Below are 144,179 nucleotides of genomic sequence, written 5' to 3'. Positions count from 1 at the left end.
AATATTTCTTAGTTTATATTTCTTAAACATCTGATCTAAAGGTATGAGAATAGGTAGCATTAGTTATATTGTAGGTTGAATTAGTCAAATGGTACCCACTTTCATTTAGATGGGTCAGTTTGGTATCCGTTTTTAAAAAATTATCAATTGAATCCTAACTTTTGAAAATATGTCTCAATTAGGTCCTTTTCACAAAAAGTTATTAACACCATTAATGTTATTGATATTTAAAATGACTTACAAAATTAAGTATTGATATTCGTATCAAAATTTAGTGGTAAAAGTCATGAATTAAGTTAACGACGGTAGTAAATTTTGTCCGAAAGGGACCTGACTAAGACACTTTTTCAAAAGTTGGGACTAGATTGACACATTTTTAAAAGTCGGTACCAAATTGACACATATGAACGAAAGTGAGTACCATCCGATTAATTAAACCTATATTGTAACATGTGATATATTTGTGGATACTAGTTATTCGTTAATAATTATTAATAAATTTTATTTGAGTATTTCTTTTAAATTTAAGTGATTAAAGTTATCGGTGGAAGAATATTAATCATAAAATAATGATTTAAAATTTGATTTCATATATTTTTATTTCTTTTATTTAAACTTATAAAATTGAAGTTATTATATAAATGATTAATTTTTTAAAACATATATCTTAGTAAACAATTCATTTAATTTAATTTTTTAGAAAGATCAAATTTATTTATATTAATACTTTATTAAATAAATTGATTTGAATTATATTTAAATAATTTTATTTTTTTATCTAAATTTATTTGTTTTCAAATAATTTTATTTAAATTTTTTGAAAACTAAATTATAAAAATATCCACACAAAAATAAACAGATATTTTTCTCACAAAAATCCTATTAATAAGAGAACAGATTTTTTTTAAGTGGACGGGTAACCTTGACTCACTGTCATCTCTAAATTCACCTCAGGAACAAAAAATCTGAACATTTTTGCAGTTTTTGAAAACTTAAAATCAAAATATTACTTAAGCCTAACAATTTTCTAAGATTTAAATAAAAGTGTTATTTATAGAGTTCTCTTTTTACTATGAACTATCAGCGAATAGTTGTGTCATGTTTTTCTTCTAAAGTAAATGCTAACCAATCAGAGAATCCCCTTTATTATAAATATATTATTCATCTTGGTATGAATTTGATATATAATTATATTACACATAACATTCATTTTTATTTTTCAAATATTATAGTAAATTATTAATAAAAATATTTTTAAAAACTGTAAATATATATCATAAATAATTAAAGTGTACATATATATAAGAAGCACAAAAAGAGTATTTGTATTTTTACACTCATCTTTTTATAATAAAGCAAAGTTTCACTTGTACTCTATAATTAATGTTATATATTGTAAAACTACAAATTCTCATACACAGAATCCAATAAAACAGCAACCATTCAGAAAAGTAATCCTCCAAAGCAATCTATTATTATTGTTATTCACAAACAAACACCTACGTTGTCTTTCTCTGAATTACATAATTTTTAAATAGCATTTGTCCTTTGACAATCCAAGTTGATATTGAGAAGCAGAGAAAGTGATGATATAGATATATACACTGTTGTTGTGCTGACGAGAGAGAAGTGGAAATCTCCGTTGGTTTCGTCAGAGAAGAGTGTCATTGGTGGAGAGAGGATTCTTGAGCAATAATTTCATTCTTGGTGGATGAGTAAGCACCATAATACAAAAAGAATAAGAATATGCGTTGAACTAACAACAGGACCAGCGAAATTCAGTGTATAGACCATATATTATATATCATCATCAAACGTGTATGTATATAATCACATATATAATTAATGCATGCATATAGAGAGTGCCCTCATGAATTTGTCAGGTTAAACTTCTTGCTCTCAAAGTTTGAGGGCATCAGAAGCTGAAACAAAGTTGGTGTTGAGTTCTGACTTTTTCTTCTGCTGCTTAAATTAAATGTTCTGTCATAATGCATGAATGACGGATGATGAACCTCCACTTTGATATTTCAAATCATAGTTGTCTTTCAGAATTTTGTGTTCAATGATCACAATGAGATTTAAATTTATCAAAACTTCATTTTAATTCTTCTTTCATTGATCAATGTTGATTCTCTTTATACTTTTATTTTAAACAATGATTTGACCAATTATCGAAAAATATAATTTAATTTTTCCTTTAGTGTTATAATTTTATTGATGAAAGGAATATTATTCGGTAAATGTTCACGTTCAATGGTCCTACATAATTTATAATGTCACTTCGTTAACATATGCTAGAGAGAACACATTTTTATAAATAAAGTGTCAAATTTAACGTATGTCCAGCATTGCCCCAACGTTACTTAACGTTGGTTCCTCCCAGACCCGACATCAATCCAGCGTAACGTCGGTCTCCTCCATGTTTGGTGTCACTCGATGTCTGTTATTCTACTTATCTGACGTCACTTAACATCGGATAAATGAAGAACCGACGTTCCGCGCCTTAAATTTCAGATCTGCAACGCACAAACGCCACTGTTCCTCTTGCCCGCGAGCTCTCCTCCGCATTCCGCTGGCCAGCACGACCTTCGTAGGTGAGTTTTCCACCATGAAACTTGTTGGGTTTTGATTTGTGCACTAATTTAAGCATTTTGAACTGATTGAATTTCGTTTTGGTCTCCATTTCCCATAAATGCAAGGTTTTCTTCCCCTTTGCACTATGAAGCTTTGTCTACAAGAGGTTAGTTTTTCATTTTTCTCTAGTTCATGTATGAGTTTATTTTGTATTTTTTGGCTCATTTTTTTTATTAGAAAAATTATGATTTTTGATAAATTTTGAATAAAATTTAGATTTGTTATTAGATGGGTTACGTGTTAAAATAATTTTAATGTATTTTGTTAATTTTTTAGGTTTTTTTTTTATTTGAAATTTTATGATAGTTGATAAATTTGGAATAAAATTTGTAGTTATTATTAGATTTTTTGCATGTTAAAATAATTGTAATTTTTTATTACTTTTTAATATTGTTATTGTATTGTTATTTTATATGTGAAGATTTATTATAATTTTAGTTCACAATATTGAGCGAACCTTAGTTTTTGTTTGAGGTCTAGTACAAATGATTAATTTTTTAATCGTTTGTATTAAATCTTGAATTGTCCGATCAGACAGTTTAAAAAAATATTTTTCATAATTGACTATAACGTGTATATTGAGGTTTATGCATAAATTTGATAAAATTTTGACTGAGGCAATTTGTGTTGTTCTCTAAATGCATACTTGATTGTGATCATGACTTATCTCTTTCATTTTGTATACTTCAGAGACCAATCCGAGATGTTGTCAAAATTTTGTCAAATTTGTGATGTTTGACTTCTTCGTATACGTGTTAGAAAATTATGAAAAATATTTTTTCGAATGGGTAGGGCCTTACCTTGTGAATATTAAAAGTTTGAGATTGATGGAATTTTTTACGAAAATAGTATGGATCAAAGCTGAATGAATGAGCGTCACATCAGTGAAGAGTATGAAAAAGGAGTTTTTAACTTTTTACAATATGCTCAAGAACACGCAATCTATGTTAATGGGACATATTTTTGTCCTTGTGTTCGTTGTCTTAATCAAATACTTCACGACTTGGGCAGAATACGTGATAATCTATTCATCTTCAGTATAATGAGGAGTTATACACTTTGAACTTGGCATGGAGATGTATTAGACAAGTCTATGACGTCATGAGGAACATATTATGTAGACCAATGGATGGATGATCATTTAGAAGACTTGGTATGTGATGTTGGGGAAGAAAATTTTGGAAAGCTCATTTATTTGGTTCTCTTAAGTCTGATTCAGAGGAAGAGTTGTGCCTAGGATGCGCTAACTTTACACGACTGTCGACAACTTTAAAATTGTTCAGTTTAAAAGCATGGTCAAAAAATTGTGTATACAAAACATCAAAAAATTCCTTCCTCAAAATCATCTTTATTGTAGACTGAAAAAAGCATTTAATGGAAGTCCTGAGGATGAAGTTGTGACGAAACCCCGCAATGGTGAAGAAGTATACAATCAGGTGAAAAACATTGATATTGTGTTCGAAAAACATCAAAAGAAGAAGACCACAGAGAAAAACATTTGGAAGAAACGATCAATCTTCTTTAATTTTTCATAGTGGTGTAAACTTGAGGTACGACATTATATAGACGTGATGAACGTTGAAAATTTTTTGTGATAGTGTCGTCGGGACTTTACTAAACGTAAAAGGAAAGACAAAGGATGGAATAAAAGCACGACAAGATTTAGTCGACATGGGCATTCGTTCTGAGTTACATCCACAATCAATTGGAAGATGCACCTACTTGCCTCTCGCCTGTCACACTCTTTCTAGAAAAGAGAAGCAAAATTTTTGTTAGTGTTTAAGAAGTGTGAAGGTTCCTCATGATTACTCTTCAAATATTAGTAGTCTTGTTTCTATGCAAGACTTAAAGTTAATTGGTTTAAAGTCTCATGATCGGAACAATGGAGTTAGGCCCTCAAACAACATTATAATTTTATTTTTAAAACTTTGTAGAACAATTTCTTGATGAAACTTTTAGTTTTTTGGTAATTGTAAAAGTTTAGACAACTTTACAATTATTAGTTAAAATTACCACATTCTTGGAATATAATGTGGACTTTTCTGTTTTTCAAGTGTGAGAATTTGTAAATATATCAACACTTTTAAATAAATTGTTGAATTGACGTCTGTCCTTGCACTGACAGACATCAAAAGACGTTAGCTATAGCACAATCGACGTCAATTTCACTTATATTCCGATATTAAGTAACGTCAGTTTTTCTTGCAGACGTTAATTTTAACGTCACCCAATATGACGTTGGTATTTTTGCAAACGTCAAAAGCCTAAAATAACAAACGTTATAAGGACTTTTTTGTGTTAGTGCTTCCATTCTCTTAAGTGTCTATTAAGGACAAAGTCGTGATGGACAAGTTCCAAAGGAGACAATACCTTGGACGTATGGTGATTAACAACGATTCTATAATCAAACTTCACATCAGAACATTCACGCCCATCGTGGGGCCGATAACGGAACCATCAGTCCCTTAACTCTCTTCTATTGGGGATGATATGTCATTCCCCTTAGACCTCGACTGAGGACATATGTTCCTTCCACCATCTAAGGTGACTTTTAAGGACAAAATCGTTACAAAGCACACACTCCAAAGCAGGCAATACATCAGATGTATGGTGATTGACAGCGATTCTATCATTGTTGATGCTTAAGAATGACCAATAACCACATCTATGTCTAGCATGTGATATATCATGAATGAGGAAGTTAGTTACTCCTAAACATACTGAACACTAGATTGGTGATAGAATTGAATGTCTCCAGCTTTCAAAATGCCCTTATATTGTCAAGTGTATAGACATATCTAGTTTCTTTATCTCCAAGTGTGTGTTTTGACCTTTGTGAGGCCCTTAATTTATAGATTTTCCGAAATGCACAGCTCGTTGGGCAAATTGACTTGTTGGGCAAGTGGTCTTTCATTGGGCGAATGACATGAAATTGATTGAGCTTGCAGCTTTCTACTGGAATTTCCTGTTGGATTTATCTTTTTAATCTTTTGGAACTCCATATTCACAAATTATCTTTATACTCTGCTGACTTGTAGTAGATAATTGATACTATTGATAATCTTCAATTAATCAATATTCCACTCATTTTGTTGATAATCTTTCTATTCTTTGAGATTTTCACTTATCTGTAGAATATAACCAAAACATTTATCGTTTCCACCTTTATTGAATAAAACTTGAAATATCAAATAAAATCCAAAAATAAACTAAAAATAAACATAAAAATAAATAAAATAAAGATAATGCCAATTATCATGCACCCAATGTAATTCTATCATCGAACTTGGGATCATAATATTGACATCCATCGTAGGGCTGATAACGGAACCATCGGTCCCTTAAGCGCTTCATTGGGGATCATCCACTCATTCTCCTTAAACCTCGACTGGAGGTGTCTCAACCCTTATAAAAAATTGTTGTTCTTAATAAGGATAAGCCCAACAAAAACCATAAAACTTTTACTAACTATAACTAAACCCCATACATGAGCTAACATATCAAATCCATGTTTTTACATGCTTTGTCCAACCCAATTAAAAGGTAGGTAGTATATTTCCTTTAGGTAAAAATCCATCCATGTAGCATTTCATTTGATGACCTTAATGCATTGTTGTCCATTTTGGTGCTCCCCAATTCAGTGTACAACCTGTAAGACCCGAGAAAAATTAAATAGTTAATTAAATAATTATTTAATGAATGCGGGTAAAGAGGAGCGTTTAAAGTATTTAATGCAGATAGCTATGACGTGGAAAGTACTAGCTCAATTGATTGAGAGTACTTTATTGTGTGTGAGGACTTGGGTTCGAGTCTTATGTGTGCCATTTGTGTGATTCAATTATGAATTTTTAAGTTATATGTTTTAAAGAGTGATGTGATCGCATAACCTTAAAATCTAAGGAATTATCACAATGGTGATTTGGTTGAATTGGCTCTGCAATTTCTTTGTGATGGTAGGGTTGTGAGTTCAAACCTTGTTGAGAACTAAATAATTTCTTTTTGCCAATTTTTCCTTTGGCATGAATGTGAAAGGGTTAGAAACCTAGCAGCCAATAGAGGGGTAACCTAAGGGCTGCAAAACAGTTGGATGATTAAACATTGATTAGCTTTAATATATTTTTTTATTAAAATTCGTTTAAGGCACTAAAGGGGTAATTAGGAGAGAGTAATTGTGAGAGAGGAAAAGAGATTAGAGGAAAGAGGCTGAGAGTTGAGTGTGAAGGTTTGGACGAAGGTTTCTGAGGCAATTGGCATGGTGTAGAGCAAGGGGTTGGAGTGCAAGCCATTGTGAGAGTGCAAGCAAAGGACAAGGGTGGTTTTTGGGTTAAAGTCACGTTCAATCCGAGTTTGGAGCGAGGATCAGAGGTAAGGGGAGTTGTTTTAATGCTTTTTGATTCATGAATATTGTACTGTGTTGAAATGGACTAGATTATATGAGTTTTCGTGATGCATTGTGCTGTCGTTCGCGAATTCTGGGAATCTGCCCAGAAATCGCCTGGCGGACATGTATGTGCCGCCAGGCGGTGCATCAGAGTTAACCCAATTCTGGGTGTTGGTGTTTGAGTTGCCTGGCGGCGAGTTCGACCCGCCAGGCGGTGTAGGCTGTATGATGCTGTTTTTGACGTCTTTTCATGGATTTTGTGGCGTGTTGTTGTTTCCTTTCGAATGATATGTTTAATGGATTGTAGTAAGTTATGCTTGGAATTATGTGTTTGTGATTATATATGGTGGGTTGAACATGGAGAATCCCTAATAGAATGGGTAATTTCATTGTTTGATGGGTGCGTAAGTGTTAGGGATTGGAAAATCTGGGAACGCGTTAGGGCGAAACCATATTGTAGAAGATGACTAAATCTGCGAGTGTGGGAAAGGGTTCACGAGTGCAAAAAATTGGGTCTGTACCCATAATCTGATGCGCCGCCCGGCGGTTTCTTATTGGCCGCCAGGCGGTAGCGACGTCACAGGGATGTTAGGAGAAATTGGCGAGGTTGTCTGAGGAAAGAACTTGGCTGTGAATGGGTTGTGAATGAAATGGACATGAAAAATAATTAAAATAGGAAGTTGGAATGTTTGATCTATAATAATTGGTTGTGGTAAGAATATATGGATTGATTAATTACAAGAGATGCGATGATTGTGACTCAATGATATCAAGGGTAGGAGAGGCTTTGAGGTGAGGCTGAAGCAGTTTAAGAGAGGATTAAATTATACTTCTTTCACTAGAGTGAGTTCACTGGGAAAGATGGATTGGGGTTGAGAGGTACAAGTATATGAGTAAGCTGAACTACCATGAGTAAACTGAGAGTTGTAGTGTGATAAAGTGGTAGTAACAGTTTGGTGTTAAGAAATCTCAGAATGGGAGTACTGGATGGAGTGATAAGAGTGTTAAATTAAAACAGACCCTTTGAGGATGTGATATTATGGTTGCTAATGCCAAGTCATGACTAGAGTGAGTTAGGATGTGGATCATGGTAATGGACCAAGAGTGGGGTGCCACTAATTCTTCAGTTCGAAGTTGAACAATAAGAGAACAAGATTAACTTGGTGTTGTTTAGTTGTGTAAGTTCATGTGTGCTGACCTATGTAAGAATATCAGACAATGTGTTGTCACTGGTGTAGCGCCTGGCGACACATGGGTGTGCGCCAGGCGATAAAAACCACTGCAGAGGTCCCTGTATCGCGTGGCACCTGGCGCCAAGGGTGTGCTCCGCCAGGCGGTGTTTGGAATACAGTGGCGCTGGAAGAGCGCTGGCGCCTGGCGGTGGGCAGGTACCGCCAGGTGGTCTAGACCTGTATCGCCTAGCGATGCTGGGTGTTGTGTAACATCCCTAAGAAATATTACGAGTATTTAAATAAAAAAAATTCCAAATTAAAATAAAGTCCACATTTAATAAAACTATTTCCCAAAAACACGGGAAATTTAAAACTTTAATATAACTGCCATACTCCAGGAGTCCATAATAATAAAACTGAATTAAAATTCAATGGCTCCCTAAATGATTACATAAGTATCTCAAAACTAAAATAATAAATATATGTACAAAAATCCCAAGCTAGCCCACGCTCCGAGTCTAAGTGTCTCCTGGCTCACCTGTCAAATCATCTGCTCTTGGATAACAAGATATCCGATCATCGCCACACACACATAGATAGGGTAAGCCATGCATAATAAAGTATAATCAAATATATGAAATAAACATGTTTCCCAACCCAAAACAACATAATTAAATATCTCATATCAAATTACCCAACCATGACCTCATAGTCCTTCATGAGTCATATGCATGTACTAGGTCTTGGGACTTCCCTGTGCTCCCACGAAACTAACTCATTCGTGGTCCAACCCTATGAGCCTATCCCGCTCATAGTCTTGCCCTACAGACTCCTCGCCTGTAGTATAAACATCCAAGTCTCATAACTTGGACCCTGGCACGCATGCAATCACCATACTATGGACTCCTCGCCCGATAGTAGCCGACAGGAACATCACAGTTCCTTGCCCATCGTGCGCCCCGACACATGCAATCACCATACTAAGGACTCCTCGCCCATTAGTAGTCGACGGGAACTCAACCAGTTTCATGCCCATTATGTGTCCAACCACCGAGCACATCCCAGACCCCTAATGGACTTAGTCCTCCAAGCCCACACACCACAACACATGCATGTACTTCATATACTTAAGAAAAGTAGTCATTCCACACACACAAGATCATTCAAACATGAGAAATCCACATAATCTCGCCCAAGCCAGAGCCTCTCGCCCAAGCTAAGCCCCTTGCTACGCTTAGGCTAGTTCACCTCGCTTGGGCGAGCTTAAAACAGCCACAAAATCACGTCATCTCGCTTAGGCGAGATCCCCTCGCCTAGGCGAGACCATCTCTCGCCCAAACACCGATTTCAGACTCGCCTGGGCTGAACTATAACCAAAGCACCACAAATGGCCACGGCATCTCGCTTAGGCGAGTCCATCTCACCTGAGCGAGACCCTAGTTCGCTCAAAACCCACAAAACCTCGCCTGGACGAGAAATCGCGCTCAACATGAGCACACTTCATTGCTATCTCGCTTAGGCGAGCCACTCTCGCCTAAGCGAGAGTATCACTCGCTCAACAATAACACAGCTCACTTGGACGAGCTACAAGACCTTTAAATTAGAAGAGTAGCTCTGCAATTCTCGCTTAGGCGAGATGGACTCGCTCTGGCGAGACTTGCAGGGTTTTGCCTTTGTACATGCACACAATCATTCGAAACATACCCAAACCAATCCCAAATCGCAACCAAACATGTTCAATCAATTTGTATCATCAGCCAAGCCCTATATATGCAGTGCAACACATTTGAATCCTTTGAACCCACATATTGACCATAACCCAAAAATAACAACACCAAAACCCTCCCCTAACCTGGATTAAAGATTGAGATGAGGAAATCCTTGATTCGCACTCTCCCTCTTGGTCCAGCCCTTGCACACTCATAACTCTTATCACACTCTCCAATTTGTGCTTCTCACTATAGCAGTCCACCACCAATTTGTGCTTCTCATTATAGCAGTCCACCACAATGCCCAAACCCTTGTTAGGTTTTCTTTACCCCTTCACATTCATGCCTCAACTAATAATTAGCAAAAATAAAGCTTATGCTTTACCCACCAAGGTTTGAACCCATGACCTTCCACTCATAAGGCCAAAGCACAACCACTATGCCAAATCACATTTGGTGATACCCTCCCATCAAAACAGTTTACCTCATCAATCCCATACTCATACATATAATTAAAAGGCAATAATAAAATAACAACCCATAATTGGAATACATAGGACTCGAACCCAAGTCCTCTCACACAATTAAAGTACTCTCAACCACATGAGCTAGCACTTTTCCACGTCACATTAAACAACAATAAATATCATAAAGACGCCTTCTACCTGCATTTATTAATTAATTAATTATTTAATTAATTCATTTTTCCCGGGTCTTACATGTTGCACCAGGCAGTTGCACTGCAGGTTATGACTTGTGTGTGTTGCTTTTAATTGATAATGATGCTATGCTTGGATCGGGTGATGTTGTGCCATGAGCGGGTAGGTTCATGGATGGTGATTAACATGTGATGATATGAGCGGGAAGGTTCATATCCAGTTACTCTCACGTGGGGATACGAGCGAGGTAGGTTCGTATGTTCCGTGCTCACGTTTGAGAGATGCCACGTGCGGGGAGGTACGACGCTGGTGGATCACATGTGTTGGACTACGGGCGGACAGGTTCGTAGAGTAGGACTACGAGCGGGGAGGTTCGTAGAGCAGGACTACGAGCAAGGAGGTTCGTAGAGGCAGGACCACGAGCGGGCAGGTTCGTGTAAGCATCATATTCCCGAGTCCAAGACTAACCAGTTGTGTGAATTGAAGGCTATAAAGCCTTGGGGTTAAGGTCTTGGCCAAGAACTATGTAGAATGAATAAGATGGGTGTGGGATTTATCTTGTGTATTGTATATATGTTGTTTTATTTTTCTCAACTCACCCTTTCTGTTTGTGTATGGCGATGATCGTGTGATTCGTTACATGGGAGCAGATGTTGATACAGATGGTGCTGAGGATATCCAGGCGACGGAGTGAGGGCTAGCTTTGGGATTAGAGCTAGGGTTTTACTCATATGTATTTTATTATGCTTTTATTTATGAACACGAATTTTAAGAACTTGTAACACTTTATTGCTTAAGTTATAAGTTTTAGCGTGTGTTTTCCATAAATTTAAATTTTCCTGCGTTGGGATTATTATTAAGGCGACTTTTGTTATAATTTATTTCTTTGATTATTTATTTTAAGTAATATTCCTTAGGGATGTTACACAACCTTTCATAGGAATACAACCTATAGTTGTGCATCCCAAGTGTGTGTGTGTCCATTTAGCCATTAAGAGGCAGATGACAATGTGTGTGTCCATTTAGCCATTAAGAGGCTGATGACAACGTAATGTAGATATATGATTAGATTAAAAATCATGTTGCATATAAGATGATGTTAAATGTATGTATGAGAAAAAGATCATGACACTGAGTTGTTGATTTTTGCTATGATAAGTATTTTAAGCATGTTATAGGTTGGACACACCAATCAAAATATGTGAAGTTTGCTTCATGTTAAATGCATGCATGAGAAAAAGATCATAACACTGAGTTGTTGACTTTCGTTATAATAAGAATTTTAAGCATGTTATAGGTTGGACACACCAATCAAAATATGTGAAGTTTGCTTCAGTCTATTAACTGGTTATCCATCCTCAAGTTTCCAACTGAGCTAGAGTGAAGATCTTAATAGCTCCCTTTCGTTTCCAAAGGTAATTCTATTTCTTTGGTCCCAAATACCCCCACAAAATTGCCACCCACAAACTTCTCCAAATTGTATTTTTTTGTTTAATTATAAATGGTAAAATGGAAATAAGTTTATTGTGTTTCGTTGTGGATCATTGTGGTCTGACCTACCCATTTATTGTAAAGGTTCCACATACTCCATGCTATATTATGCGTAAAAAATAGGTGGCTAAAGTTTTCCAGTGCTAGGTCACACGTTACACAAAGTTTATTGTCTAACCTTATCCCTCTTTTACTTAAATTGTTCATAGTTGGTACTATTTAGCAGTACATTCCAAGCAAAGTGTTGGGTAGAGGGTAATTCTTTAACCTCTCCTGACTTTTTGATTTACTACTTACACAATTAGTACATTTGTTAAAGAGTTAACACTTAACATAAATAGACAGAGTTTCGTGATGATGTTTGAGAAATAAATCAAATTATTATCGATATGTAGTGTGTGTAAACAACTAAAAGTTCTGCGATTCAATATCACCACCAAAATATTACATACATGTATTCTCAATCAAATGAAGTAAAACATAATTCCTAGAAAGAAATATCTCAACCAAACTTCACTAGTGCAGATTTGGGATTTTACCTCGCTTTATAGGCCTCGGTTATGGCGGAACCGAAGCCTATAAGGAGGCGGTGGCAATTTTGAAATTAAAGGGAACTTATAGGCCTCGGTTCAGTCAAAAACCGGTGCCAAATGCCGCTTTAGGCCTCGGGTCTTAAGAAACCGGTGCCAAAGACCGCTTATAGGCCTCGGTTAAGGAGGCCCGAAGCCAAAAGGTTGCCAGAAATTGACCTATAGGCTTCGGTTAGGGAGAAGCCGGTGCCAAAGAGGGGTGATAGGCCTCGGGTGTTAGGAAACCGAGGCCAAAGAGGGGTTATATGCCTCGGTTCTGCGTGGAACCGAGGCCATATCGTTTGATTAGGGCTCAAAAACAGAACCCCTTCTTCCTCGCGCGCGCAGCTGCCATTTCTCCTCTGCAAATTCCGGCGACCACGCGAGCCTCCTGCCACCACGCGAGCCTCCTGCCACCACCACGCGAGCCTCCACGCGAGCCTCCACCAGCCACCGCAGTCTCGTCGCGCCTCCAGCCACCACCACGCGAGCCTCCACCAGCCACCGCAGTCTCGTCGCGCCTCCAGCCACCACCACGCGAGACCACCACGCGAGCTCTTGCGCCGTCTCGTCTGGCGTCCGTCCACCACCACGCGAGACCACTGCCGCTGTCTCGTCCCTCTCTCTGTCTCTCTGCAAGTGTTCCGACGTCCCTCTACCACCACGCGAACACTTTCGTTCTTTTGTCGCAATTGTCGCGCCGCGGTTTTCTTTAAGGTAAATTTCGAACGCGTTTTTGTTTGATTTTCTGTTTTTGTGTATGTTAATTTTAAATTTTAGTTATTGTGAGTGTTAATTTGCATTGAGATAGAAATTGTTTGGAGTGTTTTGATTAATTTTGTGAAAGGATTGAGTCTCAATTTAAGAGCATTGTGTCTTCAGACGTAGAGCATTAAGTCTGAATTTAATTTAAGAGAATTGTAAAAACACTATAATTAAATAGGTAATATATGATGTTAAGGAAATTGTTGTTTTTGCTTTTATTTGTTACTTATGACTTTCTCTTGTGTTTTTTGTTATCTCTTGTAGCTTTCGAACGCGTTGAATTGCATCATCTTCCAGTGTCATCTGCTCTTTTTACGCGCTCCCAGGTTCCTAATTCTAATATTTTCCTATTATGCCAATCTGTTGTTTGCTTTATATATTTTATTAATTATTTGTTAAAACATGTTGTTTGTTTTTTCTTATATGTGAGTTAGCCTTAGTTTCCCGTTTGAGATTCAATACGTAAATTATGTATTGTCCCCGAGTTTTCATTTTGAAAAAATTACATTTTTTTAAAATTAGATATAAGGGGATACAATACTAATAATTTAAATGTATTGAATCTTGAATTGTCCGATTGGACAGTTTAAGAAGATTAATCACTTTCTAGTAATTTATTAGTGCATATATATTTAAAATACATATCTTAAAATTCATGAATATTTGTCAATTGTGTTTTGTATTGATCTTCGGGTGCATATTTGATTGTGGTTTATAATCACTTTCATTTCGTGTATCCTGAAGGCCAATGCGAAATGCTGGCAAAATTTCATGAAATTTAAGATATGTATTTTAAAAGTAATATGTACCAATAAAATAAGGAAAGTGAATCTTCTTAAATGGGATAGGGTCACACCTTGATTACGACGTGAGCATTGATTCAAAGATTACTGAAATTGTTCACGCAATTTCAGTATGGATCGAGATTGGATTAATTTACCACGTATTAGCGCTGAGTATGAGAATGGAGTAGAAGAATTTATAAAATTTGCGCAACGTTATGAGGGGAGAAGTGATGATGAAGTTCAGATGTCCGTGTGTCAACTGTTTGAATGGAAGAAAATTGAATGCAACTCAAGTTAGGGAACATCTTATTTGTGATGGTTTCCTTAAAAGTTATACAATATGGACATGGCACGGCGAATTAATACACATTCCAACTATTTCTCGATCTGAATATCTTGCCAATTCCTCCATGAAAGAGCGACGAGAAGAGCGACGGGAAGAGCGATGTGAAGAGCGATGTGAAGAGCGAGTAGAAGAAGACAATATAGAGGACATGATACGGGATGTTGGCGCAGAAGCTTTTGCACAAGCGCATGTGTATGAGACGATGTTTGTTGATGCGGAAACTCCGTTGTATGTTGGTTCAACTAAGTTCACGCGATTATCAGCGGTTTTAAGACTTATGAATTTGAAAGCGACCAATGGTTGGACAGATAAAAGCTTCACAGAATTGCTCGTGCTCTTGAATGAAATTCTTCCCGAAGGAAATACTCTACCCACTCGAAACTATGATGCCAAGAAAATTCTTTGTCCGATGGGTATGGAGTATAAAAGGATACACGCATGTCCTAATGATTGCATATTATACAGAAAAGAATTTGAAGATTTGAAAAAATGTCCAAAGTGTGGGTCATCACGGTACAAGCAGAAAAGAAACAGTGAAGATAATGGTCAAATAGAGAAGGAAGGATCTGCTTTGAAAGTAGTCTGGTACCTTCCAATCGTGCCTAGACTTAAGCGTTTGTTTGCAAATCCTAAAGACGCTAAAAACCTTAGATGGCATGCAACTGAGAGAAGATGTGACGGACTCCTTCGTCATCCAGCTGATTCAATGCAATGGAAAAATATTGATCAGGAATTTCCCAAGTTCGGTGAAGAATGTAGAAATATTCGTTTTGGCTTAGCTACCGATGGAATGAATCCATTTGGTAATTTAAGTACAAATCACAGTTGTTGGCCTGTTATATTATTCATTTACAACTTATCTCCTGGACTCTGCATGAAGAGAAAATACATGATGTTGTCTATGATGATATCTGGTCCAAAGCAGCCTGGAAATGACATAGATGTATATCTCAATCCTCTAGTTGAAGACTTGAAGGTGTTGTGGGTTGATGGTGTTGAAGTATTTGATGTTGTTGCTTCTGAAACTTTCATGATGCATGCAATGTTATTTTGCACCATTAATGACTTTCCAGCTTATGGTAATTTGTCAGGGTACAGTGTCAAGGGTCATAAAGCATGTCCTATATGTGAAGAAAACACTGCATCTCATCAATTGAAAAATGAAAGGAAGACCGTGTATCTGCGCCATCGAAGGTTTTTACAAGCTAATCATCCTTATCGAAGGTTAAAGAAAGCATTCAATGGACATCAAGAGAATGACAAAGCACCAACTCCATTAACTGGCATTGAAATTCATGAAAAAGTTAATAAAGTACATCATGTATTTGGTAAAACGTCCAAGAAGTCATCTGCATCGAGCCCTTGGAAGAAAAAATCAATATTCTTTGACCTTCCATATTGGTCGAAGTTAGAAGTTAGGCATTGCATAGATGTCATGCATGTAGAGAAGAATGTGTGTGATAGCTTGATTGGTACACTACTCAACATTCAGGGAAAGACAAAAGATGGAGTAAATGCTCGTTTGGATTTGGTTGAAATGAAGATCCGAGAAGACTTGGCACCAAGGGAGGTTGGTAGGCGCACTTATTTGCCCCCTGCATGTTACACTATGTCTAGACAAGAGAAGATAAGTTTTTGCTTATGTTTAAAGAGTGTCAAGGTACCTCAAGGATACTCTTCAAATATTCAGAGTTTAGTGTCCATGCAAGACTTGAAGCTTGTTGGCCTCAAGTCTCACGATTGCCACATCTTAATGCAACAATTGTTACCTGTAGCTATTCGTGGAATTTTACCCAAAAATGTTAGACAAACTATAACGCGTTTGTGTGCATTCTTCTCTTCAATTTGTAGCAAAGTCATTGATCATTTAAAGTTAGATGAACTTCAAGCCGAAATTGTTATCATCTTGTGTCAGCTAGAGATGTTTTTCCCTCCATCATTTTTTGACATCATGGTACATTTACTTGTTCATGTGGTGAGAGAAATCAAGTTTTGTGGACCAGTATACTTAAGATGGATGTATCCCATTGAACGTTACATGAAGATTTTGAAAGGGTATGTGAAAAATCAATATCGTCCAGAAGCTTCAATGATCGAAAGATATATTGCTGAAGAAAGTGTCGAGTTCTGTTCAGATTACATGGCAAAAGCAAAACCGATAGGAGTTCCTCACAGATCATGGTTGAACAGGTGTTCTATAAGTAACAGCATACGAGGTGTGAGTGTGGTTACCAAAAATCGCGAAGAGTTGATGCAAGCACACCTATACATTTTGAACAACACAAATGAGGTAATGCCTTACTTATCTGCACACAAAGTCATTGTGAAAGAGAACAATCCAAGACAATCAGAGAAATGGCATTTAATGGAACATAATAGAACATTCATGCCTTGGTTTAAATCTGAGGTTTTGAAAGATGCGCAATGCTCTGAGACTTTGATGTGGTTAGCAAATGGGTTGAAATTTGATGTCATCTGTTGTACAGGTTATGAAATCAATAATTGCACATTCTATACAAAGTGTCTTGATGATAAAAGCACAGTACAAAATAGTGGAGTCAGTCTTGAAGCCGAGTCGCTACAATTTTCTACATCTAAAGATCAAAATCCCGTAGTAGGATCAATGACATACTATGGTGTAATACAAGAGATATGGGAGGTTGATTATACCATGTTTACTATTCCACTGTTCAAATGTAAGTGGATTGACAATAAGAGTGGTGTCAAAATAGATGAATCAGGAATGACTCTAGTGGATTTTCGAAAGGTGGGTTATCGAGACGAGCCATTTATCATGGCACAACAAGCATCTCAGGTTTTCTATGTTAAAGATCCTGCGTCTGAACATTGGTTTGTCGCTCTTCATGGAAAAAAACAAATTGATCCTAATGAAGAGAATATGAGTGATCTTAATATTGCTGTCACCCATCCATTTAGAAGAACGACAAATATTGATGAAATCCATCTAGTTGATGATGTACATGCAATTCGAGAAGATCACGATGAAGGAATATACATATGACCAATCAATAACTTTATGTATGAATTTCATATTCTTGTTAACATTTAGGTGTTTTGTTAAATAATGTTTTATATATTAATTTGTCAGTTGCTTATTAATGTTTTTTTATGTTTTCATTTCACAGATACATGGCTGAACATACTTCATCAGAGGATGAAGCACCTACTAAGAGACCCACTAGAGGAGCCACTAGGTTGAGAGAGCTCTTAATTAGAAGAGCTAAAGGTCAGAAAACACATGTTGATATTAACGTCGACACTGGTGAACCTAGTGGTCGTTATGGGGACGTCTTCAAAAGCTATTTAGGAATGTTGGCACGAGAGAGAATATCAATCCTTACGCCATCTTTTGATCATGTCACTGAAGTTGATCGGGAAATGATATGGCAAGATTTATTGGTAACTAATATTAATGTTATTAAAGTTATACTTTGACTTTGTTGATAATATGATAAATATTGTTGATGACATTTTCTATATTGCAGCTAACATTTGATATTCCAAATGTGCCGACCTTAAGACAAAAATGTTTGTCATCGGTGGCTGAGAAATTTCGTGGTTTTAAGACCAAGTTGACGTCAAGGTATGTCTTTGGACATAAAAAGAATGAAAATCCATTGTTGAAATACACTTGGATTGATGAAGACACATGGCGTCAGTTTCTTGAGCTTCGCACATCTGAGGGATGGCAGGTATGTTTATTTGAAATCATGAATAGCACAATTGATAATTATGCAAAATTTTAACTAATTCATAAAATGGGTTTTATATGTTACAGGTCAAGAGGAAAAAGGCTCAAAGCATAAGTGCTCAAAATACAAACCCGCACATATTATCTCGTGGTGGGTATAGAAAACTTGAAGAGAAGATAATGACAGAAAAGAAAAAATCTAGGCCCCCACCTTCTGAGGGTGAAGATACTGAGCCTCCTTCACCACCATCACGTCATCAGAAGTGGAAGTTAGCCCGTTTACGCTCATCAGGCAACTACACTTCTGACTCTGCACGAGAAATCTCTGAGAAAATTGTAAGATACAATTCTTATCTAAATTGCTCGTTCATGTTTTATATTGTATTTTGATTTATAAATGTTTTTGTTACCTTGTAGGATTCGTTGGTTGAGCAGACCTCCCAAGGAGGATTCATTCCAGAAGGTCGTCATGACATACTTGCTGCTGCGATTGGACGACCTGAGCACCCTGGACGTGTGCGTGGTGCTAGATCAGGAGTCGGCATACGCCAATTTTTTGGTTCCTCCTCTCGTCAGTCTTCATGCAGTCATGGTGCTGATTATGAACAAAGACTAAAGGAAATGATCACGGCGCAAGTGAGAGAAGAACTAATGCGCCAATTTGAGCATTATGGCATTCGTTCGCCAGTGGATCATCCGCCAGAACTAGACCCATTTGTGCCTCCCACGGGTAAATTTGTTTTTTATAAGTTATGAATTGAATAAATGATATTTAATAAAGTAATTGAATAACATTAATAAATCGTTGGCTCTAACAGGTAGAAGCGGAAAGGGGAGTTGTTCAGCTCCACCCGGGGATGACATGGATGACACTCATCCATGTCAGCTATATATTTGGGATGGTACAAAGAAGACACTAGTGGCTCGTGGAAAAGTATTTGAGGCAGCCACAGTTCTTCATGGCATGGAGTTATCAGAGGATGAGGTTAAGGTCACGGTAGAGGAGGTTCTCATGCCGTATGCTTTAGTTCCTGTGCCAACAGATGAGGTGTATACTGTGGCACAGGCATTCCAGTGTTTCCTCGCCTGGCCTAGAGATTTGGTTGATACTGACCCCTCGGTACAGACTCTTAAACCCACAAATATACTACATTTTTAAGTTTACATGTTTATTATATTCAAACTTAAATTATATTCCATTTTAACTGAAATTGCATCAATATAGGAAAAACCTCAATCAAAGAAGATTCTTCTCTCTTTGGATGATCCTCTTGGTGCATTGCTCCAACTTGCAGAAATCATAGTTGATAAGCCGATGCAGGTTCCTTGGGATGCTAACATTTTTGGGAGAGATCTTGACATCCCACTTTACTTGCATTCCCAAGATGTCTTGGAGCTTGCACGAGGACAAGAAGAACTCAATATTACCATTATTCAATTATGGATGATGTAAGTCTTTTAGTCATTATATATAGTTATTTGATATATTTATGTATTTACTTATATCAAATCAATTTTTGGTTTAGGTATCTGTCTGGTGTCACTGAAACTATGGGGCTGAATGATGTATATGGGTTTATAGACCCCCAACTCACCCATGAAGGCAACAAGTTTGATGACATTCAAGCATATGTGACCAAATGCTTTCAACGTGGAAAAGAAATTTATTTTGTCCCTTATTTTGCTGGGTAAGTCATTTTTGTTAACTTATGAATATAATAAGTCATTTTAATGCATAACAATGAATTTATTTTCTTATCAGGCGTCATTGGCAGTTACTTGTGGTTTCCCTAAGGGAGAACCTTGTTGTGTGGTTTTGCTCTTTGCATCGCCCTCCCCCCAACCATCTTAGACAAGTGATAGATTGGTAAGAACCTCAATATCAATCTTATGAATATGACATGTTATATAAAAATATCCTAACTTATTCCCTATATCATAGTTCAATTGCTGCACATAACATGTTGTTAGGGAGATCAACGGCTAAGGCAAAAGGTCTTGTATGGTGTTCTCTCCAGGTTTGATATTTCTATCCATATCTTCATGATTGTTTGCTTGATTTTCTTCATTAATTAATTGTAACGTTGTTAATATAATGTAGTGTAATAGACAAACCGGCTCATATGAGTGCGGTTACTATATAATGCAATGGATGACAACCACTGTGCGTGCTCGTATTACAACAAATTGGGAATTGGTAATATATATTTGAATTAAAATGAATACTTTGCAATATTTCCTTTTTATATACTAACTTAACTTAATCTATTATTTTGTAGACATTCAAGAGTCCTGCAGCAATTCCCGCAAAGTCCATCAAGTTTGGTAGGATAGCATGTGCCAAATATATAATTGAAATGTACAATACTATTGATTAGAACATGTATCTTGATTGTAAATGATTTGTAATTGTCTTTTAAATGAATTTGAATTGTGGATGTGTTTTAAAATATTTTGTTCTGGTCTATTCTGGTCTGTGCTGAACAAAATTTGCAGGTTTAAATGTGGGAATAACACCAAAACAGAAACTGCATTTAAAAAAAAAACAGAGTATTAGGCCTCGGTTCATACCACAAACGAAGCAAAAAGTGTGCTTTTGGCCTCGGGTGCAACCAAAACCGAGGCCAAAAGGGTATCGAATTTAAAAAATAAAAAATAAAAAAACACCATATGGCCTCGGGTGCAACAAAAACCGAGGCCAAAAAGAGCCCATATGGCCTCGGGTGCAGCCAAAACCGAGGCCAAAAGGGTATCGAATTTTAAAAAAAAAAAAAACACCATATGGCCTCGGGTGCAACAAAAACCGAGGCCAAAAAGAGCCCATATGGCCTCGGGTGCAGCCAAAACCGAGGCAAAAGGCAGGGTCTATGGCCTCGGGTGCTTGGAAAACCGAGGCAGAAGCGCCCTCTATGGCTTCGGTTCTTAACCGAGACCAAAAGCTATGACCTTTTGGCCTCGCCCCAATATGCTTCGGTTCCCGAACCGGTGCAGAATATTAAAAACAACCGCTGCCAAAGGCCCTTCCTGCACTGGTGCTTATTGTAGAGATCCTACCACACAAATAAACATTATCACGAAAAAATAATTCGCAGGTGCTAGATAGTAAAAGGTAGTCCTAAAGAATACACAAAAAATTATGTGGTTCAATTGAAGTGAACTTCAATTTATGTTTACAAAAGAATTCACTATATACAGATATTACAACTTCACATAGTTTCTCTCTCAACAAACTCTCTCTTAGATATAACTCTCGGACATTAATTTCTACTAAAGCTACAATGTTTTATTTTTAGAGCAAAGACCGTTATAACTCAACACGTAAAACACATTTAAACAGACGACGAAGAAATTAATGTAAACAATACTTTTTATTAAATAACATATAATAGACTCTAGACAATTTCATCATCTAGGATTTAGAAGGTGCTAAGAGACTCGATGGTCTTCTAAATTCATCTCTGCATATTAACATTAGATGATCTAGCACTAATGAGATAGTCTAAGAGTCTTTGATCTTGACTGAATCATTATTCACAATTCCCAATATGGTTTGTACTTCATGATTGTAGACCTCTTCCTCTTTCATTGCATTGTATATTCATATTCCTACTCTTATAATTTCAGTTTGTCATTTTGCACACCGAAAGCTTACTACACTATGACCTCATATTTTTCTGTTGGTTTCTCTACCACACAATAAATAACATAACTATGAAAATCCAATTTGTCGAAACCCCATTTCTAAAATGATATCATGGTTGACTATATTATATGCATGCATGTTTTTTGTTGATATGTTAATCATAGCATAGCTTCTGCAATTGTTAATGATATGATGCTAGAAGCCTAAAACACTGCAAATAATAATTCACCCAAACACCCTAAGCAAATGCATGCAACATGAGTACTGTGTCCTAATTAGTAGGTTTCTCTGAGATTGTTTTCTTGTCTTGCTTCTGCATTATGAGTCATTAAGTGGAGCCATGATCATTCTCTTAATCATAAGGAACTGATTTAGCTTTTTGGTGACTTGATCCACGTTATAGCATGCACATATATATACAGTGTTGGATTCCAATAAGTATTACACCAAATATTTTATATAGCAGTTTTTATATTGCATTCATCAATAACACATTAAAGTCCAACTCAAATTGGTAAAGTTTTGTGCAAAAATAATCTAAAACGCGTTTTGTTTGGTTTAGAGTTTACAAAGTTCTAAACTATGATTAGGTGAAAGCTTCTCTCTCTGTCTCTCTCTCTCTCGTAGTTTCTTTGTTGAAAACCAAATGTTACTGGTATAATTAGTACACATGCACTTGTCAATTGTTGTCCTTATTTTCTTGCATAGACAGGGATGTGTCACTGTTTGACCATTGAATTTTCAACCAGTCTCACTCATTCCAGAAATTGTGCGATTAATCAATGAATAGAGTATCAAATCCTAATTGAGAAGCCTTCACTGAGTTCATTCAGATAATGGATCGGTAACCCGTGCTACAAAGTTGTGTTCAAATTTGCAATTTCTCTGATTTGGAATAGTGTGTGTGACAATTTTTAGATAGTGGAAGTGGCTTTTGTGTCGGACATGTGTTATCTCATATCTATCAGATTAGCAGAATATTCCAAGATGGATTAAACCATGAAACAAAAACATTTAAAGTGAATAACTTTATATTAAAAACATAAGTTCTTTAACTAGTAAAATGGTCTAGTATAGTATGTCAACACATATTTGAAAAATATCCTAAAATGTATTAAGTTAGTTAGGTTTTAAGCTCAAGTTTGAATCTGATAAACCTTCTGTTGAAAATTGAAATAGTAGGTACTACCATTTTGTAAAAATCTTGCCAAGTAAATGATCTTAAACAAAGTAATACCCTTAAAATTTAGTTCTTATTTGAGTTGAAAAGAAAAATTAAATACATGTGGTCATTTCTAATATAAAGAAGAAAAAATGAATTAGTATATATATGTTTAATTTGAGTTTTAATTAATAGGTAAAGAAGGGAAATGAAAAAAAAAGTGAATTATTTTAGCAATACAAGCATTGAAAATAATAATCTTCAATAGTTTCGAATTATTAAATTAAAAAAGAAAGTATAATAAATATTTTGTTTTATGAATATTAAAATGAGTGTTGAAGGCAAAACGGTCACTATCTGGGCTCTGACTCTCAAAGAGAAAGAAAAGTGTGGGCAGCCTTGAAGTGGGACCCAAATGTCGTCGCACGCCTGCACGCCGCGTGGGGCCTACTCGCTCAAACTTGTTTTCAATTTCTCATTATTTTATTTACATTCTATTTTCAAAAGAAAACACTTGTCTCTAGAAAACTTTTTTTTCCATCAAGAGATAAAAAGAAAACATTTCTTTCTACGTTTCATCAATTGGATGTGCTGTTAGATTTCAAAAAAGACAATTTGACAAAGTGAACAATTTCAATTGTTGACAAAGGGAACAATGTCAATTGTTGACAAATTTGCTTTAGAAGATAAAGTGAACAATTTCAATTGTTGACAAGAAAATTAATAGTTAATATGACATAATAAATCATGAATTTATTGAATATATAAATTAATTTTATCGATGATTAATTCAACTTACTTAATGTTTATTCACTTTATAGGAATCAAGATCGTAAAGACAAAATATAACAAATGATATGTGAAAAATGTAATTAACGAAAGTAGAACAATTTTTTTTTGAGAGTCATTGTATTAACAAACTATTGGCGTAATTTTTAAAATGATCAATTAATTCAAAACATATTAAATATAATTTTAAAATAAATAATCTTACCGTAAATAAAAAATTATACTTTATGTGGCAATATAATAAGCACATTTTAATTAATTTGTATGGATTGGGCTATTTGAGAGACTATGTTTGGTTACTCTTTTCAATCCTTGTTTTTCTTATGATATAGGGAAAGTTCTTAATAGAAAAGTTAGCTTTATTCTAAATTCCAATTTACATTTTAAGTGATAAGTTGATTTTGAGTAATGTTAAGATTATTAAATGTATATAATTGTTAATTGAATTTATAATTTTGTAAGGTTGTTGAGTGAGAGTTTTTGTCTATGATTTGATGAATTATGACTCAATTTTTGGTTTTAGAATGAGTTTGATATTTGTTGTTGTTTATAGAAGGAGTATATGTGGTGTGCATTGAGATATGAAATATCTGAAATGAAATATGTAAAATTTACTGATAATTTAAATTATATAAATGAATATGTATCATCATATAATAAAGAAATTGATAGAAATTCACATTATTCAAAGGCAAGGAATTATTTATACTCCTCGATGCAAGCAAGGATTAACCAAACATATACTAATTACTGCATATATTTGATTAATTGATGGTAGACATAAGTAAAAATATATGAATGAAATACTTTATTGAATTAATTGGGTACTATGTTAAAAATAATATTTTTTTCATAAAAAAAGCTAAATTTATACCCAAGTTAAAAATAAAATTTTAAAAAGTTAAATAAATAAATCAAAATAAATCTATTTTCTCGATCCATTCAATTTTATCTTCTTTTTTTCTAAAAACTGTGTTTCCATTATTTGTTTGACCGTTTTCGTCACTCCTCCTCTCGATCTTTTCATTTTTTGAATGAAATATATTAGGTATTATTATAAACTTTTACATCTGAATAATATTGACATTCCAATATTCATGCTAATTTTTTCTATTTTTTATCATTGTCACTGACTCACTTATATCTCGTGCTTCAACTCTTGCACTGCCTGTACACTTATAGTCCTAGGCATATACAAAGTCTATCTAGAGCTCACTATCGTGAAACACACACACACACACGTAAGTAGTCAATAAAACAAATTTATATAGATTTCTCTAAAGATGTTAAAATAAATTCTAATCTGTGAAGTAACTACTCGACTCATTATGGGTTCGGGCTGGATTATATTAAAAAAAATTAACATTTTTAAAAATAAGATGAACTGAACCCAGCTCACTTATGTCACAGGTTAAATGGTTCAAGTTGGGTTGAAGGTGAGTTGACCTACTTAATACACTAACCTTTTTTACAATTAATTTTTTTTTGTTATAATTATTTGCTACTTTTAATTATATAGGTTAAAATTTTCATATTTTTAAATGTTAGAATATTATTAAATAATATTTGAATAGTTTGAATATTTAATTAATTTGTTTGTCAAGTTATATACGTTGATACTTTAATCTTTAACTATTATCTTTATAATAATATTTCGAGAATTAGATGAACTTTTTAATTCTAATATTATAAAAAATAAAAATAAATTAAGTCAATTCACTTTCATTATAATGCAATAAATATATAAAGTAGATTGCAAAAAAAAAATAGTAAGCGAGTTAATTCACTAATCCACCCACCTGTGATTAATTGGACAGGATTGCAAAATTTCTGGCTCACCCCTTTTGGCTTAACTCGTAGTGAATCAACATATTAATTTACTTTGACATCCCTAAATTTCTCAATTCACTCTTTATTCATGGATTACAATATGTGAGTTTTCTTGTTAAAACCCCCCAACCATAAATTTGAAGAAAAAAAAGTTATTATAGTTTATCAATCATTTGTTAACATCAAAATCTATTAAAAAATAAAATAATATAAAACATGGAATATTTCATCTAATCCACGATAAAAATTATACTTTACGAAATATAGATAAATTATACCTATTTCTACACTTTTTTAAGTTTTTTTAATTTTAATTTGAAAATAAATTACTCCATTCCAAAAACAAAAAAACATAACCCATAGAAATGAAATTTAAGTCACAGGTGCAATCTTTCAAAAATAAAAAAGCAGATTCATAAAAGAATATAATGAGTTTACTAACATGCTAAGTATAATATAAGAGTTCATTGAATTAGATAATATTTCATCATGAAAGCGAACAAGTGTGGGGTTAGTTCAATCAAAAGTCATTGTTCAAACCTCAACTCTCCGAAGATTCTCATTACTAATTTTGTTTTTCAATTTTAATTAATTTGCAAATTCTCTCGTCTAAATCAAATCATCTCTAAGTTGTTTTTCATTTGTTTTGTTTTAATCATGGTTAAATATGTTTTAGTCCATTAGCTTTGAAGTACGTAAAATAAATTTAACAAAATTTGGTTTAAAAAACTAAATTCACGCATTTCTAATGTTGGGAGATTAAATTGATTCAAATTTTTGAAAAAGTATTCTCTACTTTGGAATGTGTTTTGTCACGATTTTGTCTTTAAAAGATGTCTCTAAAGATGGAAGGAGAGGATATTTAAACCGTCTTACACCTCGACTTTTAATTTAAGTGATGTGCGTCTATTGATTGCAGTAAAAACACTTATACTTACCTCAAGGTAGTTAAAATCGAGATTATGATTAAGATACTGAGGAATTCATATAATTATAAATAATAACATCAATAGTAGATCTCACCTTTTATAATATATATATATATATATATATATATATATGTGTGTGTGTGTGTGTGTGAAAATAATTATTCGATTTTAGTACGAGTAGAAATTAATCAAATTTTGGAAATTAATCGAATTTTGGCTCTATACCAAATTATGGTGACAAAATTAAAAAAATTATAATTGTATTAAATTTTAATTGGAAATTATTGTGTTACAACTGGCTGGTTGTGTGGCTGACAACACATAAAATAATATAAAATTTTAATTATTCACAAAAAAAGTATGAACAGCTAATGCAACCGAAAAAAAAAATGATGATTTGAACGATTTTACGATTTTGTTCGACAATTATACCGATCATACTGTATTACGATTATGCGTGAGATCTGACTCATAAATACTATATAAAATCGTAAGATCTTATGATTTTATAATTTAAATCTCGATTTTAACCCTCTTTCCATCTATAAATCTTATTTTTATTTTATTTTTATTATTACGTGAGTAATTCAAGTTTATATTTGAAAATCAATAAAAATTAAAATTAAGTAAAATGGTAACGTAAAGGAAAAACCTACAAACTATTATTAATGTTTTCTTCATATGAATTGACTCGTAACTTGTGTAAAATATCTCAAGTTACTATGTGTACTGGAATAAGAATCCAACATATAATAATGTTTGTTATTTTAAATTTTATTATTATTAACAGTTTCACCACACAACTGCACCCAGTAGACATGAAGCAATAACGAAAGACGAAAGCAGAACCCTTGAACTCTCAACTCCTTTTTCTTTTATGTAATCATATTGTCATTAATCTAATAAATATTATTAGGTCAACAACACGTATATATATGTACTTAATGCAAAATACACTGTTACGCCAGTTAAATCTCGAAAAAGGAGAAGTTAGACTTAAAAAGCATCTTTATGATGTAATTAGGGCGTGCTTAAACATCTTTGCATTACCCAAAACCTGTTTAAACCATATAATGAAGCTGACTTGTTTTCATGATTACCCCAGTGTTCAATTAGGTCATCATCATGTAACAAACTTTACATAGGTCAACGTATTTTTTATTTTAAAACATCAAAAATTAGGTTTATAAAAAACAAAAAAGTTGACTAGTTTAAAGATTAAAGCAACAATACACCACCCAACAAGCTATTTATTGCGATACTTATAAATTTCTTAGTGCTGATTTACTAGTAAATATTACATTGACTTATTTTTAGTTTTTGTACCACTTTTGACCTAGTCATTAAGTCAATGTTTTTTTATTTTAAATTGAAGACTTTTGTTTTTTGCAGTCTACGACACGCAAATTTGTTTTATTAATGTTTTTAAAACATTAAAAACCATATAAAATAGTAAAAGGTTATCTCATTGAATTCTTAGATTTTATAGTTATAAGAGATTTAAAAATGTAATTAAATATGTTTTTTAACACCTGAATTTTCATTAAAAAATATTTATTTTTATCTTAAACTTTAATATATTTTAGTCTTTAAAAATTTAATAAATAGATATAATCTTTTTAATTTAGTTATGTTAAATTTTCTGACATATAAAACATATTTATAATTGACATTAAAACAAAAATACAATAAACATTATAAATAACTTAAATACTAATATAAAACATGTATAATATATCAAAGAAAAATTTAACATAATTTAATTAAAAAATTATATATATATATTTTTTAAATTTGACACTAAAATATATCAAAATTTAAACATAAATAAATTTTAATTTTAACTCAAATTTAAAATATTTAACGGCGGAAAAAAGGTATGATTACTGTTACTGAAATTCACAAGAAGATGCCATCAATGAAGGAAAAAACAAAGGAAGAAAAGTAAACTGGCATTGCAGGAAATAATCATTGGCAAGAGCGTCTTCACCTTTTTCTTTTGTTTGGCATTCTAATTTAAAGGAAAAAACAAAAGCTCATATGGTTATATATTTATACTTTTTCGTCATAGAATATAAATAGGTAATATATGAATAAAAAAGAAAGTAATTTTAATAGTAAAGTAATATTTTATACTTTTAAATGACTAGTTTAGTCATTAACCTTTTTCACAAATCTGTGGTGGCAATATAGATAAATCTGGAGAAGTGGTTTGACAAAAAGTTAACAACACAGTGATGCTTAAAGTACAATTAATAGAATCCTTGGGAAAAAAAAAGAAAAAAAAAGAAAAAAAAGGAAATAAAAAAAATGTAACCTAACTCAACAAAAATAGTTAAAAGCAAAACTTCTATAGAATCCTAGAAGAGGCAACCTGGGATGAGTCAGGCCAGTCCAATAATACATGCTTTTTTCAATTATTTTGAAAAACAAAGTACTAGTTATATTTTCAACTTCTATTATGAAAAAGTATACGTGATTTATGATATTTTTATCTTCTTTTTTTTTTTTGTTAAAAGGGGAAAAAAAGGTTATGCATACCTATGTAAAAATGATTTGTTTTTACAATAATTATCTTTAAAATTATATTTACGTTTCTTATCGATTGATGATATAAAAATTTTTAATTATTAAGCCTCGAAACTATTTTCTTTTTAGTTTGACTGCAAAATAGCATACTCTTGTTTGAGTAGAAAATATTCACAGAAATACTAATAATGACCCTTTTTTTATTAAATTGACAAACAAAACAGCACATCTGTAATATAATAAAAAAAATATGGAAATTATGTGGCAATTAAACCAAAATTTCGTGAAATTAGACCACGGAGAAAAAAAAAATTCAAATCTATTTCTATTAATGAGACTAACTAGTCTATTTTGTAGGATTTGTATTCCAAAAAAAGCTTTGTTTTGTATATAGAAATGTGAACGAATTAACTGTTTGTTGATTTGAAATTGTTTTTAAAATTTACTTCTCGAGTCTTCAATTATTTCTTTTTATCCTTTTGATACTGTGTAAGCTTTTGCTTTTGTATGATTGATTGAGTTTATTTAATTATTATTTACTCTTTTAATATGTCTACTATTTTTACATTAATTATTTATTTTTAACTTTTTAAACATTTTTCAACATTAATTTTATATTTAATTTTAATCAAATAAAAGTACCAACATTTTTCATCACAATTTTTTTGTATAATAAATATTGTTCCGCTTTGTTTAATCAAATCCTACAGTTAGTTTCCCAAAAATTGTTTATGAATGCCAAGTTTTTAAATTCGAAACACAAAATTATAAAAGAGACAAGTTCCCCACTTTTTCTTTTTCTACGTTCCAATATTTATGTTAGAGATCATGAATATAATATCCCTAAATTTTATTTATATACATCATAAAAAGATTATTAAATAATAATTAACTAATTACTAACTATTTGTTGATTCTAAATTTCTAATTCTTAATTAATGACTAATTTAGAATTAATAACAATAATGTAAATGTAATTAAAGTTATTGATCAATTTATATTTTAATTCAAAAATCAATTATAACTTTTAATTAATAATAAAGACTATTTTAGATACCAACAATTTTTAATTTATAAAATAATTTACAACTCAATGAATATAATGATTAATTATTTTTTATGTTTAATTTAGTTGTTATTTAATGATATTTTTTGTAAAAATAATATTTAAATGTTTTCAATAAAATTCACTTTTACTCACAAATTGTAGTTTAGACGGTCAACAACATAAAAAAATAAAAAGAAAAATAAAAATAACTTATAAAATAATGATAATAATAATAATTTTAATTAAGTTTTAAGTAATTCATACATTTTAATGTCTATAATTGAGTCTTTATTAAAAAAATTATCTATATACTCAATTTCTTTTATACTTTTCATTTCATTTTTGTTATTTAATTTATTCGTTAATTGGTTATTTGTCTCACCATTTTAGTTACTTGTATACACATTAAAAAGTGTAAGGTTTTTAAATTAATATAAAATGATATTGTCAAAAAGTAACACATGACTTGTAATGGAGAAGAAGCTATCATCATTGTAAGTAAAAACTCAATTAATCTTTTAATATACAATAAATTGAAAAAGAAAAATAGAGATTCTTAGAAATACTATAATTTAAGAAGAATTTAATTCTTAATTAATGATAATATATAATAAGTAAAAAGCCAAATTGGTTTTCAAAAAAAAAAAAAAATGAAGATGTAATTAAATTCCAGTGTCTTATCAATGACCCGTTTGAATTATGAAAGTGTCAACCATAATCCGGTTAGTCAGTTACTCTTCTCATTCATTCATTCATTCATTTATGCACTTTCTCTCTTCGGCTGCCATTAATATAAATACTGAGAAGTAGCGAACCGTTTTCCATTCATTTTTCTCAAACTCAACCCTCACAACAAAACACAACACCCTTTGAAGAATCTGATGCACTCCTTATAGCACCATACTTTAACACAAAATTTCTAGTTTATAGATACACAGTGGAGGCTCAACCAAACAACATTTCTTGGATTCTTCAACCATGGCAGATGATCAATTTCAGGCAAGTGGAAACTGGTGGGACACAGCAAGAAACGTGAGGTATGAAAGCGGAGCGTCACAGTCATCTTCCTCTGCCATCACCAACATAAACAACTTTGCTTGGCAAGCTTCAGATATGGCGGACATGAAGCCAAGGTCTTCCATGGATTCTTCTTCTGTGGTTTTTCATGACTCACAGAATAAGCTTCAACCCCCAGATTCTACAACTTCCACTGACCCCAACTTGCATATGATGGGTCTGGGCCTGTCATCCCAAGCCATGGATTGGAATCAAGCATCTTTGTTGTAAGTGCATGCAATCTGTGTAAAGTGGAACCCAACCAAACCAACCCACTAAAAAAGAACACATTTTCGTCGCTTTTGTTATATATTTATAACTTTGGAAACTAATATCTTTAAAAATCAGATTTTTAACTGAGTCAAATAACATGGTGTGTGATCTATGTAGCAGGTATCAGAAAAGGCTTTTATTCTTGTTATTTTCAGCATGATATAGAGAATAGAGTAAATGGTTTATCAATCTTCAAGGGATATTTATGTTGTGACTTTGTTGTTGTTGTTGTTGTTGTGTTTGTTCGATGGTGATAGACGAGGGGAGAAGGGTACAGAGAATAGTTTCAGATCGATGTTGCAAGAGAACTTGAGCTCATCAAGAACAAATTTTCAGCAAGAGACTGGGGTGGAGTTGTCTCAGCAAGTTCAGTGGAGGTCAGAGAAGATGTTCTCTGCAGAATCTTCAAGCAATGAGTTCAAGCAAGTGAATAGGGGTTTCTCGTTGGATCAAAGCAAGTTTAGTCCACAATATAGTTCTGGGGACAGCACAGTGACAAGCCAAGGGTTACCCTCTTCTAACTTTCAGATGGATTCCTCAGCCTTATATGGGACCCCTTCAATATTGCAAGGACTATTGGGACCTGATCACAATAACCAACAACAACCTTCTTCCTTTGAGAACCGCTCCATGAGTTTCCCATACCCAACAACATATGGATTAAACTCTAATAATGAGTTAATCCCTTCCTGGTCCAAAGTTCCTCAATTTTTGAGAGGTTCACCTCCAAAACAACCACCCAATAACCAGCTCCATTTCACTAACAACGCACCCTTTTGGAACGCTTCTGAGGCTGCAAACTTCAAAGATGTTCGCTCCAGCTTCTTCCCTTCATTGCAACCCCCCTTCTCTACGCCAAATTTTGAAGTACAGTCAAAGGTATATACTATTGCTATTACTACTACTACAAAACATGAGCACATAGTTTAGAAATATGATGTGTATTAGATATGGTATTAGGGTTTAATTGAAGTACTGCATTGGATGTTGTGTAAAGTAAAGTTTAGATTTAATTGATAGAGGCATGGTTTTAATTTGCAGAATATATCTGAAGTTAGGGAGTCTGGTAATGTGGGAAAGAAAAGTGGGAATGAGCCAGCACCCAAAAGGACCCGTAACGAAACACCATCTCCTATGCCAGCTTTTAAGGTACAATAAGTGCAACTAACCTTTTAACAAGAAGGGAAAAAGCTTTAAACTTTTTATCTTTATCTTTATTTCTTTCCTTTGAATCCATAAACATGGATGTGAACCTGTAATTCTACTTTCTTGCCTCTTAGGTGAGAAAAGAGAAGATGGGGGACAGAATCACTGCACTCCAACAATTGGTGTCGCCTTTCGGAAAGGTGGGCTTCCAATAAAATTTATTAAGTTATGATCATTTCATTTGTGAATTTATATGTGATATATAATAAGTGCGGATAAGGAAAATAAATAAATGATCATAGCAGTTTTGATAATGCTGCTGCTTTATTATTATAGATTATAGATAAAAGATTAAAACTCTGTTGTATATTGTGTCAGACTGATACAGCCTCAGTGCTCTCTGAAGCCATTGAATACATCAAATTCCTCCACGAACAGGTCACTGTAAGTCCCATAACCCATTAAGATATTCCTATTAAAAAACTAGAAATAGTGGCAAGATTTTCATCTTCTAGCTACGTTTTTTCGTTTTTCTTTTTCTGCAGGCCTTAAGTACACCGTATATGAAAAGTGGAGCTCCAATACAGATTCAACAGGTACCATACGTACGTTCATAAAGATACTGCAATTAAGTCTCTTATTTCTTTCTATGAATCTCTAAATGAATATAGTGATAGCTAGTTCTAAATTTCACTTTAGTTAGAATCCTGATATTTTTAACGTCGTTGTTATAGTTTTTCTTCACTCCATTAAGCATTAAAAAGTTTCTCAGTTTGCATGAACTTTGTTTAACAGAAGGTAAACTATTTGTATAACTATTATACTAAATATATAGTGTAAGTATATCAAATTTCTATACAAACAAAGTTATTTAGTTAAACTGTTAATCGAATAATTATAAACATACATATACTTTATCTTTCTTTTCATTATGCATTTGATCTTTACATCTTTCTCCTCTTTTCTTATCTCATATCTATTATGTTTTTCTTCTTTTTTGTTCTTACATGTCTTATATCCATTGTAATGTTGAATCATTGTTATATCATGTGTTTTTGCACAATGCACTCATTGTACAAGACTTTTTTTTGTCTCTCTTCTCTTCAAAAAGAGGGTAAAAAGAAGAAAAAAATGTGAAATAAGCATTACTCTAATAGGAAGGAAAAGGAAAGAGATAGGAAAGGGCGAGTAAGATGGAGATAAGAAAAAAAAAGATGCAGATTTGATTCTGAGGCACTGATGCTGATAACCTTTTTCCAAATTTGGCAAATTATAATGCAATTTTTTGGCTTTTGATGCAGAATTCTGGTAAATGTAAGGAAACTGAGGGACCAAAGCAGGATCTAAGAAGCCGAGGGCTATGCTTGGTGCCTGTTTCGAGCACATTCCCAGTAACTCATGAAACCACAGTGGATTTTTGGACACCAACATTCGGAGGAGCTTCGAGATAGCAATAATAATAAGGGTAAAATGTGTTTTAACTCTGAAATTTTTTGGTGAAAAGTTGTTTTAGTGGATGTTTTTTAAAGAATGATGATTGTGGTCTTTGTGGTTTTATAATTGATGAATTTCATCTTGTTTGTGAAACCTGAGGGATGAAATTCAGCAATTATAAAAGTTAGAAGGACCAAGAGTTTGGAATGAAATTAAAGAAGTTAAAACACATTTTGCCCTAATAATTATAATAATATAGATGGATGGAGAATTGGGACACGGAAGCAATATCCTGCAAGTAGGTAGCTAGGACATGCATGTACCTTGTCACACACCTGGCCAAGTTGGGAATGATATGATGAAAGAAAAGAGAAACAAGAAAGAGGACACGGAAGGCCACATAAATATGTAAAGGTAGTTAGTTCTGGTGGAGAGTGGAAAAGATGTATAAAAAAGAGACGAGGGAAAATGTGTTTGAAAGAGAAAGAAAGGGAAATGACCCTTCAAAAGATAGCCATTGTTGGACCAACTACATTCAGAATTATGCAGTGTTTGGGAAAATATTGGGACCATTGGGAGCAGAATAAGTTGTTGTAATAATTGCAGAATTGTGCTTAGAATAGTGGGATTAATTAAGCATGACAAAAAAAATGCTGAATATACAGAACAAAGTTCTTACTTCCAAGACTAAACAAGAGGGAGAGAAAAATTGTTGTTGTTATAGCAGAGAGATGATGATAAAGGAGCTTTATTATTTGTTGTTGCTATATTGTGAATAGAGCTGGCACTACCTACCTTTAACTCAAGAGAAAAAGGAATTTAATTGAGAGAATCATTGGAGTATAGAACACAAGAGTGAGTGAAGGGATGCGTCATTTGATTGGAAACCTCACTTTTTATTTGTTTATGTCTTTGGAATAAGTAAGTGGAAGTCAGAAGCTGGCCCACACCCCCCCCTTTTAGGGTTTTTTAATTTTTTTCAAATCAAATGTTTTTATTTTTCACAAAGATTAATTAGATATTTATGTGTTGAAGATGCTTTTTCACATGCTTTTGTGCTTTATACCGAATGGCCACATACATGGCCTTCCATTGGAAGTATGTGTACAAAGAAGACCAAATTCATAAATATTTATATCCTCTTCGGACTTCTGGATTAGGACTCATAGCTCCTCTCATTTGTGCCTGTCATTATCTACTTCTTCTTTCTACCAAAAATCAACACCACCCCCCAAAATTTCAAAATCAATATTTATGTGTACCTTAGGTTTAAAGAGAAAGGACATTTTCTACTTAGAATCACCCCTAAAGCTTCGCTCGTTAGGGCCTGTTCGTTCTATTTTATAATCAATTCTTTTCATTACCTACACTTCCTAATATAAAACCTATATCTAAAATGAATTTAAACACACATATTCCACACTCTAATTAATCTTAATTATTCAAATCAATCATCTCTAACTTTCAACCAAAACAGGAGCTTAGTTTAGCTGATCTGTCATAATATTGTTTGTCCACTGCACTTTTTTACTCATAAATTTAATCTACAGATAACCAAGTGTTATTCTTCCTTTTCTTGTATTATATTTAGGAAAACAATGACAAAATAGCAGAAAAAGAGAATATGATACCATTGTCTTGAGATTTAAAATCTGCATGATTGGTATATCTTTAAACCCAGCAACTTTTTTTAGGGTTCTGCAGCTATTGGCCACAGATATTTCAAATGGTACCCTTCTGATTAGAACTACTTAACTAAATAATCTTACTTTCTACCTTCTCATAGAACATGCAAAGAAGGAGCATCATAGCATTTTAATCTTTGTCATAGTAAACTAATTAAGTTGATTAATATTAGCCTATGCAACTCCACACAACATTTTTTATAAGCCTTAATTACTTTCAACAAAATCTGTCTCCATTATGCGATTCATTTGCTTCTTCTTTGGCTGTATAGTATTCCAATGAAGGAATAACAGAAATAATTTTTTAGCAGTATATTATTTTGCACCTTTTTTTGCTTTAACGGAAAAGAAAATTCGTTTAATTGTTTATAATAGTATATGTCGCATAATTCTGTAACATGATTGATAATCAACGAAAGTCATTGATACCAAAGTTTGTGTATAGATAGATACAAAGGGAAGGAATATAATCATCAAATTATTTTAGCGTATGTATGTATATATCAACAACTGTCTAAGGATTCCACAATTTTATGAAAATGATTACGTTGGTTTTGAAAATTGTAGAAGCAAAGAAGAGAATGTGCTTAATTATGTGTAACATATTGCATGATTAGAGTGCATAATATGACATGAGTTGTGTAAGATTCCATTCCAAGTTTATTTTCTGCGCGTCATGTGTAAATGTCAGGTTTGTTCATCATGCTTGAAAACGACCGTGTCATCGGAATCCAAAAAAAATGAAGTTGCTGCTGAAATTCATGAGTGTGGCTAGGTTAGCTAGTTGAGAAAAGATATGAGGGCAGACACTTTTTGTCATGAAATGATGGAACAAGATGCTGCAAAGCCAGAATTAGAAACCCCTTGATGCATACTAATGATATAGCAAGGGAAAAAGAAAATTAGAGCAAACTGGACCAAAACTGAAACACCAAAATTATCTCACGTCACACTGGATTTCATTCACAACAAAGAGAAAGGACCACATCAATGTTCTTCTTTCGTTAGAATATTTTTTTTTCCTGTGTAGCATGATACTAACACGACATTTAACACGATATGGATATGGACTTTTTGATACGTATAATTCTCAAAATGTAGGATACGTATTAGATTATCATGAATTATTTAAATTAACAATCTAAGATTCATGTACTCAAAATCATATATAGTCTAAATATTCGTGATTATATAAGTTTTGTTCTTTATTTTATCAAAAAATTATATCATAAATTTGAGTTTTTAAAAAATCCTTGCATCTGTCTTTGTTAACATAATGTTGAAACGATGACAAAATTATGTTAGAAACAAAAGAATATCTTTTGAATTGAACACTTTATCTATACATGTCCATAAAAGACGGATCCCAGCTTCATAGATTCTTTCAATACATTACTCATAATTATTTTTTTTTCTGTATTAATCACCTATTTTATATATTTATTTCAATCTAATGCATAACTACTATTTTTATTTTGTGGTAAAGGAACTAAGAAATCAATGAAAATGGAACTGAGAATTAGTGGGGGATGGGATAAGATGCCAATTTAAACGTCGTAATCTCATCAAATCGCTTTCAACAAAGAATTTAAGATGGCTAATTTATCTTTAGTGTAACCCAAACCGACAAGATATTTATTATAATGTACTATACTCTGGCATAAAGATATATCAAACGAACAAAAAGAACTTTTTTAACGCGAATTTGAGAAAAATATATATCGAGGTGTAATTGTTTGCTTTGAATTGGTAACTTTGGTATTACCCATACACACTGCTACTTTTCTGATCTCTTGGCATGAACAAATTGTTTGTTGTGGCCATAGATTCATATTAATTTTTTCACGGATACTTAATCATTTACAAGAGAATAATAAAGCCGATTTTGAACTCAAACTTGTTGCAATATTTATGTGCTTAATGGGGTAATACAAAAGATGGGAACAAATATTGTTTAGCCTAACACGAAAGAACAAGACTGAAAGACAGACAAACTTTCATCATTCAACAAATTCCAACATCCACTGCAACATGCAACATGCAACACGCATACAAAGCATTTCCTTTACGATAATGTAAAGAAACAAAAAATTACTTGCAAGCACAGAAAAATAAAGCTCAATATATTCCAAGACTAAAAAATGGGTGATGATTTTCAAGCAATACTTTGGTATGGTTTAACAATAGTGGTAGTATGTCTATATATGAAGGCATTATTAAGCAGCTTGCTTGAGCTTCTTTGTGATGGCTGCAATGTACTTCCCTTGATGAAATGCTTGCTCCAACTCAAGCTCAGTTGGCTGTCGTGATCCGTCACCGGCGTAAGTTCCGGCACCATATGGACTTCCACCTTTCACTTTCTCCATCTCAAACATGCCAGCACCGAACGTGTAACCGATTGGAACGAATATCATTCCATGATGAACCAGCTGAGTGATAGCAGTGAGCCTGTCATGGATTCAACAAACTTCAACATGTTAGTATTTGATTCATCTTGATAATGGAGTAAGAAACCAAGGATAAGAGGGTGCATACGCTGTGGTCTCTTGGCCACCACCTTGAGAACCGGTGCTGTAGAAGATTCCAGCAGGTTTTCCTGCAAGCTGTTGAGTTCTCCATAAACCTCCAGTAGCATCTAGAAAGGCTTTAAACTGAGCAGCCATCATTCCAAACCTTGTTGGGAAGCCGAACACGAAGCCGTCAGCTTCAGAGAGATCATTTGGTGTAATGATTGGTACATCGCTCTTGGGTGGTGCACTCATCTTACCAAGCACCTCCTTGGGCAGTGTCTCAGGTACCTGTTCATAGTTTCACCAAGACAGAAGTTCTATTAAAACATCTTTTTTTTTCATCTTCACTGACAGAAAAAAAAAATCATCAAGAATGAATTTTGGAGCAGAGTTTTGTTCCAAGACACTGCAGCCTACACAAAAGTTAATCACACAATAACTATTTGCAAACTGAAGGAATCAGAGATCATCCTGCTATCTTGAAACAACATTGGAGACATAGAACTAGAAGAGACGATTGATAAAGATAAATTATCTGAAAGTACATGGAAATCGGAGTATATGGTGACAGTGGAAGAATTTAGCCAACAGAAAGTTTGAAGCTACCCACGATCCTGTTTAGACAAACTTATTCATATGCACTAGTAGGAAAAACTGATTTTAACTTCTATAGCTTTTACTTATAAGATAAACATATTTTTATACAAATGTTTGAGAAGAAGTTTATTCAAAAACAAGTTCTTATTTTCTTCATGTAGCAGTTCAAAGGCAAGCACAATAACGTTGAATTGAAAACCAATAATATCAAAATAACAGAGCAATAGATAGCTGATAAATAAGTTTTTTTTTTTTTTTTTTTTTTAATTTCTTCATGCACTGATTTGTTCCACAGAAGAACGAGCCTTAACTCTGGAACTGATGTTGCTCACCATTTGTAATTTCATGCTATGAAGGTGAAACTAACAATGCGATAGGTCATTTACTTTTACTGCATTTATTTACACTAAAGAGGAATGAGCCTCAGCTCTGGAGCTGATTGTTGCTCCCGATCTGTAATTTCAAGTCATGACACAATGGAATGCACAGGAAATGTAAATTATGGAACATAAAGACATGCCTGCCATAATTTTGCTTCAACACCTTCCACAGAAGAAGCCCCTTTCTTTATTTCTTCTGCTAGTTTCTCGACATGTCCATACATGGAATAATACCTATCAAAGCAAGACAACTATATTGTAATTAAAGCTACCAGAAACATGTTCAGTAATTCAATTCATTAATGAAATAGAATTCTTGTGGACAATAAAAAAGAAAGGAACTGCGAATCAACATAACATGTGGCAGGGAGCATGAGCAAAGGGTTATAATGACCAATATAATATAACATTTACATAAAAACAAGACTGCATAAGATTAAAGAAAATATTGCTATATTTCCAATCATTTTAGATGGATCTTATGCAAGAATAAATAGTGCAGTCGTCAACATCCAAACACCCAATTCCTCAATTACTAGTACAAATTCCAAACGTAATCTAAGAATTCCAATTTTCACCAACAATCAAACACTTGAATGTTGGTTCTCTAGAAAATACAGCCAACTTGTGTTTGTTTATTAACATGGAAACATAAACCTCATATCCTTAGTGACCCAGTAGTCAAGCTTGATTCAGTTTAGAAACTGTCGCAATGAAAGTTACTTATTATAATGGCTTGCATTGTTGCACATGCAACAGGAACTTGTGACATGATTTGCACTCATGCCTGTGGAAATTGAATTCAAAAACGTAACTAGGAAGGTCACTCAGAAATTATCAAACGTAGAAAAGACAAGAGGACCTTCAATGAAAACATCATGATGAACCAACTCATGGGTAAAAAGTCCAACCATGAGAACCAGAACATCATGACAACACTTCTTTAGAAGTTAGAACAGGGTCCAAATGATTGTGTAGCAGAGAGAAAATTATGATCCTACTCAACATTTAAAACATTAGAGAATCGCAATGCACTATAGACAGGCTATTAAACACTAACCAGTACATATTCTTGCAAATATTGGAATCGCTTGATCTGAAAATCAATTGCTTCTTAGTTTCCTTTTGTAATTTCCATTTCCTTCATTTTAAATTAAGTGCCAATTTCACCAGTTGGCATAAACAAATATTTAGAAGTTCAAAACCTTGGAATATCAATATACTGTTTTATACTATCAATCCTTTCCCCACCTTTGATAGCAACTATTACCAAAAAGATAACTGAATACAAATAATCTCAGAGAAAAACTTACAGAGAGCAATAGAAAAGCCAATTTATTATGTGATTTTTTCATCTCATAGATATATTTATTTTTCTAATGAACATAGCAGCTAGATGGATGACAAAACAAACAGAGCCAAAAGCACACCTTTTGTATATTTCTGTAGATGTAGATGTTGGGTATTTGAACAGGCATTTGCATGTATTGCTTTAGTATTGTGACACCAATTAACTATTGGTTTATTCTTAAGAATTTCAATGAGAGATCTCAAAGGCCATACTGATCAATTATTCACTTTGATTCATTCTCTCAATTTTACAAGTTGCCTACACATGAAAATAACAGATTTCATACTGCCTTCAAATTAGAAAATTTGAGATGTTCAGTGTTCACACATATTGCCAAACTGTATGAACCAAATCTTGTCTGATGTGATTTTAATTGAGTATCACAAGAGAAAGATTAAATCATCATCAACAAAAGCTCTCTATTGCTTGCACGATAAATTAAAAATAATATACAAAAAATGAAAATTTTTCCCTAACAGAAATTGGTATGAGTGCTTCTACTGATTGCCATTCTTCATCATACTAAAGAACAGAAATATTTACAATACTTCAGCCCAACCATACTTCCAAGAGCGAAGAAATGTTGATTTTAATGCAAATCATCAATTCTTCAATACTAGTCTAACTCAAAACAACATAATTTTATGTTCTTATCTTTAAGGGTGATCAGCACAGTAAACCCAAAAGAAATGAACAACGTCGCTGCGTTGCAAAATTACATAATGGGGGAGTCTATAAACATCTTACTTCCATTACTCAACATTTTTTTATCAGTAAAATTCAAATACATAATCAGATAAATGAAACCAAGGAAAAATGTTTTTTCTGCACAGTATGATTCTGATTACCACCAAACCAAATGCAGAACAATTCATAGAACAAAATCATCAAGAAAACAAACTCACAAAAGGGATTCTGTGACACCAACACCATTCTGCCAACAACCCCAAAACTAAGCGATCAAACCAATTCCCATCACATGGCGCATAGACCACGCTAAAAAGAACAATGCATCAGATCGAAGAAAGCGGCGACACCCCCAGATCTTCAATGGGCATTCAAAAGGCCCAAAATTCAAGAAACCGTTGGAGAGGTGGAGAAAACCCAGAAAACGAAATCTCATCTTGATCATCATAAATGCCGAAACAAGGGACCAAAAAAAGAAAGAAGGTAAAAAGGAAAAACAACACTAACGACAACGACAGTACGAACTCAGAAATTAACGAAGAAGATAAAGAAAGCTTAAGATAAAATAAAAAAACCGTTATGTTAAAAGAAAAGGGTGTAAAGAAGCATACACAATATAAACTTTGACAGCCATTGAAGTCCAGCAAGGTCTCCGAGTGTCTTTCTCTGTGGGTAGTTTTGTTACCTAAACAAGAGCACTAAAGTTGACGATAGAAAATGGGAAGGAAGCACTATATATAAATATTATATATATATATATTTATGATAATATGATGTGTACTTGCACATTGGATTGATTAGTCTGGCAGCATAATAATACGTTTTAATTAGTGGGTAATTTTGTTGATTTGCTTTATGGCTTTGCCTTTTCGAACGTTTGGTAGGTGAAACGACACCGTTGTCTACAACATGATTAATGATGATAGGGTGGTGTCACGCACATCATCATCATGGTTTTCGTGAACTAATGCAGTTCCTCTAGAAGCTGTCAATTTTTTCAACTTTTATTACGTCATTTGTCATAAAGAAAACAAAATAACCTTTATGTAGTAATTTATTTTATCTTTTTATCCCACTTCTCACTCTACTTTTTTATTTTTATTTTCTAAATTACAATACTATATATCAGTGACAGTGAATCATATAAGATTATTACGATAAAGAAAAAAAGTTTTTTTGATTCAAAATTACACACTCTAATTAAGTTTCTTATCTGTGTCTAAATAAATATACATAACGAATTGATAAGAAGTAAGCGTTGTAAAAAATAAAGAACTCGTTTTTGTTAGGTTTGAAAAGGAATTTAAGAGAGCAAATAGATTTTCTTAGAAATAATGATTGGAAAGGTGTGTTAAGCATAGGGTTAATGATGTGATTTTTGAATGGCATTTGAATTAAGAAAAAGAATGAGTGAAGTGGGGTAATTGAGAAAGGTGGGGTTGGTGAGATGAAAGGCGTTGAATTGGTTTGGTTGGTCTAATGACATAAGACATGGTCATGGGTTGAGTTGTGATTGGGTCCACCAAGACCATCATTTCAATTCTGATCAAAACAAATTTAAGTGTTCATAGAATTTGCAGCAATTGCTGAATGAGGTTTATGGACTTTGACTTTCCTTTGATTTTGTGTTTCGATTCGACAAAAGGAATTAGATCACACACCGCACACTTTGCTCACCTAAAATCATTAGTAAATATTCTGGGAACCTATCTCATTTTTAGTGTATAGATTCATTCTCATAAAATTTTGTATTTGAGTTCGATTATAATTTCACTCCGAGTCTCGTTATATTGTTAAATCTTACTTTAAATTCTCTATAAAAACACATCATAATGAATTTGAACCTATTTCAAGTTTATTCATTCTACTTATCCAATTAAGACTAGACAAGAATTCTTGATGATCTGGTTTCCATATTAACTCTTGTGGTTTCAAAATGGAAATAACATGAATCTTTATACTTCAAAAAGAAGAAACTATATATATATATATATACATTTTTTTTATGGAATGATGGTTGATCACATTCTTAACCTAACCAGTAATTCTAATCTCACGTCCACTTTACACAATAATTTCTGAGATAATTAAGGAAAGAGATCAAAAGAGAAAGAGAGATACACGGAAAAACAGTGTCATGATTTTTTTTTTTTTTTTTATAAATAACATTATTTATTTAGATAAGATCTCTGCTGATATTCAAATCTTCTTTGATCGTATTTCTCATTTGATGAAAGCTTCATACATACATTCACACCTTCACATGTGAAACGAAATAATTGTAATTAAAAATTATGACCATAATAATTATATATTAATATACTAAGTTAACATTTTCAATTTTGACATCATCGATGTCTATGCTCAAATGTCACCATGAAGCTTCCTTTGACACATAACCATTGTCCCTCTTTTTTCTTGGAGTGTTGCAGTTTAGACTTTTATTTTTGGTTAAACTTTTCCTACGCAACAGTGTTACCATTGCACCCCATGGATTAGTAACTTTGATGTGGACTTGTAACAGTTTAGCCTAGGCGTTCAGATATGTAATTGTACTACATCTATTTATTATTATTTTTTTTAATATCGAGAGTTTAATAAGAACTTAATTGAAATGCGTATTTATGAAATTTTAAAAATTATGTTGTAATATTGAATATTAGAAATTATATAATATAATTAAAGTATAAACTATCATGAGTATTTAAATTTTTTAAAAATTATAAATATATAAGAAATATAAGATATAAGACATACATAAAAAAATATGTTACAAAAGAATAAATTTGTTATTTTATTTTATTCATACATTATATTATATTATATTATATTATATTATATTATATTATATTATATTATATTATATTATATTATATTATATTATATTATATATATATAATATAAAGTCAAAAGATTTTACGTGATTTTTATATAAAAATAAAATTATTAAATTATTGATTCAATTTTTTTTCTAAATGTAAATTTAGATGAGATGCGAAATTAAATAAGTATTGAATAATGTTTAATATATGTATAGATTATTGCTTGTACTTATAGGAAGTTGTTATTTTATTATGGTTTCATGATGTTGGGTTGTCTGCTAGAGATCTCCCATGTACATTTGTTTTTTTATAAAAAAAAGTTAAAACACCACAAGTTCTCTATTATAATTAATTAATTATTTTTTGTTGATAAAAATTTTAAATGAGATTGAGGTTTGTATGTTCTTAAAACACATTACGTTGTTTAATTAAAATCTCATAAAATGAAATAATTAAAATTGTGATAAAAGAAAAATTAGTATGTTAGTGAAATTGATGAATTACATTAGGTGGCATAGTTAGATTACGTCCCTTTTATTTATTTATTTTATTAAGGGAAGAAGAAGAAGGAAACAAGATTTAAACCCCTCAAATCAACAAATTTGGTAATTATATTTCAACTCCTTGTATATTCTGTAACATACTTTTCTACCTTTCATCTCTAATATTCATTTTCTTTTTGATGCATATACAAAGTGGTAAGCTTAATAAAGAAGCAACCCTAGTTTGAAGTTTGAAGTTTGAAGTTTGAAGATGATTGGCTGAGACTCTTGCGTTTGATGTTATGGCATGTGATCCCTGAGGAATCACGAAGCAAGATAGCACCATAATAATAACCCTAATAATAATGCCACCATGGTCGGTTTCTGACTGTGAATGAAAAAGTTACCATGCTTCTTTTTCATCACTTGAACATATTTTTTATATAATGCAAAAAGTGTTACTCATCATCATGGGTGAAGTACATTTTCAGGTTCATTGATGGAGAATATATCAGTGTAACTCGGCGTTAGGTGAGTTCACAGAGTTTTTAACTCGCACTGGGGTAACAATATGATGACCATGGACCAGTTTTTGAGACTTTGCACCAAATCTGGAAGACAAAATAAAGTTCAAAGGTAAATCTTTCATAATTTTATTCACCATTGCATCCAAAGAAGCCACCTTCAACCCTCTTAAGGTGTGGATTACGTAAGTACACAAAAGTGTAGAACTCTATTATTTTTCATTTATTTAGACTTATATATCTATATGTTCTTATTTCCTAGTAAATTACACAAAATTATAAAATATATTTTTTCATTTTATTTATTTTCATCAAAATAAAATAAAACTGTAAATAAAAATATTGCTTTGGTTGTAATGTAATGGACCAATTACCTGAGATTTTGGGGTACTTTTGATTGGACCCATGAAAGATGGATAACACCTAATTGTGCATGATATAAACAGCATCCTAGTGGAGACTTTTTGCCCCCTAACTCTTCTCTACAACACACTGTGGTCCAATCTTTGATTCTCTCCCTCTTTTTCTTTATTTCTTCTTGACAGCTATAACCTCTATTTTCTGGGGTGCAGGTCAATTTTGGGCTATGTTTTAGTGTGGACGTGGCGTTTAAATTTGCGTTTCTAACACAACAAATTCAAAGGAATTAACTGTAAAGTGCATGAAGAGTTGAGCAAGTATTGGCGTCCTTGCTAAGCATTAATGTTGAAAGCTGACAAGTGCCCACTGTTCACCTTTTAATTTGTCTTTTCATAATGAAGCCTCTTGCGTTTCTACATCATTTTGTTGATCGAGGGAGAAAAAATGCTAAAAGTTTTTGTCTATTCACTCTTTCTGATTTCACCTTTGGAGAAATTAGGATACATGATGAAGTTGTAGACCCTGCTCAAGAAATTGGAAGTTCTTTGCATATTAATAAGATAAGAGTGTTGACGATAACAACTCTAGTTTATCATAGCATTTGATTATTAAGGTTTGGTTTTATAACAAGCTTATTTATAAATTTCTTGAAGATAAACTCTAATACATGAATATGTCAGGTAAATTAAATGTAAGTAGTTACATTTGGTATAATTAAGTGTCTTAGCACATTGTAAAGATTAGAAGTGTTTCTAGTAATGAATGTCACATGTAATAGTGTTCATTAATTATGGTTTAGATAGTGGTTGTATTTAATGGATGTAGTTGAAAGATCTTGTCAAGAAGTCTATAGATAGTCCTTTTACTATTCTATGTAAAATACAACAAATTATAATATAGAAAATTTTTATTGAGAGAGACTTGTTTGTCAACAAAATCTGATATTATGTTAGGAAGTGAGTTTTAAGCTTAAATTAATTTTACAAAAAATTGTCTTGTAAAATAAAATTTGCATCCACTTCTATATTGTGAATTAGTCTAATCACTAATTGATGTGAGAGTTTCAATAAATCTCAAATTAGTCTAACAAACATAAAATATCGATACCACCTCCGACCAAAAATCTTAAAATAATAAATTTACTAGTCTTTTTTCTTATATGATCGTCAATCTTAAACTCCCTTGAATTTGCAATCACTTTTGAATTGCAAGTAGAGTGTTGATATCTTCAAAGAGCTTTGTTTTACTCATTAATACCAATTCTATCTCAATTCTATCTCATGTCTCTCTTCAAAAGGTCCACAAGTCTTTTTTTTTTTTCACCAACCTACTTGCATTCCTTTTTCCTTCTCTGTCAAACACACATGGAAAAAAATTATTTACAAAGGATTTGAGGTTGCAAATGATTTTCCAACTAAATACACTTGTTATAACTTCTCGTGTCATTGTTTCTTTTGATCTTTTTTCCGACTTAGTTTCAGTCAGACACAGAACCAAAACAACAAAACCTTTGATGTGATTGCTGAGAAATTCTCTATAATGCTGAAAATAGCCACGCCCTCACGCTAAGCAGTTTCGTTTGAGAGCATATCAAGAAGCTAATAATGAGAATATTTATAGGATAGCTTCCTTTTGAAACATGTTTGGAAACACAACACTTGTTTCAGGTTAATTAACATATTTTCCTCAGTTTCATGGGAAGAAAAAGTAGAAGGGCTATGTTCTAAACACTAATCAATCCATCAAAATATTTACCTTTCTAGTAAAAGATGAGTGAACTTGATTTCAGACTTTTTATAGCTTAGTTTTGAAGCAGCATAGTTTCTGTTATCTCAACGTAGCAAAAATTTTTGTTCTTTTTACAAATATTGTCAACAAATTGTTGCTATATCTTCTCAAACAAGACCAGTAGTTACAGAGAACTCCTGGTATCATTTTCTCGGATGCCAAAGTCTGACCAACTTTAAGGTATGAAAAGTTGTAAACCATGATTTGATTTCTTGGTTACTTTTGTGACCCTTTTATTGTTTTCTTGTGATATCATATTTTCAGCTCTTTTAGTATTCTCTTTCAATATTAGTAATGTTTAGTCACAACTTTACTCAGAAGGAAGAAGGGAGAGAAAGAGTGAGTGAACATAGTCCTTGACCTAGAGTTAATTTCTAGTGATACAAAATGTTATGTATCTATACAAGGTAGATGATGAATGTGACTAGCAAATATTATATCAACGAGCTTCTAATAAGGTAATGGTTATTTCGTTTGTTGAACTTTGTTGCTGCTTACTTGTAGAGGAGTCTCCTTCACCTGAATATTTTCCAAAGAATCCTGGTTGCTTTGGCTCAGGCAATTCAACCTCACTCACTAACATTAAGAGCACACTAGACATTCCAGGCCTATCATCTGGATTCTGTTGAACACACAAGAGACTAACATGAAGGCAATGCAATATCTGTGATTGAAAATTGGAGTTTTCTAGGCTTTTATCAACCAGTTCTAGTGGTCTTCCTTTTTTCCAGAGTTCCCATGCCTGAAAGCCATTAAAATTGCTTGTCATAAAGGATACAAGCATGTTTGATGCATGAGTTTGCAATTTGTGTCTAATTACTTACATGGCCTATGAGATTTTGGCTGTGGTTCTGATTATAATACCCTCTGCTTCTCTTCCCAGATATAATCTCCATCAATAAAACTCCAAAGCTGAAAACATCAGATTTCACTGAAAATAGCCCATCAGTTGCATATTCTGGTGCCATGTAGCCACTGCAGAACATATTTTACATGAAAACTGTTAATTCATTACTTGAATTGAAACTCTTTAACATTTTCTAAAATAGATGTCAAGAAATCAGCTTGACTGGAAGAACATTTATTCACTTACTAAGTACCAACAATTCTTCTGGTGTTTCCTTCTTTCTGATCTCCACCAAATATTCTAGCCATGCCAAAATCTGAAATTTTGGGGTTCAACTCATTATCAAGTAAAACATTACTTGCTTTGAGATCTCTATGAATAATCCTTAGCCTAGAATCATGATGAAGGTAGAGAAGGCCCTTAGTAATCCCACATATAATGTTGAAACGCTTTGACCAGTCTAGTAACTCACTCTTTTCCTGATCTGCCAGATTTTTCCATCAGAAAACAAAATCAAATTGATATATGCTGTTAAAAAGTATTCTAGTGTGTAAAGAGTTTAGGGGATACTCTATCGTGAGATTAATCTTAACTACTTAAATATACAATTCCTTCCTTGGATCCATACCAAAGATAAATGAGTTCAGGCTACCATTTATCATGTACTCATACACCAACATTTTTTCCTCTCCTTCAAGGCAACATCCAAGAAGCTTTACAAGATTTCGGTGTTGAAGTTTTGCAATCAATTTTACTTCGTTCTTGAATTCAGTCAATCCTTGTCCTGAACTTTCTGAAAGCCTCTTCACAGCAATTTCCAGACCATCTGCTAGTGTTCCCTGAAAAGTTAAATTTTCAAATGATCATAAGATAGAAAATTTCATTTTATTTCCCAATTCTTATGGTCATGATAATCTATAAGCAAATTACCCTGTATACAGATCCAAAACCACCTTCTCCGATTTTGTTCTTGAGTGTAAATTTGTTAGTGGCTTTGGCTATAGTTGACAAGTCAAAAACTGGTAGGTCCATATCACCCACTTCCATTGCACTGTTTTGATATGATTTGATACTGAAGTCCGATCTCTCTGACAAAGTATAAGTGGATGAATTTAGATTGTGATAATGATAACTGACAAGCATTGCAGGAAATGTCTTTCAACTTTTTGAAAGAAACAAAAATTCATATTTTCATGCAATGAAAAGAAATCCTATATCTTGCTTTGAGTTATTGACCAAGGAAGGAGAACCAAATTGGCAATAGTGGAACCTGTACACTGTTTACTTCTACGGCTTTTGATGTGGATCACTGCATGGCTGGGAAATAATATATGCATACATCTAACACAATACTACAACATTACTAAGAAATTCAGATACTGTTTTTCCCCTCATGAGAAGAGAAACAGAAATGTGAATTTTACCTTTCACATTGGGGCGTGATTTCTTTCTATAACACAAGCCAAGTATTATTAGAATACCAGAAACTGTTGCCACGGCAAAAGAAACTGTCACTGCAGCCAGGACTCTTCCCTTCTTGTGGCCCTTACTGGTGTGTTCTAATTGAATTTGATCACAAATTTACAGAAGCTGGCATAAGTATTCCCAGATGAAAATCTGGCCTAGCTAAGAAATTTAATTGAAGGACTAAAAGGTGACAAAGTTTAGTTCCTACCTAATTCTGAAGCATCCACTCGAACATATACTTCCTGGCCTCCATCTGAAAACTGTCTCATATCAATGAGATCACCAAACCACATGGCACAACCACTTCCTTGTCCACTGATATCTGAATTTGCATAAGCCATACATGAACAGTTATCCAAGCACATGGCTCTGCATTCCTCTAGCCCAATTGTCTGATCTAGCCAACTATGTGTAGTGTCAGGCGTTTTCATCTCAGGAAGTTTGATAAATCCATCCTTGTGCTTGTTCTCACAGCTTAATTCCTTATTGCGGACACATCCATGAGACCAATCCATTGAGTTCCATGCTTGAGGGGACCTAGGCTTGAACCCTTTCAAACATTGGCACACAGGTGAATCTGATATAACACAATTTGCATTAGCTCCACAAAGGGAATAACTGTCACATAAGTCCAGTGGCACTGAAGTGTAGACCTCCCATATTTGCTTTGATTCAACCCACACATACCGTCTACGAACATAGCTTGTTGCATTCAGCACCAACCTTGAAATCACAGAGGTGTTCTTAAGGCTATATGTGTAGTAAACTTCAGCTTCGTTGAAAACAAACCTGAAGTCATAAATGGGGTTGGCCTTAACATGTGGTGAACCACTTGAATGCAAGCCATTCCATGGTCCACTTCGGTAGAACTTTTGGTTACCCTTCATCATGTATGCTTCAGGATAGTTGTTGAGCACCATACCGAAAGAGAAGTCACTGGGAGATGGATCATCAGGGCTCTTCCATGCTGTTATCTTCCTATTGATACCAGTTCTCAAGTCCCAACCAAACTTCATTTCTGGTAAGAAGGTATCAGTAGGGTAGTCAAAGCTCTGCCACAAGTAGGCCTCAACGTTTGCATCTTTCTCATCTCTCATCACAAGATTGCCAGAATCTAAGAGAAGGGCTACTGGGCTTTCTGCTTTTCTCGAAGAGTTTGTAGTCCAAACAACTTTGCCCTTCTGTGTGAGGACAAGGTTCCCACTGCTGGTGTTCATTCTCAAGATCCCAGATGAATCATTGATTGGATTGAGGCTGTTTGCAACCCAAACCACAGTTTGAATAGGGATTTTCCTGTACCAAATCCCCAGGTAACGTTTCTGGGAATTCCCTGGGGTGAAGAATCCAAGTTCAAAGGTTCCATCTTTCGAAACCAAGGTGGTGTTATCAACATCGTCCCTTAGGGACAGGTCTTGAGAAATGGAATCAAGTGCCAAGGAAATTTCACAAAGACAGAGAAGTATATGATAACACAGAAAAATGATCCTCATTAAAGACATAAGCTTGTAACTTGTCAAGAACTATGCATTTCAGCTACATAAATATACAGTGATTGATAAACCAAAGGAATAAACAACCTGGATTGTAAATTGCTTAGGCTTTTGCAACGATGTTATTGGCACCCTATAAAAAACTGAATTGAGTGAAATGTGAACACAGGAATGACCATGATGCATCACTGTATCTGGATGGAAAATGTTACTTCTTTATGTGATTTTCATTCAGTAATAAATAAATGCGACTGAGAGGTTGGTTGTGGAATAAGAATATATTATGTTACTTTCATAGTAAAAAATCACGAAGTGGTGGTTTGTTAGGGGTGGTTGTGAAAATTTATAGAAGTAGACTTGAACAAACTGGTGCAGTTTCTTTGAAACAACGTTGAACACTAACAGACACATTATTGGAGAGCAGAAGAGTAAGAAATTCTGAATGAAACACTGCTTTAAGCAAAAGTCTAGAAACTCAAGACTCCATAGTCAAAGTCTCTATCTCAAAGACAAGACTTTTCTTGGGTTGCCCAAAACTTTAGCAAAAGACATATTTGTATCTGTTAAAATTATTCCTTGGTGCCTCTGTCTCACTTATTTGTTTTCTGTATTCAAGTCCTTATCTGTCAATTGTATTTATGTTTTTTTAATACATGGAGAAAAGAAAAATAAAATAAAATATTTTTTTGTAAGAACATTTTTAAGCTTTGAAATTGATTTTACAATTAAAAATTAATGAAGAAAAATTCATTGCATTAATTGTGTGAAGGACCAATGAACAGAAACAGTAGCATTCAGTTTTGGTCATAGTTTTGGCATAATTCAACCTTTCTCTGTACTGTATAGTCAGTAGCAAAGAGGTTTTCTAAATCTGGCTATTGCTAAGTTCAGAGAGTGGAGAAAAGCTAAATTGAAGGAACTCACAACACAAGTCAATCTATCACATATATCAAGATCAAAGGAGCATTTATACAAAATGAATATTTTAAAAAATAATGACTCTTTAAAAAAGGGCTTCTGGTTTTTATATATATTTTTCTTAATCTAATTTATTAAAATAATTAAATATTGTAAAAATGAAAAGTGAGAATATTGAATTACTCGTAGAGTAATGTAACCTTCTTCATAATTTTTGTATTTTTCTTTTCTATAATCATTGAGACATTTTCATTTTTAATTATAGAGTAGTGAAAACTTAATTAAAAATATACAGTAACTATTACGAAACAATCAAGACTCAAGACATGATGTGAATGTAATGACTCGACCATATTACTATTTTCGTAACTTCGTAATGAATTTTATTGACGACTTAGATTTCAGGGATATTAAATATCATAACAACACAATATTACAAAAGAAGAGTAAAATTCAAAACGGATAACAATAAAACTCTATTAGGTTACAATTTTAAAAGACCTTAATTTTTAAGGTTATTTATCAAATAGGCTCAATTTATTTTTTATTTACGTAATGATCTTTGGTTTTTAAAATATCTATTATAATATAAAGAAAACAATACTCCATCTAAATGTTCAAGATATCCATCTTATTCATTTAACGCATGTCAATTTCATTGGTTTTCTTAATCATTTTGCCTCTAACTACTATTCAATGAACAAAAATATCCTAATAGCTTTATTCTTAAAATGACCTCGGAAAGTGAAAAGAGTATTTAAACCACATTCATAGTCTCATATTATTTAGAAGTCGAAACCTAAGAGGAATAATGAATCATTCTTGATGGAGAGCTTAAGGAATTGATGGTTTCGTTATCAGTCCCACGAGACTGATGGTTCCATTATCAGTTTCACGGGACCGATGGTTCAAGTTAAATCAATTTCATATTGTTTTATTTTGTAGGAGGTCATGTTTCACAAATCTTTATATGACATAAAGCAGCCTCCTCAAGCCTGGTTTAGAAAATTCAACCTTGTTGTTTAACAATTTGGCATGTCTCGTAGTGAAGTGGATCATTCAGTTTTTTTATCGTCACTCCAGTGCTGGATGTATCTACTTAATAGTATATGTTGATGACATTGTTCACACAAGAAGTGTCTACCTTGGCATCTCCCTCTTAAAGCAACATCTTTGTCATTATTTTCATACCAAAGGTCATGGAAAACTTAGATACTTCTTGGGTATTGAAGTAACACAATCCAATAATTGTATTGTCATATCTTAGAGGAAATATGCATTGGATATTTTCGAGGAAACTGGGTTAATGAATTCTAAAGCTGTAGAAACACTCATGGATCCTAATATCAAACTTCTACCTAAATAGGGAGAGCCTTTCTCAGATCCTGAACAATATAGAGGATTAGTTGGAAAATTGAATTATCTTATTGTTACTCGTCTTGACATTTCCTTTGTTGTTAGTATGGTGAGTCAATTCCTTAATTCCCCATGTGAAGAGCATTGAAATGTAGTCATTCGCATATTAAAGTATATCAAAAGCTCTCCTGGAAAAGGTTTACTATATGATTCCAACCCTAATACAAAAGTTGTATGCTACTTAGATGCTGACTGAGCATGATCTCCTTCCGATAGAAGATCTTCTTCCAAATATTGTCTCGATTGGTGGTAATTTGATCTCTTGAAAGAGCAAAAAACAAAGTGTTGTGGCAAGATATAGTGCATAAGCGAAATATAGAGTTATGGATGTAGCCACTTGTGAACTTGTTTGGCTTAAGCAATTGCTTCAAGCATTGCAATTTGGAGATGTCACTCAAATGACACTCATATGTGACAATCAGACTGCTCTTCACATTAATTCTAATCTTGTCTTTCATGAGAGGACCAAACACGTTAAAATTGACTGTCATTTCATTCGAGAAAAAACCTTATCCATGGATATTAAGACTAAGTTTGTCAACTCAGGTGATTAGTTAACAGATATTTTCACTAAGTCTCTTTGAGGACCTAGAAGTGACTATCTTTGTAACAAGCTTGATACATATGATTTATATGCACCGACTTGAGGGGGAGTGTTAGATAATGTAGTATTTTCATTAGTAGTTGTGCTCAGCCCATTCTGTATTTTTGGGCTTGTCCCATTATCATTATAAATAAACTATCCTTTGTGTATGTTTTACACAAGAGGAGATTAATCCCGAAACCTTTTTTTCATATTATTCAACAACAATAAATGTCAATTAGGTACTATGTGCAATGGTGTCTATGGAACTATATAGGTATTTATTAACTACAGAACAATTGTATGCTTAGCACAATTTATTAGAACCTTTTCCGTATGTCTACAGTTGAATAATTTTTTTCAAAGTTGTAAAACATGATAACATTAGCTTCTATTAAATTTTGTTTGATATGCTAGCTTACAAAACTAATAAAACTTTGAAACTGGAGAATAATATTGAAAGTTTAGCCCAACCCTTTCCTTAGGTATAAATAAAAGAATGAAATTCAACTAATTTTGATGTGAAAATTGTCATTATCAAAAGAATGTACATGAATTCTTGATAATATGAATTTGAGATTACGGTGGTATATTATAGTCAAAGAGTGTTTAACTAAGGCTATGGTTAAGAAGCACATGAGTACTACTAAAAATTCTCATATTACATGAGAATTTTCTTGCAAATTTGCTAAAAGAATTTGCAAGAAAAGACTTTTTCCTACTATTTTTTCTAAGAACTTTAATTGGCAGGTAATTTCTTCGTGGATAATTATTTCTTACAAAATTATAAAATTCGCAAGTATTTTCTACAAAATTTGTTGCAAAATTTGTTACAAAATTTATCAAAAGAATGTACATGAATCCTGCAAATTTTTTTCATAAAAAAATTTATAAATATTTTCTATGAAAAAAATTTCAAAACAAAGTTGGCATGAAATATGGATTTTTCTAGTAGTGTGATATTTTAAGATGTATTTATTGGGTGACTCAACATAAACAATCCCTTATTTTTAAATTTGCACTTTGACCATTAATGAATTGAAGGTTTCCAGAAATTTGAGAGATGTTCAAATTAGATTATACAGAGAACATGATATCCATTTCTATTGATTATGGTGTAAACTTGAGAATATAACAAAATAAAAGCTAGAAAAGAATTGATTTATTAATGACAATAAACACACAAAAATATGTAAAAATGGACGTTTTCAGTGGTGCATGCAAGTTGGATCATGGGTTAGGATGTGATAATTAGTTAGTTACAAAAAAGTTGGTGGTTATAGAATTCCCAAAAGGGTGAGTTTTTAGGGTTTGTGATTTTGTTTCATTTTTCTGAATGTGCTAATGCTTTTCTGTATGTGCTAATGCTTTCTGCAAGTGTTGTTTATGGTTACATTGGTGTTCGTTTGAAGGGTAAGAGTTTTTTGTTTTTTGTTTTCTTGGAAGAAAAATTGATTTTTGATTCATTTGAGATTTTTTTTTCTTTTTGCTAGGTTTTGTTACTTTCTAAAAGATCAGTTTAGTAGAATGACTATTAATGTTTGAGATGATACACATTCATCATTGTGGTTACAATTATTTTGTTGTTGCTCTTGATAATATATATTAGGCTTAAATACCTTTTTGGTTCCAATTTTGGTGAGCTTTGTTTTGTTTGGTCCTCATTTTTTCGAAATGTTTAAAATGGTCCTAATTTTTGTAATTTGAGTTCAATTTGGTCATTTTTGTAGATGCCGTTTAAATTGTTAACGGAAGTGAACAGTAATTGTCACGTGTCACTCCATGATTTTTTTTTAATTTTTTTAATTTTTTTTAATTTTTAATTTTTTTTTAATTTTATAAAGTTGTCCACGTGTCAAGTCAGCATTGTGACACATGGCAGTATCTCGTGGCTTATATTTAATTTGGTCCTAATTTTTGTTAATATTGTTCAATTTAGTTATAATTTTCGTTAATTTTGTTCAAATCAGTCCCAATTTTACTTCTCTCCAAATTGACCAAATTTAATTTCTATATAATTGTTGTATTGAATCATTTAAAAAATAATGAAGAATTTTCTTTCTAATTTAAAAAACAATGAAGAATTTTTCCTCTAATTTTAAACTAACTTTAACCCTATTTTTTACGTGTACCAAATATCACTCATATATAATAGTTTCCCTAAAAAAATATAGTTAGATTTGGTATAAATATAATGAAAGAAATATTTAAAACAAATGTGGATTTTAATAAAAATAAAATTTTCAATAAAAGTTTCGTTAATGGTCATTTTGGATAGAGACAAAATTATGACTGAATTGAACAAAAATAACGAAAATTTGGACTAAATTGAACAAAATTAACGAAAATGGGGACCAAATTGAATATAAGCCACGAGATACTGCCATGTGTCACAATGCTGACTTGACACGTGGACAACTTTTTAAAATTTTAAAAATTTAAAAAAAATTTAAAAAATCACGGAGTGACACGTAGCAGTTACTGTTCACTTCCGTTAACGACTTAAACTGCGTCTGCAAAAATGACCAAATTGAACACAAATTACAAAAATTAGGACCATTTTAAATATTTCGAAAAAATGAGGATCAAACGAAACAAAACTCACGAAAATTGGAACAAAAAAGATATTTAAGCCATAATATTATAAACTTACTCTAAAGTTTTCCTAACTCCGTTGACTATTATAGATGGATGATACATACTGCTATAATTAGCAAGCCTTATTCATGAGGAGTACGTTCAATCCCTCAAGAGTGGATCAAGCATGTTGGTTATGAAAATTGAGGGAAATGAACAAATGTGTGCTAAGCAAAGCAGTTCAGTTATTTCCCTTAAGTTTGGTGATTTCATGGTCATTGATTTGCTTAAAGTTATTATTTAGTTTGCTGGATTAGTTGCATAATGTATTTGCAATCTTTGTCATTAACTCCTTTGTGTGACTGCATGAAACATACTATTATAAAATGGGTGTAATGAAAATGCTATAAGATTTTAGGTTTAGACCATCCTTCACGGCCATGGGCTTTGAAGTTGGTATATATATTTTTTTGTTCATACTACCGACTCAATGAAGTTGATATGAATCTTCCTATAATCATTAAATATTGTCTTTACTTATTTCAATATTTACAAACCTATATTTCAGGTATTGGAAATTGGGTTACTGATTGTGTTGTGCCAACTTGCTGATGGCATATGCTTTAAAATTTTGTGGGCATAATACTTTTGAAGTTTTTTGCCCTGATTTGCAAAAAATGGTAATATAGAAGTGACATGTATGGTGTAAAAGTATAAACAATTGTCTCGTTGCCTTCTTTTCCTCTCAATCATTCACATTTCACATTTCTTACCAAGTTTCAGTATTTAGTGCTTGAAATAAATCCTGATAGTAAAACCATTTCTTTTGTTAAAGGATTTTTATTAGAAGTCTATATAGTAGTTATAAAAAAATTTATTCCTAAACCATTTTTTTATTTCAAACTTTTTAGAACCAAATTTAATATTTATTTCATATATTTATTAATTTTTCTAACACCAATTATTTTACAGGCATTTGATTAATGTTTTAACAACTTAAGCAATTATAAAATGAACAATCAACTTACTTAACATCTCTTGCACAATAATTAAATATCTTCTAATATATATTTACAATCTAAAAGATACGCTATCATAAATTTGTATTATAATTATCATTTTAAATTGTTATGTTTAACTACTAAATATAAAATTCACATTTATATTATTAAATAATATTCATGTTAGTGTAATTTTATAATCTATATCTCACAAAAAAATAACATGGTTATTCTTAAAATAATATAGATAAATATATAAAATAATGTTACTTTAAATAATATTTTAATAAAAAGGCTTATAAAGAAGTTTTCTTTAAAAATAAAGATTTAAACCTAAATAAATAAAAAATTCAATTTAGTAATGACTTGTTGTACGTACAAATTGGAATTAATTTATACAATCAATAATTATATGATTTGTTTTTTAAAAAAATTCATTAATTGAACAATTAATTTTATTCATTGTTTTTAATTTTCCGATAATGAATGGATTTTTTTTATTTCATATATTTTGAAATCTTTTAAATTTATATATTTGTAATTAATAATTATATGATTAATTTATAAAGATTTATTATCAATTAGTTCATTTCACTGATTATTTTGATTTTCTTTAATTATGAATGAAGTTTTAATTGGTAATATTAGTATAGTTACTATTATTTTTGGTATTATTATTTGAATCAATAAATATATTTTATTTTAAATTATTCCTTTAATTGTTAATAAAAAGAATTTGAATTAATAATTACTAAAAATATTTATTATATTTTTATTATTTTCATTTACAAAGTCAGTTTTAATATTAATTTATTTTTATAATTACCGTAGAGATAACATTTTTTAATCATAATGATTATTTGATTATGAACAAAAAATCAATATATTTTCATTTACAAAGTCAGTTTTAATATTAATTTATTTTTATAATTACCGTAGAGATAAATTGTTTTAATCATAATGGTTATTTGATTATGAACAAAAAAAATCAATAATCAATAACATCATTTTCCTTAATTTACAATATATTTATAATTGATATTATAATTTTATTCAATAATTATCTTTCATCTAAATACCTTTCTTCAATTATTAATATTTTCTTGACTATTATTGTTTGTTATTATAAATATAATCAATTGTTATATTTTATTTTAATTAATTTACTAATGCTACTATTTTAATATTTAAGAGAGGTTGAATTTATATTTATTGAAAATTAGAAGATTTATTACACTTTATTATTTTTATTTAGAATGTTAGTATAAAATAATATTATTTTTTAATTATTTTATTGCACATAATAATTATTAGTACAAGATGGACCTTTAACATCACCATTTTAATGTCAATCGAGTGAATAGCCAACCTAAAAAATGACAGGTAACATTTTTATAAATAAAATGCCAAAAATGACGTCGGTTCCACTGAACCCCAATGTCAATTATCGAAATGACATCAGCTCAAGAACCTCGACGTTATTTGACGTTGGCCCTCCAGAACCCTAGCGTTAATTGACGTCTATGATGTCATCTCCGACGTTATTTGATGTTAGGCAGAACCCCGACGTCAATTAACTTCTGGTAAGCTAAGCCCTGACTTTAAAATACATTTAACCTACAACGCGGGACCCATATTTCAGGGCATTGTTCTTTCGCATTCATATTCCCTACTATTGCAGCGACGACGACAAACCTTGCACGGTGAGTTTAGAATAGTTTAAACTCAAATGTTTCTTGATTTTGTGCTTCTCCACCATTCTTGCATTTTGAATCGATTATTTTAAGGATTTTCAGATTGTTTTAGCCTCTAACACTCCCTTTGTAGCAGGGACAACAACGAACATTGCGAGCACCATAAACGACGACGAGAAACTAAGGTTAGTTGGGTTTCATTGAACTCAAAATCATGGCTTGTGGACGTTTTTGAACAAAAATTTTGCATTTTGAAGGTTCGTTTGGGGCGACGCAAGACATCCCTCGTGGGCACCTCTTCGATGGTAATGACGAGGTTTTCAAGCCACCTCCAACTTCGTTCAAAAAACTTAGACATTTTGATATAAGATTAGCTTTTGGTTTCCATATACTTTGAGTGCACACTTGTGTCTTAATTGTATTTCACAAACTTTTTAGCAATTTGAGGAGCATTTTTTGAAAAACGTTTCTTATATATTAATAAAATAATTAGTGTCAAAATTAGTTTATGAAATTTTCTGGAAATTATAATTATTCTGGAAATTTTGTTTTTCAGGTGTGGAAAAATTATAAATACAAAAAAATAAAAATAAAAACAGCAATTTTTTATGTCTGACAACGACAGACATAAAAAGACATCGGACTGGGCAACAACCGACATTAAGGAACGTCAAGGTTGCACTCCGTCATCAATTTTGATGTCACCCGATATGACGTCGAAGTTGGAATAGACGTTAAAAGTCGAAAATAACATACGTAAAAGCCTTTTTTGTTAGTGAATAGAGATGACAAATAAATCCGTCTCCGTGGGTATTTTCCGAACCCGTCCCCGTTTTGATAGAGAATCCCCGCATTGACTAAGTATGGGTATGGGTATGGAGAATCCCCAACTTTTTCAACTGGGTATGGGAATGAGTATGAGGATGTACATATCCCTGCTATAATACCCGTCCCTGTCATATTTCCATTCCCCATTTAAATTATTAAAATATTCACAATTAATTAAATAACCCATATATATATATATATATATATTCACAATTAATTTTATCTGCTCGTTTTACATTATTCTAAATCTTTTATATATATATATATATATATATATATATATATATTAATATTGGTTCATTTTAAACATTGGTTTAAATTTTTATATCTATCATTTCTGTTAACAAATTTTAACATAAATTCCATTTTGTATTTTTATTTAATATTGGTTTAACAAACAATAACAATTAAAGAATAATAACTCAACCCTAATCACACAATAATAACTAATTAAAAATCTTCTTAAAAATTAAAATATCTTAATCATTCAACTTCCATCCTCCTTCAGATAATGTCATTTTTTACCTCAATTAGAGATAAATCAACAAAATATTGTAAAAGACTACTAAAGTCAATATGATCTATTTCATTAATTTTAAAAAATTGATATTAAAAATATACTATTTATTTATAGTTAAATGATTATTATTATTATTATAAAATATACACAAATTTCAATATTTAACTTTCTTACATTATGTAATTTTAAACCCAGATTATTATTTTTTAAATATAATAATTATTTATTATTTTTTTAAGACATGATTAAATAAAAAATCGTGCATTTGTACAGGTCAAGACCTAGTTACATAATAAAAAATAATTCTTGTGTTACAAAGTTGATAGGAATCAACAATTAAAACAGAAGCAAATGCAAGAGTAAGAACACAGGAATGAATGAGAAGAAACGAAGGCAGAGAGGAGTTAAACTTTCAATTGTTGGGTAGGATTCAGCTGAGAGTGTTCAATGACCAGACCCATTAAGCCAACGCCAATCGAGCAGATAAAATAATTATTTAACTTTTAAAAAGTAGTAATTATAATTAAAAGATATATATTTATAAATATTGTGATATATAAAATAAATTTTATTTTTTTAAATAAAAAATATTATAAGTAATATTATTTAAATAATTTTTTTATTATAAGTAATTATTTAAATTTGAAAAAGTAGTTATTAAATAATAAAAAATAGTAAATAAATACTTTATAATGAATAATTAATTGGATTCAAAAAAAGTAACACCTAAGATGATAAAATTAAAAAATATTTTTTTATTATGAATAATTTTTTAAAATAGTAATTAAAAAGATAAATTAAAAAAATAAAAAAACATACCAACTAATTATTAAAAAGTAGTTATTAAAATGATAAAACTGAAAAATATTTTTTATTATAAATAATTATTTAAATTTAAAAGTAATAATTAAAAAAGTGAAATTAAAAAAAAAAGATACGAGAGAAGTATATTTTATATATATATATATATATATATATATATATATATATATATATATAAAGATAAATGTAATGATCTTGACGGAGAGATAATTTTCTAAAGAAGTATTCGCTTTACAGTTTTTTAAGTTATTTTTTTATTAAGAAATTGATATTATATTATTATATCTATAACGATATATAAATATATTTATTTTTCTTTTGATGTACATATTTTATTTATTTTATTTTTTATTTAATAATTATTTTAAAAATTAAGTATATGTTTTTTATTGATTTTAATTCAAATTTTTATAAAAATTAAAAAATGTAAATATAAAGTACAATAACACGTTAGAGTATACAAAGAGAGTATTTTGAGGTATTCAAAACTTATATACATATACATATACATAGTATTTATAAAAGAAAAGTTATAAATTTGTCACTTAAATTATTGTTGCTCCCAATCTCGCTCCAAGACTAAATTACCACATAATATAATCGATAGTCTCTAATCCTATGATATAGAAACCAAAAATTTGATATCCAAAATCAGTTTCAACCAAAACATAGTTTCTAGATGACTTAATATAATCAATGAATTTGTTAACATTACGTCAAATAGTTAGGACATTATTCGAATTCAATTATATAGGGATAAAGTACGCATACAATATACAACACATACATAATAATGTTTTCGACTCATATTAAAAAAACCAAATATATATATATATATATATATATATATACATATATATAGGATGCAGATAGGACAATTCTTTTCATATTGTTATAATAATTCGTTTTAAATTCCCACAACTATATATTTTAAAATTACCATTTATTTTAAAATTATATGCATTATTATTGATTTTTAAATCGTTATGCGTATTTTGAATTTTCGTACTTGTTAAATAGTTCACATTTTAATTGATTTTTTTATATCACCTATAAATGTTTAATTTTATATGTTTTAAGATTTTATTTAAACTGTTTTAATATTTTATTTGCTGTTACTAATATTTAGAATTTAATTTATTCCTGATTTAAACCTATTTTTATTTATTGTTATCATCGTTTTTCTTAAATTCACTTGAAACCATTTAAAATGTATATTTAATTTAACACATTGAAACATTTCATATATAGAAAAAGAGTAATAATATTTAAACATATTATTTATTGTTATCATTTTTCTTTAAATTCAATTGAAACCATTTAAATGTATATTTAATTTAACACATTGCAACATTTCATATATGGAAAAAGAGTAATAATTTTTAAACATATTATTAATTCTCATAAAAAGAAAATGTGTTTTAATTTTGATTCTGATAAGTTTTTGTACTTCTTAGCTTTTTAAGTTTAAAATCATCGCTTTATCAAGAAAAAAATTTTGTTAATTAACATCCAAAGTCACCAATTTGGAATTATTATTATTTCATTAACTAACTTTAAAACAAGTGAAGATAATACCTAAAAGATCATGATCGATCTTTTTCTTTTTCTAACTCAAAACTGATATAATGATATTTGAACAGAGAGATTATAGTTACGATTACGTAACCACTAATAAGATAAAGAAGCTTAACTAAAAAGAGAAGTAAACATTGAAATTTCACCGTAAGAATTATGTTATATAAAGAGAGGTACCCAATCTGAAATTCAAATTCAATTCAAATTCTACACACACTGCCATGGCTCCTCTGAAAGTTCTTGTGTTGACTTGTTTTCTGAGTTTCTTGTTTTACTGTATCAATGGTGTTGAAGTGAGTCACGATGGAAGAGCCATAAAAATTGACGGAAAAAGGAGGGTCTTGATATCTGGATCAATTCACTATCCTAGAAGCACCCCAGGGGTTGTTCAACACTTCAACACTATTCTTTATATGTTTGTTTGTACAATGTTGTTATTGTTCATATGATGATGTTCTTTTTCCTTTGTTAACAATTTTTTCGTGTATTTTAGATGTGGCCTGATTTGATAAAGAAGGCAAAAGAAGGAGGATTAGATACTATTGAAACATATGTGTTTTGGAATGCACATGAACCTTCTCGTCGTGAATATGATTTCAGTGGCAGAAACGATCTCATTAGGTTTCTGAAAACCATTCAAGACGAAGGTCTTTATGCTGTTCTTCGTATTGGTCCCTATGTTTGTGCCGAATGGAATTATGGGTAATTAATTTGGTTTAACTTCATCATTATTGTGTATAATATCATCAATTCACCCTTCTACTTTAGCTCCATAAGAACACTTTTAACTTATTATTAAATTTTTATTCAGAGGGATTCCTGTGTGGGTTTACAATCTACCTGGTGTTCAGATTCGGACATCAAATCAAGTGTACATGGTATTATGTTTTTTTTTTTTTTTTTTTAAATATATTATGTTTTTGGAATTTTGTTACAATTTATCATGTGTATATCTTAATTTTGTTAATTAATTTTGAATTGATAGAATGAGATGCAAAATTTCACTACTCTCATTGTGGACATGGTCAGAAAAGAGAAACTGTTTGCCTCTCAAGGAGGTCCCATAATTATTTCTCAGGTACCCTATTCATGATATATTCTCTATTTTTATCATATTATATTATATAAATATAAAAAGTAATTGTATTAAGGGTTGATATCTTGAAACTATATATTTACTTGTTTGATTTTGAATGATACATAAACAAAGATTGAGAATGAATATGGGAATGTGATGTCGAGTTATGGGGATGCTGGAAAAGCTTATATAAATTGGTGTGCAAAAATGGCTGAGTCCTTCAACATTGATGTTCCATGGATCATGTGTCAACAATCTGATGCTCCTCAACCAATGGTATTTTTTTTTATATGGTTTTTATTTTTATTTTCATTTTTTCTTGAAAAAGTTTGAAGCTAATATTTTTTTTTTCTTCTTATAATTGAATGTTAGATCAATACTTGCAATGGTTGGTATTGTCACGACTTCAAGCCCAATAACCCTAATAGCCCTAAGATGTGGACTGAAAATTGGGTTGGCTGGTAGGTTTAAACATATTTACTAGCTCAATATTTTTCTCTTCAGCAATTTTACAATTACTTTCTGCACCCCATCAAAATGTTTTCGGAAAATGTTTTTTTTTTCATAGAAAGAGAAAATTTTTGCTTTCCAAAAATAATTTTCCAAAATAATTTATTGTGTTTCGGAAAATAAATTCAATATTAGTAATTATATTAATTGCCCAGAAAAGTTAGTAAATTGTTGTTAAATTGGTTTTGTAATTCTCAGGTTCAAGAATTGGGGTGGCAAAGATCCACACAGAACTGCGGAAGATGTTGCTTATTCCGTGGCTAGGTTTTTTCAAACTGGAGGCACATTCCAAAATTACTATATGGTAAGTGTATTTTCAGTATTCAATCATAACTATTAATATTATTTATATTTGGCTGTATTCAATTTTTATACCTTAAGAAAAGTACTTTTGTTGTTAAGAAAATGTACAGTTTTACTTGATTATTTTGTAATGTGAATTTTAGTTGACTTTTAATTGATATAAAAAAAGTTACGCGCATTTGATAATCTCATTTCCTATAAAAATCATTGATAATGTAGGGTAAATTAATTATAATTATATGTAGGAACATTTATTTCATTGTGTCTTTTTTTAATTCAAGTACATTCCTTTATTTACTAATATATTGGTAAACATACTACTTATCAATATCGTTTGAATTCTTGTGAAAATTATTTTCTTGATTAGAAAGATAATTACTCTCTTGAAATATAATTTTATTAGTAATTTAAACGACAAAGTAAAAAGAGATTTAGAATAAGCTATATATTAAAAACTTTGGTGTGTATTTTAAAATATTTCACATGATGTTACATATAAATACATGAATAATTTATTTTATGTTGAAATAATGAAACTACAATGGTTAGAAATAACAATATTACATCATAATAACATTCGTCATATGCAAATAACTTTTTTTTTTCTCTCTAGTATCATGGTGGGACTAACTTTGGAAGAACAGCTGGAGGTCCATACATTACTACTTCATATGATTACGATGCTCCTCTTGATGAATTTGGTAATTGCATTTATTTATTTTCATCTTCAATTATCATTTGTCTTTCTCTTTCACTAAACATCAAAGTTCTATAAAGTAAATGTTTCTCCCATGTAATGTGCAGGAAACATAGCCCAACCAAAATGGGGTCACCTCAAAGAACTTCATAGGGTTCTAAAATCAATGGAGAATAGTCTAACTAATTACAGAAACATATCTGAAGTTGATTTAGACCAGTCTGTTAAGGTAAATTAATACAAAAGTACAACACAAATACCCTTATGATATTTTTTTTAAGTACTTATTATGTTACAAAAATTTACCTTGTAGGCCACTGTGTATGTCGCAAATGATTCATCAAGCTGCTTCTTGACCAACACCAACACCACCACTGATGCCACAGTAACATTTAGAGGAAAGAAATATAATGTTCCTGCTTGGTCTGTTAGTCTCCTTCCTGATTGTCAAACTGAAGAGTATAACACAGCCAAGGTATCATAACCTTCTATTTTGTTTTGTTCTTTATGATAAATGATAAATGTAGCCAAAAAATAATTGTGTACTAAAGTTGTACATGTATTTTGTCATGAGTAGGTGAATGTTCAAACCTCCATCATGGTAAAGGTTAAAAACATAGCAGAAGATGAACCAACGACTTTGAATTGGGTGTGGAGAGCTGAGAATGTTGATGATGCTCTCAGTGGAAAAGGAAATTTCTCTGCAAATGGACTTATTGATCAAAAAACAGTTGCTTCTGACACCAGTGATTATCTTTGGTACATGACAAGGTAATCATGCCATACACTCTTAATTTTATCTCTTATTTTGTTTCTTTATTCAAAAGTTGCTAACAATTTTTCCTTTCAATGCTAGACTTGATCTCGATGAAAGTGATCCAATTCTGTCAGATAATATGTCTCTTAGGATTAATGGTAGTGGCCACGTAATTCACGCATTTGTTAATGGAGAACATATTGGTAATATCATCTCGAATATGCTATTAATTTTTGTTAATCATAGTTTTTGTCATAATTTAATTGAATAACATGGTTTCTATCTGGTTGATGGTTTTAGGCTCCCACTGGGCTACATACGGTATCCGCACTGATGAATTTGAGCCTAAGATTAAGTTGAAGCAAGGAAAGAATATTATCAGTCTGCTTAGTGTCACTGTTGGACTACAGGTATTAATTAGTGTTGTTAATAACAATATACAATATGATTAAGTCATGCTTAAGATTTGAATTGACAATGATTTAATGTATGGAACAGAACTATGGACCAAACTATGATAAATGGAGCAGTGGTCTTGTTGGGTCCATTAGTGTAATCAGTAGAAAAGACGATGAAACGGTGGTTAAAGATCTATCCTCAAAGAAATGGTCTTACAAGGTTGGGTTGCATGGTTTGGATAACAAATTCTTCAGTGAAGACTCTCCTTATGCTTCTGCTTCCAAATGGGAATCTGAGTATCTAACCACAAACAGAATGCTGACTTGGTACAAGGTAAGTTATTTTTCTATTGTGTATAAAATTGGAATAGCCTCTTTGATTAAACTAATAAAGTGATAATATTTTATGTTTGTTAAGACCACTTTCAAAGCCCCTCTTGGATCAGAGCCTGTTGTTGTGGATTTACAAGGAATGGGGAAAGGGTTTGCTTGGGTTAATGGCCATAATATTGGTCGCATATGGCCTAGTTATGATGCAAGTGAGGAAGGTTGCAGTGATAAAGCTTGTGACTACCGTGGCCCATATGATGACAAAAAATGTGTTACCAATTGTGGCAATCCCACACAAAGATGGTAGGTTATGTGCATATACAAGTTTTTTTTTAGACAAATGTTAGTTATTAGTTTAGTGAAGGAGTTAAACTTACAATTGATTTGGATTAAACTAGGTATCATGTACCTCGCTCCTTTATTGAAGACGATGTAAACACATTGGTTTTGTTTGAGGAAATTGGAGGCAATCCATCACTGGTGAATTTCCAAACAGTTGTTGTTGGGTCTGCTTGTGGAAACACTGAAGAGAACAATATTTTGGAATTGTCCTGCCATGGACGTCCCATTTCAGACATAAAGTTTTCAAGTTTTGGCAATCCAGAAGGTGAATGTGGAGCATTTAAACATGGCACTTGTGAAAGCAAAAATGATGCTTTGTCCATTGTAAAAAATGTAAGCTTTTCTCATTCATTTTAATTTGTTTCTTTTTTGTTATGGTGTGCACAGAATGATATGGGTTGTTAACTTGATTCGTACTTCAATTTTATAGGCATGTGTGGGCAAGGAATCGTGCATCATTGATGTTTCAGAAAAAACTTTTGGACCAACAAGTTGTGGAGATATAGGGAAGAGGCTCGCTGTGGAGGCCATTTGTTAAGGTTTTTGTTTTGAACATTAGTAGTTAAATAGATTAGAGTGAGTTAGTTTAGGCACAATTTAGTTTATTTCCGTGTTTATGTTTAAATTTGAAACTCTCAGAATTTGCTTAATATTAATAAAATTCACTTTTATATAAATGTTGTGCTTGTTTTATTATGATGATTGTTGATTTCAAATTGTTATTTTACATGAATCATTTATTATAATGGTTAAGGGAAATTATACATTCTCTAAAACGTTGTTAATTAAAAAATAATTAATTTTACTAATTGACTTAATTAATTGTTCCATTTTATTAAGTTTTTTGTTTGACTTCGGTTTTTTAAAATGTTGAGGCCATATACAACCCTGTTCCTACACTGGTAGAGATAGGGATAGAGGAAGTTACGGTGACCCAAATTTATGCTTTAAAGTGTTTTTATGAAATATGTTACGTCAAATGTTCTAAGTTTAGTATCAGATTTTGAAGTCATAGGAAATATTATGATCGATGACTTAAGATTTTTAAAAAAGATAAAAAATAATCGATTTGTCTTAAATATCAATATATTCATAAATAATTTTTTATTCCCAATTAGAAAACAAAGGAAAGTATATATATATATATATATATATATATATATATATATATATATATATATATATTAAAATTAGAAGTCATTCTGTTTTTTCATGAAATTATTTACTTCTTTGAGAAAAAAAAAGTCGTTTTTATTTATTAGAGTAAGTATCATTAAAATTTATAACAATTTGTAAATATATTTTTGGTACATTAATTCTTTTTAATTATTTAATAATATATATATATATATATATATTAATACTTAGCAAATCTTCCACTCCTTCACATAGGAGAAGAGAATCCCTATCCACGAAGTGCTTTACACATAAAAAAAGTCATCTTTAAGTCTTTAGGTACAAAGGAAAAACCTCATGTTCACATACTCAAATTCATGTATTCCAAACCAACTTCACAAAATCCACATTTTATAGCATTAATCACACAATCAAAACTCAATTTACAAGCAAAATCATAGAATGAAAGTTGCAAGCAATGTCATAGAATGAAAGGTAGTTAAAACTGCATTTTGAATCTTGACCTTTTCTTACTATTTCTGCTTATAAATTTTTCTAAAAATCTTTTCTTAGATTCCAAACTCAATTAACTTTAATTACTAGAACATAATTTTTGGCATTATGTAGAAGTTGTTTACTGTTTTATTTATTACTTTTTTCACATATATTTATTACTTTTTTCACATATATCTAGATGAACTTATTTTTTTTTAGAAACTAGATTTCAATAACTTTAATTTGAATGTTTATACATATTTATTAAAGGTTTGCGGAATAAAGAGCAATTTGCGTTGCAAGATAATACAAAAATTTGTAAAACTAAAGAAAAAAAAGTAGTTCAATTAAAGCTTAAGGAAGAAATAAAAATTTGATTGTGAGCCTACGGTCTTCCCATAACCACTTAAACATGAGAGATGAAGTATTAATGAAAGGAAAAAGCTGCCACAAAGGCCAAGGATTATATTACACCCTAAGCTAGGTGAACAATGTATTTAAGTGTGGTTGCACCACAAAAGCTTTACTAGCAAGAAAATGATTTTAGCATTTATAAGTTGTGGTTGTTTTTTAATGAGATTGTTGGTGTTAAAGATATGTGATAATTTTATATAATTATTTTAGTGATAGTTTGGATTTTGATAAATTTAAATAATAATATGGATTTTGTATATTTTTTTAGTTGATTTATGATTTATATTTTTATTTAAAAATATTATAAAAATACATAAGATATAAAATTACGTATAAAAGAATTTGGAAAGAAAATAAAGATTATATGTTAGATTATATTATTTTTATAAATAATATTTTATTTACGTTCATTGATGGATGTTGTGTGTTTATTCCTGCCTGCAGCCTCCTCTCCCATTTTAGAATCTGCTATTATTTGATATTCTAAAAGTTTTTGTCTTTTTAAAATATATTAAAATACTTAATATTAATACAATAATTAAATTACTTCATATTAATTCCTATAAAATTAGTATAATATTAATAAAGTAATTAAATTACTTCGTGTTAATTCTATATAATTAGTAGTTAATTTTAATTAATGTATCATAACTTCAAATTTTGTATTACAAATATTCATATAATTAAATAGGTAGTTTATGTTTACTTTATATATAAGTCAAAAGACAAATTTTCTCTTCAGTTGTATTGTTTATAGTTTGATGATTTACCTGTATCCTAACTAACCATTCTTTTATTTTTACTAAGAGATTTTTTTTATATATATATTTTTTTCCAAATTTATCTTTTAAATATTTTTTAAATTAAAATAACTATTTACTAATTTTGTTTTATAAATAATTATTTGTTTAAAATTTAACCATTTTATTTATCTTATCAATTTTATTTTTTAAATAATTATTTTTTAAAATTTAACTATTTTTATTTGATAATTACCGACGTGAAAGATATTTCTATTTTAAAAGTGAAAGAAAAAAAAATTAAAATTAAGCATTCCTCTTTTTATATCTACATTTCTTTTTTAATTCTATTTTTCAAATAAAATTCTCTCTTAAATAATTTCTTTTTTAAATTAAAATAATTATTTTATCAATTTTACATTTTAACTAACTTATTTTAAATTTAATTATTTTACTTTATTTATTTGAGTGTTTTTGATTTTATTTTAATTAAAAATTACCTATAACATAAGTAAAACTACTTATAATAAAGTTATAAAAATGTATTATATAATTTTATAATTAAAGTAATAACAATAATAATAATTTTATTATTTTTAACTATCTGAAAACACACACGCACCAGTCATAATAATTATTTATAGACAAAAGATAATCATAAATAAAGTATAACTTTAAATTTTAAAATATTATTATTATTGATAGTAAAATTTTTATTAGAATATTACTATTTTTTAAAATATTATAATAATAAATTTAATTTTAAATTATAATAAAATAGTATACATAATTTTTTTTATTTATTCTTTTTTTTCAAAGTAATCAAAATTTAATTCAATATTTTTAATTAATTATTTTAAACTAATTTATAAATTTTAATTTATTGCAATTTTTTTTTCTTCCTATTTTTGAAAATCAAAAATCAAAAAATTAAAACAGGTCCATTTGAAAAACTAATATTTTAATAGGTCTAATTTAAAAAATAAAATTCTAAAATATCTATTTAAATTTTTGAAAAAGTATTATTCTGATATATATATATATATATATATATATATATATATATATATATATATATATATATATATATATATATATATATATATATATATATATATATATATATATATATCACTATAAAAATAATTGTTTTTAACGGGGTTATATTTGGTGTTTTTAGGAGCTTTAACCCCATTAATGATTTTACTAGGGGTTTGAAATTTCCCCGGAAGAACATGCATGACTAATGGATTAACAGGTTTTTTAGCAACCCTTGGAAGTAGTGCAACTTACCGGGAGTTTCGAAAACTCTGAGTATTAACAGGATTTTGAAAACCCTCGTTAATGCATGGGGTTCCGAAAAACTCCATTAATGCATGGGGTTCCGAAAAACCTCGTTAATGTCTAGGGTTTCAAAAACTCGCGTTAATGCCAGGGGTTCCAAAAACCCCTTTTACTGCCTGGGGTTTTGAAAACTCTCGTTAATGTATGTGATCCCAAAAAACCCCATTAATTCCTCGAAAACCCCTATTAATACAAAAAAGTTAGTGCTTATATTGTTATGACATTACTATAATGCTAAAGTTGTAATTTCCTGATAATTTATTTGTTAAATTAATTCTTTGAGTACGAAAAGAACTTTATTCTATGAAATTTTCTATTTATTGCTTAACACTGTAAAAATTATTGTATGTCCAAAAAAATTTACATCTCATGTATAGATTGCAATACAACATATGAGAAAATAAAGTACTAACTCAAGAACAAGCTAAGTACTAAGCATTGGCTTCATTTTCAAGAGACAAAAATAATTTTCCTCACACTCACAAATTTTCAATTTTCGAATGTTACGTGTAACTTTTATCTTGCTTATTTCTTCCTCAATATAATTATCCTATATAATTGGTTGTGCAAATAGTGAGAATTAAGAAGAAACATGGGAAGAAAAAGAGCAGAAAGTATCCAACCAAAGAGCAAAATTTGTTATGAAGCACCTGAATAGAAGTAGCAATCACAATTACGATGATTGTCATGACTGTCGTGGATGTTGCATCACACTGCAGTGGCTATGACACTATGAAAAAATAAGCAGTGAGTTAGGGAAACAAAATCACAATTAGTGACGAAGGAAAACAGAATCGAAACAAAAACGAAATCGAAATCGAAATTGAAGAAATTGACGAAATATGGAGATGAAATCGAAATCGAAATAAGGAGATTGATAAAATGTTGGGAGACGAAATAGGGAGATGATATTAGAAGGAGGGAGATCGATCTTTGTTACCTTAAACTTCAAACATTCAAACAAGAAGAACGGAGGAAAAGAAAATGGTGGAGACGAACGGTGGAAAAGAGAATGGTGGAGAAGAACGGTGGAGGCAAGTGTATGATTCTGTTTCAATTTTTTCTAAATTAACATGGTAGTCACACAAAAAAAAGAAAGAAAAAAGTTTGTCTATTAAACATTGAATTAGGATTTAAACTTTGTTTCTTCAAAAATCCTATATATTTAACGGAGTTGTTTTAAAAACACCTAGTACTTACCGAAGATTTTTAAAACCCCATGTATTCCACTTTTTATTGAAAGTTCTTATACCCCAAGTAAAAAACCCCAACTAAAATTATATATTTTTTATTATATATATATATATAATTATGCCGACAGTTATATATGTCCTCTTTTACAAAGATGGGTGGCCATCTGTTGAAGCATGGCAACGACACATCTTCATCACTGATCATGAATCAGCCACTGCGTGTAGCTTCCTTAGTTCCTCTTCACTGTTTGTAGCTTCGTTGGCTTCTTTGTCAATATAAAGAGTTACTTATTATAACTTTTCCTAAATTTATTATTCAATATAAAATAAATAAATATTAAAGGTAATACAAAGTTAACATAAGGTTAAAAGAAAACTAGTTTATATTAATTTGTTATTTTATTCTTTTATCTTACAGGCAAACTTGTTATTGTTAGGTGACATTAATAATTTTTATTGAAATTTAAATTCAATTTTTATATTATAATTGATATTTGATCTGAACTTGTATAAGTTTAAGAACAAATAAAACGATGTTTTCTCAGTTTTGATGTTATATATGAAGTTATGATATTATATTTAATTGGTAGTGTTTTAGAATTATTTAAATTTATTACCATTTTATTAACTCAGGTTCAATATATAATTTGTTAGAATTATGGTTATTATAATTATTAATGTAGATGTTGTTTAATAATTGCACATACAAAATATGAAATTTTACTATGGTCATTCATTATCATTTAGTCATTATATATGTCATAATGTGCAAGAATTTGGATCACAAATATTCACTCTCCCTCGCAAAAATGGGATTTCGTTGCTTAGTGATCTCCATTTCTGTTCTCTTTGCTGTAAGTGTTAATTAGGAATAGTTTTTCATTTGAAAATGTTGACGTTCTTATCAATTCTTACTAGTTTTGCGTTCATGTTAGCTTAAACATGATAATCAACGACTTTATACTTATTGATTCAACAAAGGAAAGACTATATATGCAGTGATATTGTTCATTAAGACGTGAGAATTAATTAATTATAAGAGAATGCATGCATGTTGTGGCAGCTTGCTCTCGGAGGAGAAAGCCATGCTCAATCAAGGGTTTCAGATGAAGATTACTGGAAAGCTGTTTGGCCAAACACTCCCATTCCCACTGCACTTCAACACCTTCTAAATCCTATCGCTTCAGGTTGGTTGCATATTCACGAATTCTCAACAAGGTACAAGAGAAAAAGATTACATTTTTGGATTATTATGACACAGGTGTTGAAATCCATGATCAACCCACTCAAATTGATGATACAGAGTACCCGAAAACCTTTTTCTATGAGCATGACCTTCACCCTGGCAAAACCATGAATGTACAGTTCAGCAAGGGTCTCTATAAACAACCTGCGACCTTACTCGCATGGTTAAGGAAAGTTAGAGACACTGATAAAGAAAGATATACTTTTGATGAGCTATGCACAAAGAGAGAACCTATAGATGGAGAACACAAGTTTTGTGCAAAATCCTTGGGAACATTGATCGGTTTTGCGGTTTCAAAGCTGGGAAAAAACATTCAAGTACTGTCAAGTTCCTTCGCGAATAAGCAAGAGCAATACACTGTGGAAGGAGTGCAGAATCTTGGGGACAAAGCAGTGATGTGTCATGGGCTCAATTTCCAAACGGTGGTGTTTTACTGTCATGAAGTGTGTGGAACAAGAGCTTTCATGGTTTCACTGGTGGCTGGTGATGGAACCAAAACTCAGGCACTTGCTATTTGCCACTCAGATACTTCAGGCATGAATCATGAAATGCTTCGTCAAATTATGGGAGTTGATCCTGGAACTAACCCTGTTTGCCATTTCCTTGGCACCAAAGAAATTTTATGGGTACCCAATTTAGCTGTGGACACTGCATATCAGACAGAAGTTGTTCTTTAGTCCATTTTCGATCCGCACCATGAGTTTGTTTTTTGTGTGTATGTTTGTACTTCCTGATGGTTGGATGCAATAAATATGTTGTTCTATGAATTTCATTAGTATGCCATTTAGATAATTATAACTTCATTGCACAAAGAACTTTAATTGAGTTGCTTTGAGTACTATGCAATTTAATGTCCTATAAGTTTTGGTTAAGAATATGCATATTGGAGGGCACATAACCATTGGAAGAAAATATTTAATTTTCCATTTAATCAATGTGTAATATTTAATAAATTTCATACAACCGATAAAGTACTTCCTGCGAACCATGTATTCTACTTTTAATTCAATTCCACCGTTAAATATTGATGAAGCTAAAGTCTTTTAATTCAATTCATTAATTATCCGATAAAACGTTATCTGTTTTATGATCTTTATGTGTAATTCTCTATGTTGTATATTGATGAAGATAGAATCTTTGTAGTAACTTCACTTGTAATGTGAAAGGTTTAGAAATCTACCCTGACTAAAAATCTGTCAAATTCATCAAATCTTGGATATGTTTAATTGTCTTGGGAAATAGGATTTAAATGAATTAGCATATCTAATACACAGGGCGAAAACCATGTTAACAATCTTTTGAGCCTAATAGAAAACTTGATGAAGATTCAGAAGTCCTCGCGCAACTCCACAAATAATATCGAAGCGTTTAGACCAATCTAAAAGTTTAGCCTTTGCCTGATCTGCCAGATTAATAACATTGCTAACTCATTCTCTGGAAACTTAAAGAAATATTTGAAAAAATAACAGGAAAGAGTTTTGTGAAAGAGAAACCGGAGGAGGAAAAATTCTAGGAGAAAATGAAAATTAAATTGAAAAATGGTATCAATATAACTATCCTTCATAGATAAGCATCTTCTCCTCTCCTTCAATGCAACAACCAACAAGCTTAACTAGGTTCCGATGCTGAAGTTTGGCTATCAATATGACTTCGTTCTTAAATTCATTAAACCCTTTTGCAAAACTTTGTGAGAGTCTTTTCACAGCAATTTGTTGTCCATCTGCTAGGGTACCCTATAGTGTCACACACATAGTTACTAAGATGAACTCAAAGAATTTATGTTGAATCAGGGAAGTATGCTGAATAATTACCATATATACGGCCCCAAATCCACCTTCTCCAAGCTTATTGTTAATTGAGAAGCCATTAGTTGCTTTAACCATTAAATACAATCCTGAAATATGTACAAAACATCGAATAAACTTAAAAAAATTTGATTAAAATACTAAATCCACGTATTTCGAGAAATGAAAGACTAAATTGGTCCAAAGTTTTAAAATGGATTAATTTCAAAATTTACTAAAAGTTAAAGGACCAAAAAACATATTTAACCCTATTATTTATGTTCAAACCAAAAAAAGGTGAATACCAACACAATTTCTGAAGATTGTACCAAATTTTTCTTTAGACAAGTTAGACCGGTATCGTAGATAGAGATGAATATAAGGTTACTGCTTTTATTGGTCCGCATGTCCGATCAATGGCAAATGTCTAAGTTTGTTTTATCCTGATTCAATGAATAGTGTTTCGGATTCAACTTTTTGTATGAGTTATAATAACTGATATCTTTCTTATGAGTTGGTATAGGAGAAAAGTTAATTATAGACTGTTTAGGTTGGATTTGGAATACCATTAAGTACCACTAATGATAACAAAAGGCATAACAGTGTTCCATTTAAAATTTTCCCTATTATCCAAGTCTAAATTAGTCAATTCATTAGCAGAGCAATTCTCTTCCTTAAAAATATATGAAACTTCAAACTTTATGTCACTATAAAACTTCAAACACTTTTGTCACCTTCCTTCTTAGTATACAAGGAATCATCCACGGGAATGAAAATGCTTGGCAAACCATACTGAATCACACTCCATCCAAAGTTTAGTTAACCTAGCATTCCAAGCATGCTCTATAGTATAAATAGCTCCAATAAATTCTGCATACATGGAATCCTGAATGCCCAAAAAAAGAGAATTTCTTTTTTTTTTTGCATGTTAACTTGATAATCAACAACATTATACTTATTGATTCAACCTTCGAATAAAAGACTATAACAAGATATTGTTAATTAAGACATAACAGTTATAAGAGAATGCATGCATGTCGTAGCAGCTTGGTCTTGGAGCAGAAAGCCATGCCCAATCATGACCTCAGAGGAAGATTATTGGCAAGCTGTTTGGCCAAACACTCCCATTCGCACTTCAAGAGCTTCTAAAACCTGTCCCTTCAGGTTGGTTGCATAATGATGAATTCTCAACAATGTAGAACGTTAGTGTTGTTTTGCGAAGTGGAATCTTGAAGATAAATAAATGAAAATTTTCTATTATTATGATACAGATGTTGAAATTCATGATCACCCGAACATGATCTTCATCCTGGCAAAACCATGAATCTACAATTCAGCAAGTGTCTTTTTAATAAACAACTTGTTAGTTTAGTAGCATGGTTAAAGAAAGTTAAAACATTGATAAAGAAGAATACACTTTTGATGAGCTATGCATCAGAAGAGAACATATACAGAGGGAGAACACAAGTTCTGTGCCAAATCTTTGGGAACATTAATCGGTTGTGCCATTTCAAAGCTGGGAAAAAACATTCAACCACTGTCAAGTTCCTTTGTGAATAAGCAAGAGCGACACACTGTGGAAGGAGTGAAAAATCTTGGAGACAAAGCAATAAATATGTTGTTTTATAAATGTCATTAGTACGCAATTTAATGTCCTACAAGACTAAACAGGAACAGTTAATTATAATTTTATTGCACAAAAAACTTTAATAGAGTTACTTTGATTACCAAAGATTTTTAATTCAAATCATTAGTTATCCAATAAAACATGATTTGTTTTAAGATCTTTAAATGTTGCTTATTGATGAAGACAGAATCTTTATATGATCCATCTTTCATCTCCATCCATTAATGCAAAACCTAAGAACCTTGTTTTAGTGAAGTTTGGCACAAAATATAACGTCTTTCTTTTCGATTCATTTGAACCCTGACATGATCTTTGTGAGAGCCTCTTGACAGGAATATGTTGTCCATTTGGTAACATAGCCTGAAAGAAACATATTTGTGTAAATAAACTTAAAATATCATTAGAAAATGAGTGCTAAGACTTTTCCCTCTACCTTTTTTATAAGAAATGTATTTACTTGCTCTATATACAGGTCCGAAATCTCCTTCACCATGTTTCTTCTCATTTTAGTTTTCAGTGACACGGTTAAAGTAAAACCAAAAAAATCAGTTTCCAATTTTCTTGGCCAACATCATTCTTTTCGCTGAACATGTTGCTCTCTGTTTTCTCTATATAGATAATACAAATGAATATGATCTTCCCTTGATATTCATAACTACAACTTTTTATGCATATTCTTTTTGGTTTCACCTAAAAACAGAAGTTTTAAGTTAGTAATAAAATTTTAATTGTCTCAGGAATTAGGATTTAAACCAATTAGCAAATCTGATACACAAGGTGAAAACCATGTTAAGAATCTTCTAAATCTAGTTCAATGAAAATGCATCAGCTGAATTCGATCCATAAGGTTAAATGGATTCACAAATATATCAAAACCCAAAACACTGACAAAATTCACTAATGACATACAAATTTTGCATCTGCATTCTACCATGTGCATCAAAGTAGGTATGCTAAAGCAGTATGAAAAAGGTCTAGAATGTATCAGTTATCTGAGGCAAATAGTGCACTACCGAGGCTCTAACATGGTAAGACTTATATCATTGGTAGAAGAAAAGAGGTGCTTGGTAGAGGACTCTGCTCCAAGAAAAATTTTCTCCTTCTCCATAAGGAAACCAGGTTCCTTAGGTTGAGGTAGGGAACTCTCACTGCTCAGCATCACTACCACAGTGGACATACTTGGCCTATCCTCAGGATGCTGTTGAATACATAAAAGACTGATATGGATACAACGCAATGCTCCTGATACAACAGATGAATTCTCCATGCATGAATCAATTAAGTCCAAAGGTCTGGTTTCTTTCCAAAATTTCCATGCCTGAACAGTGTAACAGACATGTCATTACCAATGTTTGTTACTAGTAATGAAAAAAGAAACAGGTCCTTTTTAGTTTCACACTTACTTGTCCAATAAGGTTAATACTATTATTTGAATGGGAAAAACCTCTGTTCTTCTTTCCACTTATAATCTCTAGCATTAGTACTCCGAAGCTGAAGACGTCAGATTTCACTGAGAATAGTCCATAAATGGCATATTCAGGTGCCATGTAACCACTGAACAAAATCATTAAAAGTATGGTTCAGAAGTTTAGAACAACACTGTGTAGTGGTAAATGCAGATTACAAATTGTGTTGAGATATTAACTTACTATGTTCCAACCACCCTTTTTGTATTTCCTTCAATCTGATCTCCTCCAAAAGTTCTAGCCATGCCAAAATCAGATATTTTTGGGTTGAACTCATGATCAAGTAGGACATTACTTGCTTTCAGGTCTCTATGTATAATTCTCAATCTAGAATCTTGGTGAAGATACAGAAGTCCTCGTGCAACTCCACAAATAATATCGAAGCGTTTAGACCAATCTAAAATTTTAGCCTTTGCCTGATCTGCCAGATTAATAACATTGCTAAATCATTCTCTGGAAACTTAAAGAAATGTTTGAAAAAATAACGGGGAAGAGTTTTGTGAAAGAGAAACTGGAGGAGGAAAAATTCTAGAAGAAAATGAAAATTAAATTGAAAAAGATGTCGAGAGATTAGAACCAAATATAAAGGAGTCAAGGCTTTTGTTGGGCATGTATTCATAGATAAGCATCTTCTCCTCTCCTTCAATGCAACAACCAACAAGTTTAACTAGGTTCCGATGCTGAAGTTTGGCTATCAATATGACTTCATTCTTAAATTCATTAAACCCTTGTCCAGAACTTTGTGAGAGTCTTTTCACAGCAATTTGTTGTCCATCTGCTAGGGTACCCTATAGTGTCACACACATAGTTACTAAGATGAACTCAAAGAATTTATGTTGAATCAGGGAAGTATGCTGCATAGTTACCATATATACTGTCCCAAATCCACCTTCTCCAAGCTTATTGTCAATTGAGAAGCCATTAGTTGCTTTGGCGATTGCAGCTTGATCAAAGAAAGGAAGCTCAAGCTCTTCCTCATCTTTATTATTATCTACCATCAAGGAATTACTTGATTCACATGCTGAAAAGATAATATTTTGTTAAAATCAGAACCGGCAAATTATCCATTTTTTTTTGTAGAAAAAGTGCAGAGTAATTTGAGGTTTTACTCCATTGATAGAATTGAAAGTATATGTTTCTTTCTGTGCGTGTGACAAGCACAAATTACACTGTGTTGTTATTAGCATCAACTTAAAAATACAACTACCAAGAGAAGAAAAAAATGAAGGAACTTTGTGGAGGGATGTTTAAACTCTGGTAGGCTCATGCATTGAAATATTTAGTAGAGTTTGACTAGTCAAACCTGTCCATTGTGATTTGGTTGTAAATATAATCAAGGAGGTGAAGAAAATGTCATGCATGGCTTTAACACCCGGGCCACCAAATAATAATAACAATAGCATATAAACTTTTAAGTGCATTAACTAGAATATAAAAGAAAAATTGATATTCTTGTTGTGTATATAACTGGTAAGTCCTTGAAATAAATAAAAGAGTAAGGAATCTACCTCTGAACTTTTTCATTCTCTTTCCAAATTGGTACAAAACCAGAATGGTTGTAAGAACTGCGGCTATTGTGAGGATTACTGCTACCACCTTCATCCTATGGTTTTTTTTCTCACCTTCATGATTTATATAGAATTGAGAGAGCAGAGTAAATTCTGAATCATTGAAAACTACTAAAATTATGACAAAAGCAGAGCAAATACAATAAAATTAAATATACTATAAACTGTGAGAGATTAAATCAAGACCTGACCTGATTCTGAAATTTTAGTTCTAATATATAAATCCCAACCACCAGCAGAAAACTCTCTCATATCTCTGAGATCACCAAACCACATCAAACAGCCATTACCTCCTCCACTAACATCTGTATTTGCATAAGCTTTACAGGAACAATTCTCCAAGCATTTATCCCTGCACTCAATGAGACTCATACTCTCATTGACCCAAGAATTTGAAGTATCTGGAGCTTTCAGCTGACTAAATTTAACAAACCCATGTTTCCTCCTTTCCTCACAATTCCATTCTTCAGATAGAAAACATCCTTGAGTCCAGTCCATCATGTCCCAGTGCCTTGACAATCTTGGTTTAAATCCACTTAAACACTGGCACACTGGAGAATCACCAATCACACAATTCCCATTTTGTCCACAGATATTGTAGGAATCACAGTTATCTCTAGGTACAGATGCATAAAGCCTCCAAGCTTTAGCATCTTCAATCCATACGTACCTTTGGCGAGTGGAAATAGATTGGTTCATGACAATCCTTGAAATCATAGACTCATTCCTGAGGCTGTAGGTGTAGTACACCTCATTCTCGTTGGAAACAAACTTGAATTTAAAAACTGGATTTGCCTTCAATTCTGGGGCACCACTGAATCCGAGGCCATTCCAATGACCACCACGGTAAAACACCTTTGATCCCTTCCACATCATCACTTGAGGAAATCCTTCCAGAGAGATACCCCAACTGAAATCACCCGGTGATGGATCATCCCAATTCTTCCAAGCAGATACACGCCGCTCAAGGCCGGTTCTTAGGTCCCAACCCAGCTTCATTCCTGGTAAAAGTGTATCAGAAGGGTAATCAAAGCTTTGCCACAAGTAGTTTTCAGGATCTTGGTCTCCTTCATCTCTCACTACCAAATTCCCAGAATTTAAGAGCTGAACAATGGGATTCTGAACCTTCTTTTTGGAGTTTGCTGACCAAGCCACAAACCCGTTATGGTTAACAAGCACAAGATTCCCCTCATTGTTAATATGCAACATGCTAGAATTGCCTTTTACTGGCTTGGCTCTGTTGGCAACCCACACAACAGTCTTCACTGGTATTGACTTGTACCATATGCCCAGGTAAAGATCTGCAGCACGTCCTGGACTGAAGAAACCCAATTCAAAAGTACCCTCTTCAGAAATCAAGCTATTGCCTACAGAAAGTGATTGAAATTTGGATATAGAGTCATTTGCAGTGGAGGTGCGGAAAAAGAACAATAGAATCTTGGTAAGAACAAACATAAGAAGAACTTTTTTCATCGCTTGACACTCTCGAAGCTCTGTGCTTTCACTGAACCAGAGTTTTTCTGTGTCTGGACAGCAAAGAGGAGGATGAGAGTTACACCATGAAGCTCACGGTTTTGGTACGTTGGATTTCTGTAACTGCTGGCGTTGAGTGAAAAAAGAAACATGAAATCTGTAACGGCTGATTTTAAATTCTTCAATTTCTGGCATGAAAAAAATATAGTATTACTTATGTTGAAACCGAAACAAACGTGAATACAAACACAAATTCTGAAGGTTGTGTCAAATTTTTCTTTGGACAAGTTTGACTTGTATTAATAGACATGAATATAAGGTTACCTCTTTTGTTGGTCCAGGTGTCCTATCAATGGCAAATATCTAAGGTTGTTTTATACTGATATTAGATATTACAAATAGGAACAAACGCTTTGTATTCAACTCTCTTTCTGTATTTGAGTTATAATAATTGATAGCTTTTTGAAGAGTTGAATAGGAGAAAAGTTACTTATAGACTGATTAAGTTGTGGTTGGAACGAAAACTTAAAATATGTTGAACTGATACCATTATCACCTAATGAATTAGTCTTTTTCATAAAAAAGCTTCTAAAAATCTAGCAAAGCAGTAGTGGATGTTCCTTAAAACCTTGCAAGTAGGTAACCTTGTAGTGTAACAAACGCGGTGAAAATCAATATCCATGACACAAATAATTTGACACTTTTTCCTACTGAAAATAACAGGCCACTAATGACTTAGGTTCTAGAATCTAGAAACAGATTGAACATAGTCATATAATATGTTGGAGCACATCCTGGGGTTGCCTCTTTCCTAGATTCGTGATATTGTCTCCTTGCATTCATGCTTGAAGGATAAAGCAATAGTTCCTTCAAGAAACGCAAAGGCTTATCAGGGAAACGCATCTGTGCAACTTCCAGAATGAAAAATGCTCCAAAAACTTGTCAAGTCCATGCCCTCAAACTTGTGGTCAAGCAAGGTCCTATTCTATAAGCTAGAGTTCACACACTATCTTTTTGATTCCTCTGCACCATACATTGTTCTGAAAACGATATTTCACCTAAAGTTGAATATTGAGTAATGACGAGTGGAAAAAGAAAAAGACTTGCATCTTGGTGCTTTGGTTCAGCAAGTCTTCTCGACTTTATTAGCTTTTTCAAGCCAATTGAGTTGAACCCTATTTTAGGCAGCCGACAATTTGGACTAATTCACAACTCGTTCAGAATAGAGTTTGTTCAGGGCAGGAATAAGACGGCCTAATTCAATCATCAATTTTTCAGAATACAAAAAAAGATTGAATTTTTTTAAAGAAGCATGAAAGAGGTTAACCAGCATTTGTGCATAATAACTGAAAAACTGATAAATATACAGCAAGTATCAAATGAAGCACTTCTGCCATTTCATTTTCTTTTCATTTCCTTACAAAAGTATATGGGAAATTGCCCAAAATGACAAATGAATTAAAAAGGGGGAAAAAATTAGAAGTAATCTTTGAGTTCTTGTTGAAGGACCTGCTCCAACCACAACTTTGAACCTTCCATGAGTTCAGGACTGAGTCTGAACATCAAAACACAGAACTCCAACTGATTGAGCGCCCCATCACCGTCAAAGTCACCTTCCACAAGCATTGAACGAAGATCCTCATCACTGAGGCCCTGAAGGCCAAGAAGGGCAGAATTTCTCTTGAGGCTGTCAAAGGTGATGACCCCTTTTTCTGAATCCTTCAAAAGATTGAACCCATTGCACAGTTCATCAATTAGGCCATCCCCACCAAGCTTGTTGGCCATCACAGGCAAAAAATCTTGGAACTGGGTTTGGGAGTTTTGTGCTGCCATAGCGGTGAATTGGAGTTGGGTGAGTAAAAAGATAGAAGAAAGTGCAAAGATGAAGGAGAGAAATGAATGAATTGATAAGATAGTGAGGGTGGTGAAGGGAACATGATAATATATAAAGATGAAGAAGGTAAGAGAGAGGAATGTGGAATGGGATCTTCCGAGAAAGAGAAGGCATAGATAGATTCATTGAAGACAACTAAGCAACTGAGAGGAAAAAACTCGGTCAGACACACACAATCTCCTCACACACGGTTTACTTTGGAGTGGACTTTCGTGGAAGTTAACACAAGGGTACAACCGTCCACTATCAAATACTATTTCTATTATTATTAATTTTTAAAGAAAAATAATGCACTTTCATAATTTCATTGTAAGTCTCACATTTTCATTTTTTTTTTCTTGTATATAAATGTTACCAAAGACTTGAGATTTTCTAGTATTTTATAATTGATTAATATTAACCGAAAATCTTTCATTTGAATGCATTTTACTTTTTAAATTAAAATTAAATAAAAAGTTTAGATTTATTAAAATTAGGAGGTTTTTATAAACTTTATAACTGTTTTAAACTTAAATTCAAATGATTTTACTAATTCATTTTTCTTAGAATTGTTAGTTAGTTTAATTTTTTTATTTTATAAAAATATATTCTTCATATTGTAAAATTATTTTATACTATATATGTTTAAATTCGAGTTTAAAGTTAATTTTTAGATAATAATATTAAATAAAATTGAGCTAGCTGATTTATTTTATACTAACTTTAGCATGGCCATTTTTTATATATTTCTGTCTATGGGAAAGAATCAACTTAAGTAATAGAAAGAGTTTTCTAAGTTTTTATAGGAACTAACTAAGAAATTAAAAATTAAATAGAAACACACTAAAAATCATAAAAAAAAAAATCCATTTTATGTACTTTAATTGTTTAACAAATATGATTTTAAGAATTTTAACCCATATCCTGGCAGTGGCACTTGTTAGCATATTTACCTTTTTATTTTTCCTTTAAGTTCTGGTCTCGTTTGACTGTTGACTGCGGCTGCGTCAATGAAAGACGTTTTACATTATAAAGGTCAATATGAGTTTAAGGTCTACGTCATGTCATACGATCGATGTTTTAATTATTTAGTTTTCTTAAATTAAATATCTAATAAATTATAAGATTTTAATGGAAGTATTTTAAATATACGTATTTGTATTTCGTCACTGTGATCCAAAAAATATTTTATATTTTTCTGATATTTTAATTTATTTTTCATAAAATGATAATGTATTATGTTAGATTTGTAAAAGAAAAACTAATAAATATTCCAGTTTACATGAAACTCTTTAAACTTAATATAATAATTTTTTTTAATTCAGTATAAATTAAAAGTAAAAGGAATATATATATATATATATATATATAAAGTAATAAAAATAAAGATCAATTATATATAAAATATTTTAATTTTATTTAAGTTCATTTTAAATTATCATTTATCCAAGTATAATGTATTTCATACTATATTGGATAACAATTATGAGTCTTATGTGGTGTTTAAATCGGTGAAATTAGTAAACATCTTTTATTGTTTATCATTGTGATCATTATTATATTAACTAATTATTGAGATGTTAAGTTTCTCATAATCTATTTTCACCAATTAATTTACCTCTTCAATTTTATAGTGTGTTTTTTTTCAAATTTTCTTTTTTTACAAATAATTACATCTTTAACATAAATGTCTTTTTTTTGGATTTGAATCTATAATCTTTCTCACCATTCTTTATAAATTCATGATTCCAATTTTATATTTGAAAATTGTTAATAAAAGAGTTTAATTTACAACCTCTATTATTCTTCCTTCTAACTTTATCACTAAATCATCATTTAATATATGTGTTGAATTGAATAACCCCTTGATCTTATTATCTAAGATAATAATTAAAGGAAGAAAATGACTCTTCTTTTAAAAACTTTTGGAAGTGATAATAAGAGAATCTCTCAATTATCATATATTCAAAAGTTATTTACAAAGATAAAGAAACTATTATTTATAACCTAAAACCATCTTATAAATGACATACCAATGTGTCTAACATGAAGTGCCACATGAAATGTAAATGTAGAATTTATAGGCTTAACGTGAACAAACTTTAAACTAAATAAGGAGAGAAAATTAAATTTAAAAATTAAAACGTTAGATCTAGATCAACAATTTAGATAGATTTATGATTTCCATGCTTGAGTCACACTTCTAATACTTCCTTCACATTTATAATACCAAACTTTCTCCTTAACTTTTTTTTTTGTTTGACTTTCCTTGTTTGGTTGAAATACATAACTTTAAAATACCCCTTACTTATTTACCTTTCGATGTTACACTCGTCGACCTTATTGAGTTTAATAGGTCTAAATAAATTATTATTTGTACGTTTAATTAGTTAGATGGTACCCACTTTTATTTAGATGTGTCAGTTTGGTACTCGATTTTAAAAAGTGTGTCAATTGAGTTCTAATTTTTGAAAAGATGCCTCAATTAAGTCCTTTTCAGCAAAAAATTATTAACACCGTTAACGGTATTGATATTTAAAATAACTTACAAAATTAAGTATTGATATTTATATTAAAATTTAGTGGTAAAAGTCATGAATTAAGTTAACGGCAATTTTTGTCCGAAAGAGATCTGATTAAGACATCTTTTCAAAAGTTGAGACTAAATTGACATATTTTTAAATGCGAGTACCAAACTGACACATTTGATTGAAAGTGGGTACCATCCAACTAATTAAACCTAATTTGTATTTAGTTTACACATAAAAAAATAAAAGTAATTTTATAATTTCTAAAACATACAATAATATATTCACTTATAATTATTTAAATTATTCTTAATTATAATCATCACCATGTGATCTATTTTATAATTTTGAAGCATAAAATAGTGAGAACACCTGAGTAGTGTGTAATATGTTCTCTTTGATTATACTAACAAATTATAGAGAAGATGTGACAGAAAAAGAGAAGAATGGACATCATCCGATGTGATACCATGAAATGAACCAAAGATAGAGAAGAAAGAGAGATGTTGATGAAAATGTTACAAAATATATCTTTATGCACTCCCTCATACCATATAAACCTAATAACATATGATATGAGCAATAAGGCAAACACATTAGTCAAAAGAATACCTAATAATGTAGGGTCTTTCGACCCCAAACATGAACAGAAAAACTGTTGAATAGATTCGAAGAATAAATAATAGTAAAATATCAATAATCAATTATACGAGCACTAGAAAACATGAGTTATATTTCTTTTGTTGACCGTGTTATTAATTATATTATAGCCATGTTATACAGTCACATAATAGTGTATAAAACCACTTTTTGTTGGGACACGATGGAAAAAATGAGAAGGGTAGGATGGGAAAAATGAAAATACAAGGTGAAGCTTTTTCAGTTGGGTTGTAAATGCATTTTTACTTCTGCCAAACAAATGAATGTTGACTCTCTCTCTCTTCTCTTTCCACTATATTTCACTCAAACATAGTGTAACTGTTTTTCTTTTTCTTTTATTCAATCTTAAATCAATAAAAATGTTTATTTGAAAATTATAAACGAGTTGGAATTTAATTGTAATATAGCGAGTTAAGTTTTGTAATTGTTAAAAAAAAATACGACAACTTTTTAACAGAAAAAGAAATTATATGATCCCATATCACCTTATTCTATATTAATATTTTGAGCAAAATAAGTTTCAGATCGGGTTTATAATGTACTCGAAGACAATTAAGTCTTTGTATTTTAATGTGTATAGCTTAAAGCTAAATAAGTTTTGAATTTATAATGATAATTAAGTTTCTATGTGGTCTTTTGGTGAAAATTTATAACCGTCAGGTATAAAGTTCAAATTTATAATGACAATATTCTTTATACTAAAATATAATATTTTATTTTAAAAAATAATATTTTTTATTTACTTTAAAAAAATTTCATTATTTTTTAAATTACGTAAAGATTATCGAAAATATTTAATATAATTTAAAAAGTAAATAAATTATCTTATTATTATTGATGCGGTTATAAACCTGAGTAAATATTATTTATTGTTAACAATTTTAACTTTACCATAAATTATTATTTTATTTAATCAGTTTTATTACGATTTACTTTTATTTTATTACTTCTACCTATAAATACTATCTTTTTGCACGAGGGAGATATACAACAAAAACAATCCCTTATATAAAACTATTTTTACTCTTTTGATTTACATTTTATTTTAAAACATTTATTGTTAATAACGTTCAAAGATCATTTACTATACTCAGTCAATTTAAAAATTGATCACATGTAATTTTATTTTGTCTTGTGTAATGGGGTATTTTTTCTTTAAAGACAGTGTTTTACATGTCTCAACCTGAACTTTTTATAGTCCTTAATTTATTTATATTTTTTTATGTTATATTGTTATTATTTGTGATAAAACTGATTTAACTTTATTAATTTTCATCTATGCTTTTTTATTAATATTTATATTTGATTAGCTTTCTAATGCCCACGAACCCTTGTGTGGGTTTGAATCATGTCATTATCTTTTACTCTCTTCATGAATATCTCTAAGAAGATCCATCAGCTATATTATAACTGATGGATCATTTTAGTGATAGGCTAAGACAAATAGAATATGGTCTGTTGTATTAAAAAGTTTCCTAATCGAGATTTTAGGCAAGCATGTCTCGTTGTTCAGTGGTACAAGAATGAGTTATCATTGAGGTACACGTGGTTAGAAATGTTTATGCTCAAGAATACACCAATGTTGAAGAGACTAACACTTGATGAAAATATTATTAGGAATCTAATTGATTCTAAATCCTATATTGAGTAGAAATGTGAAAGTTGACTACTGCATAAAAGGAAGACTCAAAAATCCATCGTCCACTTCGGTCGCATTTTGCCAAATTTTTGTCGAGGACAACTTGGTTGAATCCGGCTGAATTTTTTCCAGGATCAACTTGGCCGAATGTAACCATGAGCGTTGAGCGCCACATAGAGGCTGCTAGGCACCACAAAGTTAGAGAACATCTCCACTTTGCATAAGATCTATCATTGGGCGACCAAACAGCATGGTCGGGCGCCAGCCTCATTTTTGAAGGGTGTGTCGAGCACCACCTGGAGAGCGTTGGGTGCCAGACAAACAAAAGCATATTTTCTCTTCTTTGGATGCTCGTGCCCGATAGTAGACAATTTGCATCGGGCGCCACTTTTGTTGATGTGGCAAGTTGATCCTATTTCTTCTTGATTTCTCAAGGGACAACTATCTTGGGACATTTGGAGCATGAAATACACTTCTTGGAGAGCTTGAAGGTCTACTAGGATTTGTGGGAACAATCTCTTCTTCCTCCTTGTATCTTCATCTTCTTCCACATTCTATTTTGTAAGCTTGTGTTCTCCATGACAATGGAGAGCTAAACCCATTTTGTTGGGGGTAGATATAGCCATTGAACTCTCTTGCATCTTTGAATGTTTTGAATATATACACGCTTCTTCCATTAAATGCTAATATATTTGTTTCTTTGCTTAATGTTTGATTTGATTTATCATTCATTGCATGATACTTGGTTCATTGGATATTGGAAAATATCTTTTGAAACCTAGACTTGGAACAAATACCTAATGGAACTTGTATATAGGAATAACCCATTAGTTGTCTTAAACCCTAATTCATAAAATAGGTTTGCTTATTTAGGATTCTAGGGATCAACTTCTGATAAGGAAATCTAGGCTCATTCAACTAAATGATTAGGGTTTGAGTAAACTTGTGGGTTAATATGTATATTAATGGAGAAAAGTTTGAGTATTTTAAATGCATGAGAGTGAAGTTGGTGAATTCTAACCCCAACAATATCAATCCATTTCATTTCTAGTCTTTTTCACTATCTAAGTGTTTTGAATTTCCAAACTTCACCTATTATCATTTATGCATAAATTTATTTTCTCGTACAAAACTCAAATTATGAAAATATTCTTTAGTTAAAATTAGTTATTAATTGTGCGATTAATTAGTATTGCACAATTTTCTTGGAAAACGATATTCCGGTCTTACCGGTTACTATTTGTACAGTTTGGTACTTTGCCAAAGTGTTAACAGAATTTCGGCTGAGTCAACTCCGACCGAATTAGGTCAAATCGAACCTAGTAAAATTTGGTCATACTCGGCTCTGGCCAAATTTCGATCAAGTTGGATCCGTCCAAATTCGGTCGATTTGGTGCTAGCCAAATATTTGGTCAAACTTGACCGAGTCGACTCCAACCAAAATTTGGCCGAATTCGGATAAGTCAGTCCCAACCAAATTTTGGCCAAGTCCGCACTGACCGAATTCGGCCGAGTCAATCCTGATCAACGGTTGGTTGAGTCGGTCCCGACTTTTTTTATCCTGACAATGAGAAATTCCACAACTTATGAAATTTCAATTTCTTTCTTTTTTGAGTGAATTTTAAATTCTATTATTTTAGTTATTTGAAGTACCTTCTTAAAATTCTTCAATTTCAATTCCCTTCCAATTTTCTCGTTCAAACAACTCGTTTTACTTCAAAGAAATTTAAATTCTTCAAAATAATTACTTTCTTAAATTGCATCATCCAAACACACCATTATGTTTCATTTTCAATTGAATCTCCCCAATTAATCCCTCTCGAATGACCTATCAATACAGGTATAGTTTGCCAGCTTGATAAATTCTAATAATGCACCTAAATCAGCATCATGGTTGGGGTTTACAATGTTTTAGGTTGCATTGAATGCAACGGTTTTGGTTGGTGAAGGTAGTCCAAATTCAACCTTTTCTGCATGGTTTTCACACTGTTTTTTGGCTGGACGCACCACAAACTGTAATGTTGGCTGATAATATGATTAAGATTATGATCATTTCCTTTTCAATGGCCACCAAATATTAAGTCATTCCTCATTCTGTACACTGTGTCTATTCATTCATTAATTAAAGAGTCAGCATACATGTGCCTCAGCTTTATGTATAGTATATGCATAAATAGATACCAACCACTTTTTGTACACATCACCAAAAACATGTCTAAGTTGCTTTCTGTTCGAAGAATGCCAGTTTGCTGTCTGGGACCAACTTGTTTAGAGATCATTGACTTTATGGAGCACACCTGCCTCATTAAAAAACCACACAAGTTGAAAAATCAACTCATGGAGGAAGTGCTTCAGGTTTTGTACCTCAGTTTGTTGATACATTAACATCATTTGAAGAAAAAGGATAAGCAGCTTAATGGAAAGAGTTGTTACCTTGCTTCTGTTCTGCGTTGCTTTGCTGAATAGTGTAGCAGCTACCTCTGTGAGAGAAAGTATTAATGTATTGCAATCTATCAGTGATGGCCAAGTCATTGTTTCACCTGGCAAAATCTATGCACTGGGATTCTTCAGTCCACCACAATCCAAGAACCGTTATGTGGGAATTTGGTATAATGAGATCCCAACACAGACTGTAGTATGGGTTGCCAACAGAGACAACCCTCTTCATGACTCATCAGGGGTTTTGAAGCTCGATGAAACTGGAGTTCTTGTTCTTCTCAGGCACAACAAGAGTGTGATCTGGTCTTCCAACACAACAGGCTCAGCACGACACCCGGTGGTGGCAAAACTTTTGGATACTGGAAATCTCATTGTGCAGAATGGAAACGGCAATGATGAGGCAAAGGATTTACTGTGGCAAAGTTTTGATTATCCAGTGGACACACTCTTGCCAGGACAGAAGTTTGGAAGAAATATAGTGACAGGTCTGAATCGATACTTGTCGTCATGGAATAGCTCTGAGGATCCATCTCATGGTGTATATAGTTATCAACTTGATATCACTGGATATCCACAGTTTATTTTGAGAGAAGGAACCACTAAAACATATCGTTTTGGATCATGGAATGGTGTTCAGTTCAGTGGGGCACCTCTGTTGAAACAAAGTGATTATACTAGATTTAGTTTTATTTCGAACGAGGAGGAGTTGTATTTCATGTTTGAGCATACCAACAAGTCATTTTTACATAGGATGGTGCTAACACCGGAGGGACATATACAGGGGACCTTCTGGGATAATGTACGAAAACATTGGAGCTTGCATGCACGAATTCCGGTGGATGACTGTGATTACTACGGCAAATGTGGAGCCTATGCTACCTGCAATATAGACAAAATCCCTCCATGTCAATGCTTGGATGGATTTGTGCCCAAAACGGCTGACTTGTACGGTGGTTGTGTCAGGAGAACTTCACTGAGTTGTCATGAAGATGGGTTTTTACAGGTTTCAGGGTTGAAATTACCAGACACAGAGAAATCCTGGTTTTCAAGAAATATGAGCCTTGAGGATTGTAAGATATTGTGCAGGAAAAACTGCTCCTGTAAAGCTTATGCAGCATTGGATGTGAGTAAAGGGCCCAATGGGTGTTTACTCTGGTTTAGTGATCTGGTTGACATAAGAAAATTGACCGATGTTGATGAAGATGTATACGTAAGGGTGGCTAGTTCAGAATTAGGTATGATATTGTCTCTCAATTCTGGAACTTCCCTTCTTGTTTCTTTCTTTTGTTGTCATCTTGTCACTCTTACCGTTTTGCAATATCTCTTTCTTACAGAGGCTACTAAAGGAAAGCAATTACATAAACCCAACATCCGGAAGCAAGAGAGTGTTTTCATAAGTTGTGTGTTGTTTATTGGAATTTTAGTACTATGTTTAACCTTCATCCTTTATAAACGGTTGAAGACATGGCAGAAAGGTGGTTAAGCAGTTCCTACTTATGATTTAAATTACTTGTCTTGATTCTTCTATATGTTCTTTTTACTGCAAACTTAGGCTGCTTTTTCCACAAATTTGAATCACCACTATAGGTGATGGTGTAAGCTATCAGTTAGTGCATGCAGACATGTTTTACTTAGTTACCTAATACATTTTAACTATCTTTGAGTTTATCTTTCTGTCCTTGAGATTTGGTTAACTGGTATTAATCTCAACATTATTCACAATCATTAAAGCATCAAAAGCCTTTAATGCTAGTCAATAAAGTGAGTCAATTGTCAATAGCTGCATAAAAAAGGAATTTAAACTAAGTTTGCTTTTATTCTGTTTTAGACTTGGGTGAGGCAGATTAAGGTACAAAGAGTACAGAACACAGCATATTCTACGATTCAACTTCTTTATTCCTTACACATGCCAATTACTATATTGCAGGAAAGATGGAAGGTAATCTAGAACCAGACGTGAGTGTAATAAATGATCACGAGAGTAAAGATCTAGAGTTACCCATGTTTGAGTTGTCTACAATTACTTCTGCAACCAACAACTTTTCACCTGACAACAAACTTGGAGAAGGTGGCTTTGGATCAGTTTATAAGGTAATGAAATGATAAAATGTCTTCATTAGCATGGAATGCATGATATTTAGTAATTGTATATATTTTTAGCAGTGTTCTACCACTATGGTAAAATAATGGTTAGAGATGATAATTATAAGAGACAGAACTTGTAACAACGTCTTTTTCTGGAAGAAATTTAGGAACTATTTGTTTTAAGAAAGTATTTTCTGTTTTCCATTTTTTGTTACAATAAAACATGTTTCCTTATTTTTGCTTTATTTATTGTTCTCAAAACTATTTTATAGGAAATCTTGACAGACAGATTTTGTTTTGTCTATTTGTTATGCAAATATATTTAAAAACAGATAACAGATTAAAACCAATATTATTTTTTTAAATTAAAAATGAAAACAAAAAATAAAGGCAAAAATATTCAAATTAGTAAACCTTGTAGGTTTAGCTGATCTGCAGATGACTATAGTTCTGATTCTATGCATCTTTTCTTCTATGAAGTCGCTGCTCTTGTCTAGTTCCTATATATCAACATTTCATGGATCATGTTATTGAAGTTCTTTGTAAAACCAAATTGAATCTTGGAACATATGAACTGAATGATGAAATTTATGTGACATATTTTAGTACAAAACGAAGTCTATTCATAGCATAATTTGTCACAAATTTCAGGGAATCCTGGCCGATGGAGGAGAAATAGCAGTGAAGAGGCTCTCTATGAATTCCAAACAAGGACTTCCAGAGTTCAAAAATGAAGTTATGCATATTGCAAAGCTTCAGCACAGGAATTTAGTGAGGCTACTAGGGTACTGCCTTCAAGCAGGAGAAAGATTGCTTGTTTATGAATTTATGCCCAACAAAAGCTTGGATTCCTTCATATTTGGTTTGTTTCCAAAGAAACCTTACTGATTGTTTCACTCATTCCGGATTATATTTTCATTTGTTGGATTGGATTCTCTTAGCTTGAAATTTATTGCAATTAAACAGATACGTACAAGAAAATCATGCTAGAAAGGAAATAATTTTCCTCTACCAGTTATTTATCATGGCATGAGGAAGAGATATTAATTTATTTTGCATTGTCCTTCTATAATCTATCTACATAGAAACTACCGAAATAGCTCTCTCACTATCTAAAACTTGGCCACATTTTTCACAGATGAAAACAAGAGCATGTTACTAGATTGGCCCAGGAGAATGCTGATTATCAACGGGGTTGCACGGGGTCTTCTTTATCTTCATCAAGATTCAAGGCATAGAATAGTTCATAGAGATCTCAAAGCGGGTAATGTTTTGTTAGATAGTGAAATGAACCCAAAAATCTCAGACTTTGGACTGGCTAGAAGCTTTGGAGGAAATGAAATCGAAGCAACCACAAAACATGTAGTTGGAACCTAGTAAGTGTTGATTACTCCAATGTAGTATGAATATGATCGCTTGACACTGTCTTAAAGTGATTCTTGGTGCATGTGATTGTAGTGGCTATCTTCCTCCAGAGTACATAATCGATGGAGCTTATTCAACAAAGTCAGATGTTTTCAGCTTTGGTGTGCTGATATTGGAGATAGTGAGTGGGAAGAGAAATAAAGGGTTCTGTCATCAAGATAATCTTCTGGCACATGTAAGAATGAACTTGAAACTTAACCACCTTTGAGATGTTTCTGCTGATAAACAAATGGTTTGAAAAATTATGCAGGTATGGAAACTGTTTACTGAAGGGAAATGTTCTGAAATAGTTGATGCAGCAATAACAGAGTCAGTTCATTTGTTTGAAGCTCTAAGAACAATTCATGTGGGACTACTGTGTGTGCAACTAAATCCTGAAGACAGGCCAAACATGTCATCTGTGGTTATGATGTTGACCAGTGAATCTGCACTGCCTCAGCCAAACTTGCCTGGATTCTTTACAAGTACAAGCATGGCTGGTGATAGTTCATCATCAAGCAGTCATAAACAATACACAAATAATGACTTGTCACTTAGCATAATGTCTGCTAGATAGTTGCATTTATAAGCTTATTTTGGATTCGTTTAATAAAGTACTGACTAATGCAGACTGCTTCTCTTATATGTATAGTTCTGCTATCTGACACAAGTTATTGCAAAATATTTCAAATTGAACATAACTAAATTTGTTACCAAAAATATTCTAATTTATCAATTAATGAACTTGATAAGAAAACTTATTTGTGTGAGTGTTGTGTTATCACAAACAAAATATATGACAATAAATGACTAATTTCATATTTTTTGTTGGTTTGTTTAATTTGATTGTAGTTGGATGATAGAATAAAAAACTTCTACCTGTGATTTTATATGCTATTTATTCTTTCAAAGTTGGTTGATTAAGTGGAGAGACAGAGATACAGGGAGACAGCTTGATGAAAGAAAATAATAAGTTGGTCGGGAAAAAATATAACAGATATTGTGTTTTATGTCGGGTAGATACTATTAATAAATGTATATTAAGAAAGATGTTTGTCGAATTTTTCTTCCTCTTATTTTTTTTATCATTTATTTAATTTTTAGTGTTTTGTGCAACTAAAAATATTAAGTTTTTTAAATATATTATTGAAACGAATTAATTATATATTATCTATTATAAATTAATAATAATAAATTTAATATTAAAATATTACTATTTTTATAATAATAAAGCTAATAGCATTAAGAATATTTAGTATTTTCTAATATTAATAATTATAACTACAAGATTATATTAACAACGTATTATTAATAATTATTATATTACTATTTTTATTCACAATTTGTTGAAATTTGAAATTGTGCGCTTGACTCCTTTAGAACAATCTTGTACACCTAATACAAGTGTTTGACTTCTGTGTTACAACAATTACCTTGAAATTGCACCACTTTTTGTAAAACGACCAAAAATTCTAGCCTATTAATTTATTTGTAACCAAATAATGTTGATATAAGCTTTGCAATGCCATTATCAAATAGAATGATAATGGTGAAATCCTCTAATGGGTTCTGCAAGTTTCATGAATAATATGAATTTGGTATAACTTTATTTGCACACTTAACATATAAGATTTATTTATGAAACTTTCCTCTCATAATTGTAAATTTCCACTTTTTGTATAGTTGGTTCTTGATACTGCATTTCATCGTGCCAATGATTCCTTAGTTCTGTGTGATGTTTCATCCCAATTAAAGGACAAGGAAAAAAACTGACTTGGTCAGGTTGCATTAAATGCTATGCTAAATGGCAGATTCCAAGTCACAATAATTGACTTGCATCGAGTTACATTCAACATCCATATGACTCGGTCTTTTCCATCATTAATTTGAACAAATGGACCTTCATCATCAAAACCTGTTAGAAACTACATTTCTGTGGCAGATCACTGCGACTGTGAAGCATGCTCTCGTGACGTAACCATCAAATCATACGGTAAGTGAGTCCTGAATGTGGTGCTTTGTGCTGTTTATTAATCAGTAACAGCTGCAACACTTTTTAAAGTGATTTAGCTCACTCACTATGTGCATTCACAGGTGCTACTGCTGATCTTAATGGTAGAGGACTTGTAAGACCGCAAGAGTGGAGCAGTCAACTCATAATGAGGGAGTGCTTCAGTTTTTGTGCCTCTGTTTGTTGATATATCTTGACAACGTAATTTAACACAAGCGATTACAGGAACAACAATGAAAGGATTTACCTTGCTTCTGTTTAGCCTTGCCATGCTGAAAAGTACAGCAGCCGCTACTCTGAGAGACACTATTGATACAGTGCAAACTATCAGTGACGGCGAGATCATAGTTTCAGCTGGAAAAGTCTTTTCATTAGGATTCTTCAGTCCAGGCAATTCAAAAAACCGTTATGTTGGAATTTGGTACTACAGAATCCCAATACAGACTGTAGTATGGGTTGCCAACAGAAACAACCCTCTTACTGACTCATCAGGGGTTTTGAAGCTCAATGAAACTGGACTTCTAGTTCTTCTCAACCATAACAAGAGTGTTATGGTTTCTCATTAATATCTCTTTCTTTCAGAAGCTATTCAAAGAAAGCAATCACCTAAATCCAAAAGTAGGAAACAAGAGACTGTTATCATAAGCTGTGTGTTGTCTGTTGGAATTTTAATCCTATGCTTAACCTTCATCATTCATAGACAGTGGAGGACATGGCAGAAATCCAGTTACGTAGTTCTTACATTTTACTGACTTGTTTGTCTTGATTCATCTATGCATTACATTCACTGCAAATTTTTGTTATTTGATCCACAAATTAGGATCACCTCTATTATCTTAACCATATATATAGGCTTTCTCTTTCTCTCCTTGAGTTTTGTTTAAAATTCTACTATAATATATAATGCACTCCACGTTTGCTTCTTTCTGTTTTAGATTTGGTGTGGGACAGATAAAGGTAGAAAAAGAGTGTGGAAGATGAAGCATGTTCTAGATTTTAAATTTTTTATCTCTGCACACTAATTGGCAATTACTGCACTGCAGGAAAAATGAAAAGCCATCTAGAAAGAGATGCAACTGTAATAAATGAGCACGGGAAGGAAGATGGAGAGTTACCAATGTTTGATTTGTCAACAATTAGGTCTGCGACAAATGGCTTTTCACTTAACAACAAACTAGGTGAAGGTGGTTTTGGACCTGTTTATAAGGTAATGATATGATAAAATGTGGCCCTGATCCTAGAATGATTGATATTAATTAACTTTATTGGTGAAGTGTTTAATCTTACTTGCATATGATCTGTAATTCGTTAGATATGTCAATTTCTTGAGACACTTTTGTGTTCAATAGTTTGTGAATTCTCTATAGACGTATATTGAAGTTTGTTAACACTTTAATCGAACCATATGTGATTTTTTCCTGTTTCTCCTCTTACTGTTTATTTTCACCATCTATACTTACACGTTTTCTTCTGTTATCATTCTCTGCTTGTATGGTACACGTTTTGCAGTGGATTTGTTTGAGCTAATTCCTTACATTAGCTAAACATGCCCTTGACTTGAAATGTGCAAACAAGTTATTAGTAACAAGATATTGCAAAAATTTCAGCCATCCTCTTCTCCTTCTGCTCAAATTTAAATTATTCAATATTAGGACACACTGAATGCCCAAATTTATGGAAATTTACCTCTAAACATTCTTTATTCAATATGAACCTTTTTCAATGAAAAATTCTTTATAACTTTCAGGGCATCCTGGACGATGGAAGAGAAATTGCTGTCAAGAGAGACTCAAAGAACTCAAGCCAGGGACTTCAGGAGTTCAAAAATGAAGTTATGCACATTGCAAAACTTCAGCATAGGAATTTAGTGAGGCTACTGGGCTACTGCATTCAATCAGGAGAAAGATTGCTTGTTTATGAATTCATGGCAAACAAAAGCTTGGATTCCATACTATTTGGTTAGTTTCCAAAGAAACCATATTCATTCATTAATTGTTTAATTTGTAATTGTATCCTCATTTGTTGAATGGCTCATTCTTTGTTTCAAGATCATTGCAATAAAAAAAAATACGTCAAAAGAATCAAGCTAAATAAATGCCTTTTGCAATGAAGTTTGTTACTCCTTTTCCTAGAGAATCTTCATTCTGGTTTTCCACCATAATCTGTATCATAGTTCAAACTTTAGAATCTTACCCGAAAAAGAGTTCAACATGTCAAATTTTTCACAGATGAGAAGAAGAGCCTATTACTAGATTGGCCAAGGCGCTTGCTCATTATCAATGGGATTGGTCGGGGGCTTCTGTATCTTCATGAAGATTCAAGGCATAGAATAGTTCACAGAGATCTCAAAGCTGGGAATGTTTTGTTAGATTGTGAAATGAACCCCAAAATCTCGGACTTTGGACTTGCCAGAAGCTTTCTAGGAAATGAAACTGAAGCAAACACAAAGCGTGTAGTTGGAACCTAGTAAGTGTATCTGATGACACCTATATTCTATAAATACGATGGCTTCTCTTGTCTTAAAATGGTTTTTGGTTCATGTATTGTGCAGTGGCTATATGTCGCCAGAGTATATAATTGATGGAGCTTATTCAACAAAATCGGATGTTTTCAGCTTTGGTGTGTTGATACTGGAGATAGTGAGTGGTAAGAGAAATAGAGGATTTGGTCATCAAGATAATCTTCTGGCTCATGTAAGAATGGAATTCAATTTTAACCATTTTTGACATGTTTGTGGTGTCATTAATTCAATGGTTTGAAAAATACACAGGCATGGAGACTATTTACTGAAGGCAAATGCACTGAAATAGTTGATGCAACAATAAGAGACTCGGTCAATTTATCTTCAGCTGTGAGATTAATTCATGTGGGGCTACTTTGTGTGCAACTAAGTCCAGATGACAGGCCAAACATGTCCTCTGTGGTTCTGATGCTGAGCACTGAGTCTACGTTGCCTCAGCCAAAATTGCCTGGACTTTTTACAGATAGGAACCTGGTTGAGGACAGTTCTTCATCAAGCACTCATAAGCAATACTCAAATAATGACATGACAGTTAGCATAATGTCTGCTCGATAGGTTGCATTTCAAAATTAATATCGGAGGAGTTTAATTTGTGCGTGTGTAACTATGATGCAATGATACGTATATTGGATCTGATATGCAGATGTGTTTATTTTGAAATATATTGAAACATATAACAATTTTTAAAAACATATATAATTGTTATTGTGTAAATCTAAATCAAATGTATTAAAAGTTGTCAATAAAAAAATTATAAATTATTGCCATTGATAAATTTTGATAAAGGAAAATTATTTTTTGACAAACTTTTGACAATGTACACATGACAATACTTGAATGGATGAAAGAAAAGTTTGATGTGACTCAGAAAGAAAAGAAAAATATTTGGTGTGTGTTAAAAAATAAACTCCGTCAAAAAAATGTTTGTCAAAATATCATAGTTCTTTTGATCAAATATTCTAAAGTATCAGATATGGATATATGTTGGATACGAATACATGATAAAACAAATGAAGTATCGGTGTAGGTGTGTACTGAGTAAAAGAATTGTGTTTCATATGTTGGTAAATGCCTTTAACTAAAATTCTAACATCGCGTGTTAAATGGCTTAATGGTACATGTAAACTTTCCATACTGTATCAGCAATGACAATTTTGAACATAAGGGAATTCTCAAAGCATCGGGTTAAATCTGAAGCATATATCTTACCATATTTGAACACATGGCTAGAGATTCTTCATCATGGCCATTAATAGCAAAGCCAATTATCATTCATGTCCAAGTAAATTTTTCTTTCATGCATTTTCTGCTTTCCCAATATTTCCCAAACAAATTATCAGTTATGCCAATGTTAGTATTTTTCCACCCCTCTAGTTCAAGTGCTCCCAGATGGGCACATGATCTTAGAATGTTAATCTTGTTGAAAACTTCTGCAGGTTTCACATACAACCATTTAAATGGAATTGGCCAAATCTTTTGTTTGAGGAATTGGTTAAATCTGGTGACAATATAAAGGGAATTTACATACAGTAATATAAGAACTAAGAACTAGTTTCATTGCCAGTTATTTCCATCTAATACAGTAGCTAATTCAATCAAACCTTGACTAATTTTGCCTCATTTACATTGAAATATATAAACTTCATACATATAAATAAACTATCTTGCCTCCAACAATGACATAGAAATCTCATTGTTTGATTGAAGTTTACTATTTCCTGATGAAGAGCCAGATTGATGGGGATAAAAAGCAGGTTCCCTTGGCCTAGGCAATGGTTTCTCACCATTCAGCATAAGAACTATTAATGACATTTCTGGTCTATCCTCTGCTCTGTCTTGTACACATAGAAGCCCAATGTGAATACATCTCAATACATCAGCTTCAGCTAGAGCTACTGATTCGCCTAGTGATTCATCTATCAACTCCATTGGTTTTTCTTCACACCAAAGTCTCCATGCCTATGATCATCAAATTAAAATTGTCAATTTTGAGCTCACAATGTGTTTGTTTGTACTCATGTTTTGTGTGCTTGTCAATGCTCAAAATCATGACCAATAACGAAAAGTACGCAGAAGCTACAGATAATAGCTTCTCTTTGGAGTGGATAAAAATGAAGGGGATGAGTTTTCAAACATGCTCTAACTAAAGACTATGCCAATATAAATGGTATTGAGTGCACTAGACTTACATGTCCAAGAAGGTCATGATCATGATCGTCAAAATATTCTCTATTCTTTTTTCCACAAACAATCTCTAGTAATATAACACCAAAACTGTAGACATCAGATTTCACTGAGAAATTCCCACGGGCTGCATATTCTGGAGAAATATAACCACTGCAATACAGAAAATGAAATGGAGCTCAGAAAGGGAGAAGAGGGAAATTTTATGAAGATAAAGTAACAAATCAAGTTATTTAAGCATGCATACTAAGTTCCCACTATTCTCTTTGTTTGGCCTTCAACTTCATCTCCTCCAAATGCTGTAGCCAGCCCAAAGTCTGATATTTTTGGATTCATGTTTTCATCTAGAAGAATATTGCTGGTCTTGAGATCTCTGTGGATAATTCTTAATCTAGAATCTTCATGAAGATAGAGAAGCCCTCTTGCAATTCCACGAATAATTTGAAAGCGCTGAGACCAATCTAGCAACCCTTTTCTAGATTCATCTGAAAAATTTTCAGCTAGTTAGCATGAAAATGATTTGGTGATCATGGCAAGGTAAGACCAAATGTTGGGAGAAGATAAAATTTCTGACCAAAAATAAAGTAGTTCAAGCTTTTGTTAGTCATGAATTCATATATCAATATCCTCTCATCATCTTGAATGCAACACCCAAGAAGCTTCACAAGGTTCCGGTGCTGAAGATTAGCAATTAGCACAACTTCGTTTATGAACTCTTTTGGTCCTTGTCCTGAATTATTGCAAAGCCGCTTCACAGCTATGTCTTGGCCATTTGCCAAAGTACCCTGAATCGTTTCATAAGAAAGTTATGCACTGAAGATAAATCCAATGGCAGGATATAAGTTTAATCAAATTACCTTGTAAACTGGTCCAAATCCACCTTCTCCCAATATGTTAGTAATGCAAAAGTCATTAGTTGCATTAGCTATGGTTGAAAAATTAAATATTGGAATGTCAATGTCTTCCTTCTGTGTCTTAACAGTGTGATTCTTCCAGCTAACTATTTTGTTGTTTCCTGTGAAGATAGAAGAATAAAGGTATATAAATTACTTTCATTATAGGTTCTATCGGAAGAGGAAAATCTAAAAGTTACCAACCTTAAATTTTGTAAGAAAAAAGCATTTGCAATTGTAAAGTAACTATTAATTTTACCATGGTATAAGTACCTGGCTTCTCAAGCTTTTTTCTCCGAAGCATGGTCACTCCCAATAATATCAAGACCACAATAAACACTGCACAACCTGCAACAATTCCTGCAAGCTGCTTCTTGCGTAAGCCTTTTTCATGACCTGATAAAATAAAAGCACTGTTAGCCAACACACCAAATTTTGAGCAATTTAGAAATCCCAAAACATAAGGTATCTAAAGCACATATTCACAATGAAAGTTGATGGCATTTAGATGCTCTGATCACGATTTTTTTTTATGCTAAGTAGTATCATACAATGTCCTCTAATGTTCATCATTTCTTATATGCTATGTTATCTACTTGCAAGAAGGATGAAATTGATAACATGCATCCAAAAAACTCAGGCAACAAACACAATGTGCAGCTTAGTAAGAACAGGAATTTATGTACATGCACTTTGCACAGTTAAACCAAGTTCTGCAACAAACGAATGTTCTGTTATCAGTTAGATGGAAATAAAGTGTTAGCACCTAGATCTGAAGCTGCCACTCTTATGAAAAGATCTTGTCCTCCAGTGGTTAGTTTTCTCAAATCCACCATGTTATTAAACCAAAGCAAGCATCCACTTCCACCATTTCTGATATCTAAATTTGCATATGCTGTGCAGGAGCAGTTTTGCAGACAGAAATTCTTACATTCCTCAAGGTTCATGCTTCTGTCAAACCATGAGGTTGATGTGTCCGGCAACTTCATTCCCTGATACATCAGAAAGCCATCACTGTGGCCACAATCTAAATTAACTCTCCTAACACACCCATCTGACCAGTTTTGTGCATTCCATTTTTCTTCGGATCTGGGAATGAAACCCTGAAGGCACTCACACGTTGGAGAGCTATTTACATCACAATTAGCATTCACTCCACAAACGGCATAGTTATCACACTGGTCTGCAGGGCCTGAGTAGAAAAGCTGCCAACTATTTGTCAAATCAGACAAAACAAAACGTTGTATTTGACCTGTTAACGTGATCATGTACCTCGAAACAATTGACTTGTTCAGTAGTTCATATCCATAAGACACTTCCTTCTCAGTTATAACAAAAGAGAAATTAAAGTTTTTGTACAATGTTGCAGAAGCAATCCCAGATAAAATATTGCCATTCCATGAACCTGGTCTATACAACAATGACCCTCCCTTGGTAATCACAACTTGAGGAAAACCACGAGTATCTATGTGATATGAATACACACCTCTACCAGGATCTTCTGTGTCTCTCCAAGATGTCAGAGATGTAAAACTACCATTTACCATGCTACTTCGAAGTCTCATCCCTGGCAACAAAGTGTCCCCAGGAAGATCAAAACTCTGCCATAGAAGATTGCTTTCTTCTCTCACAACAAGATTTCCAGTCTCCAAAAGCTGCACAACAGGATTGTTTGCAGCTGTTGATGTATTGGAAGACCAGATTATGGCCCCTGAACCATTAAAAATGAAAAGATTTCCCACATGAGTTACATTGAAAACTCCTGAGGAGTTTTGAACTGGGGTATCTCTATTTGCTATCCACACAACTGTTCTTGGAGAAATATCCTTGTACCATATACCAAAATATTGGCTACTTTGATCCCCAAAGTTGAAGAACCCTGCTTCAAAAGTCCCTTCTGCTGAAACCAGAGTCTCATTATCCTTCACTGATTGGCCTGGAGCAATGGTTTCAAGGCTGCTCAAACCTGGTATGAAATGCAACAGAAGAGACCACAAAACCATAGCCTTTAAGCTTTCCATTCATTGCTTCTTGGATTAGAGTTACCTCTAAATTTCTCCACTACTTTTCAAACTCTGCTCCATATCTATACAAAAGTTGATTATGTTATTATTTTAATGAATCACATCACAGACTATTCAACTTTTCTTATAGGGTTCTTCAGAAAGAACGGCACTGGACTTTAACTCTAAAATATATAAATTTTCTGAATATTTTCTCCTATATGTTATTTTCTTTTTATATATTCAACTTCACCCTTGAAATCAGAACATATAATTTCATAACGTTATTATCAGACGGCGCTGTCACCCTTGTACTTGGGATTTATTGTTATCCGCGTTCTGATTAATATTTTCTATACCAAATCATCGATTGATTAATAGTTAAATAAAATAAATATTTTTTTTTTACAGAAAACTGAAGCTTGATAACTTAAATAATTTCATAATTTAAATTTGAAAAAACTTCTAACTTCGAAATGTAATTCACATTTTTCAGGGCAACGAATAAGCATGCTTGTCCGCTAAAAGATTGTTCTGGTATAATTGTTTGTTAAATTGGAAAAGTCAGAGAACATGTTTAGAAGAAAATAAAATAAAAATAAAAATGATCTTTTACAGATTTATTTAATGGTTAAATACTTTTTTTGTCCCAATTTTCGTCAATTTTTTTGAAATAGGTCCCAATTTTCGCGGGGTGCTCAAATAGGTCCTAATTTTGGTTAATTTGATTCAATTACGTCCTAATTGAGTAACGCCGTTTAAATTGATAACGTTTCACTGTATAGTTGGCTTTTCCTTGCTACGTGTCGAAATACTAATCCTACGTGTCAGTTTTTCTTTATAATGAGATGGTTAATTAGGGTTTAATCACATTAAGTGTTTAATTAAGAGGATTTAACGAAAAAAAAAAGTAAAATAAAACAGAAAGTGCAACGCGATTAAAAAGTAGAAGGGGTTAACCCATCTTAAGGTTTGTGCTGAGGAATTGGCGATTTAGGTTACTGCGCTCGAATTTGGGGAAAAGATTCAAAAGGAACCGCTACCAGGTTAGGGTTTCTATTGCGTTAGCGGTTTGGATTTCGTTTTTGGTTTTTGGTTTCTGCTGGTTTGCGATTTTGTTTTTGGTCGTTTGCGATTGGCTTGTTGTTGGTTTCGAAAGCGGTTTTGTTTGTTTTATTGTGCTATTGTGTTGTCATTGTCTGCTATTGTATGGCATTCTGATTTTCGTTGTAGTATCCCACTCGTTTGTCCTGAACATCTTTGTCAGTGGATTGGGGTTGTGTGCGTGCTTTGTCGGTGTCGGTGCGGTTTGTTTGAAAGTTGTGGTCCCTTTTTTGTTCGTGGACCCTGTGTGTGTTGTTTCAAATGTTTTATGCCATATTAAATGTGTTTGTGGACCCTGCTTACAAATGTTTTTTATATCTGCCAGATATCAGTTGTTTGAAAAAGTGGTGTGTAATGTGTGATGACACTTTCGAAGTTGTGGTCCACCAAGGTGGAATTTTTAGACAGTTTGGTCCTATTAATTACATAGGTGGGGAAACCACTGTTTGGGGTTGTGACCCTGACACGTGGAGTTATTTTGAGGTGGTAGGAGAAATCAGGGAAATGGAGTATGTTAATATTAAGGAGTTATGGTATGCAATAGAGAATGCCATGTATAAGTTGGAGGATGACAAAAGTGCAATAAATATGATGCACATTGCGAAACACTATGGCCAGGTTCATATGTTTGTTGTCCATGGTATATCTGAAGCAGAAGTTGTGGAAAACGACTTAGAGGATGAACATGGTTTGCTTTGTGGGGCTGAGTTAGAGAGTGGGGAGGGCAGTCACATAAATGCGGAGGTACAGGAGGTTGAGAAGGAGGTACAGGAGGTTGAGAAGGAGGTACAACAGGTTGAGGAGGAGGTCCAAAAGGAGGTTGAAAAGGAGGTTGAAAATGAGGTTGAGGAGGAGGTTCATCAGGAGGTTCGTGAGGAGGTTCATGAGAAGGTTAATGTGGAGGTTGAGGAGGAGGTTCATGAGGTTCAGGTTGAAGTGCAGATGGAGGGTGATGGTTTAAGTGATTGTGAGGTGCAATCTCACGTCAGGGGTGAGGAAGGAGTTCAACAAAAGGATGAGGGACTTGTTGATGTCCAGATCAGTTTGGACCATGGTGATCATAATTTGTATGAAGGGAGTGTGGAGGTGAATAATGAGCAAGAGTCTGACCAGGTGGAAGATATTGAAAAAGAGAATGAAAGTGAAGAAGAGGAATACAGTGACAGTGAGGAAGATGCTAGTTATGTAATTTCGGATAGAGAGACAACAAGAGATGAATGGCAATCAGATGACCTCCTTAGTCTTAATGAAAGTGATGATCAAGGATGTGTTGATGAAAGTTCAGGTGATAAAGGGGGCAGCTGTGGTCCTTTTGGCACATTTGTCATGCCAAATTCCATGGCTGACTATAGGTGGGATGTGGGCACAAATTTCATAGATAAGGAACATTTCCAGCAAGCAATAATAACTTATGCAGTTCATTATGGTAGAAAGATAAGATGGGTTAAAAATGATAAACAAAGAGTGGGGGTGAAATGTATGGGGGCACAAGGAAAATGTGAATGGTCTGCATATGCTGCATATATTCCATTACGCAAGACATGGCAACTAAGAAAAGTGGTTGAAAGGCATAACTGTTCTAGGGAGTTTAAACTTAAGATTATGAGTGCAAAATGGCTGAGTAAGAAGGTAGAGAAGTCTTTGATTGAAAATCCTAAATTCAAGATTAAGGATGTGCGAGAAAAAGGGTTGAGGAAGTGGAATACAAGTATTTCAGTGGCCATGGCTCGTAGGGCAAAATCCTTAGCTTCAGACCAAGTGGAAGGGTCATTCAAAGAACAGTTTCGAAGAATACATGATTATGCTTATGAAATTCTGAGATGCAATCCAGGGAGCACAATGAAAGTTAAAGTGGATGAAATGCAAGGTCAGTCTGTATTTGGTAGGTTTTACACATGTTTCAAAGCATGCAAAGATGCTTTTATGCTTTGTCGCCCCTTTATTGGGTTAGATGGTTGCTTCCTCAAAGGAAAATATGGGGGCGAGTTGCTAACTGCAGTGGCCAGGGATGCTAACGACCAGATGCTTCCTCTAGCATACGCAATTATGGAGGTAGAGAACAAAGAGACTTGGAAATGGTTTTTGGAAATCCTAGTGGATGATCTAGGAGGACCTGAAGTCTGTGGGGCATGTACATTTATGTCAGATCAACAAAAGGTTTGTATCTGTTCATGCAATTAATTATATTGAGAACATTATTAAACAGGAAAAGTTTATCCATTATACAATCTAATTAAACAATTTTTTAAAATTTTGAGACCTATTTGAACATCAATTACAAAAGTAGGGACCTATTTGAACAAAACTAACACAATTGAGGACCTGATTGAACATAAATAACTTAATTCATTCATAATTTTGGAAACTTCATACATCATAACCTTCACAATTACAACCCTTTTCTGTCAATCTTTCAGCATCAACGCCAACATCACAATGTTTATCAACCCAACGATACTAACCACTACGACTAATACATTAAACCATTTTTTCAGATCCCTAACTACATTCTCGAGATCTTCTATCTTCATGTTTTGGTTCACAATAATAACTTCTTTTTCTTCATCAACGTCTTCATACCACCATTTAAAAAAATTGCAGCAAACACCACCACCTTCACTATGCCGTTGTTGATGAACAGAAAATACATAAAAGATTTATTAAATCAAACATACCCACAACAATAGCAATTAAATCAATCTTACCTTGTAGTTAGCACTAGGGGTGGGCATGGATTGGATTTTTAATGATCCAATCCACATCCATTTTATATCTAAATAATTGGATTAGATTTTTGACCCAAATTTATTTCTTCAGCAAAAGTAGTTTGGATTTTTTTAAAATCCAGATCCAAATATTTGGATCAAGATTTAAATCCAATCCAAATATTTAGATCAAGTTCAAAATCAGAAATCCATTTTTTATAAAAGAAATTTAAATTGAATTTTTTAAAACTTGTGTCATTAAGGCCCGGATGACCCGGATGAGACCGACGACCCGGACGGGTCGGACAACCCGAACAGGCCCGACAACACGAACAAGCGCGACGACGTGAACGGGCCGGACGACCCGAATGGGCCCGACGACACGGACGGGCCAGACGACCCATACATACCCGTCCAAACAGTCGGGCCCAATCGGGTAGTCATACAGGTTCGAGTCGTGGGGCTCGTCTAGGTCGACGGGTATGTCAATGTCGTCAGGCCCGTCCGAGTTGTCGGGCCCATCCAGGTCATCGATCATGTCTAGGTCGTCAAGCCCGTTTGGGTCGTCGGGTTCGTTCGGGTCGTAGGCCCCGTCCAGGACGTCGAGTCCGTCTGGGTCGTAGGACCCATCCGGGTCGACGTGTCGTTCGAGTCGTCGTGCCATCTGGGTCGTAAGGCCCGTGTAGGTCGTCAAGCTCGTCTGGGTCGTCGGGCCCATCTGGGTCGTTTGAATCGTCAGATCCATCCGGATCGTTCGGCCCATCCGGGTCGTCCGACCTGTTCGTGTCGTCGTGCCCATCCAGTTCGTAAGGCCCATGTAGGTCGATAGACCCGTCTGGGTCGTCGAGCCCGTCCGACCCATCCGGGTCGCCGGGCCCGTCCAAGTCGTCCGCCCCATTCGGGTCATCGGGCCCGTCCGGGTCATCGGGCTCATCCGGGGCTTTGGGCCTTCCTGACCCGTTCTGGTCTTTGGGCAGCCTGACCTGTTTTCGTCATTGGTCCTACCTGGTCCGTTCGGGTCTTCAGGTCCGCGTGACCCTTTCGGGTCTTCGTGTCTGCCTGACCCGTTCGGGTCTTCGGGCCCGCCTTACCCGTTCGATTCTTCGAGCCTGCCTGACTCGTTCGGGTCATCGAGCCCACCTGACCTGTTCGGGTCTTAGGGTCTTCGGGCCTGCCTGACCCGTTCGGTTCTTTGAGCTCGCTTGAGCCATTCAGGTGATCGGGCTCGCTTGGCCCGTTCGGGTCTTCCAGCCCGCTTGGCCCGTTCGGATTTTCAGGCCTACCTGCCTTGTTCGGTTCATCGGGCTCACTCAAATTTTCCGGATCATTGGGCCCGATCCGTATAGGTCGTCCAACCTCTTATGGTCGTCGGGCCTGCCCGATCCTTATAGGTCGTCGAGCAAGGTCCGTCCTAGTCTAAATTTAGCATAGTCCATCTCAACCTTTAGTCTAACCCAACTAAAAATTTAAATTGAAAATTTGGATTGGATTCTTTGGATTATCCATATTTAAAAATCTTGATTTATAAAATGGATATCCAATCCATAAAATATATAAAATGTAGATTAGATTGAAATCCAGATCCATTAAATGGATTTTAAATGGATTAGATTTTTAATAAAATGGATTATAAATGGATTGGATTGGAGCAAAAGTGGATTGGATTAATAAAATTAGATTTTTTGCCCACCCTTAGTTAGCACAACCCCAGAACTTTCTACCCATATTTCTCGGAGTTCTTGCTGTCCTCAGAACTGCAGCTTGCCCACAATCACAAATAGGTCTTAAACCTTGGGTGCGAGAAGCGGGAACACTACGTTGCACGCAGTTATTACAGTATGAAGAAGATGATTGGGTCCGAGACATAGCTGCAACAAAGCTTCAACCATGAGCAAGGTCACACACGAGATGGCTTCTTCGACTTTTTATAAACCCTAACACTTTATTTTTTAATTTTCATTACTTGCATTTAATTAAAAACTTAATGTGTTTAACCCACTAGTTAACCACCTCATTGTAAAGAAACACGGACACGTAGGATTAGTATTTTGACACGTAGCAAGGAAAAGTCAATTGTACAGTGAAACATTATCAATTTAAACGGCGTTACCCAATTAGGACCTAATTGAATCAAATTGACCAAAATTAGAACCTATTTGAGCACCCCGCGAAAATTGGGACCTATTTCAAAAAAGTTGCCGAAAATTGGGACCAAAAAGGTATTTTAACCTTTATTTAATCATTTAAGGGTTAATTTTATTTTTTGAAATAGCTTATTTATTTGTTTTGCTATTTTTTCTTAAAAATGTTTGTGAAAATATTTATCAAGCATTCTCTAAAGCTAAAGGAATGTTTGTTATTTTATGATTGTTTGATAGCTAGAATGCTATATTTTAACATGCACAAGTCAACAACTAGCGTATATTGTAAACTCATTTTTTATACGTAATGAGCAATTACAGGATATAATATAATATATAACAATGTAAAGTCAAACCAAACTAATTAAATATTAAGAATATTTTATTATTAAGAAACTTAAGTGCATCATTTCTTTTTGTAGAATACACGTATTTTCTTATTCAAGTTAACTAGATCACTCATGCGTTCCAAGGATAAAATTATGTATATAGTATATTTTGAAGATATAATTATGTTGAAATAATTATTATGCTGAATTATTACATTTAATAATTAGTTTTTTTTTAAATCTAATTTTCCTAACAAATTGTATTTTGACACAGACTGAGCTTAAATTGATCTTACATTCAATTTGAAAATAAAGATAAAAATTGAAGATTTATTAATTCATAGCTTTTAATTTTTGAAAAAATATTATCTTTTGAGGTATTTTCTGCATTCTCATCACTAGTATTATTACTAATAACACCATTATTCTCTTTATTACTTTAATCCAACTACATAGGCACCAACTGAATATTATTACCATCACTATTATAATTTTTTTTTTAAATATTTCAAAAGAAAACGTAAAAAATAAAAAATTGTATAAAAGAAACACGTTTTTCTGCTAACTAAGAATCTAACATCTATTATTTTCTTATTCATTTAGAATTCCTTATATTTCATTTTATTTATGAAAAGGCATATTCTAATAAATCTTAAATAATAACCTTTTCTCTTTTTTTTCGTCAAACAAAATTCAAAGTCTAATGTTTTTTTTTTTTTTTTATGGAAATGTCCTTTCAATTTCATATACTTCATTTTCACCCAAGTAAATAAGAGGTGGAGTATAGTTTAAAACTTCTAGAGTGGCAACTTGCATACAAATTTAATTGATTTTATTCGCAATTGATATTAATCATGTTGGAAAGAAAAAAGACGTCGAAGACTATTATTTAGACATATTTAAATTATGCGTCATTCAGTTTAAATTTTTTAAAATATTAAACTAACTCTAAACTAGTTTTTAAAAATAATAAAAATATTTCCTTTTAATTTTAAACCAATTCTGATCCTATTTTTTAACACGTCTAACCCTAATTTTAAACCACCTCTAATCCTATTTCTTTACATGGAGCAAAAGTAAAACATTAATCTAATAATTATATTCTAATAATATAGTTAGAGTTGGTTTAAAAATGCTTAAAACAATATTATATAAATATGTGAATTTAATAAATATTTACGTATAATATTTGGTCTCAAGTTGAAGAAATACTGAATTGAACAAAATTAATGAAAACTGAGATTAAATTGAATAAAATTAAAAAAACTTGGGAGTAAACTGAATATAAGACATAACACATGGCAAATAAAAGATAATGGTTAAAAGATAATAAAATTTGTTTTAATGAAACAAAAGTTCTCCAAATGAAACAAAAATTATGGGATAAAAGAGAATAAAAAATATAAGTTTTTTATATTTTCTAGTAGATGAAAGATTGATGTGATTGAATACTTAAAATTGAGAGTCAAATATTTCATGTGAAAAAAAAATCAAAACATTAAGAATGAATAAAAATATTCCAATGTGAGATATAAAAGCTATTTGATTCATTATAATTGATAATTGTTGGGAATGCAAGTGTGAATCTAAGTCCCACATTAGATAAAAATGAGGAAGTTGAATAACATATAAGGAAGAAGACCCAATAATTATATCAAAGTTGTTTTGGTCATCCTAACAAATATATAGCAAAAAGATATTAGACCCAACAATTATATCAAGTCTGTTTTGGTCGTCCTAACAAAAATATATTAAAAATTTTCTACAAGTGAGAATGAAGAAGAAGAAATGCATAAGGATATCCATACGAATAAGATTATTTGTCATCCTAGCCAAATTATAAACGAATAAATTTAAACATTTTTTATATTATATTATATATATATATATATATATATATATATTTTGTCTTCGATAAATACTATATAGTATATCAATTTAACTTGTTTAATCTTTAAATTTTAAAATTAACCTAATTTTAGTTTCTCAAATTTAAAAAAGTTTATTTTAATATTTTAAATTTTGAAAATAGAATTTTAACTTCTGAAATTTCTATTTTTAACTTATAATTAATTTAAAAGATCAGTTTAGTCCATCAAATTTGATAATTATGAATTAAAATTGTATTTCTTAAATTTGAAGAATTAGAATAGTTTCAAAAATTATAAAGAACAAAAACTAAATTTGCTTTAAATGACAACAGAATAAAAAATAATAAACCGTTGTGTATTTATTTGATGTCCCCAAGGGACTCCATTATTGAATATTGAATTGGAAGAAATTGACCAGCATTCAACGCCCAACCTACCCCTCATTAATTTGACAGTTAAGTGTGCAAATTTATATTGTAAGTTCAAATTAAAAATAAAATTAAAGAAGTGGAAACTTTTGAGACCCAATTAATAGTTTTTATAAATTTGCATCGTGTAAGAGAAAAACTAAATTATGTGTTACTAAACTTGCATCGTACTATAAAGTACGTAAAACAAAAGAAAATATATGTCTTGACTAGAAAAGTATAAATAATTGAGATAAATTGGAGTGGATGGCAATTCTGTTGCTAAAGCTTCCACGTAGATTATCTAGTAATTAATATGTTAATTAAACGGCAATTTTTTTAATACATATTACTTTAAATAATTTTCTAATACATATTTTATTTTTGAAAATACTTTATTAAATTCATAGTAGGAGTTTAACATATTAGTTTATATTTTTCTCGTAAAGACTACAAGTATAATTTCTTAAAGAGATTCGTATGATTATGTTTTTGTGGTATGATTGTTAGAATAAATTTTCTATGCTATGATTGTTGCTTTCAGACTTCATCCAACCAATTAAAGCACTTTGAAAATCGAAACAGTGTAGTTATAATTTCGTTAACTAGAAACATTTGTTCTTATGTAAAGTCTTGGTCAAAGGTTCTTAACGAATACGAATGATGCTTTTAGTAGACCGTCTAGTATTATAATACAAATATACTTTTAATAGACCGTTTTGTCTCTTCACGTTTATTGAATCTTCGTCTATACAGTGACATCGTCTGAAAAAAAGTGTGTGGTGAGACCATCTAGTAATATCTTGTAGAATATAAATGTAATCAATTCAATAGCTTTAAAACCTATCTCTTCCTACGATACTAACAAATATTACAATGGTGCACATCAAATAAACAACAATAGTCTATGCACACAGATTCAGAACCTAACATATTAATAATCCTGAAAACTGTACAAACATCAAACACATGGTGCTCATTTCAATTAATTTAGGTTTACTATCTTGCCTCTAAACTGATGGACATATCATTTGAGCTGAATTCACACTTGGTGGATGAAGAAAAATCTTCATGGTGTGGATAAAATGCAGGCTGCTTGGGCCTGGGCAATGGCCTCTCACCATTCAGCATCAGAACCACACTTGAGATGTTGGGCCTATCCTCTGCTCTCTCTTGAACACACAAGAGCCCAACATGAACAATTTTCAACACTTCACTTTCAATCACTGAATCCCCTAGTGCTTCATCAACCAGCTCCAAAGGCCTCCCTTCACTCCACAATCTCCAAGCCTGGACAAAAATCAAAGCCAATTTGTGAGGTCCACTTCAATCTATGCTAAATGATAAAATCACTATTCACTATTAGGCATGAGGGTTTTACACTGCTAACTAGTAAAAAAACTGTCATAATTTTTGACTGGTTGATGAAAAAACTCTTTACATTACTGGTATATAGAAATTAAGGTCTTGTTAGAATAGTAACAAAAGGGTTGTATTCACACTTCATGCTTACATGCCCTATAAGGTTAAGTTGGTTGAGTGGATCAAGAAATCTTGTGTTCTTCCTCCCACTAACTATCTCTAGCACAATAACACCAAAGCTGAACACATCTGATTTTACTGAAAAATATCCATACACTGCATATTCAGGAGGCATGTAACCACTGCAAGATAACACAAGTAGAACAGATTCAGATAAAAGAGAAAGCATACAACATAGTTCAACTATTAAAGCATAAACAAGCTTACTGAGTTCCCACAACCCTTTTTGTATTGGCTTTAGTGTGATCACCAACAAGCATTCTTGCTAGTCCAAAGTCTGATATCTTTGGATTCATATTATTATCAAGAAGAATATTGCTTGCTTTGATATCTCTGTGAATGATCCTCAGTCTAGAATCATGATGAAGATAGAGAAGACCTTTAGCTATGCCACTTATAATTTGAAAGCGTTTGCTCCAATCCAATAATCTCTTTCTTGTGTTATCTGCATTCCGTTGCCTAATTTAAGTTAAAATGATTTTTGCAGAAATGAGAGTACAAAAGAATCTGAGTAAAAGCCTCAAACCAAAAATGTAAAGATCCAAGCTCCTGTTAGGCATGAATTCATAGATCAAGATTCTCTCCTCCTCTTGAACACAACACCCTAGAATCTTTACAAGATTCCGGTGCTGAAGATTCGCAATCAACACAACTTCATTTCTGAATTCATCTAATCCTTGTCCAGAATTTTTGGAAAGTCTCTTAACAGCTATTTCTTGTCCATTTGCCAGCACACCCTGATGATTAAATGTGGACAAATATTCAAAATATATTATTGAGTGTGTACCATTGGTGAGATATAGTGATGTTACCTTGTAAACTGGTCCATATCCACCTTCTCCCAATATGTTATTGACAGAGAAACTACGAGTGGCATTATCAATGGTTGATAAATCAAGGGTTGGTAAGTCAATGTCTTTCTTCCCATGTTTTATAGTGTGAGGCATCTGGTCCACTATATTTGTCTTTCCTGATATGGCACCAGCAAATTGTAAACAAGTGAAGCCTAATAAGTGTTTTATGATTAAAATATACTATGGTCTATAATGTAACAGTGTACCTTGTTTCTCAAGTTTTCTCCGAATGTATAGAACTGATCCTAATGTTATGACTATAATGAACGCAACAATTGCTGCCAAAACCACCACAAGCTTCTTGTTAATGTGCCTTTTATGCCAAGTGTTTTCTGTTAGAACAAAAGGAATGTTAGAAAACACGTTAAGCAGTAAAGGGAAGAACATTAAATGCAATCAATGGTCGCACAAACCTGAGTGTCATGCATTATTTTTCTGTTTCAATTGAAAATTTAAAAGTACCTATATCTGAAGCAGCCATTCGTATGTAAATCTCTTGTCCTTGGGAGAGATGTTTTCCCATATCCACAATGTTACCAAACCAAAGTAGACAACCACTGCCACCACCTCTGACATCTAAGTTTGTGTATGCTGTGCAAGAACAGTTTTGCAAGCACACTCTCTCACATTCATCAAGACTCATTCTTGCGTCATACCAGGAGGAAGATGTGTCTGGTAATCTCATTCCCTCGTACTTAACAAAACCATCTTCATTGTCACAACTCAGACTCATTCTCCGAACACACCCACTAGACCAATCCAATGATCTCCACTTTTCTGTGAACTTAGGGACAAAACCCTCCAAGCATTCACATATAGGGTAGCGATTAACATTGCAAACAGAATTTACACCACACAAAGCATAGTTTTCACACTGTTCCCTTGGGCCAGAGGCAAAAAGCTCCCAACTTTTTGTCCTCTTTGACCATGTGAAACGTTGATCGCTACCTGCTTGGTTGATCACAAACCTTGTAACAACAGAACGTTCCAAGAGTTCATACTCATAATACACTTCCTCCTTGGTTAACACAAAATAGTAATTGAAGAAATTAGGCAACAGTTTCCAAGGAACTCCTGAAAACTGATAACCATTCCACGAACCTGCTCTGTACAACCAAGTCCCTCCCTTTGTAGTCACTCTCTGAGGAAAACCATGAGGATCAATATACAATGAAAATTCCCCCACAGCAGGATCTTCTGTGTTCCTCCATGATGTCAGAGAACTATGTGCACCTGTAACTAAACTGCTTCTGAGTTTCATTCCAGGAAGTAAAGTGTCACCAGGATAATCAAAGCTTTGCCACACAATCTTTTCTGGGGCATTACTACCACCACCATCTTTCACAACAAGGTTGCCAGAGTTCAAAAGCTCCACTGTTGGCTTCTGAGCAGTGGTTGATGCATTGGATGACCAAAAATTTGCACCAGTGCCATCAAGTACAGCAAGATTTCCCCCATGACTGACTTTCAAAACCCCTGTGGAGTTATCCAATGGGGTGTTTCTGTTGGCCACCCAAACAATTGTTCTAGGTGATATATTCTTGTAACATATGCAGAAGTAATATCTCCGAGAACTTCCAATGCTAAAGAACCCTGCTTCAAAGGTTCCAGATGCTGAAACAAGGGATTCATTGTGATGCAATGGCTTATTTGGAGTGATACTGCTCAGTGCAGTGATGTTAGGTATGAAGGAAGAAAGTAAGAGAGAGCACCACACTATCACCTCATAGCAATCCATATAATTTATTCTATAACTTACGTATTGTATATGCAACTAGTTATTCAACTTATATTGGACTATAACCTTGCTAAAAGCTTAGTGCTGACTTCAACTCCACATATGAACGCGAGAGTCTTCATTTACATTAGAAAATAAGAAAAAGTATCTTTATTTTTAGTGGTTGGAGCGACCTGCACTAATAATTTGACTTTTCATCATCCTCTGGTTTCTGGTGTGGATGTAACACTCTTTAACTGCTCCAACTCAACTGGGGTCATCGAACAATTTCTTCAAGCGAAAGAATTTGACTTATCGAAAGTGTGGCTTGGTTTGAGATGCTTGCTTTGCAGAAACATGTTTCACACATCACCATAACGCTTTCCTAATATTCATAACAAATTAATAACATTCTGGGACCTAAAAGAAATCGTTGGTGGTAATAACTTACCACTATGTAATAAAATAATATCTCAGCTCTAAACAATGATATCTCAGTAATTGCATGCAGAAGGTCCAACTCATGATTATGTTATATTACTATATATTTGCATTTGAAATGAAGTAAATACCTTTTTATGGTGAAGTGTTGAAGTATAAGCCAATAATAGATATCCACATGCATACCTAGAAACATAAAAGAGGTCACAGTCAAATTATGCAAGCATGACAACAACATTGGATCACTGCTGAGTTGATCAAGCACAAACTCAGAGCATTAATTAATCATATAATTCAAAATATCTGAGTTTTAAATCTCCATTTTGGATAGTCTTTCAGGTGAAGCCATAACAGAAGTCTTTGTCAGGAAATCCATTTAACAAGCGATTACAAAAGTTGGCCCTGTACATAATTATCTATTTTATTACAAACATCGGATACCTAAAGCCACTTGATGAAGACTGTAGTTTTATATGCCATATTGCCTCCATCCATGTAATGGATATTTCATAAGATGGTCTTTTATTGTTTCAAAAGATTTAGCTAATTAAGTCGAAAGTTATTAGAATCATATTGTAGAGTGATTAATGCATAATGGTGAATACATCTTAACGTTTGTTTCACATAGGAAGCAATTTTCTTGAAAGCTGTCATGACTATTATAATATTATAAAATTATAAAATTATATATATATATATATATATATATATATATATATATATATATATATATATATAATATGAGAATTTACGGGAATTAAATTAGGTGATTTTTAACTTTTTATAAAATATATTATTTAATGTTAAAAAATAGTAAAACATAAAATTAGATATAATAAATAATTAAAAAGTTAGATATTTTTTTTATTTTCTTTTTCTATACCTCTTAATTTACTTATTGTTTCTATTATCTTTCACTCTTTCACATGTTTTTTGTTTTGTGAGAAAAAACAATTAAACACAAACTCATTATTTATGTTATTTTTCACATGTTTTGTTTTATTATAGAAAGAAAACAAAAAATTCCTCTCCTGTCCCATTTAATACTAAAATATTACTTTTGTCTTCCTTTTTTTTTCTCGTACATTTTTTGTATAGTAATTTTTTTATGAATATAATAGAAAAAATAGTTAATTATTATCTGTTTTTTAATAATCTGATTTTAATTGTAAGTTGATTATCATAGATTTTGTTTTTAATAATTATCTCTCGTAATATTTAATTAGGTTTTGATAGTTTATTTTTGGTTAAAATATCTTTTTGGTCCCAATTTTCGTCAAGTTTTTTCAAAAAAGTCCTAATTTTGGTTTTGTATTCAAATAGGTTCTAATTTTCGTCAATTTTTTCAATTGAGTCCTTTTTTGCTAACACCGTTTAAATCATTAATGGCCATGAACAGTGACTGCCACGTGTCACTACGTTGTTTTTTTGAAATTTTTTATTTTTATTTTTTTTTAATTTTTTTAAAAAAATTTTTAAATTTTTTTTAAATATACACGTGTCAACCCAGGAGTGTGCCACGTGTCACTTCGTGACTTTTTTGAATTTTTTATTTTATTTTATTTTATTTTATTTTATTTTTTATAATTTTTTTAAAATGTCCACGTGTCAACCCAGTAGTGTGCCACGTGTCAAAGTCAATATTCTATATTCAATTTGGTCCCTATATTTGTTATTTTTTTTTCAATTAAGTCTCAATTTTTGTTAACATTAACCAATTTGATCCCTATCGAAGATGTGACCAAATTTAATTTTTATATCAAAATTATAATGATGTGAATTTTAATATATCATATAAAAATATTTAATAAAAAATGTGAATTTTAATATAAAAATTAAATTTGGTTTTAATTTGGAGAGGGACCAAATTGGTTAATGTTAACAAAAATTGGGACCTAATTGAACAAAAATAACAAATATAGGGACCAAATTAAATTTAGAACATTGACTTTGACACGTGGCACGCTACTAGGTTGACACGTGGACATTTAAAAAAATTCAAAAAAACCACGAAGTGACACATGACACACTCCTGTGTGACACATGTACATTTAAAAGAAATTTTAAAAAATTTTAAAAAATTTTAAAATTTTTTTAAAAAATAAAAAAAATAAAAAAAGAAATTCAAAAAAAAACACGAAGTGATACGTGGCAGTCACTATTCATGGCCGTTAATGATTTAAACGGTGTTAGATAAAAAGGACCCAATTGAACAAAATTGACGAAAATTAGGACCTATTTGAACACAAAACCAAAATTAGAACTTATTTGAAAAAACTTGACGGAAATTGGGACCAAAAAGGTATTTTAACCTTTATTTTTTAATGTTAAACTTATTTTTCAAATTATGAAAAATAAAAGAGTAGATTTATTTTTTAAAAGTGATGAAAGGGAAGCCATATAATATGAAAACAACACATTCAATTTCTTCACCTATTAGTAAGCACAATAGTAACAATCCATTTATTTAATTTTGTTTTATTAATGACAATAATTGAACATATAAATTTTAAGTGTATTATTTTGGTTCTCTCAAAAAATTATTTTTGTAGGTGATACAAAGGGAATAAAGCATAGCAAAATAAATTATGCAAATTGAAACTTTTTCTTTAGGTTACTATTGAAATAAGTCTTTTACCAAGAGTGGTCAATTTGGCCTAACTCATAAGATTTGTCCCTGACCCACGTGGGTTGAGGCCAAAAAAGGCCTATAAGGCCAAAAAGTCCCCATTATAAAAGTCCATATGACCAAAAAGTTCACAAAAATCTCGTGGGTCAAGCACAACCCATGGAATTTCATTTTAAACATGAAAAATATATTATTTTTTAAATATGTTTTTAAGCCATGTCTCAACAATCGACCCTTTGCCCATCCATCTCGACAATCGGCCCAACTCGGGTAATCTCAACCTCTACCACAGGCTCTTCCCATCTCAACCTTCAGCTCCAACCAGTTCGTTCCTACCTTCGGCCCAGGTTGATCGTCTCGACCTTCGACGAGCTTTGACCAGGGCTAGTCTGACCCATCTTGTTCGTAGGCACGGGCTGACCCATTTTGACCTTAGGCACAAGTTAGACTACATCTCGATTGTTGGTCTGCGTCGACCTGTCTCGTCCGTAGACTCAAGCCAACTTGTCTCATCTGACCCATCTCGGCCTTGGGCATGGTCTAGCCCGTCTCGATCGTCAACCCTTCTCGATTGTTGACATCGCCCAACATGTCTTGTCCTTCGAGTCTGTCCGACCTATCTCGACCATTAACCCAACTTGTCTCGACCTTGGGCTTGACCTGACCTATCTCGACTATCGGCCCAAGTCGACATGTCTCTACCATCCCCCTGAGTCAACCAATGCTTGTTCATCTCATCTTGTCTTGGCTGTCGACCCAGGTTGGTCCCGGTTGGCCCTTATCGACCGTTGATCTTGCTCGTCTCATTTGTCAACCCGAGCCAGTCAGGTAGGTCCATCGACCCGACTGAACCTGTCTCGATCATCTTTTCTAGATGTTTTGGCCCGTCTTGGTTGTCGGTTTGGGTGCCCACCAAGTAGGAGATTAATGAAGAGTAGGCTAAAACTGATACATGGACTATTGGTCATATTGACAACTCTACTTTAACCTATTACTTATCGTTATTGTTTTTATTTTTTATTTTCAAATTCTTAAAAATAAGTTACCTATATAAATATTATATAAAAAAATGAAAAATAATTGTTTTGAAATTTCAGAATAATTTTTTGTTGTACATGTATATCTATTATTCCAATCCTTGAGCTTGTGTTTGTTTTTAAAAGAAGGATTTGAGAGGGTAGACTCGATGGAAAAGGGAAGTTGAGATGACGTTATTTCAAATAAGGTAATAATTGAAGAGTAATAAAGAGAAAAAAGATAAAAGTTTATGAAAGTTAAAAGTAATTTAAAATGAAATGTAATTATTGTAAATTGTGTTAAAAATGAATTGTGAGATATTCTTTAAAATAAAATAAAAAAGAGTAAAAATTGATGAACTTATATTGAAATAAAATGGAATAAGTAGAAATAAAATTGAAATAAAGTGATAATTAGCTTAAATAAAACTAAGTAATATTTTTTTATATTTAAAATTATTATTATTATTATCTATATTAGTATTTATATTATTGCTATTATTATTATTATAATTATTATTTATAGTATTATTATTATTTATATTATTGTTATTATTATTATTAGTGAAAACATACGGTGTTCACTTTTCTTTATAATAACAAAAAATAAAGAAATTATAGTTATAAAAAGATATAAATAACTTTTATAATTTGATTATAGGTAGTTTATACTTCTCTTGTTGAGAATTTTAATTTTTTTTTAATTTAAAAAGGAAACGGTTAAATTAAAAAATGGCTAAAATTAGAAAAAAAAAAGGTCACTTGAGAGATAAAATTGAAAAAAATATGAACACCAAAAACAGAAATATTTTTATAGGAGATATAGTATAGATAATTATTATTCATATAATAAAAAATAAAAGAATTATAATTATTAAAATAAATATGAATTTATAAATTTATTGTAGATAATTTTTATTTATTAAAAATATCAAATTTTAAAAAAATGTTAAATTAAAAAAAAAAGGACCACTTATAAGGTAAAATTGATAATCGATTACTTATTTAGGGTAAAATTAGTAAAAAAATATGTACACCAAAAAACTAAATTATCTTTATATAATTAAAATAGTGAAAACATAAGTATGTTCATATTTCTTATTATAATAAAAAATTTGAAATTATTATTATTTTTATAATTATCAAATAAAATACAAATAATTTTTTATAATTAGAAAACTTAAAAGTTTAAAAAAATGTCAATGAAAAATGGTTAAATAAAATAATTTCTTCCGTAATTCAACTTACCATCATCAATATTTTAATTTTATTGTAGCCACTTCAATCCTAAATCTTGTGTAGTTGGTATAATTAGTTGCAACGTACCCAGTTTCGTTCTAATGTGTCTAAATGGTACCCACTTTTAACTTTGCATCTACTTAGTACCCAAATTAGTTAATTTGCATCAATATGGTCCATCCCGTTAAGTTTTCAGAAATGCCGTTAACAGAACAGTGATGTGACATTGCAGAACGGATACGTGTCAATGAGAATAATTGTACAGTGGCAATTGGTGGGTAACGTGTCATGCCCTATTTCAATTGATTGTCCCCATTCAAAAAACCCTAATTTCCCATTCCCATCTTCATCTTCTTCTTCATTGTTGGATTGGTGCAGTGACCGGGAAGCTTATTTGCTGCAGGGGTAAAGTGGCCGGCGAATAGGGAAATGTCGCGTGATTTTAGTCATCCATGGTTGTCTTATTCGTGTGGGTCACATAACCACAACGTTTCTTCTCCTGCTATTGTATCTAGGTCAGTGGGTGGAACACCACATTGCCATTGCGGGGAGATTGTAGTGTTAAGAGTTGCAAGAACAGTGAAGAATGGTGGGAAACAATTTTGGGGGTGCCCTCACTACAAGATTTGATATATGACTTTTATTTTCGTTTGGGCTGAGTTTTGTTGTTGAAAATCATGTTTGCTTTGATTTTTTTTAATAGTGGACTGGGGTGAAGATTTCAAAGGCTGCAATTACTTCAAATGGTGCACTGAAGATAATGGAGATGAAAGAGATGCAACCATTGCTAGACAGAGCCAAAGAATACGTCAACTGGAGAAAGAGTTGATTGATTCCGAGAAGTGGCTGATGTACTTATTTAGGATAATTGGGTTGTTGGGTTTAATTGTCATCCTTCTTCTATTTGTATTGATAAAAAATAGATTAAGGGTTCATTGGTGAATAAGGTTTGATGTTCTTGTTTTGTAAAATCCGTGAAGGTTTAATTTTTTGAATGATTGAATATTTGGGTATGTATTTTGTGTTCAATGAAGTTGTAATGAATGGTTATTAAATGAATTGGAAGTGAAATTGTTGGATGAAAAGTGTGTTCAACTTGTGGTTACATCTTAAAATTTAATCTCCTGTAATTAATTGAATGTATATAGAAGATGAACCATAACAGTAAAGATGAATGAAAATGAATTCATTAAAGAGGGAGTGAATATCAAGTGCTGAATACATAAGCTGGGTATATCAAAATAATTTGTCTTTCAAAATAAGCCCAAGAAAAAATTCTTACACTTTAAAAAACAAAAAGAAGGTCAAAATTCTTCAAGAAAAAACATTCAGTTTGTGGATCATGGCTTCCATGCTAGGCCCCTTTTAAATGCCAATTTTGGTCTCAGATTTATACGTGGAGGTGGTGCCTGACTTTGTTGTGTTGCACCCGGTTCAATTTGAGTTGTTGGAATGGTTGTTGTACTTGGTTGCTGAATTGGTTGTTGAGGTCCACTTGATGCATGCGATCCAGGAGGAGCTTCTGTTGGGGCTGAATTGGAGTATCATTTGCTACTTCAGTTGTGGACTGGATTGGGGGTTGTGTTCCAGGACTCTCAGTTGGTGCCTCAGCTGGTGTGTGAATTGATTATTCTGTTCCAAGACCTTGTGTTGGTGGCTATGATTGCTGACTGCTCCCAGTTGGTGGCTGAGTTTGTGGATTAGTTGGTGGCTAAGTTGGTGTCTCCTTTGGGGCTTGTGGACAACCATTTCTTCTATGACCTATTTGTCTGCATATCCCGCACCTTTTTCTAGTCCCACCCTGTCTTAGTTGTGTAGAATCTTTACGCAATTCCCAACTCTCAAGTCTTCTATGTTTTTTAGGTCTCCCTAGCAAGATCCTCTTTGGTGGTGGCAAAACATCAATATTTGAATTCATCTCCCAAACATTAGGTCCATTGGTTGGATATATCAGTGGAATATATGTTTCCTCATATGTTGATGTCAAAAACCAGTGAGGTATATGTTGTTCTACATTAATATTGAGGAACCTCATAGTAGTGAGTGAGTGGCAGTAGGGAATTCCCGTGATTGTCCATTTTCTACATGTACACTCCAATTTGTCTAGGTTGACCACGAATTTGTCACCAATCATGGACACGTGGTTAACCTTAAACAATTTCTCTCCAGCCCAACTTCTAAAAGAACATATAACAGTTAACATCTGAAATATACACATTAAATAACATCACATTTTATGGAAACAGAACTAACCAAGGTATCGAATATTTTATCTTCTCTAATTCGTTATCCAATCTGTTTTTGATTTTGGGGCAGATGGAACCTTCAACCTTTTTAATGTTGACTCTATTTTTGGCCCATCTCTTCATAAGATAAATTCTAATGTCTTCCATCATGGTGATGATTGGCTTACTTCTTGCATTGATGATTGTACTGTTAAATGCCTCACTCATATTGTTCACCAGTGTGTCACATACTGCTTGCCCTGTGAACGTGGACCCAGACCAAAATCTGTCACACCAAAACAAAATGAGTACATGAAACTTAATATTGTTCAATCAGAAAAGCATGAATAACTCTCCTTGGAGGAATGGCAATAAGAAGGTTAAAGGCATCTTCATTTAACTCTTTCATGTCTCTCATTGTGGCCTCCCATGCTTGAGGGTGAGTTGTTGCAGCTACCTTCCATAACAGTCTTTTAAGGTTTTTGCCAGGAAATTTCTTGCGGAAATTTGCATATATGTGCCTTACACAAAACCTTTGTTCAACATTAGGTATTAATTCTTGTAGTGCTGGTAGTAGTCCTTGTATAAATTAAAAAATAAATTATGAAAGCTTGCAGAAAATATAGTTGAAGACATTAATAGTAATGGTTCTAGAAATGCTTACTTTTTGTTGATCAGACAAAAGTATAACGGGTGACCACTTTTCGTGCCCACAAACACACTTCATGGACCACCACCATCAACGAAATCATAAAAAAGGACAACCACCGTCAAAGAAATCATAAAAAATTACAACAGCACCGCATAAAACAATTAAATTAATCCAAGCACAACATTCAACCACGAACCAAAAACAAATAATTCAATCAACGACAAATTAAAATGGTTTGCGCACCTGGAATCCCAAATAGCTGCCATTTTGATGTCAATTACAGCTTCAATTTCGTCCACAACACACGAAATCGCCAAATTCATTAAACCCTAACTTCACGACAACACTCCTCACTCGAACACTACCTTCCAATTCGTCCCCTTTTACTTTTCAATTTCCTATTACGCAGCATTGTTCCACATCACACACCACTCTCGTGCCACGTAATGAATTTTTTCCCACTTAACAGGTCAACACGGTTAGACGTTATATTATTTAACGGAGTCAACGAAAAGGACCACATTTATGCAAATTAACTAATTTGGGTACTAAATAGATGCAAAGTTAAAAGCGGGTACCATTTAGACACATTGGAACGAAATTGGATACATTGCGACTAATTATACCTAAAAAGAAATAGAAACCAGCATAATATTAGCTATTGGATTCATGAAGTGATACCGCCTAAGTTGAAAACTAAATCAGTGATATATTAATGATAATAATCACTAAAAAATATATAATATTTTCTTCTATCTTTCATAATTCTATAATTTAACATAATGTTGTAATTTAAATATTTATCTTAGTTTAAAAAATATTAAATTTTAAAAATGGTCAAATGAAAAAAATGTGATGAAATTTAAGAAAACGGTCATTTATAAAATAATTATATTAAGGGTTAATTATATTTTTCGTTCTTAAAGTATTGGTGATTTTTGGTTTTTATCCCTCACCTAACGTTTGCTCTATTTTAGTCTTCCAAGTTTTGAATCTCATGGAATTTATCCTCAATCTTAAACGGTGTTAGTTTTAATTGACACATGGCTAACGCATGGCCACGTCAGGATCTCGTTTTCAGCTGAGATGATTTTTTACACTACACGTTTTTATTAATCATCAATAAATGATTTTAATCACGTGGTTATTAACATCAGCAAACGTAGTAAACCATTTTACTTTACTATCTCATTACGGAGGCTATTGTCAAAATTAGAAAGGGGATTTTGTTTGAACCCTAGGCAATATGAATGCATCGCTAAAGCTGAATCAGTGAAGAAAGATGCAACGTGAATCAATGAAGGACGAAGAAGGTGGAAGATTATGGATTGAATTGGTGGATGAAATCACTGTTTCTGAAGTGAGGTTAGTTCGCTTGCATTTTAAATTTTTTGTTTTTGATTGTTTGCTTTGCTTTCATTTTTTCGTTTCTAAAGATGGATTATGGTTGGTTTTGCTTGCTTTTTGTGTTTATTTAAAATGTAGGACTTGAAATGGGGTTCGTTGTTGTGTTTCATCATATGGGTAGGTTTGAAAGGAATAGGGGATTGAAATACGTACGGGGTGAAATTCATGTTGTAAAAGGGATCGATCCAGATTTTTTGTCATACTTTGAAGCTTTAGGCATCGAGAAGGAGTTTAAGTACGCCAAAGATGTTAAATTTTGGTGGAAGGGTTCGAAACAGAAGCTACTAAACAATCTTCGACTATTGAGTGATGATCATGAAGCATTAGCATTGGCTAAGTATGAAGAGGACAAGAAAGAAGAGGTTGATATATACGTTCAACATGTTCCTAGTCAGCCAAAAGTTGTTCATTTTATTTGTGGTGGTGGATTGGAGGAAGAAGTGAGTCAGGCTTATGTAGTAGGTGAGGCAAAAATGGTGGCTGATAAGGATGTGTTTGATGAGGCAGAAGTGGTGGCTGATGAGGATGTGTTAGGTGAGCCAGAAGTGGTGGCTGATGAGGATGTGTTGGGTGAGCAAGAAGTGTGGGGTTAGGAAGATGTCGTGGGTGAGGCACAAGTTGGTGGTGAGGAAGAAGTGGCAGTTGAGGATGTAGTGATGTGTGAGACAAAAGTGGCAGTTGAGGATGATAATGATGAAGGTTCTTATGCAGATAAATTAGATGATAGTGAGGAAGAAAGGGTGGCAGATGATGATGATGGATTTTGGATGGACATTCAGCAACGTGTTAGAAATATTAGGCCTGATTTGGAAAGGTGGAAAGCAATGAGACGAAATTCAAGCATAGTTAAGAGTAAAAGAGATGTTGGAGAAGGGTCATTTGTGACTAATGCTGATATTGGAGTACATGATATAAGTGAGGAATACGATATTTATGCGTTGGATTTTGATGTTGATAATGATGAGGGTGTTAGTCGTGATGGGCCTAAATTTTCCAAGTATAGAGCTGATGATATGACAAAGGACTTCAAGTTGAAATTGGGAATGCAATTTTCTTCTTTGAAGGAGTTTAAGCAAGCTATAATGGAGCATAGTGTTTTAAATGATAAAAAAGTTCAATTTGTGAAAAATGATCAGAACAGAGTTAGGGCGGTCTGTAAAAAAAATGTGGTTTCTTAATGATGGTGAGCAAGGTTGGAGGTAGGCAAACCTTTCAGGTTAAGACACTAGTTGGGTGTCATAAGTGTGGAAGGGTTTTTGGGAATAAAAATGCTAACAAGGACTGGATAGCACATGTGTTAGTAGACAAATTTATGAATGTGGGTGTAATGACAATGAGTCAAATTATTGACGAGATCAAGAAAACATACAATGTTGGTATAACACTTTGGAGGGCTGGCAAAGCAAAAAGAAAATGTAGTGGACTGTTTGGTAGGGGACGAACAACGACTAGGGATGGCAACGGGTCAGGTCGGGCACGGATAGTGCCTACAGGTACTCGATCCGCAAGAAAAAATCGTACCCGTTACCCGTTGGATACGCGCATAAAAAATACCCACAAATACTTTTCAACCGTTGGATACCCGTGGATATTAAAAAAAAAAAGTTTTCAAATGAGGTCCAAATTGAATTGCGAAAAAAAGTTAAAATGAAAATTACAATCAAAATAGAGTAAAATGTTATTACTTCACAAGTCGACTTTGTAGCCTCCATAAATCATCAATAAAATGAGTTGTTATAGTCTTGTAGCCTATATTTTGATTAGTAGCAGTCCACATATCAGTGGTAATTGCAACTCGACTTTGAATCCTTGACAACATTAATTTCATCTTCTCTTTTTCTACATTGTAATCCTTCATAATATCTATTTTTAAGGTGTTTCGAGAAATCACCTTGAATATAAGTTGAACAACATCACAAAATTCTTTAAAGCCAATATGATCAACCATTGATATTGGATACTCATGTAGAATTATCATCTTACAGAGTGAATCTCTAGCTGTTTGTTGATTAAATACATAGTTGCCAATAACTACAGTTTCACCACCTTCTTTATGAGTTTTTAAAAAGGATTGTCTGATATCTCGTGTTGTTCAAAGCTTGCAACTCTTGAAATGGCTTCTCAAATGTGATGTACCTTGCTTTGCATCACCCAAAAGACTTTTGGCGCAATAATTTCATATCGCTTTCCATTTCCAATCTACCTTTTGTCTCTTAAAGTGATTCCAAACATCTGACAATAGTCTTTTTGAATTAACAGTTGGAGTTGAACTTTCAGTTTCTCCTATAATAGAATCTATCGGAACATCATTTTGATTTGAATCTCCTACATTTGCATTTGGTTCTACAAATGTTCCTTTTTGGCCATCATCCATAGGGGAAAATGTATCTTGATTAGACATTCTATAAATATTAAAACACAACAAAAAATTAAATTTTGAATATAAAAAGAAGACTAAATCATGTTTAATATAATCATTCATGTGACATGATTATGGCAAAATTTAAATGATGTGGAACTAAAAATACAAAGAGCGTGTAAAATAAGATATGAATGAGTAATAAAGCAATAACGGACAACTTTTTGGATTAAAGCAATAGTATAACTTATTGTATTCAGATTTATGGACCACTTGTCTGGTGTGGAATACTTTATTCAGTGCAATCCTAGGGACCACTTTGACGTTGCATTAAAACTTGTGTTTTGTGATAGTGGATTACTTTATGTTATGATAATTGATGATAGAAGTGTATATTATAGTAAGGGGAAGATAAAGATGGTAGGTATATAATTGATAATGTACTATCAAAAGGGAAAACAGAAAGAACCAGTGGTGAGCAAAAGAAAAATAAAAAATGATTCACCTCACATGATAACGCTTTTGGCACTAGGTGAAAAATGCTGGATTTTGTTCAGTGAGGCCTTGTTTGAATTTCACGCCAGATGTCATCTTACTTCTAATTGAAATTATTTTTTGAATAATCAATAAAGTAATAAATGACAGACACTAAAACTGAATTCATAAATTACAGGAGAGTTGTTTGTATTTTAAAATGAATTCATAAAGGGATGTCACATGACTCTTTTTTGTAACCACCATAGACCTCAAATATGAAATAAGTACCATGAGCTCTCCAGTTTGCAAAGCACCATTAACAACATGCACAAATCAAAAAACTCAATGCCAAAATCAGACAGCTATCACCACTAGTAACACCATGCAATTAACAACACATTTGAACTTCTCATTTCATTCATTAATAACATATTACAAATACATAACACTTTCCCACCAAAAGTTAGCTCAAACATATTTAACCAATAAAATTTCATACATAAGTAATCACTGCTAAAGAGTACTAAGAAAAAAACTAATTACAATTGAACTTGAACAATAACATAAACACCAAGACAATTGTTAATGTCCATGATAAAAGAAAAAAAAATTGCAGGAATCTCACAAACTTTTTCTCTTCTTGCAATTTCCTCTTCAACTTCTCACTTTTCTTTATCAACTCTAATATAACTTTCTCCTTTTCTAAACACACTTCATCTTCTTTTACTCTTGTTCTACCATTGTCTTGAAATTTAGGTTTGTTCCCTTCAAATTTAGATTCCTCTTCATTAACCCATTCAAAGAAATTACAATGAGAATTTGACTGCAAAAAAACAAAACCATTAGCACATGAAACGAAATCGAGCTCGCCCAATAAATATGAAATTTGTCACTTACAACCCAATTTCTACATCTCCAAAATAATCTCCCCTTGTTCTTCACAATCGTTGCATTTAGGAGCAGTAATTTTTCCCCACACCCACACACTTTCAATGATATATCCGACGACGACGCACAACTTTGTGACATTTTCGAACCACTATTCCTCTGCGTACAATGAATTCCTTTGCTCCCAATTTTCATCACCCTATAACGATGTTCAGACTTGATTTTTGCTGGCAATGTTTCCCCCGCACCAACACAAACTGCCCAAGATACTCACCAAGGCTCCACAAACTTTAGGGTTTTAGAAATAACCCACATCCCTCTTTTAAAACGGTAATAAAAATTCAAAACCACGTGTTGTGTAAAAAATCATCTCAGCTGAAAACGGGATACTAACGTGACCATTCGTTAGCCAGGTGTCAATTAAAACTAACACCGTTTAAAATTGAAGACGAATTCCATGAGATTCAAAATGTGGAGGACTAAAATAGAGCAAACGTTAGGTGGGGAACGAAAACAAAAAATCACTAATACTTTAGGGACAAAAACCATAATTAACCCTTATATTAATTATAGGTTAAATTACTCTTTTGGTCCCTCTATTTGTCATAAAATTTTAGTTTGGTCCTCAAGTTTTTCGTTGTCTCAATTTGGTCCTCATTTTCTTAAAAATGACTCAATTTGGTTCTCACCATTAACTTTGACCAGACGGTGTTAAAATCAACATTATGTGTCAATTTCTGGTTTTTTTGAATTTTTTTTGAATTCTTTGAATTTTTTGAATTTTTTTTGAATTTTTGACACGTGTCACTTCACAGTTGTGCCACGTGTCAAAAAAACTCAATTTGATCCCTATATTTGTTTTTAGTTTCAATTTAGTCCTAATTTTTTAAAAAATAAAGCAATATTGTCTCTCCTTAAATTGACACTCAATTTAATCTTTGTATACAACTTATGTTAATATTCTTAATAAAATTTACGTTTTTATTAAATATTTGTAGAAATATTTTTAAATAGGTTTTTTTTTTAGTTTTATTATTAAACAAAGTTAAAACCCAAACTTAATTTTAAAAATTAACAATTTTGTCATCATATATAAAGGCATCAAGTGTATCATATTATACAAACTTAGTGAAGATTAAAAATCAAATAAATTGTCACACATAAGTTTCGGAATTAAATTTCAAGTTCAAAACAAAACCAAAGTCTAATGTTTTGTAGAGAATTTAAACTTAATTTAAAATATTTATAGAAATATTTAATAAAAACGTTAATTTTAGTAAGAATATCATAAAATTTATAAAAAAGTAAATTTAGTGTAAATTTAAGGATGGACAATATTACTTCATTTTTACAAAAATTAGAACTAAATTAAAACTAAAACCAAAAAAAAGGGACCAAATTGAGTCACTTTGACACATGACACAACTATAAAGTGACACGTGTAAAAAATTAAAAAAAAAAACTAGAAATTGATACGTGACGTTGATTTTAATATTGTCTGGTCAAACTAACAGTGAGGACCAAATTGAGTCATTTTTAAGAAAATGATGACCAAATTGAGACAACGAAAAACTTGAGGACCAAACTGAAATTTCATGACAAATAGAGAGATAAAAGAGTAATTTAACTTTAATTATACCGTTACCTTATAAATGTCTATATTCATTAAATAATTTAATTGATATTTTAATTGAATATCTCAATTTAATATTTTATAATTAAATATTAGTTGTCATTTATTTGTCTAAATATGTTGGTTCCTAATGCTATCATTTTACTGGTAAGAAAACTTTTAGCGGATCAAACCAAACCATATTATAGTGTAGAAAACAAGATACAAAAAACATTCTGGTTATATCTCATTCTGAATTACATAAAAAACAAAATCCTCATTTTATTTTTGTATTGTGTAATTAAAAAAATAATAAAAAAAACTTTTGGATTTTGATTTCTGAATTATTATTTTTTTACCTAAAAACTAGCTTTCGATTATACAAATTGAAAGTTTTTTCTCTTAAAAATAACTTACGTATTACACAATTTAAAAATTATTTAGTTTTTTGAGCTATACAATTTAGAAATTATTTTGACTCCTAAATTATGCAATTTAAAAATTATTTTTTATTTAACTTTTAGACTATACAATCTAAATCCAAAAAGAGTAAAAGGGAAAATTTTTATATCGAGGTGCAAGAAAAAATTAATGAAGGTGCAGAAAGAAATTGTCTCAATCGTAAGTGTGCACCTACTTTTGGACCAACCCACACGAATGAATGTTAAATCCATGGGTCTTTCTTCCTACACCTCCAAGCATTTCTTTTGCACCTCTAAAATATTTTTAAATTCCCAAAAAACCCTTTGATCATTTAAAGAAACTCACGGACATCACATCCCAAAATTACTTCCAGATGTCGACTTCCGAAAGTCAAAATATATCACCGGAAGTCGATTTCTGGAAGTCAAAATATATCACCGAAAGTCGATTTCTGAAAGTCAAAATATATCACCGGAAGTCGACTTCCGGAAATCAAAATATATCACCGGAAGTCAACTTCCGGAAGTCAAAATATATCACCGAAAAATATTTATATATTTATATTTATATTTATATCACCATTTTTATATTTATATTTATTTTTCAGTATATTAAATAAAAATAAAATTATATATATAAATTTTTTTACTTTTAAAATATATATTAAGAAATATGAAAACATAAAAAATAAATAAAATAATAAATAATAAACAAAAAAAAATTAAAATTTTAAAAACATAAATTTTAAAAAGAATTAAAAATATTTAAAATAAAACTTCCGGAAGTTGACTTCCGGTAATATTTTTTGACTTCCGGAAGTCGACTTACGGTAATAGTTTTTTACTTTCGAAAGTCGATTTCTGATGATACATTTTGACTTCCAAAAGTCAACTTCCGATGATACATTTTGACTTTCGGAAGTTGACTTCCAGTGATACATTTTGACTTCTGGAAGTTGACTTCCAGTGATACATTTTGACTTCTGGAAGTTGACTTCCAATTATACATTTTGAGTTTCGAAAGTCGACTTCCAATTATACATTTTGACTTTCGGAAGTCGACTTCCGATAATACATTTTAACTTCCAAAAGTCGACTTCCGGTGATATACTTTGATTTTCGGAAGTTATATATTTTAACTTTCAGAAGTCGACATCGAAAGTAATATTGGAAGTGTGGTGTGTGTGGGTTTCTTAAATGGTTAAAGGGTTTTTTGGGAATTTAAAAAAAAATTGGAGGTATATAAGAAATATTGGAGGTGCAAGAAGAAAGACCCTAAATCCATAGTTTACAAGCCCATTCACGTATAAATCCAACTCGTTGGGATCCATCCAATTGATACGGAGATGTGCTTGCAGTTTTGTCATCAGAAGAAGAAAAGATTTGAATAGTAGTGTAAGGTAGAATATTAAAAAAATACTTTAACCTTTCTTATTCTCCCTTCGTGTCCAAGGTGTGGCGGCGCCGGAGCAGGAGCTTTATAACGCGCCTTAGGACTCCAGGACCGAGGTGCGGGGTGGAGTGGCGTCGCCGGAGAAGAGGCGATAGAGAGGAAAACGCGGCAGAGCCGTACATGTGAGAGTTATTTTACTACGGCCACGAATGGTATGTAATAAAAATATGGAAAAAGATACAACTTCTATGGACTTTAGAAATTAGGATTATTTTTGGGCTAAATAGTTTAAACCGGGTCGCAAACCCGACCCGCTCAAAATAGAAATTAGGTTTTTTTTTGCCTTGTATAGCTATACAGGAATTAAAGTATTTGAATTCAATATATTAATATTATATACGATATTATATGATTTATATGATATGATATGAGCGTAGATCTTTTATGTTGCTTATCCTTGGGATGTCAATTCAGAGATGGATAAGTAGCACATGGGTTGTCAAATAATAATGTAGTAGTACCAGTGATCCATGCTTTATTCGTGATGATAATAATTTTAAAAATTAATATTTTAATTTTCTATTTTTAATTTGAAATCTTAATATAAATTATTATATTATTAAGTGAATTGTTAAATGAATGTAATTTATTAGGAAAATGAAGTATTATTTTTCTTACCGATGTAAAAATAGGTAATTGGATCGATCACTTATGAATTAAACCAACTAACTCACATATTAATGAGTCAAAAAAATTTAAATTCAGTCTAACTTATACTAGATTGTTGAATTAAATATAAAAAAAAATTAATAAGATAACAATACATGAAATTATGATCGAACAAAATTTGATAAAAAATAAAATATATTTAAACATAAAAACAAAATTATGATTGATTTGACAAAACTTAACAAAAATTAAAAATTAAGATAAAAAAATATTTTAATTTATAATTTATAAAAATTTGAAATTCAACCTAAACCTGTAATCGACCAAATTAACTCATGAATTACAATCTATTAACATCTCTCATTTTTTTTAGGTAGTCTTAGCTTAATTTATAGTGTCTCGCATATGAAAACATTTCGCCCACAGAGTATTAAACTTTACTGTTACCCTATTATTAGGTTTTCGTGACAGCTGTATTGTAAAGGAAGCATATATGTGTCAACGTAACCGACACTTCAGTTACTTTTGGGTTTTGTTTTTATTACTTTTCTTTTTTTAATTAAATTAGCAGTATCCAGAAAGGTTATATAATCAATTAATACTTTCTAATTATTTTTTTTTGTAATTACGAAAGTTTACTTTCTTTAACAATTGGACTATTATTGAGAACAGATGGTTAATGATTATATAATTATTCCATTGAATGAGTATAGAGGTAATGGATTGACTTCATTCCATTTCACCAACTAACTATCTTTGGGTTATTTGATTTTGCTGATAAATACAGAGACAGATATGACAATAGCATTAATGTTGCTTGGAAGTATTGCATATTAATTAATGGCTACAATGTATGTTTCTCTTGTTTAATTATGTGTATTTTTGTACAAGTTGAATTTTGAAACATTTACTCTGCATTGCATAATATAATTGAACTGAACTTTTAATTTAGCAAATATTTAATATAAATTGAACACTAAATTATCTTCTACTCATTCTTAAATTATTAAAGGATTAAAAAAGTTTTTTAATTACTCATCTCAAACACTTCTCTTTAAATTATGATAAGATAAAGGTTTATAGTTTATAACTTTCAATCATCTCGCAATTTTTGTAAAAGTGAACTGAATTTTAAATATATATTGAATGAACAAAAAAGTTCAACAATTAGAGATTTATGTCTTTTATGTAGTCTTTTTGAATAATTTGATTTGTAGTTGTTTTAGCTTCCTCATTATTACTTATTTTATTTTAAAATCAAATATTTATTGTCTTGTTTAAACTTGCTCACTTTTTTTTTTTATGACTTTTATCGATTGATTATATTCAATCCTTTTTCTTTAATAAAGTTCCCTTAACTTTTGAAAAGAAAAAATATTATAAAAATTTTAGCTTCCTCTAGAAACAAAAAATTCATAATTTTTAGGTTTCTAACAAGATGTTACATGAATCTAAATATTTCTCTACTCATAATCATTGAATAATAACTGCATTTTATCTTTCTATCGTTATCAATAATATTTTTCTCGTGTTTATATTTAATTAATATCCTATCTATTTTCTAAAGACACTTTAATTGTCCTTGACCTAGTTTAATTCATTTCCGTTGGGACATCCTATTTAAATAAAAAGAATCAATTAAATAAAATATCACATAAGCATAAGTATAATATAAAATAGAGCATAAGATGGAGCATAAAATGATTTATTGATACAATCATCCATAAGAGTGCAACTGTTTACAAAAGACTGCTCATAGAGCAAGAAATTAACCCATGCATACTAAACTGCAGTATTCCCATCATCCTTATGACCACTAGGGATTTTCACAACTGCTCACACCAATAAATTTGGTGATCATTGGAAAAAGAAAAAGTCAAACAGAGAAACAAACACCAAACAGAAAGGGTAAGTTAGAGTAAAATATTTTTCATCATGTTATTAAGAAGTAAATATTAAATCAGGTTATAAACATACAAAGTAGTAGGCACCCAAACCATGCAATAGCAAACAAATGCAAGACCTTCTGACTCAATTATCCGGATTATACTCTTGATATAGAATTCTAAAGGAAGTATGCACCTGTGCTGGTTTCTAAACTCGGTAGAGTCTAGATACAATGGGTTATCACCCAACCACACCCCAGGGTTAATATTGTGATTATCTAGGGCCATTATCCTGCCAAAGACCGGGACTTCGTGCCAGTCTCACCACATAAATCATTCTACTCTATGTGAGGGTGAACGATTAATAGAGTTCATGATACCTTCCTTTATCTAGACATCTCCTATATCAAGGTATGCACTAACCACACCATCCAAGAGCTTCCCTTGAAACTCTTTCACTAACAACATTCCACATGTTATCTCAAGCATCAAAATCTCATGGCAATGCACCACCAACCAACCAATTCATAAATAATCTCATACTAAATATATTAAAATTTCAGTCTCCTTTAATCTCACACAACATACATGGTCAACATTATTTATCATGCTATTAATGAGTTAAACAACCATCAATAACAGAGAACAATTAAAAGAACGCATCCCTACACCTATCTCGCTCAAGCTAGAAGCCCTCACTCAAGCTAGAAGCCCTCGCTCAAGTGACAGAGCAATGTCGCTTAAGCTGGGCGTTCTCACCTAAACGAGAGCTCGAACACTGTAGGGTTCTACGAGTTCTCGCATGAGTGAGATTACTCCTCGTTCAAAACAGAAGCTCACCACCTGAGCGACAACGTGAGCAGAAACCAGAAGTGAGCTTCTATTACTCTTGCCTGGGCGAGACTTGCTCGCTTGGGCGAGAATACCAGGTTTCACCACTGTTCACGTATGCAAGGCAAAGAAACAAGCCAAGGCAACACCCAGAAACTCAAACCAGACATTTTCACACAATCATTTCATTATTCAAACATCAAGAACGTGAAACAAACCAAAAGCATGCAAAATAACTTAAAACGTGCAAAACCCTAGCTTCCCTTACCTTTGAGTGAATAGAGCTTAAGAGAAGGAAACACGTAGTGGGAGGAACACTAGTACCAGGAAACTCAAATAGTTGAAATAGAAACATAGGGGGGAACGAAAATGAGATCGAGACTGAGGGGTTTCCTGCCTTTGGACAAGGCTGGTGGGCTGACCTTAGACCCTCCCTTACTTACTAGATCTAGGCCCAAAAAGCTAAAACAGAAAAAAGGGTCTTACATCCGTACCGTACATATTATACAATATTCATAATTAGACAAAACAATATCGATAATTAGAAAGGAAGTATAAAAAAAATATGACTTTTACTTTATATTTTCCATTTTAAGTTAAAAAAAAAATTCTACAATACTTGCATTATCCTTTATGTCTAGTTTCAACTTTAAATAAAATTTAATTAAACAATTATTGCTTTGTTAAAATTGGGAATGAATTTGGAAAAGAATAAATGAAAGGATTTGAGGGAAAAAAAAGAAGATTATGGTGTTATTTATTTTGAGGAATTGAGAAATGAAATTGAATAAATTTAAAAGTAAAGTTTGGAAAAGATGTAATGAATGTTACCGATAAAAAAGTTATAATAAATAAAATTAAAAGATTACACATTTATCTTTGTGGTTAAAAGTTATATAAAATAAAGTAATTCTTGTATGAAATTAATTTAAAAGAAGATTTTGATGATTGGTTTTAAAATTAAAAATAAATATGTGTAATATTGTTATTAAAAAATCCTTTAATATATTAATTTAAAAATAAATGTTAAAATTAAACTAAAATAAAATTTTAGCAATTATTCGCGCACTGGAATTTTGTCATGCTGCTTTTCAGAGCATGCGGACTAATGTACTAAAAACAAAAATAAGAGTCTTTTATCAAATTACGATAAATGATGCATAGTTATTTCGTAAAACTACACAAAAAAAAAAAAACGCCGATTCACACGCAAATTCCTTAAAATAAATAATATATTCCGTCATCAATCCGTCTCCTCCTACAAAACTAAAGAAAAAATGAAGCTTACTAAAAACTAAAAGAAAAGTCAACATTCACCCATGCAATCTAAACATACAAAACAAAATCAGAATAATTCCTATAATAACACTTTAAACTAAAATTAAAATGTTCTATAAATTCAAACTAACATTCCTTACCTTAATTATTATCGAGAATAATCTTAAGTGTAAATAAAAAATCTCACATTAAATAAAATAGATAAAATTAAATACTATATAAAAATAAAACAAATTATTATATTCTTTAAAGATTTTCTCCAAAAAAAAGCTGCTAACTTGTCAATGGGAAGTCAGATTCACTAACAAAAACAAATACTATAAGCCTACTTATCATTCAACTTTGTAACATGCAATAATTAGAATCAAGATTATGTTAAGTAAAATTCTAAGTCCTTTGTCCATTCCTTGAATTAGAGTAATCAAACACTTGTTTTAAGAAAAAATGATTTCAATAATTACGTACAAACCATCTTTATCTTCATCCCTAAGTATAGAAATAATTGATTGTCATATTTAGTTTATAGCTCAAAAGAATTTTCTAATTATAACTAAACATTAAAAATAAAAGAAGGGCAATATTCATTGACCAATAATAGAATAAAAACAATCATATATACATGAAAGTATATTCAGAAACATTAAACCCCAATTAAAGAAATGCATAGCTATTTATAGTCATGGAGGAAAGAAAAGTGTTTTTCTTTATCAAGAATAAGATACAAAGTTTATCTTTTATTGACATTCAGGTTTTCTCCAAATGAAGTTTTTAATATAGACACTTAAGCTACCAAAAAATGGATCAATTAAGTGCTGGAAGAAACTTAATTTTTTTCTTCCAAGATTTTTCTTAAACTGTCTAAAAATGGGTTGTTTTAATCCTCACATAAAACTTTTTTTTTTTTTTTTTTTTTACATAAGGATAAACTTAATCCATCCAAACTTAGCCTGTTTAACATACAGCAAACTTAACTTTTATTTATTTATTTATTTTGATATATACGAAAACAGTCCCTTTCAAGTTTGATCCTACAATCAATACCTTCAAAATCAACAAAATAAAAAGAACAAAGATTTAGTTTAAGAGAAAATAAAAATAAAACTTAAGCTTAAAGACGATTTTTTTTTTTAAATGAGCACAATTAGAGTTAAAAAAATTATAAATGTCAATATTAAGTATATCACATTTTATCACTTAAGTTAATTATTTAATGTTGCACATTTAATAACCAAGAAAATATTTCATAAATAAAATTTTATTATTTTATTATTTAAAAATTTGAGCCACAAATAAAAAAAAACTATTAATCGTAATTTTATTATATAAAAACTACAATTTCTCTAGAATTTTTTTTTTCTTTTCACTATGCTCTCTTTAATATTTTCATCAATCGTGATTCATGTCTATATATTACAAGAAAAAGTCTCATTAACAATCAATCTTAGTGATCAAAAGTTGATAGTCACTATAATGATCACACTAAAAAAATGTATCATTAGTAATTAATTTTAGTGATCAAAAGTTGTTAGTCACTGTAGTGACTAATTTAGATACAAATTTACAAAGTAAAAATTGATTGGTTACTAAAATAGTCACTATTATGAATAAAAAATTATAACTAGTCACTAAATTGGTTTTTAAAATTAGCTACTATGATTTTGGTTACCAAAGGAAATGGATCACTAAAAATTAGCTATCTAAGTTTTGGCTATAAAAATGACTTAGTTACTAAATTGGTCTTTAATTAATTAGTGACCAATTTAATGACCATTTATACTTTTTTTATTTATAATAGTAACTATTTAACCAATAATTTTTAATTTTGTAAATTGATATCTAAATTAGTCACTATAATGACTAATAACTTTTGGTCACTAAAATTGATTACTAATAAAATATTTTCTTGTAGCGTCAATTTATATACCAATTTACAAAATGAATTTTTTTTTGGTTATTAAAATATCATGAATAAAAAATTAAAATTAGTCTTTAAATTGATTTCTAAAATTTAGCTACCAAGGTTTTATTTACAAAAACAAAATGGTCACCAAACAATAGCTACCAAGGTTTTTATTGTTGAAGGAGTTGGTTTCTAAATTAGTCTATAATTAATTAGTGACCAATTTAGCGATCAATTATAACTTTTTATTCATAATAGTGACTATTTTAGCAACCAATAATTTTTTATTTTGAAAATTGATATCTAAATTGATCACTATAATAACTAAAAACTTTTGGTCACTAAAATTGACTATTAGTGAAACATTTTCTTGTAGTGCTATGATGATTCATGATGTGTAGAAATGATGATTGGTTTGTTGAATATTGGTTGTTGTTGTGAATTGAATAATCTCGTATAATTGAGGAAAAATTTGAGGATAGATATATAAGTTTGTATTAATTTGTTCATGGTGACCTATTTTAGAATGATATACCTGTTTTAGCCTATAAAAGAGATAAAAACACAAGTTGAAGCTAATAAAGCAAACTACATGTCTATCAAGTTTCTAAAATTTTACAAACTCGTTGGATGTGCCAGTTAACTTGCTAGACGAGAGTGAAATATTGAAATTCCAAAGAGTTCAAGATGTTCTACTCGTTAAGTAAGCCTGCTGGAATTGACTCTAAAGGGTTTGGGTTGCTAAACAAGTGGTATTATCAATGAGCGAAAATATATTTGTGAAAATCCAGAGAACCCAAAGGGAATTGGCCATTGATCACCCTAGGTCTCGCTAAGTGAGTGAGATTGTTCATCGGGTAAGCTTAAGTTTTTGGAAACTCCTAACTACTCTTATTTGTTCGAGGTTATGAGCTCACATGTAACAACCAAATTTTAGCAATTTAAAAACTAATAAAATAAGATATTTTATCATAGTGTTCAAATAGATAAACTAGTGTATAAAGTATATTAATACAATCTTACAAAAGTTAGGACTATAAAAATATAACATACAAACCAACTAAAAACCAATTCTAGCTCTATACACTGACTAACCACTTGCTACAACTCCTCGAGATTCTCCACTAACTAACTGATGCTCCTTATCCTTCAGACATATATATATATATATATATATATATATATATTGGTCGGGCAAGCCTAAGTTTTTTGAAACTCTTAACTGCTCTCTTTTGTGCGAGGTTATGAGCTTGCTGAGCGAGAGGGTGGAGATTTTTTAATATGAAATATATGATTTTTGAGATTTTATATTGAACCGAGGCCAAAAACTGTTTTTTGCCTCGGGTATAATTGAACCAGTGCAAAAAACTATTTTCTGCCTCAGTTAAAAATTGAACTGGGGCCAAAAGGTTCGTTAGGGTTCAAAAATCGCGAATCACTTTTTTTTTCTTCTTCTTCCTCGCATGCGCGTTCTCTCTCTTAGTCACCCACCTCCGCTGCTGTTATTATGCTCCAGCCACTCGCGAGTATTCAACGTTTGACTCATTCATGTTATGGCTTGGCAAAGTGCGATTTGGGGCTCGCGAAGTGGGCGTGAGCTCGTTATGTTGCAGATGCGTGACAAATTAGTGTTGTGCGTGGATGGAGATCTGTCGTTGATGGTGGCGAGATGTGTAGATGGCAGCAGCGTGAAGAAACTTGTCGTTGCGGCGGAGGTGGGTGACTAAACCCTTTAGAGTCATGCAGCAGCGTGAAGAAACTTGTAAGAGACGCGATTTAGGGTTTGTGATTTTTGTTTGCGTTTATGCAAGTGTGGTGTTCACGTTTTCGTGTATGAAGAACATGGAGGTTCTATGGTGGTGGCACGATTCACGAATTGCTCTTACAGTGAAGGAGAAGATTGTAGTGGCTAGGGATCTTTGGTTGTGAGTTTCAGACATGTCGATGGCTGGGGAGCTGTGGTGGAATCATGGTGGCTGCCTAGGGTTTTTGGTGGAGAAGAAGCATATATTGCCTCGGTTCTTAGGCAAAATATGAAGTTTTTGCTTCAGTTGAGACCCGAGACAAAAAGCTAACCTTTTTTAGTCTTGTCGTAATATGTCTCGGTTCTAGAACTGGGGCAAAATGTCAAAAATAACCGCTGCTAAAAGTCCTTCCTGCACTAGTGACAACACACTAGTCTTCTAGAAGTAGAGTATGATATCATTAGTAATTGTTATAATATTGGATGAATTATAATGTTAAATATGATGTGTAGACATGTGAACTATTAAAAAGTAAATATGTTTTATCCTTATATTCTCTTAAATATGGTAGTTTACTCTCGTTTATGGTTACAAATTCTATTTACCATAATCGAATGTTACATGGTAGAGGATAGTATAAGTGAGAGTATTAGAGACTTAAAAGTTGTCTATAATTGTGTAAATATCATAATTATGTCAATTCAATCCTAATATTTTTTTTCTATTCAATTAGGTTCTAATTTTGTCAATTTTGTTCAATTTTTTTTTTGTAATGTCGTTTAAATAATTAACGATAATGAACAGTAACTATCACGTGTCACTTTATGAATTTATTTTTAGTTTTTTAAATTAAAAAAAAATAAAGTCACAAGCCGTCACTATTAATTATCGTTAATTATTTGAATGACGTTAATAAAAATTAACCAAATTGAACAAAATTAAAGAAAAAATAAGACTTGATTGAAAAAAAAATATTATAACTAAATTACACAAGAATAAAAATAGGTAAGAAATGTATTTTAATCTATTTTATATTTCTATCAATAGTGCAATGGTTATACTTAAAAAATTTATTGAAAGGAGTAGAGTACATAATTCTATCCGGATGAAATGATTATTTGAAATAATTAGTTATAGGCTTAAATACACATTTGGTCCCTATTTTTGTCAAAATTATTCAATTTGGTCCCTATTTTGGTTGTTTGTTCAATTTAGTCCTCATTTTGGTAAAATCGCATTCAATTGAGTCCTTTTTGCAGACGGAGTTAAAATTTTAACGACACAGTGACACGGTGTAACTGTTTGGCCTACGTGTCAGTTTTTGGTCAATGACGTTGGCACAGTAAACTTATATGGCCGTTGGAAGTTTAAAATTTAGGGAAATTGATTTGGGGAAGAAATTAGGGTTTGAGAGATGTGAAGCAAAACTATGGCCAATCCAGCTGTTTCACTCCATCCAGTGTGTGATTCGAAATTGGCGTTTGAGAGGTATGTCTCGTCACCACTCGTCTTCCTCCTCTTGCTGTAACAGTTGGGGGCAACAAAGTTACAGTGGGTCTCATATTTGTGGTTCCAAGGGTATGGGTATAATCCCCATTTGCAAATGTGGAGAAGTTGTAGTGCTTCGAGTGGCAAGAACTTTGAAGAATAATGGCAGACAATTTTGGGGTTGTTCTAAGTTCAAGAGTGCTGCTTGTAGTGATAATGTGTGGTGTAACTACTTCAAGTGGTGTGATGAAGAATTTTGTGATGAAAGAGATGGTATTATAACCTAGCAAAGGATGAAGATTTCTGAACTGGAGATTTCTGTGAGGGCTATGAAGAAAACGAATAAATTTTTGTTACGATTAGTTATTGCTGTTGTTGTAATCTTTGTAGTCATGCTGCCAATAATGTTTAAGATTCAATGTCTGTAGTTGAGGATTTGTTGGTGTTGAAGTTATGAATGTAAAAAAGCAGGGCTGTAACTTATGAATGTTGTGTTTGTTTGTAATGAAGCAGGGTCGAGTAATGTGCAATTTAAGTCCCTATTTTAAGTTCATACTTTAGTTTAAAATGTGCAATTTGGTCCCTATTTTAAGTTTAAAATGTTCAATTTGGTTCCTATTTTAAGTTTAAAATGTTCAATTTGGTCCCTATTTTAAGTTTAAAATGTTTAATTTGGTCCTTGTTTTAAGTTTAAACTGTTGAATAGAGTTCCTGTTTAAAACACAACCTACCAAATAGAAGTGGAAAATAAACCAACATATAATTGAGTCTATATTGAACATACACAACCTGCCAATCACACAAGTCCAAATTCTAATCACAACTCCAATCTTGGAGACCAA

At 32.1% G+C, this 144,179-nt stretch overlaps 10 protein-coding genes and 1 long non-coding RNA gene across 19 annotated transcripts; 5 read left to right on the top strand and 6 right to left on the bottom strand.

The window, feature by feature from the left end:
• Positions 1-30,902: 30,902 nt before the first annotated feature.
• LOC114185366 (transcription factor bHLH123-like) lies at positions 30,903-36,831 on the top strand. 5 transcript variants are annotated; one of them, XM_028073049.1, is made up of 8 exons: positions 30,903-31,436; positions 31,740-32,361; positions 32,524-32,631; positions 32,763-32,828; positions 33,007-33,072; positions 33,174-33,233; positions 33,930-34,093; positions 36,439-36,831. In XM_028073049.1, the coding sequence occupies exons 1-7, from the start codon at positions 31,132-31,134 to the stop codon at positions 34,077-34,079; spliced, it is 1,377 nt and encodes a 458-aa protein (XP_027928850.1). In that variant the 5' UTR covers positions 30,903-31,131; the 3' UTR covers positions 34,080-34,093; positions 36,439-36,831. The 5 variants fall into 5 exon arrangements, with proteins under 5 accessions (XP_027928850.1, XP_027928849.1, XP_027928848.1 ...); XM_028073048.1 differs by lacking the exon at positions 36,439-36,831 and adding an exon at positions 34,322-36,258; XM_028073047.1 differs by lacking the exon at positions 36,439-36,831 and having other exon boundaries at positions 33,930-35,216.
• A 799-nt stretch (positions 36,832-37,630) lies between these two features.
• LOC114185669 (probable NAD(P)H dehydrogenase (quinone) FQR1-like 1) lies at positions 37,631-42,146 on the bottom strand. Of its 2 annotated transcripts, none has more exons than XM_028073536.1 (4): positions 41,884-42,146; positions 39,375-39,468; positions 38,283-38,545; positions 37,631-38,195 (listed from the first exon to the last, which is right to left on the bottom strand). In XM_028073536.1, exons 1-4 carry the CDS (start codon positions 41,904-41,906, stop codon positions 37,964-37,966), a joined length of 612 nt encoding a protein of 203 aa, XP_027929337.1. In that variant the 5' UTR covers positions 41,907-42,146; the 3' UTR covers positions 37,631-37,963. The 2 variants fall into 2 exon arrangements, with proteins under 2 accessions (XP_027929337.1, XP_027929338.1); XM_028073537.1 differs by lacking the exon at positions 41,884-42,146 and adding an exon at positions 41,491-41,788 and having other exon boundaries at positions 37,727-38,195.
• A 5,339-nt stretch (positions 42,147-47,485) lies between these two features.
• On the bottom strand, positions 47,486-51,478 carry LOC114183460 (G-type lectin S-receptor-like serine/threonine-protein kinase At4g27290). Its single transcript, XM_028070485.1, has 7 exons — positions 49,771-51,478; positions 49,520-49,654; positions 49,026-49,183; positions 48,724-48,934; positions 48,342-48,579; positions 48,073-48,223; positions 47,486-47,990 (listed from the first exon to the last, which is right to left on the bottom strand). The coding sequence occupies exons 1-7, from the start codon at positions 51,059-51,061 to the stop codon at positions 47,688-47,690; spliced, it is 2,487 nt and encodes an 828-aa protein (XP_027926286.1). The 5' UTR covers positions 51,062-51,478; the 3' UTR covers positions 47,486-47,687.
• An 11,732-nt stretch (positions 51,479-63,210) lies between these two features.
• Positions 63,211-68,010, top strand: LOC114184695 (beta-galactosidase 15-like). Its single transcript, XM_028072010.1, has 17 exons — positions 63,211-63,372; positions 63,483-63,691; positions 63,801-63,867; positions 63,975-64,067; positions 64,200-64,343; positions 64,440-64,528; positions 64,776-64,881; positions 65,494-65,581; positions 65,685-65,806; positions 65,891-66,052; positions 66,155-66,348; positions 66,434-66,537; positions 66,635-66,744; positions 66,833-67,066; positions 67,151-67,365; positions 67,461-67,737; positions 67,835-68,010. The coding sequence occupies exons 1-17, from the start codon at positions 63,211-63,213 to the stop codon at positions 67,940-67,942; spliced, it is 2,484 nt and encodes an 827-aa protein (XP_027927811.1). The 3' UTR covers positions 67,943-68,010.
• Positions 68,011-73,448: 5,438 nt separating this feature from the next.
• Positions 73,449-74,724, top strand: LOC114183464 (unknown seed protein USP-like). The gene is made up of 3 exons (XM_028070489.1): positions 73,449-73,560; positions 73,770-73,893; positions 73,968-74,724. The coding sequence occupies exons 1-3, from the start codon at positions 73,471-73,473 to the stop codon at positions 74,627-74,629; spliced, it is 876 nt and encodes a 291-aa protein (XP_027926290.1). The 5' UTR covers positions 73,449-73,470; the 3' UTR covers positions 74,630-74,724.
• A 3,449-nt stretch (positions 74,725-78,173) lies between these two features.
• Positions 78,174-82,966, bottom strand: LOC114183459 (G-type lectin S-receptor-like serine/threonine-protein kinase At4g27290). Of its 3 annotated transcripts, none has more exons than XM_028070484.1 (8): positions 81,851-82,966; positions 80,589-81,764; positions 80,338-80,490; positions 79,696-79,850; positions 79,407-79,617; positions 79,013-79,250; positions 78,767-78,917; positions 78,174-78,681 (listed from the first exon to the last, which is right to left on the bottom strand). In XM_028070484.1, the coding sequence occupies exons 2-8, from the start codon at positions 81,604-81,606 to the stop codon at positions 78,373-78,375; spliced, it is 2,235 nt and encodes a 744-aa protein (XP_027926285.1). In that variant the 5' UTR covers positions 81,607-81,764; positions 81,851-82,966; the 3' UTR covers positions 78,174-78,372. The 3 variants fall into 3 exon arrangements, with proteins under 3 accessions (XP_027926285.1, XP_027926283.1, XP_027926284.1); XM_028070482.1 differs by having other exon boundaries at positions 80,589-82,058; positions 82,195-82,966; XM_028070483.1 differs by having other exon boundaries at positions 80,338-80,451; positions 80,589-82,966.
• Positions 82,967-83,243: 277 nt separating this feature from the next.
• On the bottom strand, positions 83,244-83,805 carry LOC114183465 (calcium-binding protein KRP1-like). Its single transcript, XM_028070491.1, has one exon. The coding sequence runs from the start codon at positions 83,701-83,703 to the stop codon at positions 83,347-83,349; it is 357 nt and encodes a 118-aa protein (XP_027926292.1). The 5' UTR covers positions 83,704-83,805; the 3' UTR covers positions 83,244-83,346.
• A 7,068-nt stretch (positions 83,806-90,873) lies between these two features.
• Positions 90,874-99,638, top strand: LOC114184694 (G-type lectin S-receptor-like serine/threonine-protein kinase At4g27290). Its single transcript, XM_028072009.1, has 13 exons — positions 90,874-92,244; positions 92,344-92,484; positions 92,937-93,100; positions 93,746-93,956; positions 94,233-94,470; positions 94,553-94,694; positions 94,770-95,074; positions 96,772-97,063; positions 97,531-97,716; positions 98,257-98,467; positions 98,738-98,975; positions 99,061-99,202; positions 99,280-99,638. The coding sequence occupies exons 1-13, from the start codon at positions 90,987-90,989 to the stop codon at positions 99,583-99,585; spliced, it is 3,834 nt and encodes a 1,277-aa protein (XP_027927810.1). The 5' UTR covers positions 90,874-90,986; the 3' UTR covers positions 99,586-99,638.
• On the top strand, positions 96,415-97,236 carry LOC114183466. Its single transcript, XR_003604379.1, has 2 exons — positions 96,415-96,491; positions 96,593-97,236. It is a non-coding gene; the product is annotated as an uncharacterized LOC114183466 (long non-coding RNA).
• A 1,051-nt stretch (positions 99,639-100,689) lies between the features above and the next one.
• On the bottom strand, positions 100,690-104,281 carry LOC114183463 (G-type lectin S-receptor-like serine/threonine-protein kinase At4g27290). Its single transcript, XM_028070488.1, has 7 exons — positions 102,874-104,281; positions 102,381-102,503; positions 102,072-102,229; positions 101,789-101,999; positions 101,462-101,699; positions 101,220-101,367; positions 100,690-100,989 (listed from the first exon to the last, which is right to left on the bottom strand). The coding sequence occupies exons 1-7, from the start codon at positions 104,126-104,128 to the stop codon at positions 100,690-100,692; spliced, it is 2,433 nt and encodes an 810-aa protein (XP_027926289.1). The 5' UTR covers positions 104,129-104,281.
• A 9,294-nt stretch (positions 104,282-113,575) lies between these two features.
• On the bottom strand, positions 113,576-116,831 carry LOC114183461 (G-type lectin S-receptor-like serine/threonine-protein kinase At4g27290). Of its 2 annotated transcripts, XM_028070486.1 has the most exons (7): positions 115,526-116,829; positions 115,270-115,395; positions 115,022-115,179; positions 114,736-114,946; positions 114,417-114,654; positions 114,181-114,331; positions 113,576-113,957 (listed from the first exon to the last, which is right to left on the bottom strand). In XM_028070486.1, the coding sequence occupies exons 1-7, from the start codon at positions 116,799-116,801 to the stop codon at positions 113,667-113,669; spliced, it is 2,451 nt and encodes an 816-aa protein (XP_027926287.1). In that variant the 5' UTR covers positions 116,802-116,829; the 3' UTR covers positions 113,576-113,666. The 2 variants fall into 2 exon arrangements, with proteins under 2 accessions (XP_027926287.1, XP_027926288.1); XM_028070487.1 differs by lacking the exon at positions 114,181-114,331 and having other exon boundaries at positions 115,526-116,831.
• Between the last annotated feature and the right edge of the window lie 27,348 nt (positions 116,832-144,179).

Source organism: Vigna unguiculata, chromosome 5 (genome assembly GCF_004118075.2).
Source record: "Vigna unguiculata cultivar IT97K-499-35 chromosome 5, ASM411807v1, whole genome shotgun sequence".
NCBI classification, from domain to species: Eukaryota; Viridiplantae; Streptophyta; class Magnoliopsida; order Fabales; family Fabaceae; genus Vigna; species Vigna unguiculata.
Note: the sequence above shows the minus strand (reverse complement) of the source record. Positions and strands in the feature narration are given on the sequence as shown.

What these genes read in the sequence shown, in the direction of transcription:
- LOC114185366 (XM_028073049.1), top strand. Translation starts at nt 31,132, where the DNA reads ATGGCAGATGATCAATTTCAGGCAAGTGGAAACTGGTGGGACACAGCA. An exon ending in ATTTTGAAGTACAGTCAAAG is followed by an intron (nt 32,362 to 32,523) that starts GTATATACTATT and finishes TTTAATTTGCAG; the next exon opens with AATATATCTGAAGTTAGGGA. An exon ending in CTCCTATGCCAGCTTTTAAG is followed by an intron (nt 32,632 to 32,762) that starts GTACAATAAGTG and finishes CTTGCCTCTTAG; the next exon opens with GTGAGAAAAGAGAAGATGGG.
- LOC114185669 (XM_028073536.1), bottom strand. Translation starts at nt 41,906, where the DNA reads ATGGCTGTCAAAGTTTATATTGT. An exon ending in GCTGTCAAAGTTTATATTGT is followed by an intron (nt 39,469 to 41,883) that starts GTATGCTTCTTT and finishes TTGCTTTGATAG; the next exon opens with GTATTATTCCATGTATGGAC. An exon ending in TTGAAGCAAAATTATGGCAG is followed by an intron (nt 38,546 to 39,374) that starts GCATGTCTTTAT and finishes AACTATGAACAG; the next exon opens with GTACCTGAGACACTGCCCAA.
- LOC114183460 (XM_028070485.1), bottom strand. Translation starts at nt 51,061, where the DNA reads ATGTCTTTAATGAGGATCATTTTTCTGTGTTATCATATACTTCTCTGT. An exon ending in CCTGAACTCATTTATCTTTG is followed by an intron (nt 48,580 to 48,723) that starts GTATGGATCCAA and finishes AAAATCTGGCAG; the next exon opens with ATCAGGAAAAGAGTGAGTTA. An exon ending in AGAAGAATTGTTGGTACTTA is followed by an intron (nt 48,224 to 48,341) that starts GTAAGTGAATAA and finishes TATGTTCTGCAG; the next exon opens with TGGCTACATGGCACCAGAAT.
- LOC114184695 (XM_028072010.1), top strand. Translation starts at nt 63,211, where the DNA reads ATGGCTCCTCTGAAAGTTCTTGTGTTGACTTGTTTTCTGAGTTTCTTG. An exon ending in GAATGCTGACTTGGTACAAG is followed by an intron (nt 67,067 to 67,150) that starts GTAAGTTATTTT and finishes ATGTTTGTTAAG; the next exon opens with ACCACTTTCAAAGCCCCTCT. An exon ending in GGCAATCCCACACAAAGATG is followed by an intron (nt 67,366 to 67,460) that starts GTAGGTTATGTG and finishes GGATTAAACTAG; the next exon opens with GTATCATGTACCTCGCTCCT.
- LOC114183464 (XM_028070489.1), top strand. Translation starts at nt 73,471, where the DNA reads ATGTGCAAGAATTTGGATCACAAATATTCACTCTCCCTCGCAAAAATG. An exon ending in CCATTTCTGTTCTCTTTGCT is followed by an intron (nt 73,561 to 73,769) that starts GTAAGTGTTAAT and finishes ATGTTGTGGCAG; the next exon opens with CTTGCTCTCGGAGGAGAAAG. An exon ending in TCTAAATCCTATCGCTTCAG is followed by an intron (nt 73,894 to 73,967) that starts GTTGGTTGCATA and finishes ATTATGACACAG; the next exon opens with GTGTTGAAATCCATGATCAA.
- LOC114183459 (XM_028070482.1), bottom strand. Translation starts at nt 81,870, where the DNA reads ATGAAAAAAGTTCTTCTTATGTTTGTTCTTACCAAGATTCTATTGTTC. An exon ending in AACTAAAATTTCAGAATCAG is followed by an intron (nt 80,491 to 80,588) that starts GTCAGGTCTTGA and finishes TCAATGATTCAG; the next exon opens with AATTTACTCTGCTCTCTCAA. An exon ending in CCTTGACTCCTTTATATTTG is followed by an intron (nt 79,251 to 79,406) that starts GTTCTAATCTCT and finishes TTAATCTGGCAG; the next exon opens with ATCAGGCAAAGGCTAAAATT.
- LOC114183465 (XM_028070491.1), bottom strand. Translation starts at nt 83,703, where the DNA reads ATGGCAGCACAAAACTCCCAAACCCAGTTCCAAGATTTTTTGCCTGTG.
- LOC114184694 (XM_028072009.1), top strand. Translation starts at nt 90,987, where the DNA reads ATGGAAAGAGTTGTTACCTTGCTTCTGTTCTGCGTTGCTTTGCTGAAT. An exon ending in GGTGGCTAGTTCAGAATTAG is followed by an intron (nt 92,245 to 92,343) that starts GTATGATATTGT and finishes TCTTTCTTACAG; the next exon opens with AGGCTACTAAAGGAAAGCAA. An exon ending in GTTTTGGACCTGTTTATAAG is followed by an intron (nt 97,717 to 98,256) that starts GTAATGATATGA and finishes TATAACTTTCAG; the next exon opens with GGCATCCTGGACGATGGAAG.
- LOC114183463 (XM_028070488.1), bottom strand. Translation starts at nt 104,128, where the DNA reads ATGGAAAGCTTAAAGGCTATGGTTTTGTGGTCTCTTCTGTTGCATTTC. An exon ending in AGTGGCAGCTTCAGATCTAG is followed by an intron (nt 102,504 to 102,873) that starts GTGCTAACACTT and finishes TTATTTTATCAG; the next exon opens with GTCATGAAAAAGGCTTACGC. An exon ending in AAGAGAATAGTGGGAACTTA is followed by an intron (nt 101,368 to 101,461) that starts GTATGCATGCTT and finishes TCTGTATTGCAG; the next exon opens with TGGTTATATTTCTCCAGAAT.
- LOC114183461 (XM_028070486.1), bottom strand. Translation starts at nt 116,801, where the DNA reads ATGGATTGCTATGAGGTGATAGTGTGGTGCTCTCTCTTACTTTCTTCC. An exon ending in GAGAAAACTTGAGAAACAAG is followed by an intron (nt 115,180 to 115,269) that starts GTACACTGTTAC and finishes GTGCCATATCAG; the next exon opens with GAAAGACAAATATAGTGGAC. An exon ending in AAAAGGGTTGTGGGAACTCA is followed by an intron (nt 114,332 to 114,416) that starts GTAAGCTTGTTT and finishes GTTATCTTGCAG; the next exon opens with TGGTTACATGCCTCCTGAAT.